Source organism: Falco peregrinus, chromosome 12, assembly GCF_023634155.1.
Source record: "Falco peregrinus isolate bFalPer1 chromosome 12, bFalPer1.pri, whole genome shotgun sequence".
NCBI classification, from domain to species: Eukaryota; Metazoa; Chordata; class Aves; order Falconiformes; family Falconidae; genus Falco; species Falco peregrinus.
This window is the reverse complement of record NC_073732.1, coordinates 6,694,921-6,815,817: the sequence shown is the minus strand read 5'-3', so window position 1 is coordinate 6,815,817 and position 120,897 is coordinate 6,694,921. Positions and strand designations below refer to the sequence as shown.

Here is a 120,897-nt window from a genome sequence, read left to right as displayed (position 1 = left end):
AACAAATTTGTCCTCACAATTTTTTCAGCGTAAGGGTTTTGACAGCTGCTGTAGCTGACAGGTTGGTGCTCGGAGCAGATTTGTGCCCGTGCCCTTGGCAGGGAAGGGAGCAATGGGTCAGTCTGGAGGACATTTGAAACCCTTGCAAAAGCCAACACATCAGCAAGCTGCGCTGACAACTCAACAGCCCGTGACAGCTATTCTCCTTACGTGTCCTCCAAGAGGGGGTAGGCTGCCTCCCTAAAGCAGAAAAGCTCCAACTGTCTCCTTAGAAACCATGCAGCAGGGCAGGACCAGAGGTGGTGCTAGGGCATGTGAACTCTCCCCTGAGCTGCCCAGACACTGAGTTTTGGGTTTGGATAAGATGCTGCCACTTGAACACACATTTTCTCCTTTGGACGGTGTTCAGCGTATCAGTCATATTGCTTAAGACCCACAGTAAGGTAGTGATTGTATCTTATGTTATGAGAAAATGTTCATGTCACAGTTGACTTCTTTAAGGTCATATCCTTATTATTCAAGCTGACTGGGAAATTTTAACAAAGTGATTCCCTGGCCCTCCACTCCCTGAGGAAATGCAAATTTATCAGAACAAAAACTTGATTTTTTTCATTCTGAAGACTCTTGGTATGTCAAAGAATTCTGTTTCCCATCCAGAAGGAGGAAAAAATCTTGTTATCTCAAATTTTTTGGCTGAGCTCGGTTTTCAGGGTAATACAAATGTGCAGAAGGAATATTGCCAACAGGCTGTTTTTAGCAGCATGAGAAACAATGCCAACCACGGGGAATGACCCTGTGTTGCTTTCATCTGGATGACTCAGCAATACTAATTGTCGAGAACCAATTCCAACCAGGTTGGCAGAGCCTTGCAACTGCTGCTGGGTTAGTTCAATCCCACCGGCTGCGTCACCGATGGTTTCCCTAGCTGTGCGGCAGAGGAAGCAGTGGGACAATAGCTACGGCGGTAGGAAGCTTTCTAGCCTCACCCCTGCTTCCTCCCGGCAGCAGGGCTATTACCTGCTTGTCCGCTCCTCTCTGCTGGCTTCACCTTCCTATAATCCCTCTGCTCTGGCGGCTCTGGTTTGGATACAAGGAGTCGCATTCAAAACCCTGCAGGAATGAGATTGTTCTCGAGGTATGTGTTTACCAGCGCGCTGTTGCAAGCTCTGAGGAAGCTGTTGCAGCGTTAATAGCTCTAACTGCTGCCAGATGAAAGGAGAATATTCAGATCTAATAAATCAACAGATGTTAAAGCAATTTCTGCCTTCTCTGTTATATCGCACATCAACAGGAATGCGCTAAAGTGCTTTTTTATACCGTTTAGCATCTGACATTTCAGCACATCTCCTAAGTGTGCATTAGGAGAGTGGAATGTTGCTATATTTGTACTTGCAGATTTGGAATGAGAATAAAATCTGGAGAGATGCTATGTGCACATGAAATGTTTTCCAGAGGGGCTGAGGGTGAGGAAATCCAGCACGGTGAAGCTTGATCTGCCTTGAAACTTCAGGCTGCAAATGCAGGGAGACAGAGCACGTGTCGCTTTTGAATGGAACAGAAAACTGTTGAAACTTGCAGCTGCTTCTCCAAACCCTGCTTAATTGTGGGGTCACAGACACCATTGTGAAATTCTGAATAACATGTTTGATTTTTGCAGTTACTCTCAAAATATGTTGCTCCTTCCTCTTTTCTTCTAGGATATCCGTGGTGGCCCTCTGTCTAGTCCACTTTGGAAGGGAAGTCGTTGCCGTTGCAAGTGCTGTTTTCAGGGAAGCTGGGCTTTTGGGGCCACGGTACAGCACTTCCTTGCTGCAGCCATGGTGCTGCACACCAGCACGCCCTCTCCCCGTGCTTCTGCCAACTGCTCCATGTTAGATCCCTCCTTGCCTGTCAGTGAGGTCTCTGGAGTCACCACAAAGCTGTAGTCAGCAAAGCTACTCTCTTGCCATGTCAGGCCCCTGAGATAGGCTCCAATTAGCCTGACGAACCTCAGCTGGGCCCTCCACCCACACTCCTGTCCGTGGCCCAGGAGCCTCTCTCAAATCATCCCAGAACCTTCAGTCTTGGTCTGTGCTATGTGGCAGACGTGCTGGTCTCCAGCCCTGGTCACACCAGTGTCCTGGCCACGAACCCCAGCCCACAGGCTGATGTCACAGCCTGGCCTCAGACCTGCTTTGTCAGTATGGACCTGAGGGGGGACAGAGGTGAGGAACCAGCAGCCTTGGCTGGGCTTTGGTGTGACAGGCAGCCCTTGGGAGGTGGGCCTGGTGTTTAACTCGACCGTCCACGTGAAGAGACAGTGAGTTCTGTCTGGAGGTGAAGAAACCCTTCTGCGTAAGGTGCAGAAACTCTTTCCTGGCAGGTTTGGGCGGGGAGGGACAGTGTATCCTAGAACATGGAGATAATCGCAGAGGCAAAAATGGTGGAGTTCCTATGTGTTTTCCCGTTTTCCAGTACTTCTCCTCAGTCATCTTGTTTGAATGTTGCTTTTTCTTGCTAGGTTCCCTTCTCTGCTGCTGCCTGGACTCTGCTTTGTCTTTTTTAAGAGCAACATCAGCTTTCAGGTCTCCTTTGCTGCTTCTCCAGCCACCTGTGCTGTGCTGGCAATGTTCCCTGTTTCCAGCAGAGGCTGCTGAGGCTGCCCTTACAGGTAGTACTTGCACCAAGGAGGGGCAAGGGCCTCCTGCTTTCTCTCCTTCCAGAGGGCCCTTGGACTTCTCCCTTTGATGGGAGAAGCTGAACTGAGCACCTTAGGCAAGCCCACAGCTCCAAGGGGTTTTCCATTGCAGTTCAGCTGCTTCTCAGGCTACCTTGCCTCACGGCCAAACTACAGGAGGATGTATCCCTTCCCTCCTGCAGTCCAGTCCCATCCCCTTCCCCCTCCCCTCCCCCTGAGCTACAGGGGTGACGCAGGGCAGTGCTGAAGGGGGACTGCAGGCCCCCCCGCTTACCCCCCCCCCCCCCCCCCGCAGTGTTAGCTTACAGGCAGTGGGAAGGAGATTGGGCCAGGAAAGGCTGCGGCATGTGCAGGTGAAAACACAGGCACAGGGGGAAAGGCTTTGGGTGTTGCTGGAGCCTGGATGTTGTAAGAATGTTTAATATGGCTTTTTTTTTTTTTTTTGAAGAACAGATGGGTGGTTCCAAAGTTCAAGAGTGGTATCAAACCATGCACCTTGTTTTATGGTAACAGAAACCTGTTTTTTTGCCCCAGATGTGAGGAATTCCTCTCTTGGTAGACCTGGAATCCAGCACTGAGCACTGGTTTGCAGTTTGTTAAGAAAAGGGCCAGGTGGCCAGAAAGCAGAGCCGTGGGCTGTTGTGGAGTGCCCACCAGAGAGTGGCTGCCAGCTGCTGCATCCCGCATCCCTCTGAGTGTGGACCATTTGGATGCTGGAGGTGTCCACCTGAAGGCACATAGGCAGGGGGCTGTGACAGCAGGACCTAGCGAAAAGAATGAAACTACTTGTCTTCACCTCTGCTGCAGTGAGCAGTGCGGGAGCCTGTGTGCGAGGGTGCTGAGCTGCAGGACACAGCGCAGCATACTGACTCTCTTGGGCATCACTTCGCCATGCCTGTGCTTCTGCTTGTAAAGGAGAACCTTCCACGGCATCTTCTCTATGCTGATTGATATTCGCCTAAGGCTCCTCCGAAAAATCATTCTGGTCCCTGGCTGAGCATGCCTGCGTGATGCCCCGCAGCGCCTCGGCCGTTCAGCCTGCTTTGCAGCGCTTATTTCACTAAGCGATGCTGCCTCACGACACGCTTGGGGGGATAAAAAGCTCCGTGCCCTCGGTTATCCAGTGCGTTCTGCCTGTGAAATGGTGACCCTTTGGGTGAAGGGCCCTTGGGGAAGTGTCCCCTGGCACCAGCAGCCTCCGGCCCCGCGCGCAGCAGCCGCCGGCCCCGCGTAGCTGGGCGCGCTGCCGGGCCGGGGTGGCTGCGGCGGGACGTGCCGCGGCACGCAGCGCTGCCGCCGCCAGGTGGCGCCATGGGGCGCGGTGGGCCCTGCGCGGGGGCGGGGCGGGGCCGGGCGGCGGCAGCGCTGGGGGGGCTGCGGGGCGGGAGCCGCCCGCCCGCACCGGGGCCCGCCCGCACCGGGGCCCGCCCGCACCGGGGCCGGCAGGGACACCCCCCCCCCCCCCCCCACCACCGTAGGTGTCCGGGGCCCGCAGCCACTGCTCTCCCGCCTCCTCCCGCTGCGTCAGCCAGGTGAAATGATGGCTTTGCTGATATCCCCGGTAAAAAAAGAAAAAAAAAAAAAAAGGGGGGGGGGGGAAAGGTGGGAAAAATGAAACAAAATGAAACAAATTAAAAATTAAAAAAAAAGATCCCCTCAGGCTCTTAGACTTAACCTGAAGGTGTATATGTAAAGTGCCTGGCATAGAGGGGCTCTGACTCTGCTTGGAGAAAAAAAAAAGAGAAAAAAAAAAAAGAAAAAAATTGAAACAAATGAAAAAATTTTAAAAAATATTTCAAAAAATATTTTTTTCCCCCAGGCTCTTAGAATTAACCTGAAGGTGTGTATGTAAAGTGTCTGGCACACAAGGGCCCTGCCTCTGCTTGGAGCTGCTGGACAATAAAAAGACCCCGACCCTCACCCCGCCGGGGCCAGCAGGGTAAGGACACCTGGGTGACGGGCAGGTGCTGGGTGACCGTGTCACCGGCACAGTGCCCACCAAAGTGGCAGTGAGGCCCTGGGGGCATTGCTGCCAGCTTCCGTGGAGGCAAATTTCAGCTGCGGCTTTTGTTGAAATCGAGTGTTAGGGTACAGCACTTGTGATTATGGCCTCTTGGGTCTGTAACGCTGTATTTGCTCGTTGCGGAGGTCCTTAGGCCTTCTGGCATGTTCTCCAAGGGGATTGAAAAGGATCATTTACAAATACCTAACTGAATGTTTACTACCCTTGCCCCAAGTGGAATTGTGCTGGTTTATAAATACGCGTCCAATCCTTCTTGGATGCAGAGGAGTCTCAGCTCAATTTAAATCCTGTGGGGATGAGTTCCATACGTTGCTTATGTGCTAGATGCAAAGGGGTTTTATACTTTGAAACATTGCCTTTCGAACTGAAGTCATCTTGTTCTTGTATTATTAAAAGGGGGTAACCAGTCAGCCCAGAGCTGACAACAGGGACCTTAAACTGTGCATGTGAGTGTCAGAACACGTCAAGCACAAACAGGACTTGGGTTACTATTCACTATTGTTAATGTCCAGACTCTCTCTAGACTCACTTAAAATTTCTGTGTGAAACAGTGTTTCCTCTGCTCAGATTTGAGTTTCGCACCCGTTCCACTTCCTTGCACGTCCCTGTATTCAGACATAAGGCAGGAGAGAGCCACGTTCCCATTCCTGTGTCAATCCTGTTCGTTCCAGGGTGTGCTTATATCAAGTTTTCTCTCGCTTTTCTGTCCTGGCGTTTCAATCTTTGAATTTTCCCAGGGCCTGTATCATCAGCATCTCTGTGAAGATGAAGTGGCAACAGCTTGAGGGCGGGTGTTTTACCCCGTCACGGGCAGGGCTGTAACCTCCCTTCCTTCCTCGTACCGCTTAACACTGCTCATGATTTTTTTCCATAAGCTGAAAGAGTAGCTGTTTGATTTCACATAGTCACAGCTGCACGGTGCTCACGTATCTCAGGTTCTTGCAAAGATATTTTATTTTTTCACTGTCCTGTACCTCAAGCACCCAGATGCCTTGCTGCCTTCGTTAGCTACACGTTCCCCTGCAGGCTTTCCAAAGATGTTTGCAGTAATACCCAGGTAGATTTTGTATCAGCACCATTAACTATGAGCAGCAAGGTCTGAAAACAACCATGCCTAATTACTTTACTGAAGTACAATTATCTCTTAAAATGCCCGGACCAGGCTAGCCTTCATTTTATCCCCTATAATTGAAATTTGGCTTGAAGTGTTTCTAACTACAGCCAGTAAACAGGGAGAAAAACCCAATTCCTCAGCAGTAACTCATTCACCCGTTGTCCACCACTGTCTCCAGTGCTTTATTTGATGACTGTTGCTTGGCTGTGTACCAGGTGGGGTGAGCAGTCAAAATGATGCTCATCAGGACAGATAGGAGTCCTGATGAAAAAGCAGGTTCAATACCGCTGAACGATTTGGAGAGTGTGTTGGAGACTATTGTATATACTGGAGATCGAAATGTATGTTTCTCAAAGGAGTAGGAGATGGTGTCAAAATACGTGCATCTTTAAATAAGCGGGCATCCAGATTTTGTTACCCTTATTTAAGGTTATCCCAACAGGCCAACTCTCAGACTTTATTGAAGTTTGCTCATATAAGGACTGGGTTCTCTTTCTCCTTGGATTTTGTCCAGAAAAAGTAGGGAGCAGCTATCAGCGAGCTTCCAGTAGTGCTCTGAGTAGAGGGTATGGCCAGCACATAGGAAAATAAGATAGCATTACTCACTGTAAGAAGTGGCAAAATCTGGCCTGTAGATATCACCACTATTTTTCTACTTATACAGAGTATTGGTCATATGCCAATAGAAAGAGCTGCCAACTAAAATGTTTTAAGAAAGGAAACACTGTTTGAAGCCTGGCAATAAATGTTTTGTTTCCCCTGAAATATGTGCTGAACATATATAGAAAGAAGACTCCAAAGAAGTGCCTAGCGAGGTTTAACATTTTGTAATTGTATGGATGGATCTGCTAACATTTTGCACACTTTGTTCTTTAATAGGTGAGCATTGTAACTAATATTATTTGGTTAAAAACAGCAATTAAACACTGAAAACAAGAGATAAATGTAACGCAGTTGGATAAATCCCTGAAAAAGGCAAGAGTGTAACATTAAAATGCCAACACCATGAATTCTTTGTTGGTTTAAAATTCCTTTGCTGTTCTGCCACTTTCTTTGTTTCTTTATGCTGCTGTTTTTTCTTGTAACTGAAAACATCAGATGACCACGAGTGATGAATATGCAGCGGTGCTGCCTCCCAGGATGTGTAGCTGCAGCCTCTAAGCCCAGCGTTAGGGCAGCAGTCAGGATCCACGTGGCCGATTGTTTTGCAGACATAATGGTGGCGTATTTATATATTTCTAAACTTGTTTTTCAGGATCTGTGGCTGCCTGCGTATCGTGAAGCTCGCTGCTTAACAACAGAAATAAAGCACTTGTCAGGCAGAAGCAATGCGTCAGTGCGAAATGGAATTCGCAAGACTAAAGTTTACACGAGGCAACAACAAAATCTACTGTGCCATTCTGTTAGGCAACAAAGGTAATTTGTTATGCAACATAATGAGGACTTGTGTGTGATAGACGGCAGTGGCTCTCGGTTACAGGGCGTTGACATCAACAAGCACATGCGGCATGCAGATATAAGAGAATTGCTCTACATCGCAGAGAATTCAAGAGCTTTGTTGTTATTACGGGGGGGGGTGTCCAACTTCAAAATCACAGAATAAACAAACACACTGAGACCAGTCCTGCAGTCCTCTATGGTCTGGGTAGGACCTTCATCGTTTCCTTTTGGGTTGGTCTGTGTCTTAGAATTGACTGTCAGCCTAGGGGCCACAAGGTCAGGGCTCACCCGTGTCACGCGTTTCATGTGGCTCTGACACATTTGGCAGCCCTCAGGATGACAAGGGAAGAGCGAGTGGAGGGGGAGAAGTAAGATACACTCGCAATGCTGCTTGCCGCTGCCCAGAAGTCCACGATGTCTAATCCCACGTGCTCCGCTGCTGCTGTTAGCATGTATGCTCCTATAAGTCGGTTATCCTTCCTGTAGGGAGGCAACGGTTATTCACCCATTCTGTACACAAACTGCCAGCAAGAGGGCTGTGTACAGAGCTGGGGACAGAGCCGTGGTTTAGCAAGCAGCGAGGTTCATCTGCTTTGCCATATCACCTTTCAAAACAAACCTACCTGCTGGTGCGATTTGGCCTCTTGTTTATGATGACTTTGGCTGCTCTCTGCCTCCAGAGCTGGGGCTAGACCCAAAGATCCTGTTTGCTGACATTCCAGTGCTGTCTTGCAAATGTTTGTGTAACTCACTCTCAGGTATGTGTTCTCCTGGCCCACACTGAATGTTTCCCTTGTGGTTCAGCTGGAAAAGAGAGTCTGGGAGCAATCTCTTCCTGAGAGCTGCAAGGGTGAGTCTGGGCTCAAGCTTCGCTGGTAAATTCATACAGGAAAAATAAGGAATCGAGGCTGTTGCTACATGGCATGTAGAGGACTAAGCTGAAGTGGTGTTGGTAGCTTTTGTCCTGGCGATTTGTGGGGTTGATTCTGTTTTTTCAGCGCGCATGTAGCATTGTACCTTACACATGATATTCTGGAATAGTTCATAATCAAGCGAAGAGTTTTATTCCATGACTGCTGTGTTAATCTGGAATTAACACTTGCTTTTTGCCTCAAACCATGGTCAAGCCTGGTTGGCCCAACCACATTAGGGGAAGCTGCTCCTGTAGAAAAGTCGAAGATGCCCGTTCCCGTGTGTACTGTGCCTTAAGCATCCCTGCCCGTGCCAGGATGTCGGAGTTCTGACTGTGCCAGTGACTCAGCAAGGGCCTGATCTGTTTGCTTCTACTCCAACAGGAGCATGACTACTCAGTGCAGTTATGGCAGCAGTACAGTTAAGTGTAAACCACTGAGTTAGCCACTACTTTGGTCAAACTACTTTACCTCTCGGTGGCTTGGGCTACCGAGGAGTATCGTCGTTATGAACTTACTGGCTGGTGCTTGAGGGTTTAACCAAACAGGCTGAAATAGCTAGAGAAAAGCTGTGAAACAAAAGCTGCTTTAATGATTTACAGAGTAATGCTGGGCATGACACTCAGGCTGAGGTATTCAAACTAGTAGGTGATTGAGAAAAATTTTGCTTTTGGTGCCAAACAGGCAACCTGTACTCCTTTTCCTGAGATGCCAGGCACCTGCTATTCAGCAGTGGTTTCCCCACATTATAAGGCAGATGGGATTGTCTGGCCCTGTTTTTCTTGTGCATTTTTTTTTTCACAGCCTCTTGAACAATAGGAATCTAATCATGATGGAGATATTTTAGGAGCCACCATGATAGAAATACTTCATGATGATACTGTTTTTTTTTTTTAATTTAAGAAATGTTAATTTAATTACCAACCAAAGTAATGAAATTAAGTCTAATCAAATTAGTATTGCATCATAAGAAGCAGTAAGATTCCATACTGTGAGGATAAGAAGCAAACCAACCAACCCTTCCTTTCATGCAGAAGATGCTATCTGGCATTTGCATAGATATTGTATATGTAATTAAAGCCATCCTTAATACGTAATGCTGTTACTAAAGCCCTTGCTATTTTGTACCAGTTGGTAGACCTTATAATGAAGAAGTATAAAAATATCCCAGGGACTCTAGAAAGCATTACAGCAACTTTGCAGACAATGACTGTCTTAAAGCAAACCCCAGAAGCATCCTTGCTTTTTTCACCAGGAAGCATCTTGTTAGCATCCGTCAGTAGGAATGCCATTTTGCATCAAGCAAATGCTGATCATGGAACAGCACTGAAAGCTCACAGGTGAGTAAGCCGGCTGGCTCACTCTGCAGTGCAAGTGCAGAGTGTTTTCCCGTTTGCAGTGCTGCTTGGCTGAGCCTCGGGTCATGGGGAGGTGAGCTGCTGTGCCAGACAGCCCCGGTGAGCCGCCATCCCGGGGGTACCGCGCTTGGCTGCGCGGTACCGCACAATTATGCAGCGGTAGGTGATCCTGTGTCGGATGTGCTGGAGGGTTGTCTTTCCGCCTGAATGCAGCGACTTGTATATGTAATGCTGCTTCGTTCCTCTGCAGCACTGCTTTCAGGACCAATTCAAGGTCAAGGCTGTTAGCCGGGCTGAGTGCAGCGCTCCCTCCCAGGCTGCGAGGTCCTTGGTACAGGGGGGATTATTTACGATACACTTGTGCAGTACCTAGTACACTGAAATACTGCTTTCCTCAGCATTTGCAACCTGCCTAGGAGCTGCACAGTTCGTGTGCATTTTGTGCAGCTGTAAGCCCTGCTGCCTGTCCCCCAGGGTCCCCAGGAGGGCAGCTGGGCTACCCCAGGTACCGTTCACAGGGGGCAGCTGGGGGGATCAAAGCCAGCTTCTGGGGCTTCCTTCACCAGCCCTTCCCTTTCGCAGGGAGCACACAGCCTCGAGCAGTGCCAGCACGGCAGAACCACTTTTGGCCCCCGTACCCAGCCCTGAGGTCTCTCTGTCAGCACTTCTTTCTCCCTCACTTGTTCTTTCATCTCCTGCCCCTGTAGCAGAGGATGCCCCACTACTGTCTCAGGTCCCTTGCCCTGTTCTGTGGAGATGTGTCTTCCCTTTCCAGCGCTACTTGAGTCACGTACAGCAAGGTGAAGGAACAGCAACGTTTAGCCGAATAAAATATCACACACAGAACTGCACAGAACTTGCACCGTTTCCATCAGCAACTTCTCAGAATATGAATATGATTGTTCAAAAGCCACGTTAGGGATTTTCACAAGTAAGCATTTGGACCAAGATTTGGGACGGTGGCAGATAGCTGTGTGGTTTAGGTCTCTACTGTCTTCAAGGTACTGCACTAGTGTCAGGCTCATCTGGGCCGAAATGGTGGAATTTGCTCCTTGGAAGGAAACCTGCCATCTGATTGCTTCATGTTGTTTTTCATGCACATGGTGTATCTGGAGTGCTTCAAAGTCAGCGTTGTGCCCAAACTGCCCCTAGAGAAGCCTTGTCAAACTTCAGGAAATGTGTCCATAGCAGGATTTTATTTTAATGATTAAAAGGACCAAAAGTTAATAGATATCCCTTAATCTGCTTGCAAGGAACACTGCACCAGGTGAGTGTTAGACACAGGAGGAGTGGGACTGTTAAGGACTGATAGGTGACCAACTTTAGTTGACCAGATTGGTGGGTTTTAAATTGTAATTTAAATTGAGGTTCAAAGCAGGTGTGTTAGAGGTATTTGCTAAGTGCTAGGGCTCAGTAAGTGCTGTTAGTAAGATGAAACTTTGAGTTACACACTTTGAAAGTCGTAACAGGTCAAGTGGCTAAAGAAAAACTAAAGAATGAAGTTAGTGGGGACAAGAGAGCTCCCACCAGAGCAATAACCCGGTCCCTGAAAGCAGCCAGCAGCCTCTGTGGAGGGAGTCAGCGTGCTCTCTTCCCGCTGTGGAAGCTGTGGCTTGCCTTAATTTTCATTTTGTTTGTTGTCAGCACAGGCTGATTTGAATATGGCCCAAGTAAAAAGAGTTAAAATCTGAAGATCTGCCTCCGAGAGAGTTTCAGCTGTGTTTGCAGAAGTGGCCGTGCACAAGGGTTCTTCACTTAGTAGCCTTTTATTGCGTAGCCTTGTCTTACTTTTGTACCTCTTACTTACAGAGCAAGAAACGCTGAGAAATCCACTGCGTTCATCGTAGACAAAGATCACTTACTGAAAGGGAAATGTTTGGGAGTAACGTGCCAGTTTTCCCCAGCGTTTCCTTACCTAGGGCTTGGGACTACCAGGAGTTACTGCAAGCTCGCTCTGCCTCTCAGCCTGCTGTCTCCTTCCCTTTGCTCCCCTGGATCAGCTCATGGGTTACTCTGAACGCTTCTTACAGGGCTGCTCGCTCCCTGAGGCTCACTGCTGTGCTGCTGCTTTACGTGGACGGTTGGGTTTGGCTGCCTTCTCTTCCCCCAGGGAAAGCGAAATGCTGGGCACCCCCATTGCCCATTGACACAGGGCCCCACGCCAGGGCAGTGGGACCTCTTGGTGGTGGTGTCAGACACTGACTCGAGCACATCTTCTGGTGGGGGTATGTGGGGGTGTGCGTGTGCTGGTTTGGGGTTTTCTTGAAAGATGCTTGACCTTTAAAGTTATGGTAATAAAAGAAAGTGTCAACCCAAAAAACAAAACCCCACCCCCCATCCCCCCCACATACCAAACCCCCATTTGTAGTCCTTATAAAAAAGAAAAGAATTTAAATTAATAATATATTATAAAATATAATTTTTGTCCTAATGGTTGCATGAAAAACATTTGAGATGCAGCTGTAACCTAATAGTTCATGCAGAAATTAACTGATAATTAATATGAAAATGTCAAACCTTTAAATTCATTTGCATGATTTTTAAATGCTAACTATTGGCAATATCATCTTTTTAATGGCTAAATTCAAGACTACAATACTGTTTTTCCTCCAAATAATGTAAATATGTAAAAGTATGTTTAGTACTGTTAGTATGTTTAATACTGTTCGTTGATTAGAATTGGGTGAACATATGCAGGCAAAAAATACGGAACTACACAAAGTCATTTCCTTGCAGACTTTACAGGACCATCAGGACATTCTCACTGCTTATCAGAAAATATGTAAATAGCTCCTGGCTCCCTTACTTCCTCAGATAGTGAGGCAAGATCTTTTTCTGTAAGCCTTCTTCCAGGAAACTCACCCTCCTCAAGGTGTGTAATGAGATAGGACAGTAAAAAGAAAAAACAAGAATAAAAGGCAAGGCTGGATAATGACAAGAATACAAAGATCCTGGGAAGTGGTGAGGGAGAGGCATGGATTGCCAGGATCTGAAGAATGCTAAATGTGCTGATAAGTGATAGTTGAAGGAGATGAAACTGTGGTCAGGAGTATTTAAGTTAAGCCAGGCAGACAAGCTGTCTGTGGGCTGAAAAATTCAACTAGGCTAGTGGACATTCAAAGTAAGATTTCTTCACAGCAAGGGCAAGAACCTGAGCAAGTCAGTCTTGCTCTGCAGTACCTTAGGACTTATTTTTACCCTTTCAGGTGATGCTTGGGTGCTGCAGCTGTGTTCTGTGCATGGGGAACAGCCTTGGGGAGAACCATCTGTGCAGGGGTGGCTGGTGGAGGGTGGAAGAAGTGAAGCATTAAGCTTGCTCTGGGGGAGGGAATTGGAGATTTGGATTAAGGAGCTGTCTGAGGGACACTGAGTGAAGAATTGGAGCCAGCAGTGCCTTTGCTGCTGGTAGTTCTCTTGGATTTTTAAGTTGACACATTAGCTTCCATGGCGTAGGTGTTCATACCGGCATGTCAAAAGGAAGAGGAATCCTTTCAACATGTGGTTTAACCTACAGATGCCATAAGAGCTGCTGGTAAAGTGCTGTCAAAAGTCAGTCATGGAGATCTATACTTCACTCAAAATCTGCCAGTTCTGATGCAGATATAAATTCAAAACCACCAGTAGCCTCTGAGACTTAGTGGTGGAAAACACTTCATAAGGTCCTGACCAAGATTATTTCTCCTAGTTGTTCCTTCTCAGCTGCTTATAGGGTTTTCAACACATCTGCTGTTGATTTATGTAGGTGTTAGGGTAGGTACCTGAAATTAGATTATTAAACAACCACTTCCAGATACAGAAATGAATACTGGCACTTCTATGCTGAAAGAAACCAGCAGAATATGTTCTTTTTCCTTTAAGAAGGCAGTTGTTAAGGAGAAATCACAAGTACATTGGGAAAAGAAGCAATAAGCTCTGCTTTAGCCTGGGTTAGTTCACTCAGCCCGTTTGCCCAGTGGCAAAGAAGCTTGCAACAGTGGAAAGGAGGTGGCAATGCGGAGAGCATCAGTAGTGGGCAAGGGAAGGTGGTGTCTTCTTGTGGTGTGGGTTTATGCCAGATGAAATTTTGACTAAACTCTGGCTTTACTCTTTCTGCAACTCCAGAAGGAAGCTGCATGTCCAGAGTGCCCTGAAGCACTTCTCTGTAGGGAGGGTGAGTTGCAGTGTGGTAAGGTAGTGATGGTAGGCAGTGATGTTTGTTCAAGGGGAGGGGAACCAGCACCCTGCAAGAAATGGCAAGGAGGCTACTGCTAGCTGGATTTTGTTCTCTGTCGGTGAAGAGGGAGGGTTTTGCTCGTTCCAGGGGATGGGGAGGCAAGACCTGTGGCACTGAGGATCTGCAAAGCAAACCCATGAGCATGGGCTCCAGAGGAGCCTGGAAAAGGAAACTCCAGGTGGAGGCTGCTTTGCGTTCTTTTGTTCTGTGCCGCTGGCTTTCCTGCCCTGCTCAGACCCTTCTTTGTGACCAACACAGCTGTAGAAGGGAGTTTGGAGTTGCTATTGTTCACTGCAGACTATTGCCCATACCAAGCATTAAAAGAATGTCAGGCTTCACAAATATGTTGCCGCATTTTTAGTGTGTGTTCCAACTTTGTAGGCTTGAAAATTCTCATTAAACCTTTCTGCAAGTACTAAAATTTGCAAAAGACCATTGCCTCAAGTTCCTCTGCTGATGAACACTATTCTTGCTGCTTATGACAGCCGATAAAACAGGAATATGATGTTCAGCTTGCCCTGCGGGATGTTCCAGGCCTCCTGCTAGGGCACTTTTTTGGATTCATACTTTTCTTAGAAGCCACATTTGCGTTTGCTCCCAGTGATTGAGGCCACCCCTTCTGTGGGGGCTGCTTACTGTCCTTTTCGCTCTAACAGTTGTCTCCTGTCTCCTACAGCAGACACCCCCCGCGGCCTTCCCACCAAACACAACCTGCAGCTCACAGCAGCAAACGTTTTGTGCTCGACTGTCCTCAACCTGACATATTGCCAAACGTGGCGACTGCATCTGCGCATCCGTGAGCCCCACACCCGACGTTACAGGTTTGGACTTATTAAAATACCATTTCCCAAGCGGTGGCCTGAAACCCGGTGGCTGCATGGCTGGTGAAGGTTGGCACAAGATGCTACTGAAGTGCAGAGGAGGGTGCTTTGTGTTCAGGCGTTTTGAGGGCCAGAGGCTAGCAAGATGTGTGTATTTGGCTGTGGGTAGCTGGTTTCTGCTGATGAAAGACATGCAGCAGTACTGGGCTGCCTCGGGCAAGCCGGAGTGTCCCCTGGTCTTGCAGGAGTGTCCTTGCGGGATGGCGTGTGTCAGTCTGAGGGGCTGACAAGGGGCTTCTGCATGAGTTTCTCTGGTAGGCAGAGGCCTGTGGCACGTGTGACATTTGCGAGGAAGGCGGGTACCGTGGGTGGCTGGCTGGATGCACCACCCTGAGACACGGCTGGGAGGAGGAGGAGGAGGAGTGAGATGGCAGGGATGCAGTGCCCTGGGCTGGCCATGGCAGAGCTGGGGCCTGTGTCCCCCATCGGTGTCACCTATTACCTGGTCCTTTCCAGGCCGTTCCTCCAGAGGAATTGCAGACTGGGGTGCGACCAACCGGCAGTTTTTATAGCAATAATCACCTTTCCTGCGGGAAGGAGATAAAGGGGGAGAGAGAGCAAGGAATAGCTGGGCAGCATTTGCATGACTCCGTATTTCACTACCAAGTGTAAAGTCATGGCTGAATAAAACCGTGCTTGAAAACCTTGAGGGCTGGCCCGTTGTCCTGCCCGGGGGAAGGCCAGCCACTGTCCGGGCGGTCGCCCGGTGGCCGCCTGAGCGAGGCTCCCTTCGGCGGTGCTGACCCGGGCGGGGAGCCAAGCCGGACCGTGCCGAAGCCCCGGGGGGAGCAGGGTGCCGGGAGCCCAGCCCGGTGCACCCGGGTGCGATAACCCCGCGGTCCGGCTGTGCCTGGCTGCGGGGCCGGGCCGAGCAGCAGGAGGAGGAGGAAGAGGCGGCGGCCGGCCCCGGGGTGGGGCGGGCGGCCGGTGCCGGTGCCGCCGTGTGGGTGCGAGCCTGCGGCAGACGGGTCCCCGCCAGCACAGCCGGGTAGGGCCGCGGCGCTTGTTCCTCCTTTCCTTCGTGTCCTGCCTCCCCCCGACCCCTTCCCAGGACCGGGAGCCCCGGGGCGGGCTGCGGGTGCCGGGGGCTGGCAGGGCGGGACACGGGCTCGGCTTCCCTCGGAGCGCGGCTCCGCTCCGGGTGGCTGGCATGGCACGGCACGGCTCCGGGTGGCTGGCACGGCTCGGCTCTGCTCCGGGTGGGTGGCTGGCACGGCACGGCACGGCTCCGGGTGGGTGGCTGGCACGGCTCGGCTTAGCTCTGGGTGGGTGGCTGGCACGGCTCGGCTCGGCTGGGGGTGGCTGGCACGGCGCGGCTCGGCCTCGGGTGGCTGGCACGGCTCAGCCCTGGGTGGCTGGCACGGCTCGGCTCCGCTCCGGGTGGTTGGCACGGCTCGGCTCGGCTCCGGGTGGCTGGCACGTCTCAGCCCCGGGTGGCTGGCACGGCCACGGCACAGCTCCGGGTGGCTGGCATGGCACGGCACGGCTCGGCCTCGGGTGGCTGGCACGGCTCTGCTCGGCCCCGGGTGGGTGGCACGGCACGGCTCGGCTCCGGGAGGCCGAGGGGGAGCACATCCCGCCCCGCTGCCGCGCCAGCCCGGCCGCTGCGGTGGGGGAGCGGAGCTGGCGCTGCCCCACCGCGGGTGCCCCCCGCCCCGGAGGTGCTGCTGGGGGCCCAGCCCGGGCTCGGGGGTGCGATGGGGGGCTGAGACTGGAACAGACGGGGGGATGCTGATGCTGCTCAGAAAGAAACCGGGGGTGGGGTGGGGTGTGGAATTAAAACCGCCGCGGAGAGGTGACTGCAGAGGCGAGCTCGGCAGCGAGCAGCGGGAGCAGGGCCTCCAGCAGGGGAACCTGGCAGCTGCCGGAGCGGGACGTGTGGCTGGCAGCGTGGCTGAGGCTCACACCTCCTGCCTGCCAGCGTGTGTCAGGCTGCTCAGGGTGTTAATGGGAAGAATTCACCGATTGAACATTTCATCTTTTTTCCCTTAAATGTTTTCCATGTGTGCTGTCTTGAAGAGTAACCTCAATTTTTTGTAACGATGTAAAGCATTAGTGTCACCTGTCTTCTGCAGCAAGGTGTTTTCCTTAGCGGTGATTAATCACCCTGTTTTGCTGTTCTAATTAAGCTGCTCACTTGGAGCACCGAGACCATCACTGTCTCATCGGCTAAGCTGGTCTCAGAACCACCAGCAGGTTTGTGCCTCAGATTGAACTCTTGGTAGGCCGGAGGTATTTTCAGTTTCAGGTTGTTGTATTTTACTGGCAATTGTAACGTGCGGGAGGTTGCTGGTGTCGGTGACCTGTTCCAGCATGAGCAGGCTGGGAGGGGTGTGATAAGAGCAGCGCTTGATTGCACACCCATGGGTGCGCTGGGGCTGGCTGACACCCTGCGAGGGCGCAGGCAGCTGCTGCGGCGCCATGGGCCACTCATTGCCCTCAGATCAGAACCTGTGTGAACCGATTGAACGTGATGTTCCAGGAGTAGCTTTTGTACATTAAACACAGAGCCCAGCCAGTTAATCTTTGACATCGTCAGGGTGATGGGCAAGCTTTCCTGGTGAGCTTAGTCCCCTTTGGCAGTACGAGTGGACCGGTGCTGGAACCCAGTTGCTTGCGGAGGGGACGAAGTGGAGGAGGAGGAGGAGGTAACTCCTTGCAATTCCCAAGCATGGGAAGAGTCTGGCAGTGGTTCCCATTGATGGGGCCTCCTCCATCCTGGTGTAATTGGCTCCATCTTTAGCAGTGGCAGCTTCAGGGGTCCCCAGAAATGGTGAGGAGCACACCTGATCACCAAATATATTATTTTGCATAAAATTTTGAAGTGAGACAGATTACTTTTACTGACACTAGTGGTATATATATATATATTTTTTTTTTTTTTTTAAGTTTTGAATATTTTTGATTGGCAGGTTTGACTCAGCTGCAGACCGACTTCCCTGGCTGGGCTGTATCTCCCTGGTGGTGTCACCACCCCCCTTTGGGTGCTGTCATGCTGCCCGGTGGGAGGTGTGCTCTGGTGGGTGCTGAGCCGCAGCCCCTGTGAGGCACCACTTCAAACCCTAGTTTTTGTTGGAAAACAAAAGGTAGCAGGTCTTGTGGGTTTAGAAATGAGATACTAGCCAGAGTGAATGCTTTTAGTGGAAAGTTTTGGGTTTGGTTTTCATTTGTTTTGGGTTTTTTTGGTTTTTTTTTTTCCCCTGAAGAAAGCCACAATTTCCAGTAGAAAAACATAGTGAAGGGAGTTTTTGGAGCAGCTTCGGGCAGCGGTTATTCAGATCCAATATTAATGGAGGGATGGGAAATGAATGCAGTTGATCTTGTCCGTTTCTTGCCTTGACAGCAACCATGAGTGAAACGCTGACTGCCACGTCATCCCAGTGTGGCACTTTCTTCCCGAAGAGTAGGTGGCCTGTGTAAATCTTTACACTTCGCTCCCAAAGCCTGTGTGGAGTGTGTGGCAATACTAGTCCCTTTCATGCCTTGCTGAATTTTGTACTGTTTGTGCACCAGTTGCCTCCTTCCTAGGCTAACAGAGCAGTGAGTAGCCAGGTTTATTTTCCATGCTTTTAAGGCATAGATGAAAGTTTTTAGGACCTGAGAGTTCTGCTGGGATGCTGTGTGCTGTACCAAGTGTTGTTTTCAGGGAAAAAAGTTCTAAACTTTATGACCATGCATGTCACGTTCCAAGCAGTGGATCTTGTTTTCTACCTTGCATAATATTTCTCTAACTTGGTAGTGAATTTTAGCAGAACTTCTTTGGCCTGTCCTGCAGGAATCACATTTAAGTCTGTCAAACACTGTGGCTGGGAACTTTCCTCTGCAACATCTGGATATGAGCAGTGCTGGAAACAGGATCCTTGGCAAAAGCGAACCTTGCCTCTGAGCCATTGTGGTTTTTTTAATGAGATCAGTTTGCCACCTGCATCTCACTGGGTTGTGACTTAATTTTAGAGATACTGTAAATGTATAAACAACCTTCTGACCTTCCTCACTTCCATCTTTTGCTTTATTCTCCATTTCCTTCTCTTCCTCTTCATCCTCTCTCACAGCCCTGTGTCCTGGCAGGCGTTCCTTATTGCTGGCTTGAGACACGTTGCCAATTGACCATTGTTTCACAGCTACTTCAAACAAGAGGAGGAAGGAGCTTGTGCTGTGAAACAGATTGCCTTCAGCATTTAATGAGCACCCCCTGAGTAGCACAATCAGCTAAGCTCTGGTGTTTTTGTTTTTTTCGAAGGCATCACAGTACCCTGGTCCTCGCCCTCTGACTCCTGACCATTTGCAGTGGCTCGGCAGAGCTCAGTGGTGGAACCCCTGCGTGTATACATCAAATTAGCTTCTTCATTTCTGGATAGAACGGACTTTAAAAAAAGTTGTGAACAGTGTGACCAGAATTCCCCAGTGGCACTGTGATCCAGGAACTCAATTACCCTGTGAGAGGTAGGTTTATTATTATTTTTAATGGAAGTTTTTCAGATATAAGGAATTTATGTGCAAGGCCTAAATATTTGGGATTATATTTTTTTATTAATTGTCATCAGTCAAAACAACATTGGCACTGAAGCTTCTGTGGGAAGGTTGTTTGTGAACTATTAATTCTTTTCAGTCTACCTGGCATAATGTGAAGGGTTATTAACATAACCAGTCTTGCAGGTGATGAGAAATTCAACAAGCATTACTTCTACTTTTTAAAGAGCTTGGGTTTCATTATTATGAATCTTTCACATAGATGCCCTCTTCCAGCTGACACAAAATCCTTTCAGAGCTGACCTAAACCTTGTAATTTGCCAGGAATCTGAGATAACTTTTTATTTAAAAGACAATTTCCTCCCTTAACGTAGCGACCAAACCCAGGGCTTTCATTTCATCTTGTTGAAAGCAAAACACCATGACATTATCTCAACATTGCGAAGTTACCTTACCTTCAACTCTGTGTCTTACCAATTAATCTTAAAAGGAATAAATGTCTGTTAAACCACAGGGTAATTTTTGTCATTTTTGTCAATTAAATACCTTCCCTCACCAATATGGTCAGGAGGAAAGTTGTTTTCGGTTGTTCCTGTATATTTACTTTCAATACTGAGTGTATCAGCTTGAATGGCAGAGGTCAGGCTGAGAACGGCCGTGATGCTGGTGAGGAGGATCTGTGCATCTTGGACCAGCTTGTACTTCTGATCTACCTACAGCCTCCTTCGTGGGGTTACTCACAGCTCTGCCTGCCATAGTACTGTCAGCACATGCGTAAGCATTAAATTGCTTTTGTGGCTTTGATGGACATTTGTTTGGGTGAATATATATTAGTTTCTTGCTGCAACTAGTATCCAGGTTGAAATGAAAGACCAGTGATGTAATCTTACTCCTTTTACTGCATGTGTTCAGGTCATTTCTAAGCATGCGTTTGCTGTGCGGTACCATAGTATATTGAACCCATGGGACACCTTAGTAGTCAACGACTTTTGAAAATGCAGCAATAAAACATAAATTCATAAGAAAGTAACAGATAGGCATTCACATTATATATTGACTGAAATGTATGTGTGAGAAAAGTTAGCCTTCTGATAGCCTAAATACAGAGCTACTCGTGTGCATCTGTAGGAAAGAAAAAAAGTTGTTTCCCCCCGCAGTCTTATTTTTATTAATAGTAAATACTTTTACCTTTTCCCTTATTGAGCAGGTGTAGTAATGCTATATCTGTAGTTAAAGGAAATTAATCTGTTCTTGGTTTAGTCGCTTGCTTGTTTTGGGGCATCAGATGAGTGAAGGTCACTTCCCATGGTTAGAAGTACTCTGGTTCTGATGTGACGACAGCATGACTCTTCTGATGAAAACATACCTTTTGGTATCCCACCCTTACAGCTCTTTTATCAGTGACTTACTGAACTGTCCCTAGCCTAAAAAAAGCTTTGGTGCTGCTGTTTGTGTTAGTCATTTCATTGTAGACACAAGTACTTTTTTTTTTTGATTTTTTCAGTTCCACTGAAATCTGCCCTGTGTTGTTCTTTTGATACAGATGGCTTTGTGGAACTTGAATTAAGCTGTCATGAGAAATATTGGTTTTAAACAGAGCCTTAGTGCTTAGAGCGGAGAGTGCAGGCATACCCTACAAGCAGTGATGACATGTGTCATCTCCATATGTCCTTAAGTCTTTTTGCTTCCAGTTAGAGACAGAAATGTGTAGCAATGTACATAATTGCTTATATCCCTCTTTTCTATGTGCCTCCACAATTAAAATGCTGTAGACAAGTAAATATTAAAAAAGAATCTCTATTTCTTGTCTTACTTTTAACTCAAGTAACATTTCAATGGCAAATTTCTATCCTGCCGTTCTCCTTTTGTGACATGGTCCAGCAAGTAAGTGTAAACTGTATTTAAAAATACCAATTCTAAAGAACAAAGAGACGGCTGGGAGAAGCTGGTATTGCCAGTACACATTTCAGGGCTCCTTCAGGAGTACAGGTGACACCAGAAGTCAGCAAAGTGTCCTCTCAACTTTGTTTCCTCAAATACAGATTCAGCTGAATTTCCTTTGCCCGATAACTGAGCTCTCAAGGCGATGGCCGCTTCCTCAGAAGGGCTCCAACCTGAGTTAATACTGTGGGGAACTTTCTTATGAATGACCTAAGTGACTTTTATAGTCCTCCTTTCAATTTTTTTACTTGCTTTTCCCAGCTTTTTCAGCTGCGTGTTTTACACTATTTGCACTCTGGTTTTGGTGAGCAAGGTGGGAACACGGAAACGCCATTTTTCATGTTCCCCAGCTGCACAGCCGGTGTATTACAGTTCCACCTGTGTTGGCAGGAATTTCCTGTTTTAGAAGCTTAATTAGAGTTGAGTAACTCTGAGTTCCTCTGAAAGAAATGGTTTTCCTTGCCTATATGGCAAGGGAGATCACAATCTTCTGAGGCTGTAAACTTGTTCATACCTACCAATGACGCAGCTGTACTGTTTGGAGATGCCTGCCTGCCTGGCTTCAGTTCTGTTCTGGTACATGGATGTAAATCTGAGTAGCTGCTGGGGCTTCTTTTACCTCTTTTAGAGGTTGTTGTCCTCGTAGCCAGATTTTTTTCATCCAGCTAGAAGTTTTCCTCTCACTCTCTCTTTTTTCCAAGGCAAAGGCTGCTCTATCTGTATTTTTCTACATCTTAGAAAACTACTGTCCTGGTTGGCTTCATAACTTTAATTCAGCAAGCGGCACAAAAATGGTTTCTAACATAGCTTCCCAGTTTGGATGTCCCGCTGGAGGTACTCATGGGAAACAGTTTCACTTGTGTTTTGGGTTGGGGTTTTTTTGTTTGATTTGTTTTGTTTCTGTTTTTTTCCTTTTCCACTCCCCACCCCCACTGGTTGAATGGCTAGTGCTTCTGCCTCACCCAGCAGCTTGTCCTGGTCTAGTTCCAAAAGTCAGAGGGTGAGGAAATGGCCTTTTTCCTGGTGAATTTGGCCTGTGACAATTTTTCTCATTCATGTCTACCGCATTAAATTGGCATATTTCTTACCTTGTTATGAAATATACTTGAACATAGCTTGCTTAAGAGAGCTAGATTCTGGCTTTGTACCCATTTTGTTGGGCTGTCGTTGGGTGTGTGGTACCATTTGGTTTGAATATCGACATTTGGGTGCACATCCTCATCCCCTAGAGATGTGCTGCCAGAACCACAGTACAATTAGCCTTGATGTACTGATGTCTGAGGAAGCTGAAGGAGCTGGTAGTGGCTGTGTTCCTGCAAGGCTGCCTGCCTTTCACAGTGGGGTGAGGGCAGAATGTATAAAGAAGGCAGCGCCGAAGCCTTCTGATCCAAACCTGGACCCAGCAGACAGATGAGACGCATGCAAAGTGAAGCAGCAGGGATGCACGCTGGGCTTGTTTTCTGAAACATGTTGTGGTGATAAGTGAACCAGAAAGAAGGCTCTTTCCACATGGTTCTCCCCAAAGCCCAGCTGTCTACCTTTGCCAGCCTGAGCTGCAACAGAGGTGCTCGGCTTCTCGGGCAGCGGCTGGTGGCAGAGGTGCTGCAGGCAGCCGGCGCTTGGGCTGCCGACCAAAAGTTCCTTCTCTGATGCTCTACAGATCTGTGAAACCACACTGCAGCAACAGAAGCACATGGCACGCACGGCGTGGTCTTATTTTCTTCACCTCTATAATACAAGCAAGTAGGAGTCCTATTGTTGAATATTCCATTACTACAGTTACTATAAGGCTGTTACAGGGAAACATAGGCGGCTTGGTTAAGGTAAAATAACTGTGCCAGAACCTGCAGCCAGGCTGCTGAGTTCAGATGTGCCCTGAGAAGGCGGCCCTGCCCCTCAGGATTTCTGGCATAGTTGTGTAATTATGGTTTCTGCATACTTCCTGGAACGAAAATATTAAAAATAATCTTAGACAGTTTAAGCTGCATCTGCTGCTGGCTTCTGCCAGTGTAACTTCATCATTTTGATGGAAACTGGGAACACTCGGGAAAGATAACACCATAATTTTAAGGAGTTTTAGATTTTACTGTTTGTTTTTGGCTGGTTTTTTTCCCTTCTGTGCTTTTTATTAATGGCTTATTTGGGGGAGGCAAGATGGGAAGGTCTCTTCATAGCTGGAAATTGCCAGATTTCCAAAATGCCAGAACTTGGTGCATCACATCTCTGAATCCAGTATGTGGTTACAAGTGAACATGAAGTCAAGATGCAGTAGGATGGGAAGTGTGGAGAGACAAGGGACAAGAAAGGATGAGAGGAAGAAAAAAAATAATAAAGGGCACAGTGTGTCATCCAAAATGAATAGGAGAATGTGGAGAGAAGGGAAGGAGTTCATGAGGGACGCTGAGATTTTAAATCTTGTTTCTAATTTAGGCACTAGATATAAAAATATATGTATTCATATCTCTCTCATGTGACTTGCTTTGAAGGCTAGTAACATTTTCCATGAATAAAACTCTTTGTTCCTCTCTCTGACCTGCCATGCTTAATCTGTTAAAATAGTTGGGATTTAAAGAAGATATTTGAACTAGTCTCCTGATTCCACCCGAGCATCCAGAACCAACACACCAACCAGTGACTTAGCTGTAAGAAACAAGCAACTTGGTCTGCATGTGCTGTGGTCACACAACTTACTGGAGATGGCAGGGCAGCAGGATGGGATGTTGTCCTGTACTATTTTCAACAGATCTCATCGAGCCCAGATCTAGCACTGTTGATTTGAGACTACTGTTGATGTGAGATTAAGAAAGAAAATGATTCTTAACAAACACTTGGGAAATACTGTTCAAGAGATGTAGTTTTTCTCCCACTCCTGCTCTGTGTCTAGGTAGAATTTTGGCTACAAACCAGGCTTTTGTGTGTTTTTTTCCACCATGCACTTCATTTGTCTCATGCAGTTTGAAGGAGTTAGATTAAAAGATGTTAGCTCGGCTAGAGAGCATTTTTTTGATCTGATGTAACAAAAATAATTTGATACTGATTTTAAAACTCACACTGACAAAAACTGGAAAAATAACTTGACAAATGACAGGCCTGTGCCAAATGCTTTTGAAAAGGTCACACTCAGCCAGCCGGTTTGGAGAAACACTATGGAAAGAAATTGAGTCAAGCTAGTTCTTGAATAAATTTCCCCTTAATATCATTACAATGTACATCAGATAGGAAAAACTGAAAGGAAAAAGGTGAATCTGAAACCTTGGAAAATCATAGTCAAATGGATGGAAAGGCTATAAACAGATGGGATGAACTGGAAAAGGGCAAAATGTACAGAACCAGACATGCACTGAGCGCAGGCTGGTTTGGAAAGGTGGTTGAACTCGGCAGGATTGCTCGTGTGTGTAAGGTTACGTGTGCGGGTATGTGGAATCGATCACTACAGACCCAGAGTGCAAAACAAATTATGATTTTCTGTCCATTAAGAAGGCAGATTGCTAATTAAGATACTCAGTATCTGTCAAGGAACTCGAATGAAGCAACGCAGTAATGCAGATCTGGCAATAAACTTGCTATACAGAAGTTCGTTGGTCATCTTCTGGCTTTAGTAACCTTAAATCTAATCCTAATGCGTTTGTGTGCTATCAATTGCAAAGTACTCGGCTAATCTGCAGGTTAGTTACTTGCTACTGAGTGAATTGGTCATGTGTATCAGCTGCAAGTGCATATTCCCATCAGTGTGAGCTGCAGGTGGGAGCGAGAGCTGATTTTTAGCGTAAGGACTGGGAGGAGCTGCTGTCAGGATCGCTGAGGTTGGTGACAGTCTGCAGGCAACGCCACGGGTGCCCCCACTGCGCCGTACACCTTGCACGTGCTCTCTGCGCCGGCGTGCTTGAACGTGGTGTTCAGGGCTACCTTACTGGGCAGGTGATTTATTCAGACTTTGCCCAGCAGGATTTATTTCAAAATTCTTAGTTTCAGGCAAGATGTGTAGCACGGGACACCAGCTTGTCCTTTTCAAATACACTACAAAAGCGCCTTTCAGGTATATCTTAGCAGGGCGTGGAAAAAATCAGATGATGGCATTCAGCCTGCTTGCAGTGCTGGAAGGGGCGGGCGTGCGGAGGAGCCTGTACCAGCTCCGGTGGGAAACACAAAGCATCTTTTGTTGAGTCTCCCTATATTATTAGTCTAATTCAGGGTTTACACAGTGCAACAGCCCCACTTCTTTATCAGATACTAATTAAGATCTGTTCATATTTTTTTATCTTTTGAAGGAGGTTATCACCTGATCTTTTAACAACTTGAAATAATCAGTTTTTTAATAGAGTTCAGGTGGCCAAGCTGCTGTAGAACTGCATGTCTGTTCCCTCAGCTGTTGTCATGCGGAAGGAGAGAAAACAACAAAAGAAAATCATGCTGTTTTTCAAGGTATGTTTATGGTATACGACAATTTAGCTGAGCATCATTAACTCCTAAGTTTGCATAAAATGATTAAGCCACAAAGTGTAACAGCATGTTCTTTGATAGGAAACTTGATATCCTGTTTTTCCATATCTATGTGTATTTCCATACCTATTTTCCATATCTGTGTGTATGTCTCTTTAACATATATCTGTGAAAAATGGTAATTTGAGATGTGACTAAGATTAGAAGAGGTGAGGTACATTATTCTCTCTAGTTCTTTACTCAAGACTTTTTCTCAGAAGACTGTTCAGCATTGGAGTCAAGATTTGAAGGTTGACTATAAATTTTTAAGTTAAATTTTTAAAGGAGAGCACTGATGTTAAATTGTAGTGGTTTAAGAGGTTATTTTGGATATGTTATATGAAGAAAATGGCATAGGATGGGTTTTAAGTTTACAGGCCATATTTCACAAATAGAGACTTTTTTTGCTGCAGTGTGGAGATTTTTTTCTGTGTTGTGGCTGTTCTAGGTATTGGATCCATTTGTTGTTAGTGGTGCTTGAGAGCAAAGATGGCATTTTTGAGGCGCGTGAGATCTGATACTTGATACCTTTTGCTGTTGTGAAACACCTCTCTAGTCCACACTATAATTGATTGCCCCTAACTGGAGTTGTACTTGGCAGAAGAAATTTTAAAAATGGTTTAATGACAAGGTAAGGATATGTTTAGAATTTCAGTTTAGACAATTCTGTGTTTGTACCAGTTGTATGGTGACGTTAGAAATGCTGTTGGATTTGCGTGGGAAAATTGAAGGCAGTGTGCTCTCATTTAACGTCATGGCATCACTGCTCTGCTCTAGCAGCTCGCTGCAGTGTCAGGTATGGATCACTGCAGCTGCAACAGGCTTGCCAAAGTCCTCGGCTCGAGGCTCTGTGACTCCGCGTACAGCAGTAAGGATACAGATCTATGGGTAGACAGGGTAAACATCTCAACAGGCCAAATGTGTACGGACTCTTGTTACCGTCCAGTCTTGGCCTTCCGTAGTCATCGTTATCTCCCTGGCGGGCTGCGGTTACGGGACTCATGCGGAGAGGGCACGGAGGCTGCGCAGGGGCTCTGCAGTCTTGCCAGGCACTGCTTTAGAACAAGAAAATGATGGTGGACGTCAGGCTGAGGTCTGTCATTTCTTGCATGTACTGAAAGACAGAAGGCCAAGCTGCGGTGAAGTCGCTGGGAGGTGTGTGTTATCGGGTGGGTGATGTACATCTATGCGTGTGTGCAATGTGCACACCAATAATACCCCTCAGGAAAACCCCTCTCCCCTGTCGGCAGTGCTGCTCCTGCTTTATCCCAGATGCTGCTGGTGCGGAGGCTCCGGCAGAACCTGCCTCTCCCCCGGATCCCTGCAGAGGCATCTCGGGGCACGAGACATGAACACGCTTCTTGGCTGCAGGTGGTGGTGGGTGATGGGGGAAAAAGGAGAGTGCAAATGCATTTCTTTACCTGTCATCACATTCCTCCTGTATAGGGAGTTTATACCTGAGCTCTGGGGCCCTGGCTGAAAAATCAACAGCTTTTCAGTTAAACAGAATTTCTTGAAAAATCTAGAAGCCACTGGTCTTTCTGAGAGTCCACTTAGCTCTGGCAGTAATGTTCTTAGAAGCCTAGAAAGCTGACATTTTATTAGTCTTTCACCAAAAAAGCTTATTTCATGGTACAAAGAAGGATGAAGAACGCCGTGAGTTACTCTTTCTTAGGAAAGCCGCAGTGGCTAGCCAGCAAAGGTGTTTGTGGGTGGGTTGTTCTTTCCAGTAGTTCCTCTTCTGTGAGGGAACTAAAAGCAGCAGGGAAGTAGCATTCAAAAACCTTTCTTTAAAAAAACACTCCTTACTGAGCACTGGCATTCCTGCGATAGCTGTAATGCAATCATTAACTCATTGCTGTGTTGCTGGAAACAATTTTCTGAGCAAGACAGGCTCATTCTAGCGTGGTTTTTGCTTTGTGCCTGTCCTGATCAGCCCAGACACAGAAATAGGCCCACATCAGGTACTGAGGTGTGCACAACCGTGTTCCTGTTATTGTGATCTGATATTGCCATGGTGGCCACGCTTTGTTTCCCTGTGCTTTGCTGTCTTTGAACAGCCTGTGATGCCTATGCTGCAGGTACCGTACAGAGGTGGACATCTACTGAGAGCTGGTGGCCTTGGGGTTGGGAGCTGTGACATTCAGCACCATTAACCCATGACTTCTCATCCTGGTGTGACAGATCGGGCAAAAAAAGGCTGCTGCTGTAAGCAGGGGGAAAGAAAGAGCGTGGTAAAGGTTGTCCTCTGGTATGTCTGCTTTCCATATATTGCCCAAACAGAGGCACATTTCTTACTCGGTGCAGTTGGTCTCTGGGAGCAGTCTTGTTGCAACTCCATAATGAAGCCCAAGGAAACTCATCTCACTTTAAGACAGTCTTCCAAAAATTTGTATTGGAGTTAAATGATTAGTGAACATCAAAACAGGTTATTAATTTTCTGTTCTTTGGGTATTTTTATGTCTTGTTGTGCCAGAAGACTCCACGTGTGTCATTGCTTACAAGCTCCTATAAAAATCACATTGAAACCCAGTGTTAGTTCCAGCTTGGAAGATCAACTGAGCTTTTTCCTTTTCGAGCATCTTTGAGTACTGAGCAAGATTTTATTTTATTTTTTGGGATCAGTGACACCCTTGGTTCTAAGCAATATTTAGCACTGCTGGTGTCATGCCCTCCGCTGGGCTGCAAACTGGATTGCCAGGAAAACGATTCCCTTAGGCAAAGGAGAGCAATCCAGCTTGCCCCACAGCTCTCAGCCCTGTGCAGCTAGCAGGCATTAAAAGACATTTATACTTGGAGAAAGTTGTAGCAAATGCATTATTTTACCTTCCTACTTAACAGCTCTGTTCAAACTTTTCACCCAAACACTTTCCAGAGTGGAATTCGGTGTGTTTCCTAGGAGTTCCTCAGATACATGACCCTAGGTCAGTTTCTCCTACAGAAACCCCTTTGGGAAAGTACAAATTCCAGTGGAAAATCCCAGAAATTTCCTTTGGCAGCTCTCCTTTGGGATTAATGGTTCTCAGTCTCATGAAGGTGATTCGAGAGCCCTTTTTCACCCCAGTGATGCTTTAGCTGTTCAGCATGTCCTGGTGGGGGTAGCTGGCTCTGAGCCACGTTCGCCCCTGTTGCGGAGCGTCACAGACAGCAAAGGCAAATGAATTACTGGCATATGCTGTACAAACCGTATGTGCCTGGAGCGGGACTAAATTCCAAGGGGATTTCCTCTACCAGATTGAAAAGGGCTGTGGCTTCCCAACACTGTGCTCTCACACCCTTGGGGAAAAATATGTAAAAATACATAATCTCGAAATTGATTGGCCTGGGGAGGGGCACGGAATATTGTTGGACAGTTCATGTTGGGAAGCCAGGGGTTGATAGAAAACATCCTTGGTGGCATGAGAAGAAGCCAACTCGCTTCCAATTGGAATTTGTCATTTGTCCTGGAGTGTATTACCAGAACTGTAATACTTTTGGGACGTCAAATTACCCCATTGCATAGGCTGTAGGGTCAATTAGGGGCTTTCAGAGAAGGACATCTCTGAGTAAGGCATCATTAGATAAGTTTTCGAGGGTTTAAAAGTTTTATTGAGAGATAGGGGAGGAGGAAGATTCCAGTCAGTGACTGGTAGGAAATGCCTCATTAATATTAAGCTTTAGGTGCAGAAGAGCTAAGGAAGTTGTTTTTCCATTATCACAGAGGGAAGCAATACCAGTTAAGCCAAGGTCTGCAGTGGGAACATTTACTGGAAATGTTTACATGTTACTTAATAACTTGACATGCATTATTCAACTTGTGTAATGTCAGCTGGGGTGGAGCAGGGGCGAATGGCTTTGCAGAAGAATTCATTTGCTCCCCATGGAATATTTTCCTGAGCATAGCTACCTTCTTTGGCAATGAGGTACATTCCAGGAATAAAAAAAGAAAAATGCTCTTCAGCCACGTTTTTATGAACTGCTGGAATGTGTTCTCTTGTAAAGGTGACCTAACTGTGTCCAGCTGGCTAGCCCTTCTCTGGGCAGCGATATCCTGTCAGTCTGTCTTCATAGGGCAGAACAGTAACGAAAACCCCCTCTGAGCCCCTTCTAAGCAGGAGGGCTAAGCACTAAATGGTGGAGCTGTTTAAATGGATGCACTTCTTGTGTTGGAAATGAACCCCCCCGTTCCCTCTCAGAGGCATACGCAGCAAGCATGCACTCCTGAGCAAACCCCTTAAGCAAGTGCTTCAGTTTTCCTGATGTGTCTAAAGGACTTTCTGAACTGCAGCCAAATGGGCTGCGTGTGCAGGGAAATCAGGCAAGAAGAGTTCGGCTGCTATTAGCAGTGCCACAGTGATACGGCGGGGGAGATGGGAAGGAGGAATAGATTGGGAAGTGTGAACTTCAGCTGGCATCTCCCGGCTTCCCTCTCTTGTTTACTTGGCATCCACAGAGACAGGAATTTCATGATTCACCTGCTGAATGATTTGTTTCGCTGACAAAGCTGTGATAAATAGAGACTTGGCATCATTTGCATAGTTGTTTAATCTAAAGGCGTATGAGTCATATAAACGAAGCTTTCAGACTTATTGTGATAGATCGCCAGACAGAGTGGGTGAAGCGCACACATATTTTGATTGGGTTTATCAATACCTGGAAAAACTGTTGTAAACAAAAAGTGATTTAGCACAAAGCCTGGAGTTTCCAAAATAGTAAGGCAAGCTTAATTTGTTAGTTTTGAAAGTAATAATAATACACTTTTCCTCTTATGCCACAACAATCTTTTTTTTTTTTTTTAATGGCATCTAGCCAGGTTTAGTAATGTTAACTATTAAGGACTAAAAAAAGATGATGATGCATATGTAGCTTGAAGAAATTGTCTAAAATGTAATTCTTAGAAATAACACGAGTCTTTCTGATTCAGGATGACTGGATTGTCTTGCAACAAAAGGTTGTCTGGAGTATTGCTCCCAGAGATGTACTGGCTTTTTTGGAGTATTCCCAGGATCTCTCCTGCGTTGGTGGTGCAGTGCCCGTTAATAGCACTTTGTGGGCACTGTTCTGGAATGTGTCAGAGTGCTGGATTTTCTGAGGGTGGGACTCATGGCTCCTGATCATGGGAATTTAAATTAATAGAATAGTGAGATGAAAGTGATTTTGTTTGTTCCAGCACAGCACTGAATGTACTTGGTTTTCACTGTGTCTTTAGTGACTGTTTGCACTGATCCTAGTGTAGAAGAACAGTTTTATAGCAAAAGAAACATTGATATGATTAGGTGCTTGTAAATTAATATTGGAGAGGTTTCTAGACACTTGAAACATCCTTAATAAGAAATCTTTAAATGCCTCTCAGCTAGGTAGCTGTATTTTTGACAGTTCTTTTAAAAATAGAAAGTCATAAGTAATATTAAAATGGTAACTCATTCACCAGAGGGAAGAAGTTCAAATCTGAGATTTTAAATAGGGATTCAGAATAATTATCCATTTCTAGCTAAGAATTGATATTTTTAGAGGAATGATGTTGCATATAGTATTTGTTATTTTTCTTGTGCTTATTGTTTTTTAAAATATCACATGAACTTTTTCCGTTTGTCTTGATACATAGGTATAGATAGATACAGATGTACTAGCTTTCCAGTAGTGTGTCATAAGCAATGATATTAAAGCAATCATGTTTTCCCGTAGGCTAGTGAAATGTTAATGTGTACCTGTGTTCTATGGTAGCAGCAATATATTGCATTTGCTTTTCTCTCTTTATTTGATTTGCACGTGACTTATAACTTGCGTGAGATAAAGATTTATTTTTGAGCAAGTCTTTCATGGTTCGCAAATGGTACGTGACCAAAATCAGAGGTGATGTTCACTGTGTACTGCAGGTCAGTAAATGTATTTGACTCAAAGGATAACTACATCGGTGTGATTTGGGGCTAAAGACTCGTGTTGTTTTCTCTCTTATGGCAGTTCTATGCAAAATGAAGTCTTGCTAACCCTGACTCACACCGTTGTGACTGGCCAGTGAGGTTCTCTAAAGCAAACTTGACAAACCATGAGTTGAAAGTCTTCTGCAAGGCCAAATCCAGAAATAATATAGTGTATTTCATATCCATAGTCATTAAAAAGTGCGGTAGGCTCAATAGTATTCATGATCGTGATTCGTTTTCACAGTTGTTACATCTATTCTGTTATCAGAATAGCCTTAGGAAAAGGCCAGCTATAAAATAAATATGTAAAGGAGGTGGGAGAGATATGGCTTGCTTTAAACCATTTGTGTTCCAGTTCCCATAATGAATCTCTTTCTAGTCTTCGCCTCTGGCTGAGAATAGTAATATACCATTAACCCAAGAGATGTAAAACATGCTGTGCTGTGCTTCGAAGGGTGGCAGAAACTCTTCCTGTAAGGATGAGAAGGTATTTTACTGCCTTTTCAATTGTTGGATAGTCTAATCCTAGTAAGCATTTTAGCAAAATGGAACTACTAAAGTAATTGTGAAGCCTGATGTTTGATCTTCATCATCAGCATCTTGCAAAGACCAACTGGTAATAAAGCTGTATCGAGCCAGGTACGGCAGCTATTACACTTGAAGTGCTTTCTAACACATTACAACCTGCCGGACATTGAGGCCTATTTTTAGTAAAAGAATAAATAAGCCAGCTGTGCCCTACTTTTTGTCAAAATGTGTCATGGGATCTTTATATTTGATTAGAAAAGTCAGCAGAAATAACACAAGGGAACTCAGTGCCTCATGTAAAAACTGGCAGTTCTAACAACCCAATGCTGCTCTTTATTACAGAAATATGTTAGTATTGGGTGTGTGAGGTCAGACCCATAAAGTGGGCAGAGGAGAGAATAGCTGGTGGGGTACTTGCCTGTGTGGTGAGTGACGTTACATGTGGACAGAAGTCCTGGTTCTATTAGGCACCAGCTATTCACGATGCTTTTGATGAAACAAGTTGTTTTGTATTGATGAATGGAACTATTTTTGCAAAATCTGTATTAGGAAACTGGAAAAATGAAAAACTGTGTGGACGTATTTATATAAAAAGAAAGAACATTGCAGCAAAGTCAGATGGACTCTTCGGGATGCTCTTGATCTTTGTAAAGACCTAACTCTTCCTAATTCTGGGCAATGTTTTTGATCTTCATTGACTGATACAAGGTGGGTGTCCACATATCTCGGGAACAAGCTGAGGCCGTATGCAGAAACCTCTGTTTGTCATGAGCAGATGCAGAAAATAAGCAACTACATATACAATTGCTGTAGTATAGAATTAGTGACAGCAAAGTGCTTTGAACCCGTTTCTCTACAGATACGTGATATAAAAAATCGGCTGCTTTATTACAATAGATTTGGCATAAAGTGATCAAGAATGTCGCCATGCCTAAGAGCTCCTGATGGTGGAAGCAATATGATGATGTGTCTTCCAGGTGTGGATTTACAGGGTAGGGTAGGCAGGTTCAGCTCCCAGCTCTTACTAGCATGCTTGCAGCCTCCATACAGAGGGACTCTCCAGTTCCCCCAGTCCACAACCCAGATTTAGGGAGCCTGAGAGAAGCAGCCATGCTTGGTGGGATCACAAGCAAAGCTGGTGCTCCAGAAGGAGAGCTTTGGTCAGTTAAGGCCTCTCTTCAGCATGGCCCTGCTGCTGCATGCCACTCACACAGCTTGCCTGAGCAGGGAAAAGGGGAAGGAGCTCAGCCCACTCATGCGCAGCAGCGGGGCTCTCTCTGCCCTGACTGGTGAATCAGCTGACGTGCTGGTACTGCTGGTGTGTGCAACGGGCAGCGGAGGTCAGGGAGGCTGAGGAAGAGGCCCTCTATTCCAAGTGGCGTTACGTCATTTACGTTAGGCTTAACATTTTAAAACGAGAGGCCTCAGACACCAAATTCAGTAGGGGGAACGGAACAGTGAAGTGGCAGGGTGCTGAATATTTGGGTATCAGTGCTGCTGGCTGTTTGAGCTGCTGCTGTAGATAACAGGTTTGCCTCTCTGGCTCCTGTACGTATGCCGTAAGTTCTCAGAGAACTTTTCCACTGAATTTTACGCATACCAAATCACTCGGTTTAGCAAAGCACTGTTAAAAGCTGCTTGTTCTTGCTGCAGGCTGTAGCTTCATTAGCCAAATTCAGCATCCGTTTTGTCTGACATCTGCATTTGCAGTCTGGTACTGAATGTCACTCAGTCCATTATTTGCTGCTGCCTCCCCCTTCACCGGAGTCAGTGTGGGAAACAAAGAGAAGCTTATTATAGACACACATGCTGGTGCAAGCGCAGGAAGAGAGACCAACACACTGTACAGGACACGTTTAAGGGAACGTTATGTTTACAAAATTGAGCCAGAGTGACACACCGCTTTTTTCACCATGCCATTAGCACTTTATCAGTGCACCTTGAGAGGCCCTAATGGCAGTGGCCAGCTTTACTTTCACAGCTTGGTCTAACATCTGCAGAGATGGGGAAGGTCCAGTCCAGCAGGCCAGCTTCTATTTATCAGCTGAGACTGTTGTAGTGTCATGCTGTCTGCATACCATATCTTCTCTGTCATATCATTCATGTATGTTGTAGTATTTTAACCTAATGCCTGAAATCATGTATAGACTTAGTAAATGTATTTTTAACAAACAAAATTCCTTGGGAATCTCTTAGTGATTCCTTTTTAGGAGATGAAATACAACTTTGAGGTATAACCTGATTCTTGTGGTTTATTTTTTCTAAACATGTTGGCTTGAAATAGTCACGTCAAAAATATTTGCTTGCTTATTAACACCTCTTAAATTTCAGTGACTAACCAGCGATTCTGTCCCCCAAATGGTAACAACTGACACCTTAGGCAATGGGACATTTTTTTTCTTCTAGTACAGATAAAGGAGGGACTTCTTCATCTATGTGAAGATGAAAGTTTTGTTAATTCTAGATAAGCTATTTTTTGAAAGTTATAATCCAAACCGGCTTTCCTTTAGTGACTGCTTAGGAGGCTGTCATGTTATTTTTCATACACAAGATGTTCTAAAGCCTTTTATTCGGATGACAGTAGGCAGCGTGCTGACAAAGGAATGACTGCATGGTGTAAAGTGGCCATTCTTCTTTCTACCATTGCTCACACAGTTTTCATGTATTTTTTTTTTTTTTAAGAAAGAAAAGAAAGACTCATGAGAGATTCTCATCTTATTTTGTATTCACCACAAAACATTCCTGTGCATTAACTACTCCAAGCTGATTTGGTTTGTAGATGTTGCCATTGTATCACTGTATCAGACACTAGCAAGTTGCTACGAACATTTACATTTTGTAATAAATGATTTCTAAGTATCTCCTCCCCAGTATTCAGCTGTGCTCTGGATCACTGTGTTTTAGATTTACTAACTTTAATTTTTCTCAGACCAGCTTTTTCTATTTTAGGCCAAACATCCTTCATGTGGCATTTCACTTGAATTTTCTTTCTCCCTCTGTCCAGGTCTGCTGCCACAGTTCTGTGATGTCTGCAGATACGCAGACAACTTGAGCGTTAGTTCCTTTCTTCTGATCACTGCAGTGACACAGGGCTGAAATAATGTAAACCCAGAATGCTGAAAATGACACATTTTCAAGTGACCAAGAATGTGCCCTAGGTGTACAGCTGTTTCACATGCAAAGACATGACTCAGATACAGCCTTACAGCCTTTTTAGACAAAACCCTTTTGTTACACTGAGAACACATGTAACAATAGCCGGGGGAGGAGGGGGGAGAGAGAATAATAGAACATTGGTTGTTTTGTGAAGGGAGGTAGGAAGAGAATCTAAAGATAAGGAAATTGAAAATTAAAATTTTATCTAAAGTCTGTTGGTTTTTTTTCATTGCCACGTAGGTATCAAAACATTGAAGATGTTTCAGGACAAGTTCCTTATCCCTATTGCACACACTGTCCATAGTAACTCCATGTGTGACAAGAACATGAATATATCATGCAAGTGGGTCAACTATAATATGAAGTATCTTGATAACTACTGATTGAGATCTCTTTACTTCCACTGCTAAATACTGATATTGTTGTTGCAGGCATTAAGACACAAAATGGAAAGGAAGTTTGAAGCCAGGGATTACAACCCTACAGGAAAACTCTGTGTGGGCAGATTTTGTTGAAGTGCATTCATAGATATAGCAGAAGTTGTTTATACAAGACAATTTTTAAGCGCTTGGGGCTTTATGCATGACAGACACTTCAAAGTATCACTATTAAATTGAAAAGATGGCAACACAGACAGATTTTCAAGTTTCTGGATTGTAGCCCTCTGCTCTGTCTAGTAAATCACTCACATCATAGTTAACCTACACTTCACAAAGACTGCACTGGATCTAGTAGAACAGCAACATAATGTTGCAAGATCCAGAGTCAGTACCTCTTTTTCTAAAAACAAACCCATTATCTAGCCTTTCCAGGCACAGACACATTTGTCATCAGTGAGGCCACCTAGCAAGCCAAGGCTTGAATGTCTAGGCCCAGACTATCTGGAATATTTAATGTCAAACCCACAAGTATTAGGATGGTTTGAAAAGTTACATATCTGGGTCTTTTTGCACTACTGGATTTCATTAATACCTTATTTTTTCATATATATATATTTCAGTAGCAATAAACTCTAAACAAAAAGAGACAAGTAGTTCAATGTGTTGAACTGAACTTCACTATATAGGACATGATCCACAGAGATGATACTGTCTTTGCATGATCCGTACGCTTGCCTGAGAAACCGGTTACTTTCGTTTGAAATCGATTGGCTTTATTTTTATTTTTTTTCCAGGAATAAGGGAAATCAAGTGAAGTTACCACACTCCTGCGGTATGAAGCAGCAGCATGACGTTCAGCAACAATGCCTGTAGTACTGAGTGGCCTTAAAAGAACTGGCTAAAAGCAGGAAGGCGAGCTGTTAATTGAAACAGGCAACAGGCGGGCTGTGGAGGCAACTGGCGGTAGGCAAGGTTTCTCATTAACTTCTGCCCTTCCACTGAGATTTGCCTAGATGCTCTATCCCGTGCTCACCGTTCCTGAAAAAATCCCATTTGCTGAAGTAAGTGGGGAGATAGCTGTCCTTCCCACGGATCCAGTCAGTCCACGTTGTAGTTGTTCGGAACAAACAGCTAAATATTCTCTAGATGTTGTCTAATTCAAATTTAATGAATTTTTAGTGCCTTGAGAATCGGCAGGCAGATGAAGTTGATGAGGAAGTAGATCTATCCATCTTTCTATTGTCAGAACTGGAATAACTGGGAAAAGGAACAGAGTACAATAGACAAGAGTAATAACACAGCAGGATTATTAGCAGAGGGATGTTAAAATAGGCATAACGTGATCACAGTCCCCCGGAGCGCGGGCAGGGATGGGGCGCTGGGCCCCGTTCCCTCACGGGCGGTGGGGACGCTGCTGGTTTCAGCCGGGGGGGGGGGGGGGGGGGGCGGGGCCAGCTGCACCCCAAAGTCAGTGGCTTCGTTACCGGTTACATTCCGCCTTCCTTTTCCTTGATTGCTACTTTTAACCCCTGGAAACCCGCCTGTTTTTCACGCGTGCTGGTTTCGCTGCAGTCACTCCCGACAGCTCAGCGCCGAGGCCTCCCCGCGAGGGCGCAGCACAGAGGCCGCGGGCCACGCTGCTGCCTTCCCACCGCCGCTCCTGTGCGCACAGGCAGCTCGTCAACCGGCGGGGCTGGGCGGCAGCCGGCCGGGCCCCGCTGGCGGCGCTCCGCGGCACGGCCCCTAGAGCGCACGGCGGGACGGGCCACTGGCCAGAGGCGCAGCGGGTGCCCGGGGCAGGGCCCCTCGCGGGCCAGGGGGCGGGGCCGCGCGGCGCGATTGGCCGCCGCCCGCGATTTGATACCGAAAGCCGCACTCGGGTTGGCGGCCCGCGGCGAGGGGGCGGGGCGAGACCCGGGGGTGGGGGGCGAAGCTATTGCCTAGGTAACGCGCGGCACCCCCCCGCGGAGAGCCGGCGGAGGAGGCGGCAGCGCGCGGCGCGGCCGTGGCCGGTGGCGGCGTGAGGGAGCGGGTCCCCGCTGGCGCCGGCGCCGCCGCTCTGGCTGGGGGCGGCGCACGGGACGGCGCAGGGGACGGCGGCGACCGCTGCCCGGGCAGGTGGGTGTGCGCGGGCGCGTTGGGCGGCCCGAGCTGGTGGTGCCGCGGCGTGCGCGCCGCGCTCTGAGGGGGACGCGACGGGGCGGGCGGGGCTGCGTGGCGATGGGGGGTGCGGCGGGGCTTCCCCTCGGCCAGCGGCGGCGGCCCGGTTTGGTCCCTCCCCGCCCCGCGGCGCCGAGCCCCGCAGGAAGAGGGTACTTCTCGGCTGCCGCCCGTTGCGACACGGGCAGTTGCTCAACGGGGCGGGAGGCTCTGCCCGCTCCCCGGCGCGGGGGAAGGGCCCGGCAGGGGCGGCCGTTCTGTCAGCGGAGAGGGGCGAGGGGCCGGGGGCGGCGGGGGCCGCGCTCCGGTCACCGGCCGCCTCGGCGGAGCGGGCGGGAGCCTTTGTGCCGCCCTGCCGCCCGCCGGCGCTGCGCAGAGTGCGCGGCGGGAGCGGCCACCGCAACAAGTGGCCGGCGCGACCCCGGGGCTCGGCAGGCGATGGGCCGGGGCTGGCCGGGCGGGCGGCGGGCGGCTCGCAGGGCGGCCCCTGGGCCCCGCGGGTCGGGTGCGGGCTGTGTCCCCTTGTCAGAGCCCCGCGGGGCCCCCCGCGCGGCCCGGCCCGGCGGCACCTGGCAGGGCTCGGCGGGCCCGCGGTGCCCCTCCGAGGGGCTTCCCCGGGTAGGCTGGGTCCCTGCGCTGTGCCTGGCGATCTTTACGTTTCTTTTTCCGAGGTGAGAGCTCTTAGCGATAGCTTTGTGATCTTTGTGACGTTTGCATTTACTCCTGGCTGTTTTCAGCCAAGTTTCGAGCCCTGTTTTCCTCCCGAACCGCAGGAATGTCCGCGGCGAGGCAGCGCGCCCGAGAGCGGAGGCTCCAGCCCGCTGCGCCGTCCCTGCAGCCCAGGGGCAGCGCGGAGCCGCCTTGGCAGGCAGCTGTCATCGTGTGCTTTCCAAAGGGACAGCTAAACCCTTCCCCAGATGAGGGACCTGTGTCTGTGTTAGGGGGGAATCAATCTTCATTAGTCTCAAAGAGTTCCTAAAAGAGAATCGGAAACTTTTTGTGCCAGAATCGCTGGTTTGTCTAGCTCCAACGCATGTGTGCTTACAGACTGGTGTTGGATACCTTCCAAAATCAAGAAAGCTTTCAGTTTGGTTTTTTTCTTTTTTTTTTTTTTTTTCCTCCCAGAGCTTTCTGCGTTTACAGACTTTTCTTGTCACCAGATAGGTTGATGAGTTTTGTTCATTTGGAACTGACGGCTGTAGCCAAAGCAAATGTTGTGCACTCTCTTAAGTCAACACTGCTGTTATGCTGTTGATACTGAACTTTATTCAGGCTTAAGGAAGTTTTTGAAGCTGGGCATTACTAGAGACCCCAGTAACACACCATTTATGTTTTCAGGACTGTAGTTTAGCATTTCAAGTTATGTGAATACATGAAGGGTGTCTTAGAAATTCGATCAGCCTGTGGTTTGCAGTATTGTCCAGGGACTCCCACAACTATAGGTCTTCAAAGGTTAATTAAAAGGCAAAATAAAACTTTATAATACACTTGCTTTTAGGAAAATTGCATATAAAGAAATACTGAATATCCATGCACTTGCTGAAGCGTTGTGAAGCCTAGTGGAATGCATTAAGGTGGCTGGGGAATCAAATCACCAGGTCACTTGGAAACTTCCATCTAGAAGCTTCAGTTCAGACTGATGGTTTTCCAGACTTGGGAAGTTTCATGCCAGCAAGCAGCGCTTCCCAGACAAGTGAGAGGAAGAAAAGGTTTATTGAACAGAAATTCTTTGGTAACTGGTTTTTTTTTTTTAGCCTTTTAAAAAATAATGTTAGGGATATTGGTAATGTTAAAAATGTTTTGTTGTGGATTGATTTGGAAACATGTTTGGGTGGGGTTTCAGCTTGTAAGTCAAAGTTTTTGAAAAAGTTTTTTAAAAGGAGCTTCCTTCATATGTGGTCTTAAAACATTTTTGTTGATGCCATTTAAATACATGTTTTTTTTGAATAAAATTCACTTCCGTTAAATCAGGTTTCACTTCCTTGGAATATCTGTTGTCATAAATTCACCAGTTCTCCAATTGTCTGTAGACTTGGCAGAACTCCAAATTCTAGTGTAGGAAAGCCTTCTTAAAAAAAAAAATAAATTCTTTGATTCTTGTGATACAGTAAAGAGAGAATGTATCCTGCCTCTTCTACTCTACAACTCCTTTCACTTTCTTGGAAGTTGAAGGTAGAGTCAATAGGCTTGTGAAATGTGCACGCTTTTTTAAAAGTTCGCAACTGACTGCAATATGTTCTGTTTTGCAAATGTGAAATTTAAAACCAAAATCCAGTAAAAATGCAAGCCGTCGTAATGTTATATGTACAAGAAGGCTACAGGAAAAATACTAACCGTTGTAATTTAGAACTCGGGTGGAAATGCATGCTCGTGTTTTGGCTGTTCAGCTGGTAAGTTGGTATTGTGTTTCAGTGACAAGAGCCACAGAGCTCAAGTAGCTTCAGTGTTTTTTCATAGATCTAGAGATACATATGGAAGCTTTGCCCTTGGTTCTTGAAAAGGTGCCACCAGTTAACTTATCTGAAAATAAATACTTGGGTTGTTGGGCAGTGGAATGTGGCGCATTGTATTTTATGCAAAGTCCATAGGGTTGCTTCGGTTTGAGGTGGGCTTTCTGAATTGCCACACTTGGTAGCAGCAGACCATTAAGTTATGAAGTTAACCCTTCTTCACAGCTGGCAGTCTCTGTGAAAGCAGTCCAGGAGCAAAAAATCTGAAATAAGTACTATTTAAAAAAATTACATAGAAGAGCTTGCTTGTTTAGGTTTTTTTTTTTAGTAAATGCGTGTTTGTACTCAAACTGATACCCTTGGAGCATTGACACGGTGTTGCGTACTACATCTCGGTTATTTGCCTCAGAAAATGAGGACTTTGAATCATGGAGGGCTAAAAAAAGTTCAGTTTCAGCATCTGAGTTCATTAAACACTTTGTTTTGTGGCAGTGCTGTTACTCCTCACAATCACTCAGCATGTGAAACTTTCAGTGTGTTTTGTTTTGGTAACTGAATGCTATCTGGTGGTAGAAATTATCATGCATTAGAAATGTAAGGGGTTTTTAAAAATTAATTCTTAGAAATCACAGTAGTAACTTGTCAGCAGCCGGTTTTGCTTCAGGTTGTTGAGGTGTATACTTAGGGTCCAGAGTTAACAGCAGGTAAGATGGTTCTGTCAAAAATCACAAATCTGAGATTCTGCAAGGTTAAGGTTACATGTATTGTATTTGTATAATACCTGAAGTACCGGTTAGTTATGTGCAACATTGACCAATCTGTATTACAATCTGTCAAATTTACATGGGTAAATTTTTGTATCTCAGCCTTGGTGGAAGTAACTTCAGGAATGGGGTTTCATTTACATGTATTAGAGCTGCAGAGTGAGGCCTTCATGTGCAAATGCTTGTGGATATGTAGCTACCAAAATAATTGAATTTACATACTGGCTTCAGAAGATTAAAGAAACAAATAGTGACACTGATGTGTCAAAAAAAGCTTCCTTGGAAAAGTAGGATTGGAGCAATTATACTGTCTGCCACTGATGATTTTTTGGGGGGGGCTGGGGCATGCACATTGTTTATTTGTTTTGGTTTTGGCAGTTTTAGGTAGCCAAAGTTTAATTGCTAGTGTGCTACAAAATACAGCCTTTTGTAGATTTGGTTGTGCGCAAATAGAGAACCCAGACTGTCCTCAGGTACCATCTTTGCTACTTCCACTTCAGAGCTTTGGCTGTTGGCCATGGGGGCGGGAAATGCCCCAAATCTTTTTCACTTGTATTAAAAAGAGAAGGGAGGGGAAAAACCCAAACAAACCAACCAGGGAGAGGGCAGCTCTGAGAACTCTGATTATTCAGTTTCTTACCTTAGACACTCTTGACTTAAAATTGTGAATTAATTGAACTCAGGAGTAATTTTGTATCTTTGGAACTAAATCTAGATATATAGAAATACTTTTTTGTATTTACTTTAAAAAGAACAAAAGAATTATGAGTACTATAATTTTTCTCTTGATGCAAAATATAATTAATACAAATTTGCTACTCACAGCTTGCTTTTGTTTCTTTCAAAATTGTCAAACTTGCATGTTTTTGATAGGTGCTGTTGCATTCCATTATGAAGCTCAATTTAAGGAGTGCTCTTTTGTTTCCTGAATATTTTGCTGCTATTTGCAGTAGTTACTCTGATTTTTAGAATAGCTCTGTGAATTCTGCATCAAAATATCTTACAGGAGCTCCATCGTATATATCAGTGTCTATAGTTTTATGTTTGTGTAACTTAACTCTCTCTGTTGCTGTAATACTGAACTGTTTTACTTCCCATGTTAAGTAAATGAACGAACCCCAGATTTTTTACTACTTCACTTTATTTTTTCCTTCTTTTTTAAAACAGAAAATTTGAAGAAGTGAGGTACAGTTCCTTGGGGCAGCGGTGGACTGAGTTGACCAGGTGGGATAGATCTGCCTCTAAAAATAAAGTACTTCTAAGAGATCATGAAGTATTGTGAATATTGCACATTAAAAAAAGCTGTATAAATACACTTTTTTTTTCTTCTTCGGGAAACGATGATGATTGAATGGGAAAGATATGCCCTGTAATGGAAAAAAAAATTGCGTTGTGGGTTTAATTTTTGTGCCAGTATGTGATGGTATCTTTCTTTGCATGAGTTTACATGTAAGAGGGGAGGAGGCGACCATCCTGTGATTTCTAATTTGTTTTTACAAGACCCAAGTAATCAGTGTCTGCGTGGTACTGTCTTTTGAAGTTCACTTTTGGGGATTACTTAAGGTTTGGACTGGAGAGTTTAAACTTCCTTTCACAATGTTCTTCTGAGGCTTTTGTTCCCAGATTTCTTGTATCCAGAGCAGAGGCTTTTGTTCATGTGTTAATTTTGAACCAATGAACATTTTTGTCCATTAGGAGCTTGCACTGTTTGCTCTCCCTTTGGGTCATTCCTGTCCTCCGCTTGCCCCCAGTTTATTTTATTTTAATCCACTGGATTAAAAAAACCTGAGGGGATTCAGAGATGAGTTAGATGATGTAAGTTTTGAGTTCACATCAACTGGCAGCATGTGTGCAGTAGCTTGTTTGGTTAATAGAGGTAGATAAATGTTTTTGTGGAAGTCATGGGAGTGTTTGTCAGCTTTGTGTTGTCACTTTTATGAAAAATAATAGTGTGCCTTTGGTTTTATGATGTGGTATTGTTATGAAGTGTTTGCTGATATTCAGTGTTTCTGAGAGTCCTTTGTTGTCTGAATGCACAGAAGGTATCTTTAAGAAGGCAATGAAATGTTTAAAAAATAAGCATAAGAATAGTCAGTTGTTCCTAAAAACTTTTGTGTGGAATGTGCAATAGATGGTGTTCTGTAAGACTTGACCTGAGATGGCAACAGGCTCACAGCCCTGCTGTCAAGTGGTTTTGTGACAGATTTAATATGGAAGACTTGTGCTTGTATGCAGCTACAGAGTACTAGAAGCAGTTTTAAAAACAGAGTAGGTAGATGGTTTTGAGAATCTTGTAAAAAATCTCTAAAAAATAGAGTAACTGGTAACATTTGTAGTGTTCTTGAGGTTCCTGTGGTAGTTATGTATTGAGCAATGCCTTTTTTATCTTTTGTAAATAAGGTGCTTGAGAGATGGATTTTGATGTTGTTGCATCATTTTATTTTCTGAGATTGAAAGGTGATGTTTCAAAATGTGCTAGGGTCAGTTAACAATTTGACGTTTATCAGCATAGAATGTTAATAACAGAATAATCTACAGCATATGTGGTTTTGAAAACTGATTAAATCTGTGTCACTACAAATAACCCCCAGAAAGACTGCTTTCGGGTGCTACAGTATGATGGTTTGTGTCAGTGGTGTAGTGCTGTGCCCTCCAGAAGGCTGTAAGTTAACCTGTGGTCTGTGTATATGCACACAGGTACGTACGCACAGAAGAGAACCAGGTAAACAAAGGTAAATGTTGTCAGTAGAAACTCAAAGCTGAGTACAAAGTTGATGTGGTAGAAAGAAACACATAAAATGTTATTTAAAAATTGTGTCACCTTCCTGATAGGCTTCATGCCTCAAATTCCTCTGGTTTTGAAAAGCCCTTTGGTCCTTACTCCTGTACTTTTTTCCACTTTGCCTACCTTTCAGTATTCCTGCGTTTTTACTTTTTTCCCCTCCTCCATCTTCTTGCAGTCAATCAATAAATTTACTGCTCTTGGCTTATTCCTTCTCCCCAGATCCCCCATTATTTCCCTCCCAACCCACAATGAAACTAAGACCTGTGTGTTAACCAAGTGTGAGTCTTCACTCTGAGTGTCCTGTCTTTTTAGAGTGCTGTTCCCGGAGGCATAGGTTAACGTTCCTTACAGTGCTCTGTGGAGTTCTGTGGTGAGGGGGTGTATTGGAAATAATTTATGCTTTACAAAGTGTAATATTCTGTAAAATGGAATCTGCAGAAGCAAGGACTCTGGTGACAGCTGTAGGAGGGAAGGGAAGCAGTAGTCACAGATGATGTCCAGACTGGGAAACGAGTGGACTGCTATGGTAAGGGCTCAGCAGTCTGAGGCTAGAGGTATACTGGGGAGGCGCAGGGGCTGGTGTGGTGGGAATTGTGATACTGGGTGACCTGCTTTTGGATCCTCTATGTTTCAGTGTTTAAAGATGGCTGGCAGTAATGTATGTTTTCTGCTGGCATGTTGTATGGTTTCTTTTTATTTATTTATTTATTTTTTTAGGTCCCTTTTGGACTTAAATGGGTGTTGCTAAGGTAGCCAAAGTCTTTGGGATTCTCCATTGTGTGTGGTGCTCTGAAAATCGTGTGGGTTTGGAGTGTTTGTATTTCCAGCCTTTGGTGCTTTTGTTTCAGCTGATACAGAGGAGGACCTTGGAATTTACTGTCTAGTTACCTATATGCCCTCCTAAGGATGTAACTCAACACATCTGTGAAGATATTTAAGGAGGATTGTCTGAGTAATAACTGGGGATCCTCTAGGCAAAGAACAGTTAGTAGGTGGTATATAGACAGCAGTAAACCACAGATAGATATATGTGTGTATATGTGTATGTCGTATCCATATAGGCACATGAAATGGCTGGATATCAATGAGACACAGTAGGATGTAAGTCCTGTTACTAATGTATGGAAATCGGCAAGAACAAGAAATGCAATAATGAGTTCAAACCTAGTAGGAAATAAAGTTGGAAATGTAGCTTTGCAAGTACCTGGCGGGAGTTTGTAGTGAGGTGCATGTTGGTCTCTCTCCCAAGTAACAAGCGATAGGACAAGACAAAACAGCCTCAAGTTGTGCCAGGGGAGATTGAGATTGGATACTAGGAAAAATTTCTTCACCGAAAGGGTTGTCAAGCATTGGAATGAGCTGCCCGGGGAAGTGGTTGAGTCACCATCCCTGGAGGAATTTGAATGACATGTAGACGTGGCACTTAGGGACATGGTTTAGTGGTGGACTTGGCAGTGCTGGGTTAATGGTTGGGCCCTTTGTCTTTTCCAACCTAAACAATTCTATGATTTTATTCTTTCAGTTTTCTTATGTCAGGTTTGCATGGAAGTTTCGTGTGCACCATGACATTAGGATTAAGCCATAATATCAGGAGGTGAAGAATGCTTGTCTGTGTCTGTTGAAGTATTTTGAATTATTTACTTCTAGTAGTAATTTAAATGTGAAGAGTCATGTGTATGTGGGTGTGGAGAGGAGCTGTCTTGTTTCATGGGAGGACTGTATTCCAGAATCTGTAATAAATGCTGACTGGAAAGTGAGTAGCAGTTTCTGAACCCTCTTGAGTGAAGAAAAGCATCATTAGTCTGGCAGGTTGTCAGCAGCAAATGATACATTAATTTTTGGCCCGAAACTCATGGTAGCAAAAGAAGAGAATTTCCTTGCTGCTGTTAATAATAAAAATAAGAAGGAACTGATTCTCAGCAGGCAGGTATTGTTCAGCTTCTTTCTAATATCCACGTAAGAGAGACAATGCTTTTGATAAAGTCCTTTTATATTTTAAAAAATACTTCCTAGTATACTGATAATCTGCATCCATCTACATAACTAAACTTTTCTTTAAATAATAAATCTATTATGACATAAACTATTACAAACTATGTATAAACTATTGCAAAATTTCAAGTGTTATTAAAAGATAAAAGAGATACCACTATTAAGATGTGTATTAAACTGTATGGAATATGGTAAGCTGTTATCCTGGGAGCAATTTTACTTCCCCAGTGCTTCAGAAGTACTGTTTTATGTCTACTAGTAGTGGAAATAATATAAGGAAGTCATATTTTTAATAAAAAAATAATTGCTTACCCTTGAATTAGGTGATCTCTAGCTATGTCAAGTTTTACAAAGCTTGATGATTTAACTTTATTTTTTTATCTGAGTAATAATAAAAGCATTTGTCTTTAGTGAATTGTTGTTTTAAGTGTTAGGGTACCATTTTCTACTACTAAATGTGACTCTGCCTAAGTTCTTAGAGCTCTGATAGCACAAGTACATAAAGATTGTTTATTTTTATATGGCAGTCTGTTTTGATAACTATAGTAAATTCTGCTTCCTTTAAGTGCTATAAATAAATCTGGTGTATGAAGAGCTACAGTGATTAAGAATAGCGATAAAGTATTGCAATAAAAAGGAGAAGTTATTAAATAGGAATTGAGTTCTTCAGTAAAAACAAGATTTGCAAGAATGTGAAGATGAAATTTTAAAGTTAGAAGTGATGTTAAGGCCACAGTCAAGCCTTTTCCTCCTAATTTCTGGTCTGATTTGTAGTGCTTTCATCAAGATTTGCAGGAGCTCCGTATCTTTTGAAACTGAATGTGCATATTGTATGCTTTTATAATTTCTGACACTGCAAATGTGCTGGTTTACAACAAACTTTGTTTGATTTGCTGTTCACCACAGAATGACAAAAGGCCTTATCTGTTTCTGCTTTTTAAATAAAGAACTTCTATTTTTCCTTTACTCCATTTTCTTAAACTTGAAAGCTTCAACTTAATTTATTTGGGTGAGAAGTACTGTGGGTAGAGCACTGGCTGGGGATTTCTAATAATTAGATCCTGTTTCCAAGTGTGTCACACGACTGCTGTTTGAGTTTAGCCAAGTTTGATTATCATGATATATCTATGTGTTGGGGATGAGGTGGTTACTTTTTCGTTCATCGGTGTCTTTGCTGGATAAACTTTTGTGTTTATGTCATTGAATGTCTATAATGTCATCTGTCATCCCTGGAGGTATTTAAAAGATGTGTAGATGCCATGCTTAGGGACGTGGTTTAGTGGTGGACTTGGCAGTGCTGGGTTAACAGTTGGACTCAATTACCTTAAAGGTCTTTTCCAACCTAAACAAATCTATGATTCTATGCTAATTCAGGATAAATGCAAATGCTTAATTGAAAAATACTTTGTAGCAGCTATGGTTGTTGAAATGAATAGCAGATAGGTTTTATGTGCTTTATATTAGGATGGAGAAAAAGCAAATGTATTTTTAAGTGGCCTCATTTAAAAAGATCCATTTAAATGGCCACATACAATCGTCCCAGCTGATGTACAGCCTTGTGTTGCCTAGTATCTGTGAAAATGCTTCTGTTGAAAGAAAATTTCCGTTACTGTGTTTTAAAAAAAGAAATAAGAGAAATTACTCATAAAAAGTAGGTAGCAGCAGACTGTAGTACAGCTGCTAAAGTATTTTCAAAGCATCACATTAAAAGATTAGCAAGTTAGAATCTTTAGTGTATTGTTGTCATGGGAAAAGAACTTTGAATGATTAACCCCCTTCTATTTATAGCTGTTTTCTCTGAGTTAATATTCCCATTGCAGTTAACTTCTAGGTAAATTTTATGAGAAGGCAGAACAATTCTTGCCTTAGTCTATCACTGCAGCTAATCATTTTAGTGTCCTCAAGTTACTTTTTTTAATGTGAATTTCAGAAATCATGTCGCTATATTTTCAGATTTGTAGTTTGGTAACTTGTCAACTTTTATTGCATGCAAGTACAGAATTTAAAGAGGCCTTCAGCATTTGGTGGCTCCTTTGGTCCTCCCATCACTGCTTGATGGTTTTTAAAATACTGGTGTATCACCGCTTAAGACTGATCTTGTGGGGTTATTGGCTGATGAGAACGAGAGGTGCAGGCTATGTGTGCTATACTAATATGGATCGAAAGAGCCAGACCTAATATATACCAGTTATTATGAAAATTTTCCACCCTCTTGATGCCAAAAGTTCCTTCTTCATTGTTAATTTAGTTGGGGCTTGTTGGCCAGGAAAGTAGCATGCTACTTTTACACTGGTTTTTAACACTTCTTCGTGGGGTAATAAAGTGTTTCTGCCTGTGTAATGGTGATTTGCTTGAAAAACAGGCAGTGAGATTGGTCAGACCCCTCCTGTAAGAAGTCTTCAGAAAGAGCAGCTTTCCTGAAACTTTCAGCTCAAGCTTCTACAGTTTGGGGATTAACAGTTAACCTGAAGAAAGATTTTTTTGGGATGTGCTGGCAAATGAAACTGTCTCAGTGTTGTTTAATTTTCTGTTATTCTGTGATGTATTATTTTTTCCTGTAATTTACTTGTGAGAAGTAAAATAGGATTATAGAGGGCCTTTGTTTTCTTTCTGGCTTATCATGGGAGAGAATTTGAAAGGAGTTAAGGCAAGTATTTTTTGAGTCTTTACTCAAGATTGCACCCCTTGGCCAATCACACTTTTGTTGTCAGAGGTGATGGTGAGAAATACTGAAAAAAAGCCTTTGCTTTCATTTGCAAGAGCCACTTTTTTGCTTTCTGATTTTATGGCATGATTTTAAGAATAGTTTTTTTAACTACAGATGATGCTGCTCCAGTGCTCTTCTATGTGCCCAGGTTTATATACCTTGTATACTATCACTGCTGTTATTTGCAGGTGAAGCAACATGCAAAAGAAAGTTGTTCTGATGTGAAGTGGTTGTCAAGGTCTCTAGTGGTTCACTGTGGAAGGAGGAGGAGCTTATTCTCATTTATCAGAAGAGCTGTTTTTAGGTGCATGCTGCCAGAAGCTGATGTAAATATTGATCTTGTAATTCAGTGGTAGCAGGGGGATAAAAGCATTCTCCAGAATGCATCTGCTCCTCATCTCCTCAGTCCTTCCACACCTTGCCTGGGAAAATATCAGAAAATGTATGATTTTCAGTCCAGCCTTTGTCAGGTTCCTCTTTTGTGGTTTAAGAGGTGTTACACAGAAGGCTGACGGCTGTATTTTATTGTCCGTCTTGCTGTTCATGGTTCATCTCCGTGTCAGGAATCGCTTTGCAATGTGAACATGTTGAATACAGAATGAAGCTGGTTAGAGCAGTTCTGTTCACCATGGCATCTACAATACTATGGGTAAAAAGGCGTTCATCTATGTTAGAGATCTGCCAAGCAGATTGCTCTCTTTATGGAGGAAGCGTATTCCCCAAGTATTTCTGTGCTCTGCCAGTGCTGCTATCACACGGGGTCATAGCTGTTGCTACTCTTTGTGCAAAATTGGCTGAGGGGAATACACATGGCAATGCACCCAAAAGGGCACTTAGAGCGAAGTTTCAACTCTAGTAGTACTTAGCTCTGTTCCCTCTCAGCATATAGAGGTAAATGTCTCATTGCGTTGTTCCCTGATGCCACAAAAAGCTTTTACTTCTGCCAGAAATAAGCCTGTAGAAAAGAGAGTTCTTCAATGTACTGAAACCTTTTCGTTAATGAAGGAAGCTGAAAAAGGTCATATAGTCTAAATTACCATGTTGAGCATTGCAGCTGATGAAAACCGGGGTTGGTTGGTTGGTTTGTTTCTTACATCAAGTGTTATAATTTTAGGCGATATGTCTAAAGGCAATGTAAAACACATGAATGCTATTCAAACCTGGTCTTTGGATCCAAATCCAGATTTGAACTGTTGATTTGATGAGAGGAAGGTTGTCTTTTGTGGTTGGTTGGTTTGTTTTGCTTTTTAAATCAAATACTCCCCTGCTCCTAGCCTGGGAGTAGTGCAGATTTAGGGTTCTTAAATTATGCAGTATTATGAATTGTCATGCTGAAATTACACTTGATATTTTTACATATTTTTTTTCCTGAAAAACACCCAACAACCAAACAACACCCCAAACCTCAAAATACCCACCCAAACCCCAGCTAAACTTCCACGAGCAGAGCTGGGTAGCTGCATACTTGTTGAGTTATTCTTCCTGTTCTTGATACGTAGTGACTTTAATGAAAAAACACAATTAAGCTTAATATGGGGGGGATTTTTTTTTAAATAAAATTTGTTGGTGATGCTAGGAATTATCAGCTCTAAGAAGACAAATCTTTGATCACCACACACTTTTTCTTGTTAAATAATGGATGTACCAGATGATTGAGAAGGTTGTGGAACTTTTATGTAAAGACGCGTTTAAGAAGGCGGTCTACCAATATGTATCAGATTGCAGCTTTTATTATATTGAAGAAAAAGTAGTTAATTAAAGGGATGAAATAGTGTTGCTATAACTATAGATATTAATGTGAGAGGTTATATTACAACCTGGGAATATCATTGTTTAATTTTATATTAGAAAATTTGCTCCCAAATTACTCCCAGGTACATTCTATATTGTAAACTGTGCACTGATGGCCATTGCACCGCCAATCTTAAATTCATACATAAGGACTAGAAGGAATAGGGATATCATAAAGCTTCTGTCATTTCAATGTTTCAGAGGAAGTGTAAGAATTGAACCAAAAGCCCAGACTTTCATTCAGGCTTGCTATTAGTTTTCTGTTCAGTTTCCTTGTTTTCCCCCACCTTTTAAATGCGTATCAGGCTTGCTGTTGAGCAGCTAGTAGGAGCAGGAGCGCAGCTGCCCTTGCTTTCTTCTAACTGCTCATCTTGCTTCCACGTTCCCCTAGTGATACTCTCCCTTTCTGTTTTGTAACACAGTTGAGGTTCTTGAAGGGTTTCCATACACACACTGAGAACCTGAATTTGTACGTTCTGGCATAGAACATGCAACTTCTTTGCTAATACCCTGAGTTTTCAGCACTGGAGCATGAGGCCATAGAATTCTCACTACCTGAGAAAGGGGGAAAAGAGGAGCAAGAGCAAATTAAAATGCAGTGTTTCATTACCTAGAAGAGCTTAATAGATTTGCTTTTGAGTGTTGGATATAGCTGAAGGTAAACTGCTTTTGTTAAATGCCTGAATTTTTCCTTCTCCAGCACAAGGAATAGTGATTACTTTTAGTTTCAGATGGTATTTACTGTATACATGATGTTAATGATGAAATACTGTTGATGCTTATCATGTGGTGATACTTGGAATCAAACCAAGTGGGTAAGTGGGACCACAGCAGCATGTCTTTGAAGTACACTTAGCTGGATGCTGTTGTGTTTGTTCATATTCTTTTGCAATCCATGCTTTGGAGTTCATTTTTTCTGTAAAGAACAAAGCCTTTATACTGGTACCTGGAGCGGAGTGGGAAGCAGCTTTGCAAAATGGTTCGTAACAATTAATTACTGAAAAATTGTTTATTAAACTCCACTAATAGTTCTCATTTATATAAAATTAAATGTGCACACAACAAAAAGCAGAATTTGAGAACTAACTAGAAGTAAATTGGTGTAGTTTCACCATATTCGGCATCTAACAGAATGTAAATGGGAAGTGAAACATCAGCATGTGAAAGTAGCGAAGAAAATAGACTACACAGAAGGGATCACAAGAAACAGAAATCACGAGTAATCCTATTAGTAATGTTTTGAGTAACTAATTAATTGTGATGAGATCTTTGCAGAGCCGAGATGAAGACTCACTGTTTTATTTCTGTACTTTAAATACAAGGAAATATTTATTCATTTAGTAACTTTTGGGTGGAACCAGTAGGGGTTTTTTGCAGTGTTTTTGCATCTGACACACTAGTGAGTAGTAAATGCATCAGCAATAAGGGCCATATTCATGTATCCTGAGTTCTGAGGAAATGCCTGGTCAGTGAGAGCTATTCACCTTAAGGCTTTCAGAGTTTGAGCCAGAGGGAGATCGTGGAGAAGGACTTCTTCATAAACTTCAGCATGTCTGAAAATGGCCCTGAGCTCATTAAATCAATATAAGATTTCTTTATCAAAAAATAATGGCATGGAGGTAATTTTATTCCTTAGCAATTCCTGGTGTTCTGTGTTATGCTGAATAGTTAACTTAGCTTTGAAAGTAGGCTTTAAAAACAAAGTATGGGGCATAATTGTGGTGTGATACAGGACCAAAAGAGCCAGTGCCTAACTGACATTTCCCAGGTACAGCAAATGCTGTGCTGCTGGTAATCAATGCCCCCCTCCCTGAGGCTTCTGTTTTGAAATACTGTGTTAGATGTAGTGAAAACCCATGCAGAATCAAATTCTTTATTATTGCTTGCAATCCATTTCGGTATTCAGAAAGGTGAATTGCAGTAGTGTGACTGCTGAGGGAGCACAGTGCTTGCTGACCAGCTGAGTGGCCGTTCATTAACTGTTGCAAACATCTCTGTAGATATCACAAGGTCTTGTGCGGGGTGGTGGGTTTGTTTGCACCTGCCTGAACTACTGTGCAGCGGTTGTTAGCTCAGCCTCCAGCCTTTGAGCTTCACGCTGTGTGTGTGTGTGCATGTGCGTGCACGTCTAGGTATGGATTTCTTGGGAGAGGAGCACTGCTCTGTGACCATGGCTTCTAATTCTTTACTTCTGTGAACCAGGTGTAGAAAAACTGCAGCACTGCCTGGAGGTGCAAGTGATCTGTGGGCTCTGAGACAAGGTGGACAACTATCTATCTACAAATCAACCTTAGCTGTTGATTTCTTTGTCACCAGCTTTGGAGTTTCTGAACCAGTTGGGTAATCGCTTATGCACCCAACGGGAAATGAGTTGTCAAATGAGTAGCACTTTCCTCCATGTTTATGAATCAATGTAAAGCAAATCTAAGCACTTGTTTGTGAGTCATCCGAAATAATAAAAACACTGCTGTTTTTAGAAAATAGTCACATGCAGCCTAGAACTTTGTGCTTTTTGAACTATAGAGCAGCCTCGGATCTAGTACATTCTCCAGCCTGGAATCTCTTCTAGGATGTGTGGTATTTTGCAGTTGTCACTGTAAGTTATCAGCATGGCAGCCAGCTCTCTAATGCTGAGCACATTTGCAGGGTTTCCCCACTTACAGAGACTTTGCTAATCTTGATTTCAGCACACTACTCTCAAATCGGGGAATGTTTGTTTGACCAACAGAGTGAGAGGAAAAATTTGCCATCTACTAGAGTCTTTTTTTGTTGTTAAGCTTCATGAACAGTGATGTCTTTCCGTTCTGCTTTGCCCAGAGGCATTTCTTTTGAAGGTGGCAGAGTGGAAGAAACATGGCTGAATCATTTGGGGAAAATAAACATGAATTATTTTTGTTTAGGTTTTTGTTGTTTGATCCTGACTTGTGGAGGTGATGATGCCTTGTCATCTGGAAGCATCTGTGCTTTGCTCCTTTAGTTGCAAGTCCTTTATTTTCCAGTGCCAGTAAGAACTGTAAGATTGTCATTTGCCTCACAGTTTCAACGATACCGAGATCTAAACTACAGTGGGTAGGAGGATTAGTGGGTTACTTAACCCTGAGCACCATCAAGATACATCACTGTGAAAGAGCGATTTGCTTTCCCCACACCCTCCCCTTAAATTTCCATGTCAGTAACTGACACGCTGTTAGAAATCAGTGTCAAAATAAAGAGTTGATGAAAACCTGCAATGTCTTTTTAGTATTGTCTTACAGTTCTAAAGTGAAAGGAATTCAGCAGCGTGTGTAACAAAGTAAAAAAATTTATTGTAAAATTGATTTATTGTAAAGCATAATAGTATGTGCTTGTGTGGAGTATAAATTTCTTTTAAACAAGCCTGTTGGACACTGCAGGGGATTTCACAGAGGTGAGCCATAGCTTGGTGGGGCTGGCTCTCTGGGAAGAGTGGGCACGGCTTCGTTAGAGGGCAACTCATTGCAGTGGAGTAAAGAGCTCCTACTCTGAATCACTGACTGGATAAATGTAATTATGATATAGAGTTCTTAATGAAGACATGACTGAATTTACATGTTTCTAACTGTTACCTGTTTAACTTAAAGAATAACACTGACCCACATCTTTTAGTTATTCATGAAAATGCTCTGTGGTCTTTGTTTTGTCCATCTTGAGAAAAAAGAAAGGCTATAATTTGACTTGTAGTTCTGACGTCGATCTCTCTTTGCAACTCATTTGGCTTAGAGCTTGGTTTTCAGCAGTTTCTGTCTCTGCTGGGGTTTTCTTTGGTGGTGTGGTTTTTTTTTTTTTGTTTTTTTTTTTTTTTTTTAAATTTTCTGTGGGTATTTGTACGTGATGAGAGCTTGTAGCTATATGCCTGATTTGTTTTGGTTGAAAAGATTTTATACAAGATACGTAGGTTTTGTAGAGCAATTGTGTTCTGCATTTTAAAGTGACACATTTCAGAAAAGGTTGAGGCTTTTTTTTAAAAAGGGTATTACTGGTTTTTGACCAACCACCAACACCTGTGAAAGTAGAACGTAAGGAAGAACACTGCTGTGCGTACACTGTGCATTAGCAATAAAATATTTTGTCGCTTGATATTACTGCAGAAATATATGCCACCTTTAAAAGGTTAAAACTGGTCTCTGTTGTTGATGAGATTATGGACACTGCATAATTAGGATGGTGCTTATGTATAGTTCTACTGTTTGGATCAGTTTGCATGCAACACTGCAATATATAGGAAATAATTTTTTCAGATTCAGGGTTTAACTTGCATTTTCAACATTTACGCCAAGATGTACAGTATGTGGAAGTCAGAAGTTGCTGTGATTTAGCCAAATGTGCATGGCGGCAAGTTCTTTTTCTCACTGTTTTCTGTTTCTTTCTCACTGTTTCTCACAGGCTTAGTTACTGATAGTGAAAATTCTTGGAGAATTTTGTGCCTATTATTGTTGAAACTTAAGACTGTAGAAGGAGGGAAAAGAACGTTGCTTTATATTTCTCAGTATTTTTTTCATTTGAAGATATTTAGTGTATTTACTGACGGTTAATCCTCGTCTTGTCTCGGACTTGGTGAAATGGTGAGTTTCTTCATTGCTGAGTGGATGCTACAGCAGCTAATTCAGCTTGACATTTGCTTGTCCATTCTTCAGTGCTATTGAGAGCATGAAATGCATGAGACAACTTTGAGGTAGCTGAAGAGGTGAACCAAAAGCTGTGAAATACCCTAGCTATACGTTTCTCTATGTGTCGCTGTCCAAAACATCTGCTAGTGTTCTCAGTGCTGTTCCTGATGTCTTCCTCAATGCATTCTTCCAGAGTAGATTTATTTGCAGAGAGGAAGATACTCAAGAAACTGCTCTATCATGTCATTCAACCCACTCAGAGTTCCTTATCCTAAAGCAAACCCAGAGCATCCTCTCTAACGAATGGTTTCTTTGTCTGCTTTGGCAGAATTCACAGAGGAGCCTGGCTGATGCATCTGGGACTTGTTATAGAGCAGAAGACCACAGGGCCACAATTAGCCCAGTAATTTCTATGTGGCACCTTTATATTGCTTATTTTTCTTTTTTGTTCCCGCCCCCCCCCCCCTTTTCTTTGCAAGTGGCCTACTTCCCTGGCTTACAACTGTTCCTGTTTTACATTAGATGCCACACAGGAATTTCAGGCAAAGTTTGTTGTACATTTCCCCCCTTTCTTCCCTTGTGGTACAGTATTTTTGGTCATACATTCATAACTGTTTTTGGGGCCAGAAAGAAGTATAGAGGGTGTAGAAAGTTTTACTGTATTGCCACAGCCATTTTGATTGCCAGCAAACGATTTTATGATTCCTGAATTACTTTGTAGGACTTGTTTCCCCCCCCCCCCCCCCCCCCAACAGTTATGATTTGCATGAAAACGGTATCTAAGTAATAAAGGTGTATACTGAAAGGAGTCACAAAAATGATTATTCTGCACAATACAACTTCTCATGCAGAAGTTGCAAGTTGAAATGGAATAGAATTTCTGTTAGGTCCCTGGTGGCACTTTCTGCAGTAAGTGGTATGGCTGTGGACCCAGGGGCAGGGGCCCAAGGTGGTTCTGTGTGATGCTTTTGGCTGAGCTCACTGTCAACAGAGACCCATGAAGGAGGCCCTGCTGGTACCATCCAGGTGACAGTTCTGCTTTTCCCGTGTTGCCCAGAAAGATGCAGTGGGGAAAAGGTGTGTGCTGTTTGTGTTCCCTGCTTGAGGCAGTTGCTTCAGGTCTTTCTGATCTTTATTCTGTTCCCAGAGGTTATTCTTCCGTATTTCTTGTAGTTGGGCGTTCTCACTACCTGTTTATGGTAGTTAAAGGGCCAGCAGAGTTTGTACCTTGGTCTGTTAGTCAGTATAGCTGCCAGCCTTGGAAAAATGTTCCGCTCGTGCTTTGAAGGCAGCAAGTGTACTGGCATATGAAAGGTTGACCGTGATGTGATCTGCAGTTATATGATAACCATCTCTCCTAACCTCTCTTCTGCTGGTTTGAAAAACAAGAAGTGTTGATTAGCTGGAAAATAAAGCTGCACACTGTCATCCTGTAATTATTTGTTTCTAATGCTTGAATACAGTAGCAGGTGGTTTGTATGCATCAGAAACGTTTGAAGGTCTGGAGGGCTAGCCATTCCCCTGGCTATCCCCAGTGTACAGTCGGTTGCAGAGGACCAGCAGGAAGCCTGTTGTCAATGTCATGTTGGAATTGCAGTGGAAATGCAAACTACTGTGAGAATAGAGGGGGGGAAAAGGACAGAGAGCTGTAGGGAAGCGAGCAGAAATCTGGCAGGAAAGAGACTGTGGAGAACACAGGAACTGATAAACTGTGACAGGAGCTGTTCACGATGTACTGACTTGTTAAACATGTACAATTTAGGGACCCTGAGTATTTTCTGGGCTTTATGCTTGTGCCCAGCTCTTGTATCAGACACCAGTGCATTGACCACTGTGCTAATACACGTTTCTTTTATTTCTTAACCAAATTCTGAGTAAGGCATGAGGACCATTAGCTCTCCTTGCCTTGCTAATGTCTTGGAGATGCATACAGCGCAGGAGGTTGACTGTTTAAGATGGGGGTGATTTGAAGCACGATGGGAACCAAGCAGCTGTCTCCTGTTCCAGGTCACAGTTCGCCCTATGTGGTGTGAAGAGAAAGGAAAGAATGAGACAGAAGAAGGCTCGGAGCAGAAATTTCAGTGCTAATGTGACTGCCTGCTTTCTCCTCTGGTATTTACTTCACCAAGTGCATTTCATTTTTTCTAGTGCCAACTCTGTGTGTGTGTGTGTGTGTTTCAAATGCACTTTTAGTCAAGAAATCTGACAACACATCTGTGTTACATTTTTCCCATTTATGAACTTAATAAAAAGGATAGATAGTATGGTATAGGGAAGGAATAGGGTCACAGTTTTTTCCAGTGTATCAGTGCTGACATTACAAAATTAGCATTGTACATTTTGCCTGTGATTCCCGTGTTTCATTTGGGAGGGTCCTCTGTGGTTTGCCAACCTCTATGGATGTGGTTGACTGGTGAGTGGGAGAGTAAGTTCATATTGTAATACCAGCAGTGGCATATATGCACTTTCAAAACGCCGTTCTTTGCTGTGCTGGTAGGTTTCTCGTGAAAGGTTTCCTGTGAATTTAGAGTGGTGTGTTAGGCTCCCACCATCTGACTTGTCATCACATGACTAGTTAGCCACAGACATCTAGAAGATTGGGATGTCCAGTGTTGCGTTAAAATAACATCCTGCTTCTGCCCCATGTTATGGTACTTCAGACATACACTGTGTCTCCCTCCCTCCCCTCCCCTCCTTTGAGGGGCCACAGATCATAAAAGATTGCTTCCGCAGGTGGAAGTTCTGGAAGCAATGACTATTTATCTTCTATCTATATAGTATGATGCGTTTCACACCCTGTCCCAAGCGCCTGCCTTCTGGCCACTAGCTTTTGATTCTGATTTTTCTGACTCCATAAGCACAAGTTTGACATGGCTGTCAACATTAATGCCAGACTGGTACTTCAGCATTGGTTCTAAGAAATTCACACTGTTCCTTTGTCCTTGCAATTTCTAAATTGTGTAAGGCTGCCTTCATTTTTCTCTAGTCTTTCATTTTGTCTGTTGCCTGCTGTAGGCTCCTGGGCTTTAATCGTGAGAGGTTTCTGAACTGGTTCATACCTTTATGTACCACATTGTTGTTTTCAAAAGGTTGTGCGTGGTGCGGTAACAATTCTTTCAGACTTAAACAGATGGGGCAGCAACTATTTTCCCCTCAAAGCCACTGAATAAATATAAGTTGCTTCACAGTGCTCTACATGCTGATCCACAGAGAGGTTCTGCTCCGTGTGGGACGGAGGGAATGATAGTTCCTGATCGCTGTATGGAATTGTGTCCCTACAAGCACTGTGTGGACTGCTTGGTGTGGTTTAGAAAAAGAATTGTTTGTAGGAGGAGGAATGTAGTTACATGCCTTGTGTTTTGTGGCTTAGCCTACAAACCTGTAGATAATATCAGTGCAAACTGATAGCACTACTTTGTTCTCAATGGGGTTTTAAATTATTTTTTGTTTATTTCAGTTTGGTGAGAGTCTGGTTTGCAAGGTAGAGTTAAATGGAGATGATACCTTGGCTTTGTGGCTGCATTTTGTCCTGTACATCTGCAGGATGTTGGTAGGGGGAGATGTGTTGAACCTTTCTCCTGCTGCTTCACAAGTTGAAATCTGAATAGGAAGATGGGATCACTTGTGTCATCAACTCAGATTCTCCACAATAGAACTACAGATGGCATTACACTTAAAAACCCACACCAACAAACAACCAACAAAACAAAAACCACCAAAAAACCCTCACCAGCTTACAGCCAAGTGTAAAAGAAAAGATGTGGTTAGGAGAGCAAAGGCAACTCTGATTCCCTTTCTTTTGTCTTTAATTACAGTGGATGGCTGTTGATCTCATCGACATTGAGCATACAAAAATTTACAAATATTTGTGGCAACTAAAAAATGTTTTTGGCTACGTAATTCATGATTATGATGCCTGTATTGTTAAAATTACATATTTTTTTCCTTTTTTTACTTTCTGGTAACTGAGTGAGTATTTGACATTCGTTTGTTAGATTGTGTAATGTGAATATGGTACTGTAGTATCCAAAGATTAGATATTAGAGTTAATTAGACACTTCTGCACGAAAAAGTTTATGGAGCTATTAAACCAACTATAAATTGCTGGTTTTCTTATTTGGTTAATTACATTATGTTGTGTTTTGCTTCTTTAGGTCACATTTAGGTCACCTTGCAGAACCTTCCGAGAAAACAAGGGTTATAGTAAGAAAGCGATGTTTAATAGCACTATCTTCACTACACAGTCAGACTGAAACAGGAACAGGTTGTCTGGAGTAAGTATTACGGGTTGTGGTTGGCTGTTTTGGTGGGTTTTTGTTTGTTCTGGGTTTTTTTTTTTTTCTTCCTGTAAACTCAGTAGCATAGTTATTAGGCTATTATTGTATTTAAATTTGTTATAATTGCTTTTAAAATAAATCCATCAGTGACTCCATACTTGATTTCAGTTGATCAGCTGGTAATGGACACTCTTTTGGACTCTTAGTGAAGCGTCTCCCATCTTGAAAGCAATTGTGTTTTATGAAATTTAGATGGGCTTAGGATTTTTCTCTGACTCCTGTGTATTCTGGGTATGGTTTTGAGCGGGAAGCAGCCTAGTGTCGATGTACTTACATATAACCCCAGATTTGCTGGGAAAAGTTAAAGCCCTGCCTGTATCTTCCAGGGAATTTGAAAATATAGTTGTTTTTTTGTCAGTAACTTTTCCCTCCTGGCTCTTCCTGTGTGACATTCATATTTTTGTTGTCTGTTTGTCTTGTATTGCAGTTTCATCATCCATCAAACTAGGATAAGTCTTTAGTTATGGATCTCAGATATGTCTTTTCTTTGCTGTTTGTAGGTAACTTGTAGCTTTTGTAAATTCTAGACTGTGACATGTCTGTCTCATTTATGCTACATGAAGCTTAACTACCTAACTCGGGGACTGTGGATTGCATCTTTTGGTAGTAGATACCTAAACATTTATATACTGACGCAGTGTAATTCTTAATTTCTTTGTGCTTCACTTGCTTGAGATGGGATATGTTATCATTTTTCTGTCACCTAGTTTGCATCAGATTGTAAAATGTTTAAACATATTCTCGTAGGGGTTAGAAACTGGGAAAAATCTGCAGCATTTTCTGTCTGATGCAGATTTTACCCATGCTGTGTGATACATTCATGTAATTCTGCAGGAGTCATTGGAAAGGTACTTGAATGCATAGTTAGGAATGAAAAATATCTGGCCATTAGAACTGAAGGGGAGTGGAAGATGGTTTTAGTGTGCAAGAAGTATATTTTGACATATTGCTTTATTGCCAAGAGGAAATGACTCTTCTTAGCTTCTTCTTTAAAAAGGGATGTGTACATGGTGTCATAATTTGGGCAGAAAAATGTCTGTGAAACCTAGTCAGACAAGCTAAACTTCCTACTTGGTATTTTTCCAAGGTGTTTTTAACTGGCAGGTTTGGATTTATAACTTTTTTTAAAGGCAGGAAATTTTTATAAAATTTTAATTAAATGTGGATTTGAAGAGGTCAATGTGTGTGCTAGTTCCCTTTCTGTAAGTACTTGAAGCAAATGCTCCAATTTTAAGTCAGCACATGTAAATTTGTATCGGTTCCTGATCTAGGCCATATGTCAAGTGACAGGTAAATATACCGGTGAGAGGTTCTTGTAGCACCTGATATTTGAATTCTGGCTTCTGAAGTTTTCAGAAACTGTGTTTTGTGAAGTTATTTGTCTTTAACTGACTCACCAGACAACACAGTAGAAATACAGGCACCTGTTACAATGTCCTAATAAAATAACACCTATTTGCTCCTTACACACTATTTTGACAAGTTAATTCTTGACTCCAGTAATCAAGTTACTGAAATGGTTGGGCAATAGAGTTGAAACTGAGCTATTCAAACAAAGGAAATTAAAAATGTCTACTGGAGGCAGCATTAGTCATATTAAATAGTCATATGCAGGCTTATTGCAGGCACAAAACTTGCTCATGGTTTTAGCGGCCAGTGAACTTTTCAGATGCTGTAACCTAAGATTGATTCTAATTTTTCCTTTTTGCGGAAATATTTTTTGAACCCTTTTTGTTTGTTTGTTTGGATTTGGACATTTGAGTATGCTTGTACAGGTTTCAGTCATCACAAAGTATTTTGCGATTGACATCTTTCATTGAAGTAGTAAAACAATTAAAATAAAGTCTGAGTAGTGTCTATATTCAAGATAAAAAGCCAAGTGGAGTTCTCACAGTGTTTTAAAAGAAGGAAAGGAGACAAAGATCTTTTACTAGAGATTTCCACTGCCTGAAGGAGGCTGATTATAGAGAAGATATGGCCACGTGTCTGCAAGGTGGAGGGAAAGATAGAATGCAAGTGGCAGAATGTGCAAGTTGCAACAAAAGAAATTCCAGTTGCACAGGAGGAAAAAAAAAATCACTATGAAGGTGGTTAAGCACTGGAGTGGGTTGCTCATGGAGACTTTTAAAAATTAACTGTGCGAACTCTTAAGCAATGTGCTTTAACTTCAGTGTTGAAACTGATCTTGGGAGCAGATGAGTCCCACAGGTCCCTTCCGACCTAAATTAGTCTGTGATTCTTAGATAATCTTAATTATTTTTGGTCCTTATGATGAATGGCCAGGACTACTTTTGACTTTATTACCATTAACTTCATGACAAAAGCATTGTTTGTGTGCAGTTTTTAGGATTGTTCTTTTCTACCAAATGGCATTGTATTTCAAGTTGACTTATAAATAAGTGTAATTAAAAAGGTGTATAAAATATGTTTAAATATTTGCATTAGACTTGAATTGTTGGCTTTCTTTCAATGCTTGTTCAGCATTAAACAGTCCTGTTCATATAACAAACAGCTGTGAAACAGCCACCTCTGAATCCGTATAGTGGGTGACATTGAAGCTGGTGTTGGAAGAAAACTAAGTGCAAAAATACAGACCAGATTGCTCTGTGTAAGAAACCAGCCCGGTCAGGAAGAATGTCTGATGGAGGATGTAAATTATTATTTTATTTTTTCCTTAAAGGGCATCTTTTTAGCTTTTAATATCCATAGCATCTCTGTATATGAGACTTAAGCACAGTCTGCTTATGTGACGGCTCTGTGTTTTGGTCTGTGTGCTCTCCTTTTTGGACAAAATTTCACTCCTCGTTAGTTTTCCACTCTTTAATTATTTCACTTTTTTACCTCTCTTTCTAGATGCATACAATCTGTCTGCTGGAGAATAACCCTCTTTCCTAGAGGTTTTGATTGAAATATCAGAAATAATTGAAAAGTGAATCTTTTAGTCCCTGTGTGAAGAAGTATCTATATATAGGAAAACCTCAATTTCTAGTCTTAACTTTTTTTATAGTAGAAAGTCATTAGCTCATAATTTAGAGACTTAACATTTTGAGAGCTGAAAGAAATAGTGAGCTGCTGGTAACACTTAATGGTCTAAGTCCCTTTGTACAATTCAAAAGGAGAGGAAATACTAACCATACATTTATGTATTTGAATGTATTGTGAATGGAATATTTCCTTGTCTTTTCCTCTGTGTTTACAGTGGGACAAGTAATTACTCTTGAGTGGTAGAACAGATGAGAAAATACTGGGGAGCAGAACTAATACTTATTTAGTATTTCCTAGTTTTTTTGTTAAGACTATTAAGAATTCCTGTATAATTATTTCATAGCAATGTGGGGAGAGAGACCCTACAGTTTACTTAATACAGTAAATCAATAAGAGCACAACTCCAGATAATTAATGCATCTTTTCAAATTCATGACAGACACATTACATGCTTGAATAATAGCTTGAGCTGTTATAATGCCAGGCCTTTAGGCTGTAGTTTTACCTGCATTTGTTAGAATGAGCTTAAGAACTGTAAAGTGGCAACCCAGCCCTGGGGGCTGGAAGAAGCTGTCACTCTTCCTCCACCACTCATCCTGCTTCTATTTACATCTTCACTTTGCTGGCACAAGCAGTTATGCAGCTTTGTAGGAAATTGTCTGACTCACCTGTGTTAAAATGACATCTTTATTTTTGGTTAAAAGGTTCTTCTGGGCTGAGGTTGAGCTCTTTGTCCTCCTTTCCCTTGCAGTCTGACTGTCCAGTCCTCTTTCTTCCCTTGTGCCAGCTACATTCACCTTTTTTGTTAAGCTTGATTTTTTTTTTATTGTTTAAAATATCCATGTGAGCATTCCATCATTGAAATGTTTAGTAGAACCTTTTTCTAATATTAGAACTCAACATATCCTAAGACTTCATGCTAACTTTCCCTTAGTACATAAAATTATCTACAGTGATCTGGATTATCAAAAGCAAATTATCTAGGTTGTGAACTAACCCGGTCTAATCTTCTCTCAAATCATCATCAGTCTCACTTTACTCTCCTGGAGCATGCTATACAGAATGCATTGGCCTTCACGTGAGATCCCACTCTGCCTGCTGCTATTTAAAACCTGCCAAAATATCTAAGAGAGCTGTTGACACATTTTCCTAGAGGTGAGCATATGAGATGTTCTCACAGCCCAGTTGACGTAGAATGCTGAATTACTTGACTTCTGCTTCATTTGAGCTTCTTTCCTTCTTGTCTCCCTGACTCTGTTGGTTGAGGTGTCAAATTAACTGTTACTTACATGACAGTGCTCTTATAATCTGCTGTTTTCTTCCATTTCTTTATATTCTTTATATTCAGAACTGGAATCCATTGAGCTGAAAGGGGATGTTTTGTTATAGTGGCCCCAGCTTCAGTGTGATCCCTGATCAAAAGCTTCTAAAGACAATTTCAGGCAGTAGCATTTAAATGTGAAAGAAGTCTTTATTTCTCCTTGCCACTCACTTTAACAGTACAATACAAAAAGATGACCTGAACTCCTTATTTTTATGTATGTATTTCAGGATAGAGCAAAGGATAGTCATGAACTGGCTGTGAGAAGCTGTTATGTTACTTTCGTATTTTGTGTTCCTTGTGAATGATGTGCTGTCTGAAGCCTATCAGAAGGCTGAGCTTAAGTTTTATTAGTTTGGTTCATTGAGAATAATATCTGGAGGGAGCAGGAACTGTGTTTAGTTGCCTGAGTATAAAGTAATGAAGAGTAATAATTTCCTTTTATCCTTGTTGTTCAAACCAGTTCTGATAAGTCTTCTGAGCCTGGACTACCAGTTTAATAGTGTTGTTTCCTACCTGTAGACTTGTTTTGCAGGAAAAATTTTTCTGAAGACGATAATCTCATTTACAGCTAGTTTTAAAATTACACTTTAATTGAATCATAGAATAATTTCCATAAGAAGGGATGACCAGAGGTAATCTAATCTAACCATGTGCTCAAATCAAGTTGCTTAAAATTGAATTAAATTTTAATTTGAAACCAGTTAATGTTGGCATTCTTTTCATATCTCTTTTTAGTGGCATTAATATCAAAGTAGAAACTCCATTTATTGTGGTTTTAAAATTCTGGCTTTAGTTTTTAAAACTTACTCTGCAATTCTATAGGTACAGCAGAGGAATAAAGCTACAGAAGATGAACAGGCAAAGTAATCGGGGACCATGGAAAAAACCGTAATTTAATTCTTTGTGGAAAATTAGCTGTATTTCATGAGGAACATGAGAGAATTGAGATTTGAATGGCTGAGAGACCACTCTTGGTACCAGTCTGAGCATTGTGAGGGATTCACATTTAAATAAGTACTTTCATGTTTCCTATGCATAGATATTTTTAGAAAAATAAACAGCGATATTTTTATTCTGATTTCTGCAGGAATCCTGACTAAATGGACACTTAATCTTCCATTCCATAGGGCCAGCTCATGTGGCAGTTGAACTAAACTGCTGGGAAATATTTATAGTACCACATGATCTTTAAAAATAACTTTCCAGGCTACACTGTAGATGTCTTGAATTCTTAAAATCTTTGCTATTGTAGATAGATAACTGTGACATTTCTGGAGTGGGAAAACCTTAGCTTTGCTGATATAGGCATTTGTATTTATGATCAAGTCGTTTGTATTTATTTTTAAATTAGTAAGCAGTTTAGATTGAAATTCACCTGTGCAGCTGTAGAAGGCCTTGAGTGGGTTCATTTTTTAGGACAAAACAGGAATTTCAGTGGCATGGTATGAAATGACATACAGCATAAACTTCAAGTGTCATCATCATACACTAAAGTGTATCAGATCCCATGTTTAGAAGAGGGTCAGTACTGATCCTGTGTGAACTGTGAGGTCCAGTGAACAGAAAATACAGTTTTTAGTAGTACGTGTGTTGCTTAGCATAGGTGCTTTCTCTTGTCATGCTAAACCTTTAAACAAAACCTAGGTTGTAATTCTGCTTTACACCTGACTTCATCCCTGTGACTGGTGCTGGAGGGTAACGGCAGTGTTGTCACCTCAGCAGCGTTTTAGATACGATACCTGCTTGTCACAGGGTGAGGCAGATCGAGGCCCGAGTTGGTGGAAGACTAGTAATATTTGTTCGTGCTGGTTTTCCGTTGTGTGGCTAGGCAAGTGGGGACCAGCCAGGAAGGGGAAAATCGTAACAGTGCTGCTTCTCCCTGTGGGCTGCCCTCAAAGCGAGCTACGGAGAAGGTGAAACGGCACGCAGGGAGCGGTGTGGCTTACGAGGGTCAAGCCAGTGTCTGAAGTGATGCTGTTGCAGATTATTATATGTATAAATAGAGCAGCGTCAGCAGAGTGGGAGCCCCTTGCAACCCCGAGGCTGCTGCCAGTGTGCTGACTGCAGAGCGGTCCTGGGCCTGCGAGCGCACGGGGGTGCCAGCAGCTCTGAATTTGTCACAGGTTTGGGAACAGAAGAGGATGCAGCTCTACAAAGCCATGAACTGGCACACAGATTTTAGTGTATGTACTCTTGAATTCAGAGCCTTCAGAAGTCTTTCAGATACTATGAAGGAGGAATTTTTCCTTTGATGTTTTTTTCAAGTGTCTGCTAAGTTGCATAGGACATAAACCTGCCTGCGTATTTTGACTCCTTTTCCATCTTTGCTGCTAGATTCTTTTCCCTTATTTGTTCTCAAATATTTCCTTTATAGCTCGCTCATCTTTTTATAGTTCTGGATGTTTGCGTAGTTAGAAAAACGATTACAATGATTTTATTGTGTAAGTGCTTAGTGTTTCTCCTACTTACACGATGTGATATGCTGCTGCTGTTTCCTAGAAAATTACTGTGGTCAGATTGTCATCTAGTCTGTTCTGGACAGTGAGATATTGTTTAAACAGTGTTCTTGTGTGCCTGGATAGGGTGGCCTTTTTCAACTGCTTTCACTGCTACAAGACTTTTTTTTTTTTTTTTTTTTTTTTTTAGCCCCTTGACTGCCACATGACAGAGCAAGCAGTAGATAAAGAGCTGTATTGATCACAGTGATGATCTCCTCGAATGTGGTGCTTAACAGTTGTATTAACTTATTATATAAAGCAAAAATCTGGATAAGCAGAATACTCTTAGGTTTTGCATAATCAAAACAAGCTAGTTTCTGAATATTTGTCCTTTATGTAAATATTCATGTTTTTAGTGAAAAGAAAAATAAACCCAGGTTTGTATTTAACGTGCAGAGCTGTAGATACTTCTGTGCCCTTAAAATGCAACTTTGCTTGAAAGAGGTCGTGTAAAATAACCTTAATTCTTAAGGAAATGGACTTTTTCATACACATAATCCTGCCCCCCCCCCCCCCCCCCCCCCTCAATTTTGCCATCTATTTGGGATAGCATGCTTACTTCATCCTGTGGATTGTGACCACATTTCAGGGATAAGTGACAATTTCAGATGTCTGAAGACTGGATTTCCTTGGTGCTATGAGGCAGCCCAGGAGATGCTATGAGAGGTAACAGGGCATCAGAGTTTTCCTCTAACACTTTATTATATGGGTATTCATATTCACCAGCTTCCTTGCAGCTTCTTTTACTTGTCTTTTATTAGGTTCTTTTTAATTATGCTTCAGGATAATAGGTTGAATGTTCCATTGGATTTTACATTGACATTCTTTTAATAACAGAAAAATACACCTCAGAGGATGAGTGTTAGGAGATTTGTGGTGAGTTCACAAGTAAAGGAGAATTTCTAACTTAATGACACAGTGTGAGATTTCAGAGTTGGTGCATTCTTCAAAATAATGTTTGTTTCGGAAGAACTTACCTGACAGGGATTAATGTTGGGTATTGATAACAATCTATGCATATTTGTGAGTACTTTTTAACGTCTAAGTCTTTTGCTGAGATGATAAATTAGTTTCAAAGGGAACTTCATTGCATTGTTATTCCACGTCTTAATATTTTGCAGTACCTCCAGACAGGCTCGCTTTCTCTGCGCATATTCTTGTTGAGCTCTTAATTTGAGGATAACCTTATAAAATCTCTCCTGCGCTTCGTTTCATCCTTCATACCTTCTTGGTCAGTACTGTTTCATGTCAGATATTTGCACCTTCTGGATTTAATTCCTTTACATGAGCAAGATAACTACTCGACGCAGGTAAAACTGAGTTTACCAGCTCTTGTAGCAGTGGTGTTGAAGCCTGTGCAGCTGGGTGGACTTTCATACTGCCTTGTCCTCAAGTAGTCGTGATGGAATTGAGTGTGCCACAAACTGGTCTTGCCTGCCTTCTTGGCAAAACGGGATTAGCTTCTGAGTGGATGGCTTAGTAAGGCAACTCGGCCCCAGCTTGTAACCACAGCTTCTGAAACCCTCCTGATCCTTTAGTCTAAAAGAAGTCTTGTAACTCTTGGGAATGTTGTGAATGCCTGGGTTCTGTAAATTTATACCGTGTAATGTTCTGGTGGTTCTGCTAGTAACTGGCACTGGCTGGAAGTGTTGCCTATATTGTTTTACAAGCTGCTTTTGTACCTGCACTGTACAGCCCAGGCACGCATGGTTCTAGTTCCATGTTTTGGTTAGGGGAAAAAAAATGAGTGGGCTGCAATTCACAGAAAAACTTCTATAGCTTACTTTTGACTTGTCATCTTTCCTGAAACCCTTTTAGGAATCAATGAAGAAGCAGCCTGCGCCTGGTAGTCCTTTTTTTTTTTTCTCCTGTTTGGTTAGTTTTTTTCTGTTTTTCCTTTATTAGTGGTCTCTTTGGCTAGATGATGAGAGATACTTTTGTTGGGGGATGGAGAGGAAGCTACAAGGTCTCTTTTCTTCTGGAATAAGGCTGTTGGAACTAGAGCAAATTTTTCTGTCTGCCTAGAGATGGTTAAGTCCTTTAAAAAACAAAACGCCCCCCAACAAAACAAGAACAATAAAGAACTCTGCACCTGGGAACACATAGCTGTTCTCAGTAGCTGTTCAGGGGCTGTGGCCTGTTGGCTGGTCTCTTCTGCTTAAAATATCTGATTATTTTATGATCAAGGTCACAACACAGAGGAAAGATGAAAGTTAAATTCTGTAACTTTCACATTGGTTTCACAAGGAAATTCTCACTCTCTGCAGGAATCCATAATGGAGACAAAAATATGGTACAACAGGCTGGTCCGTTGGTGAAGCAGTTTCAAGACAAGTGAATGTTTATGGAAGACACCAGTGATGAAAATCTATGTAACTTATTGTATGGTTCACAAGATTCCTCCCTCCCCTTTTACCGAGCTGGAACTGTGTTATTATGTGAAGTACGCATTTTGGTTTAGGCATTTAGAGTTTTAATTGTCTTTTATTTGGGCATTCTTTCTTTCTGGTGAAAGCAAATGAAAGTGTTATTTCATGTGTCGCTTCAGTTGTTCAGAATGCAGACTGCTGTCCGAAGGGATGCTCCTGCCCTGCTCCCAGCTAAGTGTTACCACCACCTTCTTTCTGTGTTCATGCAGCCTGCCTGCTTGGAAAGCTGTTTACTGAAAACTGTTTTTAAAGAAGAGAAATACCTAAAGTCTCAGTTGGATCAGTGTTCTTACCACGCTGACAGGAAGAGCAGTGTGATCTGCTATCAGTTTTAGCCCACTGTAGAGCTGTGTTTGAGGCCCTAGTTACCTGAAGCGCAGTGACACAACCTGGGGCCTTGCTGCTGATGGGAAAGTCCTGCTTCCATTCCTCTCCTTTCAGAGGCTCTGGCACTCTTCAGATCCTTCTGTGATTTACTTCAACTAGATAACGTGAAGGAAAATTACTCATTGATTCCACCTGGATGATAGGCTGATACTGTTTGTGAGGTGTGCTGGGGCAGGACGGGGCAGCCTGGAGTAGAGGGAGCAGAAGGGGGGAGGTGGGCATTCCCCTCTAGCTGTCGGTGGGCCGGGCGTTGGATTGCATGGCTCGCTTGGGAATGTGTTAGGAAAACCGTATTATGGTGCAGTGTGGAGGCTTACAACCTAGATGTTGACAGCTTGTAGTGATAGTTGTTCCACTTCAGTCTTAACGCTTGGTGCACATACCAGATGTACGGGTTTATAGACGTAAAAATTGCAGGCAGTTGTCTTGGTTTGAGAAATCTTGTAGGGCTTCTTGTCTGTGTATATTAAATATAAATATGAGTGTTAAAATTTTCTTTCTGTCTTTCTTGTTCTGCAGATGTTTTGTTTCTTTCCATTAGTCTAAGCAGCTCTTTTGGACCTGTTGGTATATTAAAATATAAATTGAGCAGTTTTGAGATTGTATGTGTGTGTCACATACATATGAATCTGAAAATAATAAGTCAAAGTTTAGAGAGAATTTACAGCTTACATGGGAATGTTTGAATGCTGTCTGTCAATATTACATACCTGTGACTTAGAAGAGCATTTAATATTTGGCTTAACTGCTATTAAATGCAAATAATCATTGATTAGATACTTGAGTAGCCAAGATTAAGTACTCTTTTAATTACTTCCTCCTTTTGTATGAGAAGTTGTTTTTACCATGACAGTAGGCAAGAATAGCTATGAGGTTAACAGCCTGAAATAGCTTTTTATTATTATTTTGATTGTTCGTTTTTTCCTTTAGCTGGAAGTTGTTTAAAATGTCTCCGGTGCTATTGCTCCCAATCCAGATGGCTTTCTGCCTTTGTTTCAGTTACTAGATGTCAGATTGTTAGTCACTAGTGCCACCACACATTTTACAGTTTGGCCCGTGACTCATTCTCACAGCCGTCTTATGTTGGCAATCAGTGTTATTCTCAGTATAAATACTTGTTCTCTCTTGACCCCTGTGATGTCAGCTACTGGTGGAAACTGGGTGATGACTGTGTAAGACAGTAACCTGTTTCCTTGAGGAAGGAAATATTGAGTAAGTGTCTGAAAGCAAGAATAGTTTCCCAGCATGCTCAGATTGATGTGATGATTTCTCTTCCCTTTTTAGTTGAAAATGGAAATGTAATTTTAAAAGATTCTGATGTTTGTTTTGGAAATCCATAATTATAAACAAGTGTCTTACAAGAAGTTTATAACTCTGTCCGTTGCGGTGCCTAGGTTATAGGGTATGTAACAGCATTTTTGAGTTTTGTTTCTTAGAACGTTTTAAAATTTTGCTGATGCGCTAAAGTGGTTTCGACAATTGCAAATGTGCTGGAAAAACATCCAAAAGAGGATGAAAATAGAAAAGGTCTTGTGCTGAATTAAAACAGAAATGATAAACAAAATATATTCACCTGTTCCTTGTAGTTTTTCCTTGCTGCTGTACCTGTTAAAATAATGCTTTATAACGGTGATACTGCTTTATTTTACCATGATGACCACAGATAACTGAAAATATAGTATGTCCAAGTATGAAAAATTTTTAGTTTTAGATAATTCACATGATTTTTTCTGTGACTACTGTTGTCAGTTACAACAAAATTGCAGCCAAGATGTCACGGGTAGAAGTAGCTGGATGAAAGAAAAGAAATAGTTTCATATTTAAGTAGTAGCTTGTTAAAGGTATACTGATTGATAGTGAGGAACTATGCGTTTTCTCTGGACTTTTTGGGTAGATGCTATGTTATTCTAATAGTGTAGCCTGTGTTGCATGATGGGGTTAAATTTTATTTCTTTTAGACAATTTAAAGGGATCATACACCATGCTAAACTTTCCACGCCCATTGATGGGTGAAGGATGGATGGATTTGTAAAGATCTGGTAATTAAGAAAAAATATTTCCATATCTGATCTGTTGTTTTTACCAGGGCCGCAGTCTCACCTCCAGTTCTTGTTTTGATTCAGTCTGGTGCAGTGTAGTAGATTTTATTTTTGGGGGTGAGGACCCAATGGTGATAAACTATTATTCAATAATGACAAAGATTGGAGCTCCCTAATTGTTGCTTCTATTGAGTAAAAATATTTCTCCTTATTTTATGCTTTCTGAAAGTTAGAGGGGGTTTGTTTGCACTTCATTAAATTTCTACTGTATTTTTATCTAGTACAGGCAAAAAATTAAGTGAATGCATATTTAGTGTGGTAACAAGTTGTGTTGGCAGCAGTCATGCTTGTGTGGGTCTTCACAACCTTGCTAAGACTGTATGGAAAGGTTTTGAAATGACTTGGGTCTCATTATTCGGTGTATTTACGTGGCAGTTAGAGGTGAGACTTAAACATGTTCTCTCATACCTAAGGCAGCTTTGGACTAGCAAGCCAATAGTAGCACAGCTGTGGTACCGAGTAGCTGCTTTGAGTATTTAGCTGGGCTCCATGGGTGTGTTGGACTTGCTGTGCCTGGTAAGCCTTAGGACATTTCAGTCCTTTGTAGCCAACCTTCTTTCTCTGCTGAAGATTTTAATCATCTGAATTTTTCTAAATGTCAGGTGAGCGATTTTATATATTTATGGTAACTGGAGTTTGGAAACCAGTACTTAGGAAGCAGAGATGGACTGTGAATATTTTTAAATGGTCATTTAAATGATACTGTTTGTTTAACAATGATGATCATTAAAAGTTGGCACTGAACAGCTCTTTTTAATATGTACAAAATGTCAATAGCTTGTTTGTCAATAAAAAATTAGTAATTGATTTTTGTGCTGCTGGCATATTCTGTTACTCATTGTAGGCACATTTAGCTTTCCCCTATGCTTTCTTGTTTATTTATTTCATTGCAAGCTGTCGGTATCAAGCAAGGGATTACAAAGAGACTTTCTGAAGTACCACTTCTGCATTGCTGTTGTCAGTTAAGGACAATGATGCATATGACAATGAATTGTTTGGTTTAAAAGCCTACCAATTTACAGAGTTGAATTTTTGTGAAATAGGAGTATCAAATAAATTTAACTCAAAATAAATGATGCATTAACTCCTGCATATCGTAAAGTTTGGATTTAGTAACTGGCAGTGTGATTTTTTTCCTAAACTAAGCTGTTCTTTATAAAGAAAAAATGTAAGCTGGAGATGAATGAAACATCTTTCTTATGATGATGTAGTTGGTTTCCTGCAGTTTTGTGGGCGGTTCAACTATGGTGCACTACAAAAAGATTTCCTCATTGCTTGTTTTGGGGACAAATAGTAATAAAGTGCTTTGGGATTGAACAGCTGTGTTCATAAATGCATATAAATTTGGAAAGATTGCATACAGTACTAATTGTCTGTAATTCAATGGCATGACCAATTTAAGCAACGTAGTGCAGTATACCCTTATAAGTTTAGCATCTGTAGAAAGCATTAACCTTTGAGAAGGGATTTTGCCTAGTGTCTTAACAAAGGGGAAAATACTGTGTGTCAAACATTTTTTTTTAAACCACGTACCCAGCAGTAGCAACTGGATTTCAGAAGGCTGTTGTGCTACATCTTTTTCTTGTTTGAACCTGCTCTGTGATGTATAAAGAACAGCAGCCCTGTGTATTGGTTATATCCTGCTTTTTCTACTGGTGCTGTAATAGGGGAAATACATTCAGTTAAGCAGAACAGGCCTATTTCAGAGCAGGAAAGGCATCTAAAAGAGAAGGGAAAGAGTGGTAAATGTGGTGGAAAGCTGTAGCAGTCGTGGAGTTGCACATACTGGCTTTTTTTTTTTTTTTTTTTTTTACAAATGGTGACTTCCCACATCTTGTGATGTCTTAGAAGAATTAAAAAGGTGTAGGGATAATGTGTCCTTAGTGGAGGAGTGCTTTACAATAGTGTTTTACAACACTTCCTAGCCCTTTGTCAGATGAAGAGGAAGGTAAATACTTCAGTGAACAGTGAAGACACATCTTTAGAGAGTGGTAATCAAAAAATAAGTCTTGGAAGGTCAGAAAGCCTAGTGGTAGAATGAAGAGTAAATAAAAAAGTCTTGAAATACAAGGAAAAGTAATCGGGAAGCCAGTGTAGTGAGTTGAGGTAAATCACACAAAGGGTTTCCTCCTACCCTGCAGTGGATGTAGTTTACACAGTGCGTTGAATTCATAGGAGGTGATCTTTATTTAAGGGTGAAAGCAAATTGCAATAAATGTCTTTTGAGGGGAATGTCACTTTGTAATAGAGTTGAAGATGATTTTCCTGTGTTAATCTAGACTTTCAAGTTGAATATGTCACTTTGGCCACATTTATGGAAAACTAATGGGAAATATGCAAAAACAAAATTAGGAAATTCATCATGTGTTTTCATATTAAATGTTGCCATGCTTCATCCAAGAAGGTTATTTTGATTGTATTTTATGAAGATAAATTGTTTTAGAGAAAATCTAAAATGAATTTCAGCTAACCTCTAATTAATTATTTCTGTTCTCATATCACTTTATCTTAATGACATAAGCATCTCAACAATAGTGCTTTACCAGGCAAGTGCTTTTATTACGCATTAATTCCATTTAGTATAAAAACTATGCTTATGTGTTTGCAGTATTGGCATTTGAGACCCCAGACTAGCAAGCTGAGCTGTACAAGCAGGCTTATGTAATCTTTCCAAAGGCTTTAAAATGTGTGTCTAATTATCGAAGGTTAAATATACTGAATTTTAATATTTTTTTTTTCCCCTAAGGCCATGTGGTTATGATATTATTGAGATTCCATAATGCCTCCTGCCGTGACAGACAGCCTTGACATCTGGGCGGTGGATTCGCAGATTGGTGCTGATGGCTCAATATCTGTGGACTTCCTGTTGCCCACTGGAATCTACATCAACCTGGATGTCCCTCGAGATGCCACCATATCTCATATTAAACAGGTAATACCAAATGGTCAATTAACTTTGAAGTTAAACTTATATTTGGAATGAGTGCTGTTTCTGACTTTTACGTGCTTTTTGGAAAATCAAGTGTATTGAATGTGCACGCATAGCAGATTGATTAATAAAGGTGTATATGACTCTGGGGGTTTGGAATGTTTTTGGGCAGATGGCAAGGTTTGGAGAAATTGCTTCTTGCTGTTGGTTACACTTCAGCAGAAACTGTTCTAATAGCCCTGTATTAATACTGTGTTGCTACATCTAAGCCTTATTTTAACACATTGATAGTATGTTGTACATTGATTTAACATGTCTCTAATTAGTGTGCAAAGAGAAGACACTGTGCCTGATTTGATTTTTAATGGAGAAGTCACAGGTTGTGCTCCTGCTTCTTTTAATTGACACCAAAGATGGGTACTTTAATAAAAACGGCGTATGCCACTTCTTACAAGTTGTGCACAAGTGCCTTGTTAGGGCATCACTTAAAAAGTGAGGGAATACTCAAAGCAAAGGAAGGGGAGCAGGAGGTAAGGAAATAACCACAGATACTAAAGAGTAATCTACTGACCTTTCATCAAATAATGGCCATGTGAGAGCATTTAACGAGGGTACTGTGGAATTATGTACTGGGTGAAGTACAACACAAAGTAATCTGCTCCTTAAGCATAATAAACTTCTAAAAGAACATAAAGCGTGATTTACTTGCATTGCCTGGTAAATAAATACATTGTTTTTAATTCCTATTCAATCTGACAGTATTCACTTGTTTATAGAAATTTTCTTTGTACCAGTAGTATAATTTATTGTACTGTAATTTGAAACATTCTAGACACTGAAGTATTATTTTTTTTTTTTATTCCGTGGACCACTTAGTGTTTTAGAAGAAGTGAGAGTGCCACTAGAAATTGAAGTGATCCAAGAAATAAGTTATGTGCTATACGCAAATACTTGAAATGATTCTAACTGGAAAAATGTTAATTGTTCTTTTAGTAAAAGGGTAACCTAGGCAACTACAGGTTAATTGGTGGGTAAGATAATGGAATAGCTGATTGTGATTTCACATGATAAAGAATTTAAAAAAACAAGTGTGTAAGTGACAGCAATAAGGGACTTGAACTAAGCTGTTTGGTTTTCTTGATGGTTTTGGCACATTAAAACTTAATGTGCTATAAACAGGTACTGTTGATATTTAGCTCTTTTTCAAAGAAAAGGGATGTTGATTATAACTACAGAGGTCTTTCACAGAAATCACTGTATTTGAAAACAAAACAATAATGAAGACTTTGAGGGCAATACCGGATTAGTAGCTTTGCTCCCACCACGTTACTGTGACAAGCCCAAATTGGATGTATAAAAAGATGACTTGATAAACTTGTTACTGTAGGGACAGCCGCAGTCCTGCAACTTTTGCTGCAAGTAGGACTATGTTGGGTCAATCCCAGGATAGGCATCAGGTTGAGGGTTAGTGCTGCCCTTCTCTCATCACCTCATAGTACTTGTCCCTATGTATTTTTTACCCCTGGGATATTTATGCACACAAGTTGCTGCTTAAAAGTAACCTCAAGGTAGGGCCTCCAAACAAGAAAAAGTAAATATGTAACCATATATAGGGATAAAAATGAACCAAGTTAGGCAAACATGTTATTCTTACATTCTATTGGGAATGTAAATAGAAATTGATGTTACCTTCAGTGCCATAAGATATGTCCATGCTTTCTTTATGTACTTTCTTTGCAGCTGTTATGGAAGCAGGCACATTCCTATCCGCTCTTTCATCTCCTCATGGAGATTGACTCTTACATGTTCTCATGCGTGAATCAGACTGCTGTACATGAAGAATTAGAGGATGAATCACGGAGACTTTGTGATGTTAGACCCTTTCTTCCTGTCCTTAAACTAGTGACGAGGAATTGTGATCCAGGAGAAAAGTTGGATTCCAAAATAGGTGTCCTTATAGGCAAAGGTAATTACATTTGATTATTTTGAAAAACAAAGGTAAACTTTGTTTTGTATTGAGGGTCTTAATAATTGGGCAGGGAACATTAAGTATTTCCCTGACAGAATTTCCCTTTCTTTATCTGATACTGATGTAGTTTAAAAGAATTTAAATACTCAGGATGAAACATTTGAAAGTTGTTGAAAACTACTTTCTCTATTGTGTTTTGGCACTGAATTGTATTACTACATCAGACAAGAGCAAATTTTATCTTACTAGTTGAGGGAGAAATCTGTACTGTTATTACCAGGTGAAGGAAAGCATAATCCCTGAAAAGTGTTGTCATAAATAGCCTAATAGCAAACTGAAGGCGCAGAAGAAACTAGAAATTATTGTGGGTTTGTTGTACATGGTTTCTGAGTTGGTTAACAATATGATTCTTGTTTTTACTCTCAATTGTGGTGCTGATTTTCAGCAAACAATGAAAAGCTATTTTTAAAAGTTTCACAGTAACTTGTTTTTGATGTTATTACAGAATTTTTAGCTTCTAAATCTACTCTGCTTGGTTATACAATCAAGATTGACAGGGTCGTGTGAGGTCATACCTCTTGTTTTAAAACAATGAACCATTGTTAGCTCTTTTATAAAGACTGCAGGTTTTGTTTAGATTTCAGTAGTACACTGTCTGCCTATTTGTTAAAACTGACAATGGAAACAGTTAGCCAGTTTAACCATTCAAACATATTCTGACAGATTCTGAGAAATTCACATACTTTAATTGAGTATTTTGCTTATTATAGCTGTGCGAGATCCTTCCTTAGGCAGCCCCTCTTTTGTACCTTAGGAGTGGAAAAAGTGGGTTCCTGTCTAAGCTTCTGAACTTAGCGGTTTGTTCTCAAAAGGTGTTCAGTGCGTTGTGTAATTTGGACGATGTCCTTCAAATTTCAAGAGAAAAGCAAGAGACACCCACTTGCAGGCCATATACTCCCTTAAGTGCCAAAGAATTGCAGCTGTGTGGACTCTCCACTGTGTATTCTCTCTTGATGTGTTTTGGAAAAGGAACTTGACTGGTCTTGAATTGGTTGAATTTTCAATCCTGTCATTTTGCCTTGAGTAGAAGATTTTAGTCACAAGGAATATTCAAGAACAAACGTATCTATTTACAGTCCCACTATTGCCCTTTTTTGTCTTTTAAACAAATCAAAAAAGATTGTTCGCTTTCTGTGGAATTAAAAAAAACCCTCGTTTGCAAACACTTAGTCCCCTCTATGGTCTTTATGATGCATTTGCTCGTGTGAGGAGAGGCTTAAAACTTTCCAAACTGTCTTGAACTCAGGGTGGGGTTGGCTTTTCCGTTTAATAGTCCCTAAGAGAGGCATTGGTTCTTGCTATTTGAACTAAACTCTCGTGCCAGGTTGCATGGGAATTGTGCAAATAACTTTGCAAGTCCACTGATGTACAGGACACCATAGAACCCAGCTCACTTTTGAGCACCCATTTTGGATGTGATATCTGAAGAAAGCCACTTCTGTAACCTTAAAGATAATAAAAGTTTGAGTGGGGTGGTAAATAAATGGGCAGTGTTTGTCTAGGTAGGTATCCTTTTGCTTGCTTGAATTCTTTCAGGTCTCCATGAGTTTGATGCCTTACAAGATCCCGAGGTGAATGACTTCCGAGCTAAAATGCGGAGAATCAGTGAGGAAAAGATTCAGTCGCTTGTGGGTCTCTCCTGGATGGACTGGTTAAAACACACTTACCCACCAGAACAGGAGCCTGTTATTCCAGAGAGCTTCCAAGATAAGCTCTATAGTGGAAATCTTGTAGTGGCTGTTCATTTTGATAACTGCCAGGTAGGAGTGGTTGTTCATCACATTTCCTGTGCTGTTCTTGATCCTGATCTGAATTAGCATGTGATCGATCAAGGACGTAATGAAATAAAATACTAACATTAATGGTGTTTGCTTTAAAATGCAAATTCTTTCATCAGGATCCTTGACTCTTGAAAGAAAGTGAGGACACAAACCTACAGTTGTGAACTGAACTTCTAAAGTCAAATTACAGTTCTGCTTCTAAAGTCAAAATGTCTAACCTGTATATTCTATATTATTTCGCATTTGTTTAAATGTAAAGTGTAATTCAAAATTGTCAGGACTTTTTTTGCCAGCTGTTACTGTGTTGCTTCGTTAGCATTCAGTTTTAGGCTCAGGGGATGCCGGTGAATTGGGAGGCACCATATTCAATGCACTTTCTGTGATGCATTGTTGAACATCTTTGGAGTTGATCTGCTAATGAGGTTGAGGAATACATTTTAAAAAAAGAGGAATTAGTATTCCCTAGACTAGACATGCACATAGACAGATAAAACAGTAGCTAAAACTTAGAGGTACCTTTTTGTTTTAGCTAACAAATTCCTAGTGTATTTTTAAAATAAAAACACCTGTGGTTTCCACCTGGAATTATTTAGTCTCAGGTTTTTGGTATTGAAGAGGCTATAATTCAGCACCAGTCCAGATTCCCAGTACTCATTTTCGCACTGTATTCTTTTGGGTAATGGTGAGGGCTTAGCATTGGAAACCTTAACATCTCACAGGTGTGTTAATATCTCAGTCTATATTTGGTGTCCATTTTGACCCATGTGCTAGATACTGATTTACTAATGATTCAGCTGATTTTATTTACAAAACTTTATTATTTCTGATACTATCTTTTTTAAAAATTAAAAAATAAAAAATTCCAAATAGTAAAATCATACCTGACTCTGGAGACACTTAATGCAGAGGTGAATGCTGAATTTGGTCCAGTACCACTAGCTGATGTTGGATGCATAGGTGTTTTTCTGACAAAACCTTTTTCCAGTCCTCTTGGGTTAACAGAGGACTTGTAGCTGTTCTGGAGTGAGAATATCTGTGTTTGTCAGCTTTAGATTAAAGTATTTAATGTGTATATATATGCATATGATAACAGTACAAAAGCAGTGCAAAAGTTCGTGCTGGTGCAGAATGTATTTGCCTGCCGCTGTAATAGTTTAGGCTGCTGACATTTCAAATGTTTCGAATGCTTCTGCTGCCAGTTCTGACCTTCAAAGCTATTAACAGTTCAAATCTGAGCTGCTTTTTAGAGCAGTAAACTCTGTTCCAGAGTATTAGAATCATCTGAGTATCAGAATAGTCTCACAAGAATTAAATAGGAAGGTATGGGGGACTGTTGTGTTCTTTCAGTAGGAACGCTGCAAGATTGAGAGAAGGGAATATTAAAATATTTTTTATCTAGGATGCATGAGTGAGCTATAAAAGCTACCTGATCGTCTCTGGAGCAAGAGAAAGAGACTGATCCCCATTTCTGTGACCTAAGTGCAAAGACCTACAGTTTGGAAGTAAGGCAGCCGTCATAGCTGTCCCCAGCTTCCTGGGAAGGAAAAATGTCATTCCCTGTCTACCCACTACCAGTTATGACAGGAGAAGAAAGCCTTCGCGGTTTGGCAGCTTTCTGAAAGGGGGAAGCTGTTGTGAACCATGCAGAACCTGAGAAAATAACATACAAAGGTAGATTTTTCCATTAGGGCAGCTTGGCTTCTTACTAGTAAACTTCTATATAAATAAAGCACAAGTCAAAAGAATGTAAGCCAGACAACACTTCACATTTGTAAATGATTGCTTTTAGAATACTTACATCTTCAGGAGTGTGTCTGTGTGTAAACAAAAAAACAAAATCAGAACAAAACCCCAGAACTTGCTGGATCAACCTTTGCAAATAAGCATGTGCAGAGCATAATGTGGTAGATTAAGGGAGGTAAGTTTTCACAGAAGAGCTTTTACATTAGAAACTTCAAATTAATTTAAAGCTTTTTAAAAAAAATTAAAGAAGAATGTAACTTCTTACCTTTATCTTTTTAGAACACATCAAAATTAGAGATACTTCTGGAAATATTTAGATAGTCTCTAAAGGTCTGATTAAAAATTTTCATTGAAAATGCAGCACCTTTCCATGCTGTATTTGGAATGCTACAGGTATTGGCTGCTACCCCTCTTTTCACAAATCTCCAAATAAGATGGTGGTTTTGTACATAAATCACATTAACGGTTTCTTCTGCTTTATTACCTGAAGCTTTCTTTTTCTTCTGAGTACAGGGGTACCTAGAAAGAGGATAACTTGCTAGTAGCGAGAAGGAAGAAAAATTTACACATCTAGTACAGCTAAATACCTTGACATATATGCATGGTTTATTGTCTCACTCATGCTCATTGTAAAATACAGGCTCCTAGATCAAAATTAAGTTCTGTTTTCTTTGAAGTACTTCTGATACCATAAAAGTTTGGGAATTTACCCTTTTGCAGCTTTTAGGGTGTCTGTTGCTCTGATTGCACTGAAGACGTAGACATTAACTGTGAGTGTTAAAATAGACTTTTTAAGTTAACTACTTCTGCCTATTTTATTGTGTGTGCTAGAATTTAAGCCTTGTACATCTGACTACGGATATTCAGTATTCCTGTTTGTGTTTTGTTAGGATGTATTTAGTTTTCAGGTGTCTCCTAACATGAATCCCATCAAGCTGAATGAGCTGGCAATCCGAAAACGTTTGACTATCCATGGAAAAGAAGATGAGGAGGTTGATCCTGCTGACTATGTGCTGCAAGTTAGCGGACGACTGGAATATGTTTTTGGTGATCACCCATTAATTCAGTTTCAGGTAAATAAAGGTCTTTGAAACTTATCATAACAGTTCTCTGGTGCCTTGGCCAAAATTGGACCTTGCTTCTTGTGCCACTGAATGGTCACCTGTGCTGAACAGTAGTATACTTCCTTCTCATGTCTGCAGCCGTCTCCAATTGTAAAATACATATACACGATTTCCTTTGTATCTTTGTAATACATTATGTTTCTTTGACTTGAAAGTTGCCATAAAAATAGTCTACTAGCTGATAACAACTGTTTCCCATGGGCTTTTAGTATATACGCAACTGTGTGATGAACAGGACTCTTCCTCAGCTGACTCTAGTGGAGTGTTGCACCATAAAGAAAATGTGTGAGCAGGAGATGATTGCTGTAGAAGCTGCCATAAACCGCAAATCATCCAACCTTCCTCTTCCTCTGCCACCAAAAAAAACAAGAACAACAACTGTAAGTTGATATACGGAGAATATCTAATACCCCAAAGAAACAGTGACTTGTGGAATATAAATCACAGTGCCTGGGATTTATGCTACTACTGCTGTTTCCCAGTGTAGGTCTCCTGGGTCTCCTTGGAGCTTTCTGTTGCTTGTGAGGTTTGCATCAGAAATAGCAGAACTTGAGGCTTTTTGGAAACTTCTTACCTTCCCTCACCTCATCCATTCTCCTTCTCCCCGCACAGTCTCCTTTCCTATTGATTCTGCTTTTAATCACAACTCAGAAGAGCTGATCAATGTAACTGATCAATGTAACAATGATCTGTTACCACCAACTGGAGAAGTTATTGCAGAGAACCTGGATTCTGCAGCCTCCCTGCAATGTGTAGGCTCCACTAGCTTGGGTAGTAGTGGTCCGATCTTACACATTGTGCCAGATACCTTGCATGGTGTTGCGACTTCAGTGATAATACACATCTAGCATCTTTTAACATAGTGCTTCCTTTATTGCTAGACTTATGGCCTTACAGCACAGTTAGGATTTATGTACTGTCACTCGTAAGAAATGTGGACAGACTTGGCTCTGTTGTGCACGCTGTATATATTCACAATGAATAATAAACTTGAAGAGTTATTCTGAATTGTCAGCCAGTAGTACTCAATGTAATTTGCCAGCCCCACCCCACTCACCTTTCAGCTGAGCGTTTTCTCCAACTTTTTTCCCCATTAGGGCATCTTGTATACTCTTGTATTTATGATAACTGATTTATTTTTTAACATTCCAAACTTATATTTTTAAAAATGCATCTTCTTTTAGTTGGTTTATGGCTTTTGCTTAAAACACTTGGCTTATAAAATAGGTCTGAATATGTGGCATTGATTAATGATGAACTTGTGTATCTTTGTTTCTTTCTCAGAGTGTATGGGATATTTCCAACCCTTTCAAGATTATCCTATTAAAGGGTAATAAACTAAATACAGAAGAAAATGCCAAAGTAAGTAACTATGCCTAGTATCAGAAGATATTTTGTTCACCATTTTAATGATTCATAATTTTAATGATTTTCAATGTTTAGCGAACTCAAAATCATAGATTTCAATTTGAACAGGTATAAGCTTTTTTAGTTATTCACAGTTATATTGGTCGCATTGGTTAAAGACTTGCTTTATTGCTAAAGTTTTGCTTTTTTGTCTGAAGTTGGGTATGTGTATTAGAACATTATCAATAATTATGGACAGTGTGATGTGAATGTTCATATGGTACTGGATCTTATTAAGATGGTATCTGTAAAGTACTGATATTGGTGTGAAATAAGTTTATTTTAACTGAACTGCTGTAAACATCTGACAAACAGATGTAGATTAAGTACTAAACATTTTTCAATGGAACATAAAGTATTTTTGTAGTCCAGAATACACTCTGTGTCTGTCTAAGATTGGACTGCATGCCTCTATACAATCTGTCTTTTATTTTCTAAACATGCTGAACACACACAAAAAAAGCTGTAGTATCGCTTCCTGTAAAAATGTACATGACTGGGCTTCTGACTGTTTCACAGGCCACAGGTTGTTAACACATGGGAATTTGTTACACAATTACTTTAAGACCTTGCAGGACACTTGCTTGTGAGGTAGCACATTAATTTCCTTTATTTTGTTTGGCGATCAATGAGCTATATAGCTTGTCATGTAGATTAGGAAGAAATTTAATTAGCCATTGAGGTTTGCTGTTCTGATGCTTTATTCGGGATACTCAGTGCGTTTTTTTGCTTTCAAAACTGTTGTTACAACCTCCTTGTATATTAGCAGTACTACATTTTACTGTCTAGCTAAATGAGCCGTAGTTACAATTTTACTACCCGAGACATCATGACTGTGGAAATGGATGCCTGCAAAACCAGCTGTTTCCCTTTTCTTTGTCTAAACCATTATTTAGCTAGGTGTAATATCTTCTTAAGCCTACATTCCGTAGACTCTTAAAGTTTTCAAAAGAAAAGGGAAGGGAAAAAAGAAGGTGAATTCCAGAAGCTTTCAAGTTTGTGGGTTTTTCTTCTCCCATATTTACAAAAAGTGAAGTTTGGTTAATTGCGGTATGCTTCTAGAAGAAAAAGAAAATATGTTGATTGTAAGCTGGAGGAGAAACAGGAAAACCTGACAGTTCTTTGGTATTGGTGCCAGTGGACACTATCTAAATATTATTTAATATTTTGAATGCTTTTTAATCTTGAAAACTTGAAAGTCCTGTAGTTACCAAGAATGCGTGTAGTAACCTTCCAAGCTTGTGCATGTTTCCCTGCATTGTCTGTCTGCGCTATTATGGAATTGTCACTATTGAGAACGTATTTGTTTCCTAGTCCTGACTCTAAGGCTGTTTAATTCACTGCCATTGTTCTTTTAGTTTCATTGTGCTTTGGGTCAAGCCAATATTCATCCATTTTTGCTGAAACCACCAACAGGGTTCATAAATGCAGTGTTTGTAGTAGGAAACAAAACATTTGTCAGATGGATAGCACTCCACTGATGTGAGCTCAATTGAGTATTTTCACCTAGAGCACAAGTGACTTCATTCAGCTGTCTAACACCCAACCATATACATGACATTTGAAATTGCTTTTCCTTTTGTCTTGCTCTTTGGCTGCACCGTTGGTACATACCATTTCATTAGTAAAAGTGGAGTGTCAGAGTGAAAAGAATAACAATAGGATCCAATCTCTGACATGAACAGGATGGGAAAACATAGAGTTAGAACTAGCCAAAAGGCAAGCAAACCAGCGATGTGTTCCAACAATACGATGCTTTTTTTACTGTCAAATTTTACTTGATCACTTACACTTTTTGTATTAATGAAGTATGAGAAAAGTCAGGGAAGTGTGGTGGCGTATAAAGTTATATTATGAGATGAGAGCAAGTCAAAGAACAGTAATCAAAATTATGCAAGTGTGAATAAACCCCTGATTTAAAAAGAGGAATCAACAGACAGAGTTTAGAAATCGGTTCTACCTGAAGATATGAATTTGTATCCAGAAAACTAGTCTTACCTTTTTCATTCTGCTTAGTTCTTTGTTTCCTACAATTTCATTTCCTTCTGTGTTAAGTACGTTGTCAGAAGCAATTGTGTATTCTATTTATTACTACAAATGAGTTGTTGTTATTATTAGTCATATGTGATAGTGTAAGTAATTCAGTACTGAAAAAATTGGTAGCCAACATTATTTAAACAAATATGTTTCGCTTTGGCCAGGAACATGAATAGCAAAGTAAAAAGAATTTGTTCTCAAGAATTGTTTTGTTCATTTTAAAACCTAAAAATTAGTATTTCTTTTCAGAAAGAAACATTGATGTAATGCATATATGTATGTTCTGTATAATATTCTGTGCAGAATTCTGTAAGTTCTGTGGCAAGCTTAAAACTTCTCATTTCTTTATTGCAGGTTCACGTTAGGGCTGGTCTTTTCCATGGTACAGAGCTCCTTTGTAAAACAATTGTAAGCACAGAAATATCTGGAAGAAGTGACCACATTTGGAATGAAGTACTAGAGTTTGAAATAAACGTCTGTGATCTGCCGAGAATGGCAAGGCTCTGCTTTGCAGTTTATGCTGTGATGGATAAGATGAAAACTAAAAAGTCAACTAAGGCAATGAATCCTTCCAAATACCAAACCATTAGGAAAGCAGGAAAAGTGGTAATTATTTAATTTTTTTTTTTCTTGAGCGTACCTCTGAAGTATATTGAAACGAGTATTTGGAAACCTTCAATTGACCTCACTTTAGTGTTCGAGAATGCAAAATGAAAAAAAAAATAGCAAAAAGAGTTATGTATCAAGAATTGCATGTCTTTGTTCGAAAAAAACTTCATACTTCTCAGACACTGAAAAAGGCATGAAAATTTGGGTTGTAAGCCAGTTGGCAAACGGCTATTTAAAAAACTGTGTTTTAAAAGCTTGGGTTTGTTCTGAACCATAGATGAGTTGTAATTGTGAAAAGATGAAAAAATTGGCATCTTGGCACACATTCAGGGAACTATGTATTTTTACCCTGGCAGAGTGACACCCTTAAAATGAAGTTTTACTCTCCTCAGTAGTACTGGAGTACATACTGAAAACTATGGATGTGTTTAGCTGCTTTTCTGAAAGGTATCACCATCTAAAAAAACCCACCCCTCTCAATTGTACTTAACATTGTAGTGCTTGCTGCATAGTAATGTTCACTGGCATCTTAATTTTCATGTAAAAATTCTTTCCTTTAACAGCATTATCCTGTAGCCTGGGTAAATACCATGGTATTCGATTATAAAGGACAGTTGAAGAATGGAGAACTGGTGCTGCACAGCTGGTCATCATTTCCTGGTAAACTTCAACTTTTAAGATTTAGACTTTTAAATAGTTATAAGACTGAAGAGGAGAATATATACTGTATGCATGTCCAGTTCTTCTGTCATAATCTCTTTACTGCTTGTACTTTTTATGTGGATGAATATATATCGTCTTAATCTCTTTTCTGAAAGTATTGAGTGTCGGGAAAGAGGAAGGGCAAGAGTCTGCTTGGAAATAGTACTCTAAAAGTTTCATCTCTTATGGAAAGAAGATGACATAAAAGTAGATGACACGTTTATATCTGGTGTACCCATTTTTAAGATGCAGTTTAGGTTTCATTTGATTTCCCGTACTATGCATCCTAAACTAAATAGGTAAGCTATAATGTTTTGCCAATGCAAATATTGTCACATACAAATAAATTAATTTTTTTTTTCAAGTCTTTCTTCCCTGGCATTCAGATTTATTAGTAGCAGTGTCTGAAATCTCCATTTCACTCTTCATTCCATCGTGAGAAACACTGTATCGGCTTGCCTGTAGTGCTTAAAGAAATCTGGCTCAAAACTAATTTTTTTTTCCCGTACTATTTGATACAGAGGCAGTGTGTGTACTGGTTTACAGGAGCTGCAGATCTTACTGGGATTTGGTTCATTATAGGGATATCTTGGCTTCCCTTGACTGTTACATTTGTTTTGGAAAGAGAAACAGTTTCTCACTGAGTGATAATCCAACACTTGTGAATGTAGGTAGCATGGTAGTTTATGCTGGAAATGCAGTGTGGTGCAGCAAAACATGTTATCTGTCCGTTGTATACAGTAAGCAGTTTCTTATTGTCTTTGCCTTTCAGATTTTTTAATTTTAATGCATGCCTAGCCTATGGTATTAATTTCTCTGTCTGATGTTTCAGATGAACTTGAAGAAATGTTGAATCCAATGGGAACTGTCCAGACTAACCCTTACACTGAAAATGCAACGGCTTTGCACATTCGATTTCAAGAATATTCAAAGCAGCCTATTAATTACCCTCCCTTTGATAAGGTAAGGCATGACATAAAGAGCAGTCATGAAAGCTTATGTGTAAATAGCTATTTCTTCTTTCCTTTCAACACTGGTTTTCCTGCTGAATTCCCCATTTCCTGCCTTTTAGTTAACACGCTGCAGTTTTTTAAACGTGCATTGCATGAGAGTGCCAGTGCCCTGACTTGAGGGTCTTCAGATAGTGTTTTGAAAATGTATGCTTTTAAAATACTCTATACATAGTCTCTTGAGGGTCAGAAGCATGATCATTTTCCCACATCAGTGGACTTAAAAAAGCTAAATTTATCTTCCATTCTGGAAACCTTAAAGCTGTGCTTGCCTGTGATCTAGAAAGATCTGTTAAGCCTTTGTACAAATGTATCTTACCTATCTTTGGGACACTTCTTTCCTCTATGAGGTAAAATCCTTTTAAGGATAAACAGACTTGTAATAATATACGAAAAGGGATTTCTGAAGGTCTGCTCTTGAACTAAATCCACTTTAAGTTGTCCTGCACTTTTCTACAGATACGGATAAGCATATCTGTCTAGAAAGGAAGTATATATTTGGAATGCACATGGTAATGTCTGTAGTGTGAACGCTAGACAGCAAGTTGTTCACAAACCAGCAAATAAAGCTAAGACCAGGAAGCAAGTAGGAAAGTAAGTGTTAAAACAGACAGCTAATGATGCATCAGAAAACCAAAGTTTTAACTTGTAGATACATTAGTCTGAATTTTGTTTTGGGGAAAGGTAATGGCCACTTAGAGAATTTACACACACACACACCCTACTTTTTTTCTTTGAGGGTTTTGCACCTTTGTGGGGCGTGAACAAAAAGACAGAAACCACCAAGCTTTCAGTTTGATCAAAGAGGGATTTTGGATTTAAGGTTCATCAAAATGAAATCAAATAACAAGACACGTTTTTCAGTTTTGAATTTTTGGTGTTCTGGGCCTCGTCAGCATAGTGCTTGTTCTTCTATTAAAAGAGGGTTGGAAATGCCTTAAGAGCTAAAACAGTGCTGACTAATTGCTGCCTTAACTATGGTTGAACCAGCTGACTCTTCATACGGGACATTAGTTAGGTTTTTTTACTGGTTTATTTGTAATGCTTGTAAGTTTTTTACTCATTACACTATATGTGTTTAATTTCTAAAGAAAAACACTGCTTTTATGTGCATATTACAAACATGAAAGTATGCTTCTTAAGTAATTGTCTATTTGTTCTAGCTCTATTGTTCCTTTTATTTGTACCTGTAATACCAAGTTTGCAGTATGTTAAAAGCTGGGGTGAATACAGACAAAAGATTTTACCGGGTAGTCACTTGATATATTGACATTAAGGTAGTGTCTGATGGTCTTTACCATCCCTTGTAACTTTAGTTTGGCTGCTAGCTTTTTCTATTTTGTGGCTTTGCCCCCTTCTTGAACTGTACCTGAGAACATCCTGTGTATCAGATAGAGGAAAATCCCAGAGCATCTTTATAAAGTGATTGCAGAGCTGACGGTGAAAGCACTGAAAGCATTCAACTTTGAGGAAATGCCACAAAATGTGCTTTTTTTTCAGCAGTTCTTAGTTTTTCCCAGTAACTTTTGCTACTTGTTATTCCCTAGAGTTAAGAAACTGTTTTGCAGTATCACTGGGAAAATTGGAACTCTAAACTCTCTGATAATTTGTTTCATATATGTGAAACTGGCATTTCTCTCCCAGAAGAGTCAGATACCTGATCTCTGAAAGATTCTCTTGTTGAAGGTCTTGTTGAATCAGGAGTAACATGGTAGCTGCTTGAATTCTATCAGCTGAGAATCTTGTTTCTCAACATTGTCCAGCTGAGATGTGCTTAGTGTACGGCTGCTTCTAATTTTCCCAGTGTTTTAGCTTGTTTCTGCCAAGAAAATGGACAATTGGATGCCAAATCTTTTATTTTAAGAAACATAATGTGCAAAAAGATTAATCTTTTCAATCATAGCATCAATCTACTGGCAGAGAACAGCTGTTTGGGGCTGAGTGGGCAAAAGTGCTTTCACAGTCAATAAGAAAACTGTTGTCTAATGCAGGAGCTGTATATTGGGCTGGTTAATGATCAGTGCTGGTTAATGATCAGTGCTGCTGACACTGAACGGCTTGTGGTTCAGTTGAACAAAGCTGGACACTGACAGTTTATTTGCAAACCAGTAACTCTAAAAAGCACAAGGAGGCAAGCATCAAACATAGAATTGGGACATACTTGTTTTGTTCATGCATGTTTTTCATGCACAGTATGAAACAAACTTTGTAGCCAGGCAGCAGATGTGATACATCATATTAATAAGTATTTCATACAGACAAAGAAATAAAACAAGTTAGCATACCTTTTTAAGGATTTTAGCTGCTGGGTATTTATGGTCTGATTATTGTAGTCTTTTGTTGTTTCTCATATTGCCTTAGTAAAGACAATACAAGCCTTGCTGGATCTGTGTCTGAAGGTGGTGGTATATTCCTGAGTGATGAGGGAGGTGGACCTCTAAGGGAAAGGATGTGGTGAAGTTCCTTTGATGACTTTCTTATTTGATATTTCATTTTATGAATTGTTTCTCAAAGCATCATCATCTCACAGCTATGGGTATACCTACTTGACAAGTTCAGCTGGTCTAATTAGCTTAGGCGCTCACCATTCTAACACATCTCTGTTGGTTGAAATTGTGTGCAGAATAAAGAACTGTATTTACACCTGTACTTAACTACCTATCATGATTTATTACATGAGCTTCGAAAAAGCAGCAGAATGTTCAAAAGGGAAAAAAAAAAAAGGGGCAAGCGTAACTTGGAGCTAAGGAAATGTTGCCTTGCTGTTAACAAAAGTAGCAGTCCTTGTTGCTGAGGGTTACGATGTATTAATTGCTGGCAGCTTGTTCGTGGAATATTCATGTTACCGTTAGAAGTTCTTGTTGGAAGCTGATTGTTCATGGTGTTACACAAGGGAAGATCCTAGATTTAGAGAAGTGACTGGAAATGGAAACGCTAATTGAGTTCATATCAGCGATCTAAGGGGATGGTGTAAGGAGTAAGTTTATGGAAATAGAGAGCTGGAAGTATGGATCTGTGCGTAACAGGTATGACTTTTGGAAGCAGTGCCATGAGAAACAGCAGAAGGAGAGATGAGAAAGCAAAGGATGATTTATTATTGAGGAATTGGTTTGCTGTACTGAAAAATCTGGAGGAAACAAAAACAGAAACAGAAAACTGTGCTATAGGGAAGACCATTTAGCCCTAGCCCAGGAGTGGTGAAAAGGAAGAAAACTGAGGTAATCATGAGTGCTCCTGTTCTTGATATCCACAGTCCTGCAGATTAGAAAAGGGACACAGTGTAGAAAGTCCATGTTCTTATACCACTGTATATACAGTACTGTATATATATAAATAGTGCTGTAATTACCTAGAAGATAGCAAAATTTCCTTATCTGGTTCATTTATATAGTATTTGTTTTTTTCAAAGCTGTCAGCTTTGTTTTTAAATCTTATGTATTTAAAAACATCTTTTTGCAGATACTTGAAAAGGCAGCTGAGATTGCAAGGAACAGTGACAATGCTGCAATGGCGGTAAGCATCTGCTAAACACCATATAAACAAAAAAAACCCCAGAGAATATTTATTAAATCTTCTACATCAATCTTTAAATAAATAAATCACTGCTCCGATAATGACAGTTCTATTGACTCTGTTTTTTAATCGGTGACCCACCTTACAAATCAGGTATATATCCTCCTTTTCCAGTATATTTTGGACTTAATGGCTTTTTATGTTAAAAAGCACAGTTGCAGATGTGGAAGCCGGGTAAGATTTATATTTGATCTGGAAAACATTCCTAGGGTCCATAAAATATTGCTGGAAAATTGCACGGTTTTATTAACTGTGATCATTTGCTTGTCAGATATTTCCAAATAAGCGCTCTCAAAAATGGTCATTGATCTGTAAGATGTTGTTTCTTATTTAAGAAATGATTATATGCACTTATTGAGGAGAGGGATAGTTCTAAATAGATAGGACAAGTTTTGAAAAAATCACCAAAATCTGAAGGTGTTTTCTTTGTATTATGTACAAAAATACAGAAGATTGCAATTTAAGATGGTGAAAGCCCATTGGGATCAACAGTAATAACTGCATTTGAGAATAATTGAAATTGCTAATTGAAAAATGTGTGAGTTATAAAACCAAGTGCCTAAAGTGCTCAGGAAAAGTAGAAACTCGCTGCTACTTTGGGTGCAAATAATCGGAAATGTTAAATAGCAGCATGCCAACTTGACACTATTGTGAATTTGAAAGCTTAACACTTTCAAATACAAGAATCACCTTATTGTCCAGACTGTTCACTTATTTTGGTACAGAAACAGAGCATGTGCATAGTTGTTATAACTAATTATTCCCTGCAACTACTGCCTCCTTACCCAAAAGCAGCAGTTTCTTTTGCCTCCCTTTAATTTATGGAATGCTATTGTTGCCGGTATCGTTGCTTTAATTTCTGCCCTTGCAGTTTGCATAGGGGTGTGGCTGGGAACGGAAGGCTTATTCATGCAAACTGATTTACAGAATCAGTGCTAGTGTTAATGTTTCAGAGGTATACAATGGAGCAAAGTGTCTGGAAAAGACAAGTCTGGATTAATAGACAAAAAAAATAGGTGTTTGTATATTTGGCAAACGTACTTCCCTTTGGTTATTGTTGGAAAAGTACTTTTTGTCTTTTAATAATTAAAAAAAGTATTTGTATGTGTAACTATTAAATCTGATCACCTGAAAAACAAAAAGAGAAAGTATATGCATCATAAATGAAAGTTCTCCATGGTAGTTGGAAAATAGAATGTTGCCATCTAGTGTCATTAACTCTGAAGTTTAGTTACTTTTTCAGAAAATTCTATACACTCAGTTTTGAATCTGTTAGTTGCAGTTCTTACAGCGTAAGAAATCTGAAAGAAAGGCATGGTAGTCATTCCCCCTGTGTTTCATGAGTTTTAGATGGTATTCTTCCTGGTGTAGAATTTCTAGTATTTGAGCTAAAATGCAAGAGCCTTACTACTGAATATATCAAAACAGTATACGTTTCTTATTTTCTAGGGTCGAGGTGGTAAGAAGTTTCATGCTGTGCTAAAAGAAATAATGGAAAGAGATCCTTTGTCTCAACTCTGTGAAAATGAAATGGATCTTATTTGGACTTTGCGCTATGACTGCCGTGAAAATTTCCCACAATCATTGCCAAAACTGCTGCTGTCTTTAAAATGGAACAAACTTGAAGATGTTGCTCAGGTAAGGGAAAACGCAGTGATGGTGGGGAAAAACACTGGAGCTGAACCACGAGTAAACAGGGTTTCTTTCCCAAGTATAGACATTCTGCTGTGATACAAGATTACATTTTCATTAAAATTGTATCATTTGTTTGCTGTATTGTTATGCAAGGTTATTTCATTATACAGTAAAGTAGTTGGTGTAGCTCCCTTTTTCTGTACTTACCCAAATAGAATCCAACTGTTGTGATGCTTTTTGGCAATAGGTGCAACTTTGATATAGGAAAACTTATATGAGTTTATAGTGAGACCGTTCGTGCTCCGTAGGCTCACTTACAGGTAACAAAATGACAGAATACCTTCTGTGGCCTGGACATATAAGCAAGAACTTACTGTCTTAAAAAACCTGCAAAACAAAAACAGAACCCAAAATACCTATCAGAGTTCTCTGAATGATGAGAAAATCACAACAATTACTTATGCAGGTTAATTTTAAAATGTTGTGCTCAACTTCTAAATGCAAGGAATTTCACAGTCATTTGCGTTGGAAGGGTGTTCCTGAGATCTAGTCGAATGCCTGTGTTCAAGCACAGTCAGCTAGAGCAGGACTGTCCCGCTGAGTTTTGAGTATCTCCATTGATGGAGACTCCACAATCTCTCTGGACAACAGGTTCCAGTGTTTGACCACCCTCACAGTAAGAACTTCTTCTATAAGGTTATTTTTTAAAAAAATAATAAAAGTTTTAAGTTTGTAAATCAAGATCTGAAATAAAGCTTCTTATAAAAAATGTTAAACTGTTCAAATACTGTAAAAAAACCCCCACATCTCAGGCTGGGTATTTAAACCTCGTTGAGTCAAACCATTTTCAAAGAGCTATGATACCCACTAGTGCTACAAGATACTTTATTCTCATCATGTTGACTGAGCAATTAGTATCTTTTTAAAGTAACTGTAAGTAGTTAAGGACTTGAAGACTGGTGCTGTGATACAAGATTACATTTTCATTAAAATTGTATCATTTGTTTGCTGTATTGTTATGCAAGGTTATTTCATTATACAGTAAAGTAGTTGGTGTAGCTCCCTTTTTCTGTACTTACCCAAATAGAATCCAACTGTTGTGATGCTTTTTGGCAATAGGTGCAACTTTGATATAGGAAAACTTATATGAGTTTATAGTGAGACCGTTCGTGCTCCGTAGGCTCACTTACAGGTAACAAAATGACAGATTAGTATTGAAACTTTTTAGTCTGATTGTGTACGGAGCAGATGGGCAAAACTATGAAGTCCAGCCGGTGTTAACGAGCACACAGTACTCTGAGGGCTGAACCCAGACATTACTGTGTTCATCTGCTTATCCTGACAGAATTGCATATTTAAATGACACTCAACTTCTTGCAGACTGTTACACTGAGATAAGATTTATGTCTTTCCATGACACTCATTTTTTAAATTGAGAGCTATTTTTTTTCATTTCATTTTTAAAAAGCTTTGAGCTAAAAAGCATTTGCTGTGAAGGATTATGATGGATAGTATAAATTTCTATTCTGGCTTAGTATTCTGACCTTTGCATGTTACAGGCTAGGTGTTCTTGGAAGAAAAGGAAACCACTCCATGAAAACTCAACTTCCATCTAGTCATCGTGTGATTTGTGTGTGTGTGTGTGTGATTATCCAGCTAGTCAGAATCTTGGTTTGTCTCCAGCACAGGTTATTTTCTATTATATCCTTCCTACCAGCTAGATGTATATGTTCTGTGAACTTGTAAAAATAAATGCTCATCCTAGCTCATTCTCCATGCCATGAATGCTACATAACAAAATGTAGCACCCACACATTCCTTGCTCACTTGTATTTTCACATGCAAGAATCCTTGTTCCTTAGTATTTCCATTGTGTGCTTCTGAATTTAATTTTAAAAAGTTATCTGGAAATCCAAACTGTAGAAATATAAGCAGGTATTTGTTTACTTATTAAAATATGTGAAGGTAAAGGCATTCTGATTGCTTGCTAGGGGCTTTGAAATATGGCCTTTGGTAGCAGAGTTTTGGGAAGGTGTGTGGAGTATGGATATTAGCTGACAGCTCAAAATCCTTTAAATTTGGAAATAGTAAAAAATATGTATAAAGCATAATATTTGGACAGATGGTTGAAAATACAGTCATCTTGCTTGTTACTGTGTACTTTTTGGAAGGAATGTAGTATTTATGTTTGCTTATGTATAGAAAATAACGTGGTTTATATTTTAGTACTGTTTTTGGCAGCAAGAATAGTCTATTTGAAAAACGAGATCTTATTCTTAGCCATGCCAAATATTTCTTCAGTACATACACATGTAAGTATTTCCAATGACTTACCTTTGCAGATAAGGCAAGACAGCATCATGAACTTTATGAATCCCAAAATTAGCAGGGCTCATAATTTACTTCTCATTAAAATTAAATATATATAGTGCTAGCTGTATGGTGCAATATTTGTGCTGGTACAACATGCATGCTGTGTGCCAGACATTTTTTTAAGGCCTATTGTTAGCTGTGTTTTGGTAAGTCTTGACACTTAAGGCAAATGTTTTTAAAAAACCAACCAACCAAACAAAAAAACCCCAAACCAAAAACGCCCCCCAAACAACCACACACCCAGCTATTTATAAGAAAAATGAAGTAAATAACTGTATTCCTGTTTCTATTAATGCAGCTCCAAAGTAGTAAGGTTTTTTTTGGAAATGGGGTATTAGACCATCTTTAATCTATTAGTTCAGTGGTCTGTAAAGTAGTGTACAATGGATTAAAGCAGCTTTCTTGTATTATTTACCATATAGATTTTGTCCAGGCTCTCATTGCAATATATTAGTAGGAATTTGCACTGAAGGGATTCTGAGGTGTTTGCCTTTACTGCTGCCATAACCTCCGCGCTCAGCAGAATAGTGGGGGGGCAGAACTTGTTAGCAGGAATCACAACAAGTATTTATTCTCAAAGCAGAACTTAGCCATTATTTTTTTTTTTTAAAAAATCCACCCACTTTCAAGTGAAGTGATACCATCACTAATGAGAACTAGAGAAAGGACAGCTAATCTAAATACTTGAAGTAACAAAGGGGGGGAAAATAGTGTTCTTTGCTGAATTGCATCATCTCTTATAGTAAACTTGTTTTGTTAATTATAGTTATTTCTTTAATGGAAAAATATTGATACACTGAGACCAAACTTGAGTTTTCTCTGATAAACTTTTAGATGGTTGTTGAGATTGCAGTTTCTTTTCTCACTGCTTCTCAGGAGCTGCAAACCATGTGAGAGAAATACGCAATATTTCACGTGTATGGCATTTTATCATGTTTGATATTGCAGATAAATTTTAAGAACCGGAAATGCCTCTTTGAAATGTAAAATTTTGTCACAAAAGAGAGGTACTTGGAAGTTCTTCTTGGCCACTTGGAGTGACCTTTCTGTTGCCAAAGCAGATGAGGGCATTTCATGATGCACGTTTCTTTGGTCCAAATGCAACAAATATCTCTGAGACCCTCTCCTCCTCACTTTGAGAAGCATGCAGTGCGCCGGGGGTGCGCAGCTGGCTGGACTGTAGGCACCTGGGGAAACTTTCTTGGCTGTGTTCATTGGTCATTTAGATCTTGCTTTCTCTAAGCTCATACCGCTTAACATTTTCTCGTTGTAATAACCTCTGAAATAATTTCAGCAGTTAAAGTGAGGAGGTCTGTATCTTCAAATACAAACTTCACAGTTGATGTGCAGATTCATTGCCTGATATGTGGGGTATGTAAGGCCACTTTGACTCGCCTTTTCAGACTGTATTTCAGGCTCTACGTACATTTTGATCATTCATTAGTAAAAAAGTTTCTATATTTTTGTTGGTTTCTGCACCTGATTTGAAGTAGGTTGTCTAGAAGTTCTGATACATTTGTTTTGAAGTTTCTTACTGTGCCTGACAAGCATCGTGGCCGCTTGCATTTTCAACATCTGTTTTATGGTATTAAGTATCTGCTCAGTATTTCTTTCAGAATTTCATGATTATGTGTTTAAGCATTCATGATACGTAAATGTGGATGGCTGTAGTTCTTCTTGACGTAAGGATGGGTGTCATTGACCCTTACTGGGCTATGGATTGGATAGATTTTTGCCTGTGTATTTTTTGTGGGATTATGACATCTACATTTAAAAACATATTTAATTTTATTTCATATCATTATGAATCTTGTATATGTCATACCAGTATTTGCCCGTGAAAACCGTTTAATTGATTCTCCGGCTTCTGGAATTGCAGCATGGCCACTGGCCTTGCATTGTGATTGATCTGTGCCCGTTTCTTGCTTTCTGAATTTCACAAAACTGCACAGATGAACTAGTTCAGAATATGACCCCCTAGGTGTTTAAGTAGTGTTATGACCATGCCTGTTAAATGCAGGCTGAGACTGTGAACTCAGATGTGTTTGTCATACTTGAGCTGGATGCATTAGTTGAACTATGACATATAGTAGAAATACAGATTTTTCACCGTCGGTGTAAAATGATTACGAAATCAGGAGGACAATAAGGTCTTCCTAATCATTCAAATTTTCTAAGTTGTTATTTAAATACGAAATACCTGTATTATCTAATTTGTGGGAAAGGGTATTTTTATCGTGACTTGTGACTTGTTCCTGTAGAGAGGAAAAATTTTGTGTTGTCAATACACTGCATTTATGCATTCAAGTTGGTTTATTTTGAATAATAGTGTACTGTTTTAGTCGTACAACTATATACATATTATAAAAAATATACTCTCAGTGGGTAGCTTCATTAAAATGCAGTAAAACTAGTTTATATTGTGAGACCTTTAGATGTTGTTCTTCCTTGGTAGTCCTAAATAATACACTAGTGTTTTCTCTAATTTTTTTTCCAGCACATCACTACCTTCAGTATTGGGATTTTTATTTTTTTTTTTATATCTAACCTGAATAATTCTTTTTGCAATTTAAGCTCATTACTATTCACAGTGCGTGTGAGAAAAGGCTCCCTCAGTTGAGCTGGATAAATACTTTTGGTAAAGATCTCTTTCAACAATGTGTTTTAATGGAAAACTTTTATCATTACCAAAGTGTTTATGTATTTATGAGAGCACTTAGAAAACAACGTCTCAATTTTATTGGAACCCTTTCTAAACCATACATTTCTGGGGCTAGCTAATTGTTTCCTGTGCACTGTGTCTGTATGTGAAGAAATAGATTTTTCACACTAAGTGTAAACGAGATCTGGTGCTAAAAAACCAATCTGGATCATTGTAAAGGGTAAGAAACTTAATCGGGAGTGGGCCCATTTTCCAGAATTACTTTTCGCTCTTTCCCCCTCCCCAAGCAGCCTGTAACCTCCTTCTGTTAGTATGAACACTTTCATGAGCAGTTATACCCATCTGTTTTCTTTAGTTACTTTATCTGTAACTTAATAGTTGTCTTTTTGGAACAGCTTCAGGCTCTCCTGCAGATATGGCCCAAGCTGCTGCCTAGGGAAGCGTTGGAATTGTTGGATTTCAATTATCCAGACCAGTACGTCAGAGAATACGCAGTGGGCTGTTTAAAGCAAATGAGGTGAGTATATTATATTAAGTGTGCATGGGTTTTTGAGATGAAAAACTGCGTTCTGTTTGTTTATAGTTATAACAGAGGGAGAATTTAACAATAGTTGTATACTGTAAAAACTGCCGTCCAGCTACCTCATGTTCTATGTCAGGTATCGGCTGTATTACTTAACAGAAATGTAAACTGTAGCATACAATAAACGCCCAGTTTTTCACAGTAGGCTTTGTTATCTGCAGTTCTTCCTTTATAGGCTATAATTTTGCTTTTCACTGTAACCTAGGGCAGGATTTGTATAACATTATCATTTGCAGCATTATTGCATATTTCCTGTCCTTGAATGTGAAATTCTCTGTGGTGAATAGTTTAATGATTAATTTTTTTAAACGGTCAAGGCTAGACTTTTGGGGTAAAAAAAAAAAAAGAATATTTTGACTTCTTTCAAATGCAAACAAGCAATTTAGCTGCTGGGCTATCCTAATATTACTGAATTGCTGCATCTGGAATTATGTTGAGAATTCTCAGTTCTGGCTCTGAAGCAAAATAGTGTTGGGCTGGATGTCAGAAATCAACTTTCAGCCTTTTTTAAGTCTGATGAAGGCAGCTGGTAAAAACTGTAACTTAAAGGTGATCCTGTTAGCTGAAATAAAAAAAATAGGTGAAAATAAATACAACACGGCATAATTGAAAGTTTTTACCTAGTTACTGAAGTTTTCCAGAGTAAGAGAGAAAGAATTAAAAGAGTTCAGTAGTTGCATCTCTGAAGTCTTCAAGTGATGGACAGAAGAATTTCTACTCTTTTCCTTCTATCTTAGACAAAGAATTTGAATTCTGCAGGCCTTTCATAGGAGAAAAGATACTAAAATGTGTATAAAAGATACTAAAAAGTCAGGGAACATTCACATTTGTTCTAGAGTAACATAATTGTCAAGCGTGAGAGGGTTTTGTTGGGAGATGAATACAGGATTTTATAGAAGATTATTCGGAGTTTTTTTATTATGTCAGAATATTACTTGAAGTAGTTAATTAGCATAGAGGCTTTTCAGAGGTACGTTTATGAACTGTGGCTAAATACTTAAATTGGCACTTTGAAGTAGATGTAATTTGGGCACTGTTTGGTTTCTCTGAGATGGTGTGTTTTCCCTTATCTTCTCAAAACCTTCATGTTGTTGGTATGATTTAAAGAAAGAAAACAAACACAAAACCCCAATCAAAACATTTTGGCTAAATGGATCACTTTGTAGCTGTTTCTTAATAAATTAACACCTATTAACTGACAGGTAGTAACTTTTAAAGACAGGTCAATTGAATTGCTTTTGGTGGAACTTCTCCCCCTTTGTAAGCTGAGTGACTTTGATAGGTATATGCAATTAGTGACTTTGATAGGTATATGCAATTAATCACTGTTCTTGTCCATGCCCACCCAGCTGCCTGCCAGGTTACAGGCGTTCTTTATGTGGTTCCAAAGATCCAGCACATCAGTCAGAGGCTGAGCGGTCAGAGGGAGCCAATATCCACTTGGAAATAATTGAAAATAATTAATCTCCCAGATACTTCACTCAGACTGAGATCTTGATCTTGTAAAAGCCTGTGACAGAACAGCAGGTTTTTATTCACAGGTTTGAGGGCCTTAAGTTCTGTTAGAGGTGTAACTTATGAATTGATCAACCTGGCAATTGCACTAAATTGTGTATTATTGTCCTCCTCTGTGTGACTGAAAAATTGGGGGACACTCTTGCTGTTGTAACAAATCTGTCATCGTTGGATTTGTCCTGCATCTGAATTTCTGGAATATCACGATCTAGTTACTCTGTTGCTGACTGCTTTTATGACCTCATTCTAGCGATGAAGAGCTCTCTCAGTATCTTCTTCAACTTGTGCAAGTCCTGAAATACGAACCTTTTCTCGATTGTGCGCTCTCCAGATTTCTTTTAGAGAGAGCACTCGCTAACAGGAGAATAGGACAGATGTTGTTTTGGCATCTAAGGTAGGAGGTTTTTTCCTTATGTCTTTTTGAAACGATTGAGCCTGATTGGACTTTCAAATATGATTTCTTGAGGGTTCTTCTAAATGAGCCATCATTGTAGTCCCCTACAAGTCCTCTCTGTTTCTTCAACTTTGGCATTTATACATCAGAGCAATCAAAAGATATAATCAAAAGATATATTACAATGGGTTTTAATCTACTGTTAGAGCTGAAGTCAGGTTGGAATACTTTCATCAATCTGTTAAGTTAGGTTTGAACATAACCTTAGTGTTTGTTTTGGCTGTGTGTGCAGTAAAAGTACAGTGTTTATACCTCACAGTTGGGAAAAATGTATATTGCTGAGAGTAACACAAAATAAAAGCAATTCTGTGTGTGGTTGCTACTTTTGATGACCAGTTCCATGAATTGCAGAAACCTTGCAGAATGGGCTGTAGGCTGATTCTGTGTCTTCAAAGCACAGTTTATTTTAATATTTCTAAATAAAAAGAGCAAGTATGTTATATAAAAACTGTTTTGGAGGGTAATTGGCTCTGATATAAGGTTCAGTGGTTTGCTTCAAAGTGTTCCCCCCTCAGGCAAATACTGGCTTTTCCCTTACAAAGGTTGAGAACACATGGTTTAACATCAGCCCTGACTGTCAATATCATCTTCTATGGCTTAGCAATACTACTTTCTTGTATAGGAGGAGTTTTTGAAAACAGATAACAAATTGCTACCTTTCAACATTGCTTCAGAAGTGACAGAACATTCTGGGACTGTTCTGAGGAAGTAATCTGGCTTTTTGTTTTATCTACATGACCACGAGGTGTTTTGGTGTTTGGGTTTTTCAGTTTGTTCTTTGGGTTTTTTGTGGGTGTGAGGGTTTTTTGGTGTTTGGTTTTGTTTTTTTTTTAAAGTTTAATTTTAATGACTTGGAGAATGCTGATCTGTAAATGCTGTGGTCTGATGAGAAGCTTTTCTCCATATAGGTCGGAGGTTCACATACCTGCCGTGTCTGTACAGTTCGGTTTGATACTTGAAGCTTACTGCCGAGGAAGTGTTGCTCATATGAAAGTGCTTGCTAAACAGGTATAGACTTCCCTTTTTCTTTAAATCTTGACCTGTCCTAGCTTGTAACTCAGATACTTATTCCATTGCTCCTATGGGGCATGTTGGTTACTTTGACAAAGTCCATCTGTTGGGGAGCAGGGTTTGGAAGGAAGGATGGGGCAGAGAAATAAAAGGGCTAAATGGAATGATGATGGAGCAGTCCTCCCTGGCACGGAAAGCAGCTCATGCTGAGGGCTCAGAGGTAGGGAGCTGTTTTTTCATGGAGTTGTGAGATGTGTGAGATACTTTCAGCAGTACACATACGTTCTGAATGGAACAGTACAGTATCTGGATTATTAACTGAAAAAGGGTTTCTGTGCACTTAAAACTTGTGACCATTTTTCCCCAGTAAGGGTGGCTTGTTTGATACAAACTATTACCTTTCTATCTAAACTTTATCTAGATGACTCCAGGACTACTTTCTGCAGCTTTGGCTTTTGGTAAAAGGTGATGCACAACCCCCTGAAGTTGTAGTATAATGTAGTACTCCCTGGAAACAGAGGTGTTGAAGTAAACCAAACACTCGTTTTTGTGTTAATATAGATATGCCATTTGAAAAAAAAAAAAAAAAAAAAAAAAAGTTTACTTTTACATACCCTAGTAAGTGTGAGAGGTTTACCTTTAAATACACTAAATCTATAAGCAGATCTTCAACAGACACTCACAAAACATGTTTGAAGTCTCTAATGCAGTTTTAGCAAGTTAATTCAGATTATGACCATCGAAATCTCTGAAAAATGATCTCTGGAATGAATGTATTTGCTGTATCAGGCTACAGACTAACTCAGTAGGTGTCTGTTTGATGAGTGTTATTTCTAACAGTTTTGATACGGTCTACATTGAAACTACGCTTTGAGAGGCACATGGAACAGGAATGTACTGTTGTGCTCTATTCCTGCAGTTCACAGGACATTGAAAAAGACCCATCTCTTACACATGTGTGCTTGTTAGTGTTGTCAAAATCATAAAAAGATTAGGTGATGAAATGCTTTAAGCAATAGACCTAAGGTCAGTAAAGTTTTTGCGCACTTCACAGGAAACAAATGTCAGTACAATCAAAGAAGGGGCAAAAAAATTCCCAACTGTGCAAACACGGAAGAAATTCATAGTAGAAATACTTCAAAAAGTTCCTGTTTGTACAACACAGGTTCCATTTTGTTCCCTTGTCAGTTATGTTTGTACAGCTCCTAGAATAGTGGAAAAGCAGAGCGCTTTTGGTTTTGACAGATGGCTGACCTGGCAGGTCTCCATTGCCTCGGTTTTATAATCAAACTGCATACAGTTTCCCCAGCATCCTGCCTGATGGGGTTCTGTCTGTCTGCAGAAGTGCTAAGTTTTGACTCAGCACCTTGTAAGTTAGACTGAAGCTTCCTTCTATAGAAATCAACTTTTGTAATTATTAAATTGATGCTGTTTGCTAGAGAATATGTGTGTTACTGAGTGTAGTAACGGTGGCTAGTGCAAATACAGGTGATTGTTATAACAACTATTTTATACCTGGCTAACAAGTTGCTTAGATGTAGACGTAGAAATTTGTATTTGTTGTATGTGCTATCTAGGTTTGTTACTGAAGGTGTTATGTACATTCATTCACATCACTAGTTTACTTGTTTTCTTAGAAATTGTGCCAATAGAAAACTTTCCAAAACCGGAAAAGGGAGAGAAAAAGGGTTAAACCCACCTGTATTGATTGCAAATAATTGCCTTGCCTTTTTACACATTTTTAAGGTAACTATTGCTTAGATGAGATATGATTTGGAACCTCTTCATTGATTAGAGCATTTACCTCACACCTAACTTCAGCAGGATTTTAATGAGCAAACTCTGCTCTGTAAAAGTTGACGATGTCTAGTTAAGTATATGAAAATTCTCTGCAAGTAGTCACGTGGCCATTTCATATTGTATGCAATTAAGTGAACATGTGCAATGGAAGTATCTGCATCCATAGCTCGTCTCGAATAATGTTTGATTTTGTTAGCAGTATGAAGCACTCTACTTCTGTTGACTTCTGTATAGATAGAGGCACCTATGTTAGGTGCTTTGTTGAATTAGCAGACAAAAGTTGTGTTTTAAAGAAGGAATTTATGTAAACCCATCATACATTTAAATGCCTCATTAATTTTTGGAGATTTTAAGTCATGCTTTAAAAAGTGATTCGACGCTTAGGAGCTTTCATCCCATCAATGGCTTTGTTACTTATGACAGTGGGATTTCTGGGACATGAGCAAATTAAAAAAAGGCTATTCTCATATTTTTTCAGGAATGCCATCTTAATTGGCATTTTCCATTTCTAGAAAGTTGTAGAGTTATTTGTTACTTTGTTGTGTTTTGAAATGGGATTTTGCATTATGTATAAAATCGGAGCAATAACTTCTAAAGATACAATATCTCTTTCAGGTGGAAGCCCTTAATAAAATGAAGACTTTAAATAGCTTAATTAAGCTGAATGCCATGAAGCAAAGCAAAGCAAAAGGAAAAGATGCAATGCATACGTGTTTGAAACAAAATGCTTACAGAGAAGCACTTTCTGACCTCCAGTCTCCTCTGAATCCTTCTGTTATACTTTCAGAACTACAGTAAGTTGAGAATGAGTGAATAGAATGTCGCTGTAGCTTTTGCACAGAAACAGTAAAGCAGAAATGCATACTTGCTTTGACTTCCTTTGGCTGTATTGTTCAGCAGGTATGCTGTCAGAGGGAACTTTTCCTATAGCGAGAGAAGGTCTGTTGGGAATCTTCCTAAGGTTAAGGTATCGGTTAAGTCAGAAGATTCTTGTGATCTGCCATGAAACTTAATACTCTCTTAGCCAATGCATTACCATAGCTTAATATGTTCAATTGTAAGCCTAAAAGTGAGTTAGACTGCATTCCTGGCTTCTGTTTGTAACTATAAGCACAAAAGCCATTAGAACCTTTAACAGCACTTAGATGATGGGAAAGTATATAAAGAAAACTTTTCCCTGAAAATGCAGGTGCTTAAATTAAGTATTACATATGTGCATGCTAATCACGGTGTCTGTAACAGGTTTGTTCATAACTTGGTATGTGTTCATAGCGTAGTAGCAGGACAAAAGCAGAGATAACTTCAGAAGTTTTAAGTACTTCCAAACTGAAGCGTATGTGTTCTGTTGTGTTTTGAACAATGTTTAGACCTTTCCAGTTGGATTATTCTTATTTGACTAAAACTTTTGTATTTTCTTCTAGCGTTGAGAAGTGTAGATACATGGATTCTAAAATGAAGCCCCTATGGATAGTATACAACAATAAAATGTTTGGAGGAGATCTTGTAGGGATCATCTTTAAAAATGGTGATGGTAAGCAATGCTAAAAATTTTTTAATATTTCCTTTCCTTTCTTCACTCCCACGCTTGCACTTAAGCTATGTTGCTCTGTATTGCCACAATACAAATGTGGTTTACTCTAACATCGGTAAACAAATTGAGCATCATCTTCTAACTAGGTTTCAAATTATAGACATTATCAGCCATGAGGATGCAATTATGGTTAATTCCACTTTAATTTTTAGGCTTGACAAATACTTTTAGATACCTTTTCCTGAAGGCCTTTTAAACATTATAAAGTTTGTCTACAATACCCTGAGAAATTGAAGTAGCAGTTTCATCCTTTCATTACAGATCTGCGACAAGACATGTTGACGCTCCAGATTTTGCGTTTGATGGACATACTTTGGAAAGAAGCTGGTCTGGATCTCCGGTAAGGATCTTGAGGGCTACTTTATTTGGGTGGAGAGTCCACTTTTAGCAGTAAAGCTTTCCTGTTTTTTAAATACCTACCCTGCTGTCCCCTTTCTAAACATCTATATCGAAGCCCAGAAGTTTCAGTTGTCACAGCCAAGGTGAACAGGCTGTAGAAGGCAGTTGCTTTAACTAATTAGATGGCTTCTCTTTGCACTTCATTCCTTAGATGGCCCACAGTCCAAAAGAATTTAGCCTTAAAAAGAAATAATGGAAGAGGTGAAACTTTGAGATTATTTTTTTTTATTATCAAGCAGCATCTTTTTCCTGGTGCCCCCTGTCTCTTGTTGTTTAAGTCGGCATGCTGATTATAAATTCCACTCTTCTCTTACATAGTTTACTGTTTTCATCCTTTGGAAAGCATCTAGATAAAAAGCATCTATGAGGTCGGGAACCAGTTCTTGAGTTAAGGCTCCAGCAGGCAGGTTTTGTGCCTTTTTGTGTTTGTGTCTGTGACCTTCCCAAACGGAGGCGTTTCATAAATTCCTCATGTAACCAACTTACCTATTAATGGTCACTGATTTTCCAGGCATGTGCAAAAATGGGACTTTAATGATTATGGGAATTACAACTCTTAAGGTCTGAGATACACACGTGCAAGTGAGGTACAAACATAGAACATGTATCTGCTGGTCAGGTATTAGCTGCTGAGGATTGCACCTGGAATGCACCATCAAGACTCTCCAATAGGTAGAACTAATAGGCAAAACTTCTGTAGAAATTAGTACTGGTAATTTGGGGGTTGGGGAATAGAGGGCTTGAGGTTCTTTATAATAGAATTTCATTGTATGGTTGAGAATAATCAGATTTGTGGAATGCACAAACACAGGTTCTTCTTGTTAACATTTTCTTATTTCTCTTGATCTTACTTGTTAAGGGCATGCATGGTTTGTGCTGCCATAGCCACAAATTAACGTATTAACTCTCCAAATAAATTTTACACTTGTGATCTATTTCCTACAAAATTTAACAGAAGAATATCTGTCTTGTATTAATTAGATGACAAGCCTCATGAAGATGAGGGTCTTGGGAGAGAAGTTAGTTACTTGTGCTTCTCTTCTAGGAGAGCTGTTGTGCAAAGAAAATGATGGTGATTGAGAACAGTCGCTATGGATTTACCAAGGGTGAACCATGCCTGACTAATCCAATGGCCGTCTTTGAGGGGAGGGAAGAGTAGTGAATGTCCTTACCTTGACTTTAGCGAGGCTTTTGAGTCTGACTCCCATAATATTCTTGCCTCTTGAGTTAGGATGTTACAGTCTGGAAGGGTGGACAATTACAGGCTCTTCTACCTGGAAGCTGTTGCCAAGTGGCTTATCACTGGATTCTATGTGGAATTTTGAATGAAATTCATCTATATGTGAAAATCTTAGCCTTGTCAGTATTCTGCGGTGGAAGACTTTTATTATTGAAGTATGTATGTAAGAAAAAGTACTGCCATCTGTTTTATGCTTACCACCCACTAATGTTAATAACACTGCACGGTTTCAGTTGTATTTTTGAATCATGATAAACGGTGCATAGTCAGCAGCAAGACAAGATTCTGTAGTAAGATGAGGTTGACAGGAAAGGTGTTATATTTAGAATCAATACTATAGCGGGGGGGGGGGGGGGGAATATGTTGCAGTTCCCTTGAAATTTTCAATGCCATTGCAATGAAGTAGTTCTAACCAAGCCATTATAAAGACAGTGGAGAAAAAGCATGATGTTCTGGCGCATTTGTACTGAAGTACTAAAGACGTGTTTATGGTGTTGAACTCACTTGTGTTTCATGCTAAAACTTCCATTTCTGCTTCCTTTAGGCAGGTTTTGTGAGGTTGTCAAGTGCCTGATTTGTTTTCTGTTAAGACAGAAATCCTGTGTTTAGAAAGAGTCTTCTCATTTGCTCTGCTGCTTCTGCAAAGCCACTTCTTTCAAAATGAAGTAATAAAACCTTTCCAAGATGCCATGAGCACAGGAGTTGCCAGCATGTGGAAAACTTGTTTCATAATGATGAGGAGGGTTGTGGGATTTTCGTTTGTTACTAGTTTATCAGTCAAGTCTCCAGGGTGATATCTCTTCCTATGTAAACTAGTCACTTTTAAATCAGCAAGTAGCAATGAACTCAGCTATTCTTTGTAGTAGCCATTTTTCCTTCCTTCCGCGAGCAGCCCACTGGTTACACCGAGACTGACGGTCATTGTGAACATCAACGTACACTCTGAAGTCCCACTTTGCATTTTTTTTTCTTGATAAGACACTATTTGGATGTCAGAAAACATTCTTCAGACCAGAAATACCTTAGTATCTTCCAAAGTCTGTTGCAAAGCTGAGATAAACATGACTTCTTTCTAGGAATAGGAGAGCATTCCAAAGAGCAACAGTATTGGGCATTGTTCAGTGTAACCATGCAACCCTCTGGTTCTATGTAGGGAATTTTCCCAGCCAAATCATGTGCCAGTTTTAGCTGATACAATTCTCAAATTCTAATTGTTTTTAGGAGAATAGTTCTAAAGAAGATACTGGGTGTCACATTATTATAAGCCATTAGGAAGCCATAAATTCAGTCTTGTATGCCTGTGAAAGAGCTGTAATCCTTTGTGTTTAAGTGTTGTTTATAAGGTTAAAAGTACTTATTTAAATATTACTTGAAATACTTCATTTGGATTCTTTGAGCTAGTTTCAAATTTTTTGTGGTTCGAATGTAATAGTGGGAGCTTCGTATCAGCCTGCACAGATAAGTAAAAGTATAAATTTGCTACTTACGTTGCTTAAGGAAAGATTCCTCTGAGTGAAATATGGGATGAGGGAATTAGGAATGTGAATAATAAATTGTTTCTGGAAGTGTATGTTTGTGATGAGGTGGCTGAGTGTGTGTTAAGTTGAACGATGATTGGAAGAAACTTCAGATAATTTATGTCATTATAAACAGACTGCGAGGAGACTGATCCAGCATTTAGGAGCAAGGACAACCTCTGGCAGCTGTGGAATCCCAGATGAGGCATACTTGTGCTGCTGCCTTCCCAGAAGCTTAGGTTGTGGTTCTAGCCTGGGCCACACACTGTGCCTAGCAAACAGGAATAGTGATAAGGAGACACCAAATACGCTTTTCTTGACTAAGGCATTTTTTTAAACTCAGCAAAGGAAACCAAAAAAATAGCTTGTCATGCCCAAGATTTCTCTTAAAACTCTCAGAAGAAAAAAAAAAAGTAGAAAGGGGAAGTTCCTGGTGAGACTTGAAGTTCTATAATTGGCCTCTTCCATTTATCTACTTAAGTGGCAGCATTTTCCTTCCATTCATCCTTTCATAGTTATGATTATGAAATAAAATGCTGGGATTGAGGCAGGTTTATAATTCCATATCTGACAGAGAGGTGAACCAAGAGAGATTGCCAAGAGAAGGCTTGAAATGGCCTTAATTGAAAGGAAAATTTGACAGAACCACCACTCTGCACACCTGGAGCACGAGGATGCAGCTAAGAGGGTACAACTTTGTGATCTCTGTGTTTACAGTCTACTTGCCTCTCGGGAAGAGATAACTTCAACATCTATGAATTAGCAGCAGTGTTAATGAGTTGTGTTGCCGTGTGTGAGTCGGGACTTGTTGGCTTGCTTCTTTCTGCTTGGGTAAGAGGCATGGTGTCAGACAAAAAGGTAGTGTCAAATCGATGTGCCTTCCTGAAAAATACAACTTCATACGTCCATACCAATGAGTGAATTCTTTTCTTCTCACCCCGTGTCGTCCTTGGAGGCTTTAGTTTCCCTGAAGCTGTTGCTTCCTTTTATCCACGACAGAAAGTCTGATAACTCCATTCAGGCTTCTCACTTGTTTCACCGGTGTAAGAGCGGAAGCAGTTGCTGTTTGCCTCTCTCTTCAATCAATAATACCTAGCCACCAGCAAATCGTACAGCTTCTGTGAAGCACGGATCAAATGGCAACCAGTATGCTGCCATTGAGGAGTTTGGGGTGGGATCGGTTTCCTTATAATTGCACTGCAATCTGCAGTTAGTTATTTAGTAGTAATTTAAAATGAAATCTTAGCCCAGTCCGTGCCTAAAGCAAGCACAATATTCCCAGTGGCATTTCTCTGCTCTGGAGAGGAACACAAAATATATATTGCTTTTGAGATCTCCAAAGCTGAAGAAGGAGAAAGCTTGGTTGGTTGGTTTGTTCGTTTAATTGTCAACTGATTTGTCTCCTGGGTAAATCACACATGCTGTGTTTTGTTGTCTAGGTTCCCATGTGTGCGTTCTGACTAAATACCAGAACAAGATCAGGATTTGTATCAGAAAAGTAAATATGTGTAGATGAGAGGACACAGCCTTGAACTGCAGTAGGTCCTTCGTCCTGGGCTATCGCTGGATGGACTGTGGAGTGCTCGACTGGGTAGAACTCCAGGTGTAAATTGCATCTGCTTCTCTGTGCAGACCCGGCCGTTAGACAGCGGACGGTCACCCAAGACGAACACAGCTCTGTCATTTAGAGAAGTCTCATTCAGAGTCAGGTTCCTTAGACATCAGTTGTTCAAGTACCAGAGAGAAATGAGAAAACCAAAAAAGGATATTCTTTAATTAATCCCCATACCTATTCATTTCTAAGACAAACTACTATCTGAAAATTGAGCAGGAAATAGTTGGCCTAAGACATTACTAAGTACACGCAGGCAAACTTCCTCAGTTCTTTCTGTAGTTTATCTCTAGTTGTTCCTTCAAATATGGGCAATTGTGGAACAAACTTAAGTCAAATGGTATTTATATTGAGGTTGCATCTGCAGAGAAACAAAAAGCCTTTCAGAGATTCAAATTCCCACTCTTCAAGTTAATTTGCTTTAAAAAATTCTACCTCCGAAGTAATGTGTATGGACATACTCCTAGTAGATTAAATAACTTTCTGTTATTTCAGTGAGGACTGTTTAGATATTACAAATACATGTCACAGCAGAGAAGCATAACATCTGTCTTCCTAAGCATGCTGCGGGGTCTGCAGCGTTGCACCTCTTAGGAGAGCGATCCCGGCATCAAAAAGAATTTCCACTGCTTTACTGATGTTATAGCATTGAGATGGTGTTAAGGGAGAAATTAGTGAAGTAACAGAGCAACAGAAAATCCCAAGTCAGAGGAGTTTAATCTGTGTTGAGTGACCTCTGCTGTGGTAAATTGTCATAAAAGTATTTAGTACATGGGTACTTTTTGAACAGATGGGGGGAGTTCCCCAAACTATTTAATTTCACTGCCTATTTATAGTGAGTTTTCATTTTCACCTCCCTTAATACGTGTGAAGTTTGATGGTAAGCGGCTGTGTATGAATGAAGTCTGAGTTCACAAACACACTGAAAAATGTATTCGTTACAAGTCTAAGAGATGCCATTATTTTTCATTAATGCCTGAAGTTACAGAGAAGATGTTGATAAATTGCTAGAGCTTGGTGTTGTATTTGGAAAGATACTACTTTGGAGAATTAAAACTCTTGAAATCAAGAACAGTATTAAATGGAGCAAAGAAGAAAACTCCCTGTCCTGCCCAGGACTGCCGGTTTGATCTGTCTGTGGTCTTTACTGGCATTACAAAGCAGGGAGCATATCGTGCTGACAGATGTTGAAGTCAGAAAGACCAGGATGAGATGGAAAGGGCCCAGAGGATTTGTCCCTAACTTGACTCCTGTCAAACTGTCTCTCTGACAAGGATGTTTTTTCCTGCGGTTGTAAGCACACGGCCCTCAAGGGGCTGAGTGCTTTCATCATTGCTTGCTTTTGAAGGGGAAGTTGTTGGACATGTGCCCAGTTAAGCTGTGAGTAGGGTGGGTTGAAATGCCATGGAAGAAGGCCAGCGTGCACTTTAACCTAGCAATATTTGGCTTACATTTGTCGTGTCGTGATAAGGATGGGCAGTGCTTCCTTCTATCATGAACGCTGGTGCTCGGTAATTGCAGATACCTTTGTGGTCATTGTGAGGAGCCTCTGCTCTGGATTTTAATCGGGGAAGTAGATTAGAATAGACGTGGGAAGAAGGTTCCAAATTTTCGCTTCTTTTTTTGTTTTGAAGTTGAGTGTTCTCTAAATACTCTGTTGAATCTGGGTTTGAGTTTGCTTTGTGGCCAGTAGAGAAGAATCCCCAACTATACAGTTACTACTGCCTGTGCTGCTTCAGTTGTGTGTTATCACTGAGGTGGAGAAACTGTCCAGTTATCTAGTAGCTGTTATGTCAAAGAGCTTGTCTGCAATCTCATTTATTTTTCTTCTGTGGCTTGGGATAATAGGCTGTGTCAGTAAAGAGATGTGGTTCTGCTTTGTAACAATCAAGACTTAATACCTGGTTTATGTATAAATAACTAACTACTCCACCAGCAGTGGGGTTTTATATATCTATGTCCATATATCTATACACATGCACAAACACGCAATTTTTTAGTATGTCCTGCAATTTTTTTGTACAGCTTTATAAGTTAATGAGTGCTAGTCTATAGCTTGTGTACCGCAGTTAGATTTGCACAGGCATCCATTCTTTAGTACGTGAATTCATGCCCAGAGTTGAGGTAACATTCCTGACCTGAGATGCCTGGCGTGAGGGTAGGCACCTCCCGTTGTGGTGCAATGCCTTTGAAGAGTTTGCTTTAAGTTCCCATTGCATACGTTGAGCTCCCATCTAAGTTGCCATTCTGTTTAGCATCTGGAGTGAGGAAATGTGTTGGAAAAACACTTACCTATTTAAACATCTCTCTCCTTCATTCCTGTCTTTAACTGTGTCTTATTTTAATGTAGTGATACTGGTGTATATGTTTTTACTAGGCTTAGTGTATGAATGCACAGGAATATTCTTAAATATCAGGTGGGTTAAAAGATGTACTCCTGGTTTTCATTAGGTTTCAATGCTTAAAATCAGTGAGAGTTGGAAAATGTTATCTCATGCTTATATTTATAAGGTTTGCTAGCTTTTTAAGTTGAAATAGGAAGAGTGGGGGAAAAGGATAAGATCCTTTTTCTCATTTACACAGATAATTTAGTCCACAGTGAACATTAGTGTCACTTAGTGTCTGTTTAGCCAGTAAATTAACAAATGAAAACAAAGGGCTCCATCTACGGTTTCTCTTGTAAAATTACAAGTAAATGTGTTAGTAAAAGGGAAAAATTAGGATTGCTTGTAAGTTCTTTTTTTTACATAGATAATAGGAAAAATCAATGTTTTAAATGTATTGCTGCTATTTGGACTTTGCAAGCATTATCTGTGTGTTAACCTTTGAGAGTTTAATGTTCGCGTTAGCACGAGTATTCAGCCTGCTCAACATATTGCTACACCAAAGAAACATTCTTAGTGTTTTTTTGGTTTTAACCTAAATCTGCGTTTTGTTTCAGGATATTGCCCTACGGCTGTTTAGCAACTGGGGATCACGCTGGCCTTATCGAGGCTGTGTCTAGCTCAGAAACCATTGCTGACATTCAGTTAAATAGTAGCAACGTTGCTGCTGCTGCTGCCTTCAACAAAGATGCTCTCTTGAACTGGCTGAAGGAATACAATTTAGGGTAATTTCTACAGTTATTTGCTCGTAGTGTAAGCTACAACGTTCCTGTAACTTTCTTTTTCAGTTTTGAGGAATGTGTGCCTCTTCTGGCTGGTTTGTTACTAGTTATTTTTCTAGTATGTCACATTCTGACTCAGTTTCATGGTGCCATTAGAATTCAAACAATGATTGAGCTGAAATTCTGCCATTTGCAGCATTTTGACTGCATGTTGTTAAGTTTTACTAGATTTGGCAAAACAAAGGAACCCAAGAAAAATTTCATAACATTTGCATTTCTCCTATTCTCCCTTGTATAATAACAATAAAAAGAGTATTATTTTTTTTACAGTATTTTCTCTCAAATAAGTCTAGTTTTACAGCATCCTAATGGGTTTCTGGTTTAAACAAGCAAAAAATCCTTATTGAGGCACGACATGAATTACCAGTAGCGTGCACTAATCTTGTTTGTCTTTGTGGTTATAGAGATGACTTGGATCGAGCCATTGAAGAATTTACTCTGTCTTGTGCTGGCTACTGTGTAGCTACTTATGTATTGGGGATTGGTGACAGACACAGTGACAATATCATGGTCAGAAAAAATGGTCAGGTAAAAATCTCTTCTGTTAAGCAAAATGACTGCAGTATCTGTTGTGCAAGAATTATTTTGAGAACTTTTGATTTCTTTAGTGTCTTGGTAAAATCAAATCAACATGTTGCAACTGATGTCTTTGTTTACTGAGAATTGGAGGGAGCTTCAAAGAAAGGGAATGTAAGACTAGTGGAAGGTCCAACCAATGCCTGTTTCGTAAGCACTTTGATATCAAGTGAGGCTGTTCTGTAGAACTCTTTTCAGAACATCCAGATGGCCTGTTAATGGTTTGGATTCCTTGAGTAAAAGTAGTCATTTGAGCAGTGTAGTTTTCCTGGAGTGAGTCTTTGCAGCCCACCTGTGCAGGCATTTTCGATACAGAGCTCAGTACCAGCGTGATGCTGTGACTGAGTTTCAATGCCTAGAACCTAGGTAAACTTAGAAATGTATTTTCCTGTTTAATTGTTACTTTCTACTGTAACTTGTCTCATTTTACTTAAATTATTCTGCCTATTAAACTAGCAAAGATTATGAAAGTGAGAGGTTTATAGATATTTGCATTATTCTTTTAAGTTTTTATCTACTAGAAGAAAGCTGAAGTGCTCTTTGACTGTAAAATGGGAGAACTCTCACAAGTTTCTTGAGCTTAACTTAATTTCTGCTAGCTTTGTTCCTGTCTTTTATGTAGGAAGCCCTTGGATATGATGTTGAGCCTCAGGGGCTTATTGTTGGGCTCATTGTTGCTCATTTTTCTACCTAATGTTACCAGCAAAGATGTCTGTTGGCAGACATCAAAAGCTTAAACCTGAGATAATCTTTTGCATGCAGATTTGTAGCAGTGGTCCTTGTAAGACTGTGAATGTTATCACTGATTTAAAATAAATTTTGAAATGTTTTAAAACTAAACACTCCCAAGGGGTTGAAACCATGGGCTACGGAGAGTAGCATTGTGAATTAACTGTTCTTGATGCCAGTATCCTATGGAGAAATTAGAAAAGTGAAGCATTTTACAGAGGAAATTAATTTTCACTTCTGGTTGCTTTTTAGCTTTTTCATATAGATTTTGGGCATATTCTTGGAAACTTCAAGTCCAAGTTTGGAATTAAAAGGGAACGGGTACCTTTCATACTCACCTATGATTTCATTCATGTTATTCAACAAGGGAAGACAGGGAACACTGAAAAATTTGGTCGGTGAGTGTTATTTCAATCTCTTCCTTTTGTAACCAAGATGATCTCTGGTGATAAATTCCAGCCCACCCAGGAACCTGTCTGGGTTTGGTTTGACCATTTGTACTGGTGTGGGAGTGCGCTAATAGGCGTTTAGAATCTACTGATTGCATAGACATATGCATATACAAATGCATGAACGTGCATTTGGAATTTACTATCTGCTTCTCTGCCTGAGCTAGAGTATATACACAAATTACTTCGTACAACAGAGGTTGCAGCTCTGCAGTGGAAACATAGAGTTCCTTTTTATCTCCTCTGGCAGGGGATGGCATGTTCTTCTGGGCTCATCTTGTTTTACCTTCAGCAGCACTGGGCACTAGGGAGGGATTCTGCAGACTGTTGTTCAGGCGAGATGAAGCACTGGAGCTGGGAACAGGCTCCCTTCTGCCCTTTCTGCACATCGGTGCACATCCAGTCTGCTGATGGATCCCAGCCTTACTTGGATGCTTTGGCACATAGAGCCATGTGCTCGTAGTCCAACACTTTGACATGCCCCTTCCCATCTTGGGTTAGAGAGCTGCAACAGAACACGAAAGGGAAAACTACCCTCTGTGATCCCGCCTGTCGAGGCAGATTTTTCTATTTCCTTTCTGTGTCATTCTCACCAATGACGGGAGGGGCATTCTGAATGTTTTGCTCTCACTTTGCTATCATTTGCACAGGAAGAATTTATTAACAGACATATGGAATGAAGTACCTGGGTATGGCTTGATAAATCTTACAGCTGCTTCTGGTGGAAGAAGCCTTACGTTCGTTTGTAACGGTGTGCCTAGTAAGAATGGAAAGCAACTGCCAGTGACTGTGTCTCTCCTGGAGAGTAAGGAAATGACCCTGTGGCTCCATTTTTAAAACCATGAAGTAAAAGCTCTTAGGTGACTGTGCTGCTGCAAGAGCTGTGGAATACGGAGTACTTTAAATGGCAGTAGGATTCCACTTTCACTTGAAAAATTCCTCAGAAGATAGTTGATTCTTTGAAGTATAACTTGTCATCTTAGTCTGAAGGGGTTTTCCCATTTCCTGTGGAAATCTACGGATCTGACAGTGGACGATGGCACATTTGGGGGCACGGAGCAAGTTTTCAAATGTCTGCACAATGGGTCTTTGCGCTAGATGTGGCTGTCGGTTCGATTGTGACCGTGTTTGCAGGAAGGAATTACATTACAGAGACAGGCTGGATTGGTAGGGACTGCGGGAGGTTTTCCTTCTTCCACTGTAGATCCACCATATGGAATCATCGGGGCATTTCACCTAACAAATTCTCAGGGAGGCAGGACACTGGCATTACCTTTGCTATTTTTTTGTTCCTTCTGAAGAACAGTGGGGTTTTTGGTCTCGAGTGCTGATGCTTTAAGGACTTGTTGGAGAGGCAAGGGATATTTTGGTGAGAATACACTGGAGGTTCCAGAGACATCTCTGTCCCTTCTGTTACTGGGTGCCTATGATGTATGTGTTAGACCAGATAAGAGTTGTTGGAAATAATTATATGTGTTTGTCAGCTCTGTAAGTTCTCATGTGTTGTCTTCATTGCATGTGCTTTGTGGGTGAACGTGAAGGTTCCGCCAGTATTGTGAAGAAGCATACTTGATTCTGCGAAAACATGGAAACCTATTTATTACACTCTTTGCACTGATGTTAACTGCAGGGCTTCCGGAGCTAACCTCTGTCAAGGACATCCAGTATCTCAAGGTAAAGTAAGATGTACAGCTCAGCAGGACCTGGCATCTCTCCAGTATGTGAAATTTGATTCTAAGACGAATACGTTTTTATTGTTGCCCATTTCTGTCAAGATTTTCCCATAGTTCTCAAAGCTTTCAGCTCTATAGAACAAGGTCTGTGGTCAGTCCTGGTGGTCAAAGGAAACTATGAATGTATGTTCCTCTGAGCCATTCTGTAATGAGTTTAGCATTCCTGCATCTATGCTATGACTGTGCTATGACTATAGTCATTTCAGGGTGTCTTATGTCCTGGCTCATGCACAAGCACAGACCTGTAAAGATGAAATTTATTTGCTTAACTCTTTAGTTTTATATTAAACCCAGAAAATACCACTGATGTATCGCTCGATGAATAATAAGTGAAAAAGTGTCAAAAACAAAAAACCCCAACAAAACAGAATGTGGTTTATGTGGAAAGGTGAAGGAGACCTTAACTGTGGCTTTCAGGATTCCTAACAGTACTTGTTTTCCTGTCATCTTAGGACTCTCTTGCCTTAGGGAAGAGTGAGGAAGAAGCACTAAAACAATTTAAGCAAAAATTTGATGAAGCACTCCGTGAAAGTTGGACTACTAAAGTAAACTGGATGGCTCACACTGTTCGAAAAGATTACAGATCCTAGAAGATTTTTGCATTTGCACTAAGCTGAATGTTACCTTGATAAGTGTTTTTAAGGGGGGTCTGTAGCATGGACCAACAAAACTTATTTTAAACAAGAAAGAAAACAAAAGATCAGCAGAAAGAAATAGGCTGAAATAATTCCTGAGTCTTTTGCACTCTGCTTCTGAATGCTTCATTCCAAGACTGTCTCTACAAATATTGAACATCCTGGATAATCAGTTCCTGCTGACTTTGCACGCTGAGAGCTACTAGGCATTTTTAAAAATTCTCTGGTACTTTATGGAGGTGTAAATATTTGGTTTTATACGTTAGGGTAATGTGCTCTAACATACTCGGGAGGTTTGAAGACCTCGAACAAAACTGTTGTTCGTTTGAAGTTGGGACTTGAAGAGTGAATTTTTTTTATATCCTAATCTGGCTAAAAATGACCATATTGTGTATATTTTTCATACGAACCCTGCCCTACTGGCACAGATGCATTAATTCTACTGTAAATAGCAACCACAGTATTGTTGTACTGCAGGGAGCTGCTTAATGTCTTACGCTGCTGCCAAAAGAAGGGTGGGTGTTCGGAAGATGTGGGCGGGGGGCGATGTCACCACCAACACACCTTTGAACATGATGCAGCGTCCAGATGTTCAGGGTTGTGGGATTTTGTTCCTGTGACACACACACACACAAGAAGCCCTTCAGTGAGAGGAAAATTAGGCCAATTCCAAATATGCCTGAGAATCCCTCATCGGTAACACTCTCCCGTTTGGCCTCTGGGGCTTTGTTTTCAACTCCTGAAGAGACACAATTATTTTGGGTTCAGCAAGAAGCTCCTTACAACCTTACGTTGTAATTCATATCTCAGATTAGTTGTGCCATGCAAATGTACTGACTTATGTATGGACAAACTTTCATTAAATGTACCACACAGAGTGATTTTTAGAGCAAACATACCAAAACCCCCAATTGTTTGGAAAATGAAGTGTTTATGGAAAAAAGATCATTCTATAAAACACCAGTGAGAAGTTAATTTTTTCTTTCTGTATTTATTAAAAACTTGCAGTAATGTTGCTTTACCAAGATATATATGTTGAAGATGGTTGCTGAAGAAACTGGATTTGTTTTAATTTATTTAGTGAGGTACCAGGCTTTTAGGTGCTTAAATGGAGAGCAAATTTGTGACGTGCAATAGGGAACTGCTGGTTAAAAGATGTAACATACTGTTTCTGAACATCAGCAAGGCAGACTTTAACTACTGCTTGTTCTCCAAGGAACACTGGTAGCTCTCAATTCTTGTTGACGTTTGAAAGAGAATTAAACATATATATTTACTTTTTGACTAAACAGTTGTTTTGCATAGAGATGTTGTTTTATGTAGGAATTTAATTAAACGTGGTTTTACTTTGTTGAAAGTGATTTATTTTTGTTGTTTCTTTTAAAGGTCAAGAACCTTATCTGGAGCCAGGAAAGCATTTTATGCAGTGGTTTGGTTCTTTTGTCCTCAGCCTTTGGGCTAATCTCTCTGAAAAGATCTCTGCTTCTAGAATATTGTGAAAGAGGTTTGATTTTGGGTTCTGGTTTGTGGCTTGTTTGCGTTTTCTTTAAAAAATAATACAGTGGCATTTAAGGTGTGGCATGTCCCCCTTTTTAATTTTTGTATTTTCCATTTTTAAAGCAGGTGGGAGGAAGGGTAAAGAAACCTGCCTTGCAGGTGACAACTCAGAATGCTTTTCCAGGTTCACCTCTCAGGGATGAGCCTTACACGAAGCAGTGTTTATAAGGTCACGAGGGTTAATTTTGTGATAACTTCATGTTGGAGTACTGGTTTGCTGAATTGTATTAGTAAACAGATCACCACTTTCCCTGGGTTTCTATCATCTGTGCTACAGCTTATGGCACACAGGGTTTCATTCAGAAAATAAATAAACTGCTCTGTGTAAAGTAGGAGGGAAGGCCTGTTCTCCGCAGTGTCTCCTCCAAGAGGAGAACGCTGGAATTCTGTCATGTGAGCCCGTTAATTATTTCTGTACTTACTTCCCAATATCCAGCTATACTGTTAAAATGGTAAGTTAATTTGGGCTGAGTGGGATCGTACTTTTTTTCTTTTAAGCCATTAATTTAGACAGTTTGCAGAATTCAGAAGGCATCAAATGGTCAGATTGTAATATGAGAGTTTAAAGACTTTCTTCGTAACGGTGAGTAGAAACATAACCTTTTTAAATGTGGAAAGGATGTAGCTTTATGCAGGTGTAGAAAAGAAACAAAAGTTATAACTTTGGTCTAAAATACCTTCAGTTGAGAAGGTCTTGCATTACATTAATTACTTCTAATCTAGACTGCGCATTTCCTTGGAAAAATTACCTTTCTTAAACCAACTCTGCTCCTCAAGGCCACCATTGTACAGGACAGGGGGAAAAGATACCTAGACTGCTTTAGAAACAACAACCGAAATTTGGTATATGTAGTGTGTATATCGTATACATTATTTTATTAGTTTTTTCTTTTGATTGCATGATTACTTGATGGGTTTGCTTTCTTTACCTTGTGTCGTGTGATTTGTGACAAATGGTGATGACTGCTGCTTTTACAGTCCTGCTTGTCCTGTATTTGATTTCCAGGGAAAGAGCTCCTTGTGAATGTGCCCCTCACCACTGGAGCGGCTTGCTTTCCCTTTGATGCTTTTATCAGTTTTATTGATGATGTACAGATTGCCAAGTCATTCACGTTGTAGCGAATGCCTTTGACAGAGCCTATTCATATATTTTATATAATAGAGTCCAATATTCCTCTTTAATCTCCTAGAGCTATTGAAATTGGTTAATTAAATAGTACAGGCTCTTAATAATTAATATGTCAGGCTATGATCATAGCTTTATTCGTTAGGAATGATTTCAAGCCTAAATCTTTCAAGTATGTAATCAGTATTTCTATTACTTTTTCACAATATATTGTATTAATATAATAATTATGTGTGTGGGCTGGCTTTAAAATCTAAAACTGAAATTCTTTGCTCACAAAATGCCCTCCAGTTGGCAAGTTTTCTTAAAATAGTTTGTCTGGCATAATACTGCTGAGAGGCAGGGGAGTGGAGCTGTCCTGATGGAAAGCAAGTTTTATGAAGTGCTGCCATACGAGACGGCAGGGCTGCGTTGCTGTTGGACCTCACGGTTTGTATGTGCCTGTGGTGGTTGGTGGTTTTGGTTTTTTTTTTAATAGACAAATGTGCCTCATTCTGGCTTGGCTCACGATAAAAGTCAGATTGAGCTCAAGGTAGTGGTTTATTGCCTGATTACAGCACTCACTGATGACTATTTAATCGCTTGAGGCACATCTGCCTGCTGTTGGCTGGGTGGGTATCATCTGGGCTTGCGGTTAGTAGTGAAATTGTTTCTCTAACTGGAGTATCTTTGCAGATCAGTCACGGTAAGATCATAATTGTAGACTCTCCAGTGATTAAATGGACATAGGAACTGCTAGTCATTCATGTTTTGGCCTGTCAGTTTGGAAAACCAGCCTTGCCTTTCCTTAGAGAATCCGTTCAGGTGGCATGGATGCGAGAGCTGACGCCGTCTGTGGGAGCAGCGTGTGTAACCGTGCCCACACGGGTCACTGCCCTCGGGGGCACAGCCCCGTACCCCTTAGTTCAGGGGCTGGTGACTCAGCAGAGCTGGGGTTTCTAACGTTCCCATGGGGACGTTGAGGATTTTTTTTTTGTGTAAAACCGAGTGCACAGGTGGAGCAAGAGTGGTCTCAGGAATACGCAGGACCAACCAAATTTTGTTAGCCAGCCCAGGAAAGATGCAGTAATTTCAACAGCTAATGCTACTGAGGAGACTTGAGTACTGTGCTGCTTGCGCTGCCTCCGCACATAATAAAAATCTTGTCGTTATTCCTTCCAGGCCTGGCTCCACGACTGACCAAGAAAAGGGTATGTGCTCCTGCTGGTGCTGAGCAGGGAACTGAGGTGCCTTGCCCACGTTACTAGCTGTGCTTCAAACAGCATTACGGCAAAATAGCACGAGCTGTTGGTGAAGCCAGAGGAGAAGGGTTTCCCTTTATGAGCTGGGTGTCCATGCTACGATTATTTGGGTGCCTTTCCAGCCCAACAGCCCACATGAGGAACTTGCTGTCTGTCCTCTTGCAAACCACAGGAGGGAATTCTGCCCGTTGGATGCTGTTAGAAGCGTGCTGAACTCACCTCTAGAACACTTGGCTAAAAGCAGTCTCAACTGTGTAACCTGTTTTAGCAGGATTTACTGGATTGGACTGTCAGATGTAAAATAATGCTACTGTGATGAGTCCTTTGTCCTTTCGGTCTGTCACCTTGCTTTTCCTCAGGGGAGTATCTGGGGAAATTTCCCTTGGATTGCTTGATGAAGAGGGATGGGAATGAATATGTATTTATTAATTCTTATTTCTTAATTTTTATATCTAAGAAATACACATTTCTTAATTTCTTATTCTTGGGAAACCTGTGAAGGGTCACAATTTCAGAATAGCAGTCAGAGAGAAATGAAAAAGGTTAATTCTGATTTGCCAGGCATCTTTTGGCTTTTATGAAGCAAATGAGTGGAAGCCACAGTCAAGCCCCATGGAAACGTAGCGCAAGGATGTTGGTGAGAGGTAATGTTAATGTTTGGCTTTAGAAGTCTGTGTTTGGGCAGGGCAACTGGGCATGTGCTGCGGGTGCCCAGAACCACCCAGTCTGGGCAGAAGTGGGAAACCTGGTAGTGGTTTCCGATGGTGAATCCTGCGTGAGGTTTTCTTCTATGGGTCTGACCTGACGGGCTTTGCCCCGTGAGCCCTCTCTGAGCGTGCATTTGCCATCTGACCGCCTGTGTGACATGGGCAAAGCAGCTCATTCTTGTTTCTGAAATTGTCTCTTCATCTCCCTTGCATAAGGAGCACTGGGTGTCCTTTTGACATCCCACGGGGGGAGCTGGTATTGCTTAGGATACTGCGGAGTGTGGGAATGTTGTGTGCACAGCTCTGGGTTCCTCCTGTCGAAACCCTTTTCCAAGGGGAAGTGCAAAACCGCCACACAAGAATGGATGGCGGAGTTGAGTTAAAGTGCTCTCTAGGGACAGAAAAAATACAATTTGGATTCCAGTTCCCTTACCAAACGTTCATTGGAACAAAAATGGAACAGCGCCAAAAGGGGAGTGGGGAGGACAGAGTCCTTTCCGTTGTGGACTAGTGGATTGGGAACATAGGAAAAGGAGTGGTGAAACAGAGGTCCAGACTCCCCGGCACATGTTCTGTCTGCTTGGCTAAATAAAAGAACCGTTAATATTAATGTCTGTGTGAGATCAAGTCTGTTTAGCCTGTTCCTTACCAAGTAAGTAGCCAGGAATTCACCCTGCGTACGGAGTCGGGCCGGTTGGCCTGGGAGGAGAAGATGCGTGCTGCTAGGCTTGGGGTGACCCGCTGCAGCGGCTACTTCCACCCTTACCCTTTATGGATTTTATATGGAATTTATTTTATATGGAATTTATGGATTCTATAAAGGCAAATAGTCTTGTGT

General features: G+C 41.0%; 1 protein-coding gene and 1 long non-coding RNA gene across 14 annotated transcripts; one reads left to right on the top strand and one right to left on the bottom strand.

Moving 5' to 3' along the window:
- Positions 1 to 15,517: 15,517 nt before the first annotated feature.
- PIK3CB (phosphatidylinositol-4,5-bisphosphate 3-kinase catalytic subunit beta) lies at positions 15,518 to 116,785 on the top strand. 13 transcript variants are annotated; one of them, XM_055816940.1, is made up of 27 exons: positions 15,518 to 15,605; positions 18,858 to 19,060; positions 36,266 to 36,434; positions 42,013 to 42,069; positions 58,900 to 59,019; positions 73,551 to 73,736; positions 75,474 to 75,699; positions 77,299 to 77,522; positions 80,177 to 80,359; positions 80,620 to 80,790; positions 81,695 to 81,772; positions 84,209 to 84,460; positions 85,027 to 85,123; positions 85,998 to 86,128; positions 89,635 to 89,688; positions 91,198 to 91,386; positions 96,814 to 96,935; positions 98,767 to 98,910; positions 99,879 to 99,978; positions 102,397 to 102,575; positions 103,203 to 103,312; positions 103,634 to 103,712; positions 111,082 to 111,249; positions 111,711 to 111,834; positions 112,864 to 113,009; positions 114,602 to 114,734; positions 115,246 to 116,785. In XM_055816940.1, exons 6-27 carry the CDS (start codon positions 73,584 to 73,586, stop codon positions 115,381 to 115,383), a joined length of 3,201 nt encoding a protein of 1,066 aa, XP_055672915.1. In that variant the 5' UTR covers positions 15,518 to 15,605; positions 18,858 to 19,060; positions 36,266 to 36,434; positions 42,013 to 42,069; positions 58,900 to 59,019; positions 73,551 to 73,583; the 3' UTR covers positions 115,384 to 116,785. The 13 variants fall into 13 exon arrangements, with proteins under 13 accessions (XP_055672915.1, XP_027635317.2, XP_027635316.2 ...); XM_027779516.2 differs by lacking the exons at positions 15,518 to 15,605; positions 36,266 to 36,434; XM_027779515.2 differs by lacking the exons at positions 15,518 to 15,605; positions 42,013 to 42,069.
- Positions 36,223 to 37,277, bottom strand: LOC129785372 (uncharacterized). The gene is made up of 2 exons (XR_008749355.1): positions 36,956 to 37,277; positions 36,223 to 36,728 (listed from the first exon to the last, which is right to left on the bottom strand). It is a non-coding gene; the product is annotated as an uncharacterized LOC129785372 (long non-coding RNA).
- Positions 116,786 to 120,897: the final 4,112 nt, after the last annotated feature.

Excerpts from the sequence above, each read along its gene's own strand:
- PIK3CB (XM_055816940.1), top strand. The coding sequence starts at position 73,584 with ATGCCTCCTGCCGTGACAGACAGCCTTGACATCTGGGCGGTGGATTCG. Across the intron at positions 103,713-111,081 it reads GAAGCTGGTCTGGATCTCCG|GATATTGCCCTACGGCTGTT; the intron begins GTAAGGATCTTG and ends GTTTTGTTTCAG. Across the intron at positions 111,835-112,863 it reads TGGTCAGAAAAAATGGTCAG|CTTTTTCATATAGATTTTGG; the intron begins GTAAAAATCTCT and ends GTTGCTTTTTAG.